This window comes from Anomalospiza imberbis, chromosome 5 (assembly GCF_031753505.1).
Source record: "Anomalospiza imberbis isolate Cuckoo-Finch-1a 21T00152 chromosome 5, ASM3175350v1, whole genome shotgun sequence".
Lineage (NCBI taxonomy): Eukaryota > Metazoa > Chordata > Aves > Passeriformes > Viduidae > Anomalospiza > Anomalospiza imberbis.
The window spans coordinates 45,608,667-45,722,296 of NC_089685.1; the positions used below are offsets into that span (position 1 = coordinate 45,608,667).

At 39.4% G+C, this 113,630-nt stretch overlaps 1 protein-coding gene and 2 long non-coding RNA genes across 5 annotated transcripts; 1 reads left to right on the forward strand and 2 right to left on the reverse strand.

Moving 5' to 3' along the window:
- Positions 1-761: 761 nt before the first annotated feature.
- Positions 762-92,017, forward strand: ATXN10 (ataxin 10). Of its 3 annotated transcripts, none has more exons than XM_068190456.1 (11): positions 762-856; positions 6,947-7,138; positions 8,685-8,767; positions 26,112-26,208; positions 27,099-27,263; positions 37,624-37,704; positions 44,317-44,482; positions 48,134-48,242; positions 50,007-50,176; positions 74,249-74,312; positions 90,879-92,017. In XM_068190456.1, the coding sequence occupies exons 1-11, from the start codon at positions 774-776 to the stop codon at positions 91,064-91,066; spliced, it is 1,398 nt and encodes a 465-aa protein (XP_068046557.1). In that variant the 5' UTR covers positions 762-773; the 3' UTR covers positions 91,067-92,017. The 3 variants fall into 3 exon arrangements, with proteins under 3 accessions (XP_068046557.1, XP_068046559.1, XP_068046558.1); XM_068190457.1 differs by lacking the exon at positions 762-856 and adding an exon at positions 1,056-1,120; XM_068190458.1 differs by lacking the exon at positions 37,624-37,704.
- On the reverse strand, positions 58,650-59,963 carry LOC137474149 (uncharacterized). The gene is made up of 2 exons (XR_010999179.1): positions 59,559-59,963; positions 58,650-58,848 (listed from the first exon to the last, which is right to left on the reverse strand). It is a non-coding gene; the product is annotated as an uncharacterized lncRNA (long non-coding RNA).
- Positions 75,157-80,051, reverse strand: LOC137474150 (uncharacterized). The gene is made up of 3 exons (XR_010999180.1): positions 79,885-80,051; positions 77,855-77,902; positions 75,157-75,594 (listed from the first exon to the last, which is right to left on the reverse strand). It is a non-coding gene; the product is annotated as an uncharacterized lncRNA (long non-coding RNA).
- Positions 92,018-113,630: the final 21,613 nt, after the last annotated feature.

The window sequence follows — 113,630 nt, forward strand, 5'->3', positions numbered from 1 at the left end:
GGGAACAACCTGGGATAGTGGAAGGTGGTGGGACTGGTTGGGCTTTAAGGTCCCTTCCAACTCAAACCTGATTGTCTGTGATTTGATGATGATTGTATAATAAAGCTTTCTATAGTGTTTGGCCACAATTACTCTTTTTAACCATCGGAAGCTAATTTCCCACCCACACACATATATACAGATTAACTTTTCATACATGTTTAGAAAATGCTAAACAGTATTTTAAAAAAATAAATAATAAAAATGTAGAATTTAATTTAAAAATATTTTAAAACCTGAAGCAAAGTAGTATTTACATCACAGAATCACAGAAAGGCTTGGACTGGAACAGACCTTAGAAATCGTCTAGTTTCACATCCCTGCCACAGGCTGGGAAATCTGTATATAATTAGGATATTAAGCACGAAATAATTATACCCGCAATTTATGCATTTAATATTAATTTAATATTTGTTTTGTTTAGAGAGGGGTATCTCCAAGAGCACACGGGCCGAGGTGTGGGGCGCGCAGCAGCAGCTACGTGATGGGAGCCGGCGCCGCGGTGAGCTTCCTACGGGAAAAAGGTGTGGGGGGAAGGAAAAACAAGGGAAAGGCAAAGGACCCGGTAAGGAAGCAGACACGGAAAGGATTTCATATGGACTCATATGGAAATGCAATACGCCTCTCAGCCAGAGCGGCCATTTTGCAAGCGCCCTCACACACCCCTCCCGCGCGGCGGGGCGGCACCTCCGCCATTTCCGCGCGGCGGGGGCGGAGCGGGGCCGAGGCGGGCGATGGCGGCGGCGGAAGCGTTGCTCGCGGTCCGCCTGGAGAGCGTGCGGGCGTTGGCGGGTCTGTTCCGGGAGGCGCAGCGCAGGTAGTGGGGAGTAGGGAGTGGCGTTGCCGGTGGATGTCGGGCAGGACTCGCCTCGGCTCCCAGCGCGGTCCTGCCCCTCGTGGAGTCGGCTGCGGGCCGGAAAAGGGGCTCTCAGTACCCCCACAGGGGTGCGAATCAAGTCCCTTCTGGGGAGCTTCTGCCCCCCCCAGCCTTCTCCTGGGTCTGTGCATGTCTGTCCTGCCCCTGGGGGTCCATGAGGAGCTGCAGTGTGCTCAGTCCTTGTGCCTTTAGCAGGGAGGAAAGGTGTTTGTTTCTTAGTCGTGGGTAGCATAAAATATCCTAGAGATACAGAATGGCTTGCGTTCCAGGAACATTAAAGCTCATCCCATCCCACTCTTGCTACGGGCTGGGACACCTTCACTAGCCCAGGCTGCTCCAAGCCCTGTCCAGCCTGACCCTGGACACTTCAGGGATGGGGCAGCCACAGCTTCTCTCGTAAACCTGTCCCAGGACCTCACTGTCTTCACAGGGAAAGATTTCTTCCTAACATCCAGTCTAAACCTACTCTATCAGGCTGAAGCCATTGCCCCTTGTTCTGTCGCTTCAGGCCCGTGTCAATAATCTCCATCTTCCTTTTAGGCTCCCACCAGGTACTGGAAAGCATCGTTTAGGTCAGCCCAAACCTGCTTTTCTCCAGGCTGAGCACTCCCAAATCCCTCAGCCTTTCCTAATAGCAGAGCTGCTCCATCTGTCTAAACACCTTGGTGCCTACTCTGAATTCTCTCCAGCAGCTGCCTGTCCTTTCTGTGCTGGGATCCCATGGCTCAAGGCAGCTCTGCAGGTGGTGTCTCACCTGAGCAGGGCAGAGAAGCAGAATCCCCCCTCCCCTGCTGCCCATGCTGGGGGCTCAGCCCAGCACAGGGGGGTTCTGGGTCCCAGCGCACATGGCTGGGGGAGTCCAGCTCTCACCACCCCAAGTCCTTCTCCCAGGGTTGCTCCATCTGTTCATCCCCAGGTTGAGTTGCTCCTTGGGGGTTGTCCTGACCCAGGTGCAGCACCAGCACTTGCTCTTGTTGAACCTCATGGGATTCCCATGGGCCACTTCTGGGGCTTGTGGTGCCTTTCTGGGCAGGCACATTAGGTGGGATGTAGCTGTTGGAGTAGCTGCTCTGGGGCAAAAAAACATGGAAGCACTGCAGGATGTTCAGAAGTGGGTGAGATGTACCTGTGTGAGGCCCTGCTGAGGGACAGTCTCATTCTCATATGAGGCCAAAGCTTTGGGATGAGGGTGGTGACTGTGGGCCTTAGGGACAGAGAGCATGCACAGCATGGCAGGATGGGCTGCACTGGCTTCACTGGGAGGAAAGGTTGGATGTCCCTCAGTAGCTTTAAGATAAGTAAAGACAGAATGGGGATACTGGAGAAATGGGGCTGGTATGGAGCAGTGCCTGTAAGATCAGGGAGACTTCTCCAATACCACACAGCACTGCTGGCTTTGGCAGAAGCTGGGCTTGCAGAGGTTCAGCTGGGAGACTGGGGTTAGAGGAATGGGTTTTGCTCTTCCTTGAAGGAAGGAGAAGGCACAGCACGGTGGGAAGCTTGTGGTCACTCCTAACAGTAGTTGTTTGAAGGTCTTGACACCAGAGAATGAAGAAATCAGACTTAAGCTTGGTGTTTTGTTTTGGTTGTTAAAATTCCCAGTACAGTTTTGTTTTTCAAATCCACATTTAAAAGTCACAGGGCTTGGGGGGAAGATGTACTTACAGATATTTTTTTGTGATCTGTGTGGGTGCAGGAGACCTTGTTCTGGTGTTCATCTCAGTTCCTCTGGAAAGAAGGGAGGACCTGTACAAATTTTTGGCTTATATACTGATGCTTTCTCTGTCTTGCTCCCTGAAACCTCCACCACTGTGTTTGAAAGAAGAGTAGATATCCCCCAAAAGAGCCAAGTTTTGTGGGTACAGGTAGGCTGAAAGAGAGACACTGTAGTTGCCCTTCCAGAAGGACAAAGCTGTAGCATTACCTTACATCCCATAGGATGTGGCAGAATCGGTCTAGGAGGAGCTGTGTCAGAAAATTTGCCAACTCTGGCAAATCCTGTTGTTGGTGCTGTTCCATCACAAAGACACAACCCAATGGATTTTTTTGTGTTTGAATGTGTGATATTTAGTGACAATTCTTTTGTTATTACAGGACTGTTCGGTGTTTGTGGAAACAAAATACACTAAAAATGTGAGTTCTGGTATTCTGCAACTCAGAAGGAAATAAAATGAGGCAACAATGCCCCTACTATGACACCATGATGTGGAATTTGGGAGACTTGCATTTGGCTGTGTGATATACTTGAGGCTTCCAGTGCTTTTAGTTGATTTCTTTATGCTTCATTTTCTAAGCTACAAAAAAAAAATAAAAAGAAAATGGCTTTATATTATTTCTGGAAATGTTGTGAGGATAAGTAATTTAAAGGCTTTTTAGAACTGCTTACAGGAACGGAGTTGTACAAGATACAGAACTGTAAATTTGTGGATGTGTTCGTGTCATTCCTGACTACTTTTGTGATTTTTTGGACCCCGAGTCTTTTGAACAGTTTCATTACTGTTTCTAACTCTGTGTTTAGTAGAGTGGTATCTTGTGGAGTTTTAGTTTTTAACAATCAAACAGGTCTTACAAGGAGTGACAATAATCTTCCTTTTGGCATGGGTGCAGGAATTCTGACTCTTTGTTTTGACTTAACAAGAAATTGTGCATATCTTTCTTGTCCAAGAGCTGGGCTGCTGTACCCTTTGCCTCTGCTTCCTTTTGTATTCCTGCAGAACTTGATGTGGAAATGAAGGGCATGTAGCATTAGCAAATAGTGGAGCTGCTGTGTTAGGCAACCAGACACAGGAAACAGAAGTTTGTGGAATATCCACAAAGCTGTTCTGGATGGATTTCAAGGGCTGTTTACAATGCAAGGTATTCTTTTAATCTAAAATCCACTTAAGAGGGTCTTTGGTAGTTTTATAAATTAAAAATTAGGGAAAAGATGTTTTCTATTTCAGAAATACATTTTAAATATTTATAGCTGCTACTTTGTATGTGAATCTTTGTTGTACTGCTGGAAAAAGATAATTTTTAAAAAACTGTTAGCAAGCGCTGCTGTGGAATAGTTTTCTGAGGTCAGTCTTGGCTAGTTTCTTAATATCATCTAAATATTTTCTGCTGTTCTTGCTAACCTGAGGATTTTTTAATTCAGAAGGACAGTTTTCATGTACATTTCTTTGTAGTGCTATTTGACTGCTTAGATACAAGAGTCACGTGTAAATTTTCTCAGAACAGAATCCTGCTCTATCAAACAACATTTAAGTCAGTCCATGTTCATTTGGAATACCTTTTGCTTGCTCGTTTAGGCTTTGAGATTTGATTTCTGCCTGGAATGATCTGGCTTGAACAGTCTGGATTTTCTTTCATAGTGTTTAAGAGAGATTTGGAGTTCTATCCTCAATGGTGTAAAAAAATCAACATCTCCTTCCACATTTACACTGAGGACAGACACTTCCTTATGTACCCCACGTTTGCTCCATTAGGACACGCAAGGTTTTCATCTTCGTATTTTACTGGAAATGTCTGTACTCTTAGGTTTTCTTTTACTTTCAATCTAATTTTAAAAGAAAAATTGTCACAGCAGCTCAGCATGCTTCTGATCCAGTGTCTGACTAAAAGTTCTGTTCTGCTGCATAGCTCTGCCAGGAGAGTGGAGCTTTTCCAGCACAAGAATAACTGTAAGGTGTCCTTTTACCTGTTTAGTCACAAAAATGTGCACAAAAGTTCTTCTGGCTTCTTTAATTTCTCTTTTACCAATTTAAATAAGTGAACGTTGCACAGTAGTATGTCTTGCACTGACCACTGGGTTCTGTATTTTGCAGTTGTGTCAGGAAATGATCGGTTTCATGGGATAATCGAACAAAAGGCACAGGCTGATATGAAGGAAACTACAGGGGGCGGAGTGGTCCCATTTTAAAGTAATGTCAGAGATTAAGAACTTGGAACAGCTAATGGTTCTGCTCAATGTAGAAAGCACTCCCTGGCTAGGGACTACCTTACCAGACTGTAGCTCTCCTGACATTTAGAAAAACTTGTCGCTGGTGCATTTCCCATGGAGACTGTGGTACATCAACCACTGAGTCTTCTCTTGGCACATCATGAAGTGCAGGAGCTATACTGCTTCTTGTAAGTTGAAGGTTCAAGTTCCATGAATGTATTTTCTTCGGTCTTGAAACCAAAACCAAATTCCAAACTTTTTCTCTGGTTATGTAAGCTCCACTTTTTTCTTTATGACTGAGAGCCAGCTCTGCTTTTCGTCATTGTTTTTTGTGCCACTTCGGTATTTTCCCTTCAGAATTGCACCACTGTAAAATGTAGCTTCTTCCCCATAATTCTCAAGTGATGCAGTGGTGGGTTTTTTAATGTTTCAGTATAGATGGAGAATGTGTAAATATATTGGTCTTGATCAACTCTGAGGTTGCAGAATAAGATACATACTTCCTGGAGATCTGAAACCTAATGTTGTGGTAATTTAGTGACATTAGTGTACGTTGTTGTATTTCTTACCACACTCTCCCTTCCTTGTAAGTCTCCTCCATGCTCTAACAGACCTCAACATTGGAGACACTGTACTGTCAGTAAGATGTAGCCTCACATAAAAGTGTCACTATTGGAGCAACAAAACTGACAAGGAACTTAGAAAATGTGAACTCTGAGTAAAGACTAAGAGAGTTTTGTTTAGTCAAGGAAAGGAAACATGGCAGGAACAGAGGTGGGAAATAATGTCTCCAGACATGTCTAAGGGTGTGCTTAGGGGCAAGGTGGATTTGGCAGTGTTTGGTTAAAGTTGAACTTGATGATCTTAAGGATCTTTTCCAACCTTGGTGATTCTATGGTTTGATTTATGGTCATGATCACTTACGAAAGAGGAGGTAGAATTTCTAATTGTACAAATGTGTAGGCATTTGAGTGAACATCAGAATGCAGGTAATACCATATCATCCAGTAGTGTTTGATCAAGCCTTTTTAATTCTCCTTTTGGAGGAGTTTTCTGTGTGAACATTTTATTTAATGCTACTTTACATTTCCTCTCATTACACTTTCTTCTGTTTGATCCTGAGTATTTAAGGTTCAAGGAGGCTGCATCTGGATTGCCTTTTCCTGACCCTGGTCAGAAGTATTAGACAAGCAGATTTATTGAACTTCCCTGTAGCAATGCTGTGAACACTCTCTGGTGTGGCTTCTCTCCACCAGCATGTGGTATCAGAACTGAGTAAGCAACATTTGTCATGTTCTGCCCTCATTGCTTTTGTAGACATAAAATCAAGGCAGAGTGTAGACAAATAGCTGTAGTTTGGAAATGTTGTTTATCTCTGTGTGACAGATCATCTGTAGATGTGTGTATCAGTCCTGGGAGGCTGGTGAATCTTCATGGAGCAGCAGCATCAGCTGTCATCTGGTCATATGGAGTTCTGCATATGCTTATGGTTTGGTAATGCTGTTTTCCTTGGTCTGGGTGCTCCTGGAAATGGCCTGGTACCTTCTGTGTTGGATAGTTGTCTGCTGAGGTGGGACAGAGTTGGCATTTTCCCTTGACTGTGATTCACACGCTTCAGAATGGTGCTTGTGCAGCCACCAGCTTTCTCCATTACCTTTGTCTCTCTGAAGAAATCTGCAGCAGGCTGGAGCTTCTGATACTTCATTCTTCTGAAACATCTAATGCTGGACATCTCAACTGTGTTCATTAACTAAAGCAATTCCTCTTAAAGCAGCATGCAGTGTCATGTTTAAACCTGCCAGCTATGTGAATTAGGGAGAATTTTTTGTTTCCTTTTCATTAAAATTCCAAAAAGCTGTTGAAAAGTCACAAGGAATACTAAGGCAACACCACTCTTCTACAGCCCTTTTTCTGAAAAGGCTGATGGGAGGATTGTGTGATGTTTTTGTTCCTTCGACATAAAATTTTGACTATGAGTAGTTAAATACTCAGAATAGTTAAAGATTGCTGCAGAAACATCTTTGGCTTTACAATAAGAAGTGCCAATGTCATAGGCTTTTTGGTAGGAGTGCATTTTTATTTTTTCTTCACAAATTTATGTATTTCAGAGAAACAGCAGAAGAAAGTGTATTTCAGGATGTCCTGGAAATCCTGACAAGCACCTCAAGTGCCATTGAGCAGACCTGTAAGGACTCCTGTGGACTGACAGATCTAAACACCTGCCTGCTGCTCATAGCAGAGTGCTTCAGATGTCTGAGGAATGCCTGTGTTGAGTGTGCCAAGAATCAACATGTCTTGAGGTACAGTTCTGAACCCTTTTAGCCCATACCAAAGTACCACCTTCTGGTGTGGTTTTATAAGAGATTCTTATTTTACGCTGCTCTGTTAGTTGATTTATTAACTGGCATTTCCTGCTTGATGGAATCACTTGAATTCAAATATGCAAGAAACAAAAATAGTTGACCTATTTGTAGGTCAGTTTAGGGCCCTGCTCAGTAACAGAACAAAGTGTTTGGGTCCATAATGCAAGTTGATTACGCAAGAAACAAAAATAGTTGACCTATTTGTAGGTCAGTTTAGGGCCCTGCTCAGTAACAGAACAAAGTGTTTGGGTCCATAATGCAAGTTGATTACACAAATGATATAGGCCTGTTGGAAGCCTGACTGTAGAACTATGATTTATTTCTCATTCTTTAATTTTTTTTTTATGACATAATCAATAAGTAAATGGTCTTAATAATCAGTTACAGAATTAGTGTGTCTTTTAAGGTTCATTTAAATCTGTCTGGCTTTCCTGGCAAAACACAGCATGTAGAACTGTGGATATTAATCCTGCTACAATATACAGGCAAGTTGAGCTTAAAGGATATTAAATCAATCTGGTTTCTTAAGTTATTTACCCTCTCTGTTCTTTGCCTGTGTCTGTTGCAACATTGAAGGGATGTTTGTGATACAGCCTACAGCTGTAGTTAGTGAAAACCTGACAGTCTGGTTGATGCTTTTAAAAAGCCCAGCAAAATAGCAACAAACACCCTCCTTGCTCAGATGCCTCATGAGAACCCCAAACCAACCAACCAACAAAAAAATCGCCCAAACTTGTCACAAGTTGGTTCTATCAAAGAATTATTGGGGACTACAGTCATAAAAATTGGCTTCTTGGGACATGTCAAATTTGATTTATTGAACTAAATGTAATTTTGACATGGGACCATGTCTTAGTTTCTGTGCTGGGGAAGAATTCTGTTAATGCAACAGAAATTACATTGCAAATCATTCTGAAAGTCTACTTAGGATTCCTCCTCACTGGAGAAAGGATAAATGATTACTTGGCCTTCTCTGCTTCTCTCTGAGAGTTGCGTATGTTTCCCTTTGAGCTGGCCCTGTTGTTTTTTGGTAGCTGTCACTAATTGCTTTGTTGGCATTGAAAATCCTCCAAGTTTATTATGAAGTAAGATACAACTCTTGTTCTGGATGCTTGACATCCAGACAAAGCAAAGTTTTTATAGAAATAAAGCTGTTTAAATTATAGAAATAACTTGCTAATGTTTAATGTCTGATAGGAAGAATAGCAAAAAGGGAGGAAAGGGTGCTTAGCTCTGCTGAAGGTTCTGTGCCCAAAATTGGTAAAATGCAGGATGATGCAATAAACCCCTTTGATTTGCTTCTGATAGTAGTAATGTAGCTACTAAAAGGCAGGCAGTAATGTGGGAGAAGCTATTTTTATTTCTGAGGTCCTGAAGATACTAAAGATTTTCTGTTAACTTCGGTGAAAAGCCTTTTAAATTTTTTAGAGAGTGCGTTTCATATCAAGTGAATTATTGTGTTTTATTCCCAATTTAATAATAGGAACTTGGGTCTCATCTCTACATCTGTCCATTTGATTATGTTGCTTCATGGAATACAAATCAAAGAAGAATTGTTACTGACTGGTAAGGCTGGGGATTTTATTAAATGTATAGCCTGCACTGTATTGTTTTACATGTGTGTAAAAAAAGTATGATGTCACTATAGTGATGCACTTGTTTTATAAATAAGCTTAATTCTTTCTTGAATTGCAGTTACGAATTGGCCCTCTCTTAGACTGCTTGAAAAAGATTTCAGTCTCAAGTCTAGTTCAGCTCTATTTTCACTGAACTATTCTTATAGATTGCTAGAGGAAAGATATTTGGAAACTTTTTAATATGAAGCAGAATAATTGGGTTTTATAAAAGGAAAAGTACCTCCATTCAGAATACATTCTGCTGTTTTACTGTCTTTTTATTTGTTGGTACTTAAGATAATTTATCTGATTCCAGGAAGCAAATTTTGTCTGTGACTTCTTAAAAATTATTTTTAATTTCCATTTGGGTACCATGGTTGCTGGCCAGGATGGTATCTGCCAAGAATTAAGTACTGATTTGAGTAGTGTCATATTTCCTTAACAGATGAGTTTTTTTTTCCAATGCAGTGAAGAGAAAATGTGACTATGTAGTACTAGTGGTAGTTATTGCTACTCATTTCACTGGCTCTTAAGGGTTTTCAGTAATTCTCGCAACCTGTTTCCCGCTGTGTGCATGTGGAGCTTTATGCATTGGACTCCAGTTGTGACTGTGTGTGGTTGCAGACAGTATAGCATGTTTGTTTTCTTGTGTGTCTGTTATTTCTTTTCACTCCTGTCCCTCAGATGACGTTTTTTACTGGATTTCTCCTGCTGCTTTTCTGCTGTTTTGTGAAAGCAGGTGATACTGCTGTCATACAGTAACTTACCCTTGAACACCTTTATGAAGCTGTGAGGGAGCAAGCAGTGAAGTCCAGGAAACTGGGTTTCCTTTTGCTGCTGTGTTTGGTTCAAAATGAAGCCCTGTGGGCACAAAATGAATACCCTGTGGGTATTGTGCTTAAGCCAGGTTCACTCCTGGGCCTGTTGCTGGAATACTGCTGCCAGGGAAGGGTCGGTGATGCCAGCACAGCCCTTCAGTGTGGGAGGAGCTGGACTATAAGCTCTGGGGGCAGCAAAAAGGGCTTGCTCAGTCACCCTAAAGAGGAGGAACTGATGGCACACAGGAGTGGCTTTCAAGCCATGTTACAGGAAGGACTGGGAAAGGTTATGGTGGGCAAGAGTGTCCTGCCCCACAGTTTTGAACTGCTTTGCAGACCAGCAAGATAAAAGGAAAAGCGATGGGAGCCAAAATGTTGCTTCTGTCAAGCGTGCCATTGTCCATGCTGGGGCCTTGGACAGCAGTGGGCTCAAAAAGCTGTACTGGTAAAGTGGGCTTGCCACCTTCAGCCCATTCAAAGCATCAGGAATTGTTGTGTAAGAATGCCACCTGCCAGAGGGGCTGCCCAGCACCTGCAGGAGAGGGAGTAGGGTGTGCTCATTGTTAGATACATGACCTGAGGTTTTCCCTTTGGCTTGGTGGCTGCTGGCCCGTCCTTGCTGGGCTGTCACATGTGTGTGCTGTTCTTTGCTCATGGGTTTGAAGAAGGAGAGGGAATGCTATTGGGCAAAAAGCAAAGAGGGTAAAACCCAGTAATTTGATTATCTGCTTCAGGGACTTTTTCCTAGCCAGAGGATGGTGTAAAAATCTCTGTTTATCAACACTGAATATAAGGGTGGCATTGACTAGACATTTTTTAACAGGATTTCAGTAGAAGTTGTTTTGTAACTGCTACTCTACATAGCCGTTCAGTAAATACATCTGAGTTATAACTAAGATTTGCTGTATTGGTCCGGGGTAGGTGGTTCATTTGATGCTGTAAGTAGCATTGATCTCCTTGGAGAACCTCTGCAATGGGCATGTCTTATGTATTCCACATGTGTTAGTACAACAACAAAAAAACAAGCAAATGTTACTAATTCCTTGCTGAGTGATCTGATGAACTTTGTTGTAAGTGGAAATTCATGTAGTGCGTAGACCACAGGTTCCTCCTGCAGGGTTTACCTCAGAAGTTAACACTTAAATTTGACTGTGGTTTATTAGTTGTACTGAAGCGAATTGCTAAATTGGACTTGGATAGCACTGTTGAAACAAAAGAGACCCATGAAATCAGTAAATGGTGCTGTATTTATTAACTGTAATTCTGTTTCATGATTCTCCTCATGTTTCATATAGGAAATCAGGTCACTGGGCTAGAGTAGCATGTGTATTTTGTTCTTGCAGATAATTAGGTGTTAAGTGGAGTATTTCAAGTCGTTCATTTGGGTGTGTATCATTTCCTCCCTCAAATGGCTGCTTGGATTGGATGATCCCTCTTGGTGCCTGTGTATTTTTTTAAGGTTTTTAAAATAACTTCATATTGCTGCCATAGCAACAAAGTACAAGGAGGAGGAGGTAGGGCTGTACTGAAGGGTGAACAGCCCTAAATAGTGTTTCGGATCGTGTTCATGTGAAAAATTCCCAGAAAAAATGATTGTAGGCAAAATAAACTTGGAAGTTCCAACATTATCGTATTTACAAATATGAGATTGAAAATTCTTTCTGCAGACTGAAAAATTCATTTAACCTAATCTATGGCAGGTTTGCACTCTAATCCATTGGTAGCTGTTAAGGCTAGTGAGTGAGTGGTGTTGTAATTTTTGTAAGAAAGTTCAATGTAGTATAATTTCAAATGGATAAAATCAGAAATTAAATAAAGTATGTATTGTTTGACCACTGCTGTGACCAGTGTGATGGTTAAGGGAGAGAACATGATCAAAGAAACAAAAAAGGAGGTGTTGTGCAAAGTGGTATGACTAAAAACTGTTGCTAATATTTATTCAAATAAATCCAGACTCCTTTGCATCCTCTCTGCTATGAGTAATACTTCAAAAGTAGTTGCCCAGGGGTTATATACATGGTTAATTGGGCTCCTCAATTCATTGTATTTACTGAAACAATTCTACTGCATGTTTTCACCATACATCTTACTTTTTCTTTTTTCCAGTGCTTTAAAAAATGAGATAAAGTATTTTGTGTTTGTAATACTTGTCCCAGCTAGCTGTGGAAAAAGTTACTGTTTTGATTACATAATATAAGGCAGTGGGCCAGAGTCCTTGAAGGTGAGTTAGAGTTAGAATGTCTGTCCTGAAATAGCTTTTTGAAACTCAAGGTAGGTTGAAAAATAGCTAATTCATACATACAGCATTCAGACACCTGTGCCTGTAATAAGAGTTTCCTTTCTTTTTAATACTTGCATTAGAAAACCACAAACATTTTTAGTCCTTTCTTTTATGGTATTGATAGTTAGCTGTTTGTCCCCACTCTTCCTCCTTGCTTACTTCCCATGTTACTTTGAGTTGAACTCCATAGCCTAGTTTTATTTCCCATAATTGCTTACATAATACATTTGTACAAATCTAAGACATTCTTAAGACTAATCTTTCTTACAACTAATCTGTCTTGAGCAGGGTGTATTTTGTACTGCTTGGACAAGGGAACCTGCTCTTAGGAGTTGCATGAAGAAGCCAGCAGCTGGATGACTGCTGTTGGGAGTTCACAGGGTCACAGAGTCGCTGAGGTTGGAAAGACCTCCAAGACCACTGTGTCCAGCTGTGACTGATCCCCACCTTGTCACCCAGAGACCACTGAGTGCCATATCCAGTCATTCCTTGGACACCTCCCAGGATGGGGACTCCGCCACCTCCCTGGGCTGTCCCTGCCAATGCCTGACCACCCTTTTGGTGAAGAAATTTCTCCTGATACCCAACCTGACTTTCCTCTGGCACAGCTTGAGGCCGTTTCCTCTCATCCTGTCCCTTGTTTCCTGGGAGCAGAGCCTAACTCCCCTGGCTGCACCCTCCTGTCAGGGAGTTGTGGAGAGCCAGAAGGTCCTCCCTGAGCTTTCTTTTCTCTAGGCTGAGCTCCCTCAGCTCCCTGAACTGCTTCTCATCAGACTTGTGCTTCAGACCCTTCCCCAGCTCCATTCCCTTCCCTGGACATGCTCCCATCCCTTCAGTGTCTTTTTTTTTTCAGGTAAAGGCCCAGAGCTGGGCACAGGATGGGAGGCGCCTCAGCAGTGTGCCAGTACAGGACACAGTCACTGCCCTGATACTGCTGCCACACTATTGCTGGTACAGAATTTTTTTGATACAGAATGTTTGGAGCCTGTGTTCGTGTCACAGCCACTGCTGGGGATCTCAGCCAAAACCTGTGTCCAGGTGTGCTGCCTGCTGGAGCAAGGTTTGGGGTGTTCTCTGCTCATAATTCTACTAAGTCCAGAAACTTTGGTTAAAATGTCTTGGACTGTAGCTTGAATCCATGAACAGGAATTTGACCTTGCTTCCAATTTTCTGCAATGTGTTCAGGTGTAGTTAAACAGCTACAGGTACTCTCTGCAGAACAGAACTTACAGCATGCCTTTAAGAGCAATGATGAAAGATGACTATGTAAATTTTTTAATACTGCACTTATTACAGTAACTTGAGTATTTTCTGCTAGGAAGTTAAGCAGCATGAATATCATATGTCTAGCATCTGTTTGTGCTTCCTTTTGTGAGGGAGGATATGTGGGAAAATATGTGATATCCTATTTTAAATATTTTTCAAGTACTACAAATGCCATGTTCTTATAAGGGAGCTGTAAAAAATGTTCCTTTCTTTGAGCTTTTCTTATTTCCTCCCTTTTTTTTCTCTTTCCCCCCTCTCCAATTTTCCTCTCTCCATTTTCCCTCTCTCCCTTTTTCTCTGTTTTTTCTCTTCTCTCTTTTTCTCTTTTTTCTCTCCTTTTTTCTTCTCTCTTCCTTTTTTCTTCTCTCCTTTTTTTTTCTCTGTTCTCCTTTTTCTCTCTCCTATTTTTATCCTCCTTTTTTCCTTTATCCTTTTTTTTTCTCTCTTTGGCCACCTTTTCTTTTCTCTCTTCTCTGTCCGCCAGGACCATTGATAGTACCATGGATTCATCCTCAGTCAGTGTTGTTGAACTACTCCAGCTGTTCTGGACCTGGCTGGTTCTCATGCATATTTTTCTTTCAGTTAATGACATCCCAGTTGTTCTTGACCCTTTGGTGCTTTATGGGTTGCTCATGGTCTGGGAAGAAAGTGCCTTTGGAAGTGTTCTGTAATTCATCAGTGTGGAGGAGAAGCACTCTGCAGAAGAGATATCAATGAGTTACCTTTGAATTCAGAACTCTGTATAAATAAAAATATCACTCATTCACAGACACTAAAAATAAATTTAAAAAAGCATAGGGGTATGCACGTGCTTCAGAAATGACATGTAAGGGACCTAGGCCTATCTATAGTTTCCAGAGGTTTTCTTGTAAAAGCCAAATGGGATGGAAGCATTTCATCTTTGATGAAGTAAGACAAAAGCTCCCCTGAGGTCTACAGGATAACATCACATGGCTGAGCAGAGAAGGGTACTTGATTTTTTTGGTAAGCTTTTGAAGGTGAAGACATGCTGGGTTTCAAAAGCCACTAAACATGAGCTGTAAGTGCTCATGTAGTACTAGAAAATCGCGTTGACACTTCATTAGGAGAGATTGCTGAGAATAAATGGCAAGAGGAAATAAATTTCCAGTTGCTAAATTGGGTACCTTCTCGGTTCTAAAAAGTTGTTAGTTCAAAGTACTTTTCAAAGATTTACAGAAAAAGTGATATTTAATCAAATATTTTTGTTTTTCTGGAGAAGAGTAAAACAAGGTTAAATTGTTATGTTTGCAAAAGTATTCCCGAAAATAAAAATGGGTAAATACCAGTGAAGTGATTTCTACTTTTTCAGGAGGGTGTAGGGGAAACAAAACTTTCAGTTCTGTCCTCACTCAGTGAAAAAAGCAAGGAGATGTTTCTTTGCTCTGACCTTTTCCATTTCTGTACTCAAGGATTGGCAGTTTGGAATTACAGTGGAAATTCCAAAATTAGCTAATTTTGAAGGTACAGAAGAGCAAGGGAAGGAAATGCTTTCAAACCTGCCAAAGCACACTGAGTTGGTTTTCCTGTATTCCTTCTTAAATGGGCAGCCATGTGTCCTTAACTGTTTACTGTTTCTTGTCAATATTTATTTATCTCTTTATTTTCTTCCCCTAGAAGAAAGGGGGAAGAAGCCCTCCCCTGAGGCTATGGTCCCCTTAAAAAGATTATTTTGGCAGTAGGAGAATAAGTCAGAAGTAAATACCTGGACTTTTGGAAGTGCATTGGAGTGGTGCCTTTGCAGAACCACTGCCTTTGCAGTGAGTAGAAAAATCTGAGCATTTAAGGCTTAGTTAGTTTGAAATTCTGAGCATTAGAGGCTTATGTACTGGCATCACAATCTAACTAGCTTTAACCTATTCTTGAAATTATTTGAAATGCCTGGTCAACCAGCAAAGTATTTTAAATCAACAGGAAAGAGAAATAGAGTGGTCAGTTATGGAAGCTAAATGTTCTTAAATGAATGCCAATATTGACCAAAACAGTCAACTCTCATCTTTTGTACTTCCCTTTTATCTCTTGTCCAGTATTTTTCATTCTTGTTTTATTCCTTTTAGAAACTGCATTTTGCTTTCACTTCTTTTTGTAGTTCTTTAATCATGTTGCACTCAATGATTTAATTTCCAGTTTACTACTATTTTTTTAATATAAAAAAAATATTTTAAAACATGCATATATAATGTGGTGGAACACACTTTTTGCTAGACAGACATCATAGCAGAGCTCACCCAATGCATTTGGGAAACCATTGTCAAGTTTTATTGTCTATAAAAAGAGGTCTGTAACTGTCTGAGCAAGTGTCTTCACACAGGCTTGTTTATAGGGATTTGGAGAAGGTGCAATTTCTAAATTGTGACCTGGAGACTCTCATAGACAATGGCTACTAAATTTAAACCAACAGGATTAAGGAAGGAAAGTTAATCTTTCCTCTCTTCCCATGTCAGTGCCCCAGATATTTATCTATGAAAGACAAGGCATACTGTTATGTTGGAGATCTTGGGGGTGTTTGTGACCAAACACAGTAAATTATTGTGCTGCAGATTTTTTTTGTACTAGTCATGTTACTTGCTGATTTGCATGGAATGAATGAGTGGTTATAAATATAATACTTAGCTGTCATACAGTCATCATGAGCAGTTGATAGGTGGCGTTTCTCAATTTAGGTTCAAATTAGCTTTTCTTTTGAGGGAGAGGAAGAGGGAGAAAGCAGGTCCTGTGTCTACCCACAGTCCATGGGATTAATTCCCAAAAAGCAGCTTGAAAGAACATACCTCAGTTGCATGCATGAAAAGAGAATTTAAAAATCTGCACTACCATTTATTTTTGTATTTGGGGTTTCCTTTTGCTTACAGCTAGCATAATTAGAACTACATATGCATTACAGCTTAAATAAACCAGCTGCTAACTTAAACAGACTTTTTTTAGACATAGGAATAAAGGACAGCCCTGACCTTAAGAGTTGCCAGTTTCAATGTGTGATCTTTGCTTTTTCTGTTAGGATTTTTGTATGGGGGACTGGTGCCAATACTTTGCTGCCACTGTTAAAGTAAAAACTATAATTACATTGTCAAAATAATATTTATAGTATTTTTGGGGAATAATTGTGGGAGTGTGATGAATATATTATACTCATCAAACTTTTATGTAAACATAAGCATGAGTTTTCTATTTGAGTTATTGGTGTTGTTTTTGGCCTTTGTGTTTTTCCATTCTGTAAAAATAATATTGGGATTTTCATGGTCTGTAGCATTTGCAGAGTGTGTCCCCTAACAATCAGTTGATATGGTATCTGGTAGAAGTAAACTGCTAGTTGCACTTTTATTAGGATTTTGGTTTCGTGTTTCCATAGCTTAAGAAAATCCTCTTGAGTTTTGCTATCTTCTCATTACTATAGCTCAGAGCATTTTGTTACTTTACCAGACAGGAATGTTTTAAGTAATTGGTTTATTCTTTTGTACCATTTGAGGTGGGGTTTTTTGTTTGTTTTGGGGTTTTTTGTTGTTTTTTTGGGTTTTTTGTTTTGTTTTGTTGTTCCTTTGTGTTTACTCTTTTTTTTTTTTTTTTTTTTTTTTTTTTTTTTTTTTTTTTTTTTTTTTTTTTTGAGTCTGAGTTCCTCTTAAAAGTCAGTGTGAACATCCCCTAGAAACATATATGGTAAAAAGCAGTTGTGTAGAATTAGCTGCTGGGCCACGGGCAAGTTACCAGATGCACAGATGCCCCAGATTTTTAATTAACTGTCTTCAGAACACCTACAGCAAGGAGTCCAGTTGTGCAGCTTCATGTTCCCAAATCATGTCAACCTGATACAACCTCCTGTGGGCAAGAACATTCTCTTGGTTCTTGTAGTTTGGTCCAAAATTCATTGAAGGTTGTGGAAAGACTGATTTGGGTGGGTCTTGGTTCACGTCATTGTTCCAAGGCTTTGTGCTTTGGCCTTTTTGCAGAAACTCCAAAATAGGGAACCAGCCTTTACACCACTTCCATCTGTCTGTGAAAGAAAAAGAGCCAAACCTGGACCAATAGCACTCAAACTGATGTGTTGTCCTGAGTTAGCAAATACAGAATTCTCTTTAGCTCTTGTGCATGTAGTACTGGCCCTGCCTGCAGTGGCTAGCTCTTGCCCCATTCACTGGGAGTTCCCACACTATGGATATTGCACAGTGCGTATGGGCACAGCTCCCTGTGCCCTGCAGGTCTGGGGTATTTGTGTACATTTGTGTCATGCAGCAGGAACTGAGATTTCGGGTAAATGCCAGTGTTACCAGTGTTTTCAACCTGACGTGTCTGTGTAATGCTGGCTGTGACTTCTCGTATTAATATGAGAACTTGACGCATGCCTTAATTTTTTTTTTTCATTTCATTTTTGGAGTAGAGTGGGGTTTGAGAGAGTTTAGATCCACTGAAGAAGGGCGTTGTAGGATCCATTGTCAGACCAGGGACTCTACTTAAATGCAACACTTTCTTATCTTAATGGCAAAAGAAAAGGAAGAGGGAGTGGGGCTTCCAACTTCCAGCAGGGTTTGGATCTTCATTACTACAGGCAGCTGTAGTTGTAGGCTCTTGTGTCCAAATATAGTAAGCTCCAGTTTGCTGTGTTTATCCCTTATTAGTCCCATGGAAGGCTCTCATCTCATTTTAAAACCTTTTAAACCTTTTCCTAACTCTGGTCTAAATGTCCTACTGTTTGAATGCAGTGGTTCATGGTAGTGGGTTTTTTCCTTACCGTGGGCTTGATTCTCTCCTTGAGTCTTGCTGCTTCTGCAGTGGAGGTCTGATTTAGAATCACAGAATGGCCTGTGTTGGAAGGGACATTAAAGATCATCTTGTCCACACTCTGGTTCCACTATCCGAGGTTGCTTCAAGCCTCATCCAACCCAGCCTTGAACCCTTCCAGGTCTGAGCAGCTTCTCTGGGCAGCTTCTCTGGGCAGCTTGTGCCAGGGTCTCACCACCTTCTCAGGGAAGAATTTCTCTATAACAGCTCATTTAACACTGCCTTCTGGCAGTGGGAAGCCATTCCCCCTTGTCCTGTTAGTCCAGGCCTGTGTAAGTTGTCTTTCTCTGTTTAAGCTGTGCTGAACTTAATTATTTTATTGACTGTGTATATGTGAGTATAAAAATATTCTATTGCAGCAACTTGTGGAGGCACAGTTTGAACTACAGACCAGATCCTGCCTAATGAGGTTTGCCTGTCAGGTACTGATGACATGGTTGGCATTGGAAACAGACTTTGAAATAGTGATTAAAAAGCTGGTGCGTTCCAGCAGTTTTAGACTTGTACTGGTGGTCAAAACTGTCCTCCTTGTGGTACTCACGGAAGGATGTTTTGATTGCTGTACTGGGAGGCAGAGGCAGTGACTGTCTCAGGGTCAGTGTAAATAGTTTTGCTTCTTCTAGGAGAGAGAGTAACCTGAGGAAATGTCTCTAAGTCAGAACAATTAGTAGGTCAGTGAGCTGCCCTCTGGGCTTCCCTGGTCTCATTGCTGGTACAGTTTTTAGACAGTGTAGAGCTAGTTTGTTTTTTTCCTGCTCCTGCAATGTGGAGGCTTTTTAGTATAGCCTGCCAAGATGTTGCTGATTTATGCCACATGCATAGTGGTTTTATAATGTGGACTGATATCCACTTGGAGCACAAAGGAAATAGGAGTTTGCTGATGTCTATTTAATTAGAATGGTTTCTGGTTACTTTGGTTGAGGCTTGAAATGAATGGTAATGCCTGTATTTCTGTGGATCTCTAAATACAGTGTTCTGTAAGTCCTTTCCTTCCTTCCTTGCTCTTTAGTGTGTCCCCTACCCTACCCCAGCAAATAATGTCAGCAAGATTCATAATGAGGCAGGTTTCTTTTCAACACAAATATATGTGAATCAAACCTTTCAGAAGCATCCCTAGATTTAAGATGGTTGCAATGTTTTTTGCAGCAGGAACATTAGGATCGCAAGATAAAGGTGGGAAGAATGGGGCAAACAAACCTTTTAATTGCAGAGAGCTTCCTAAAGACAGAACATCATAAATTTAAAGCTGGGAGAAGAAGTTTAACTCTCTTTCACATGTGCTGAGAGGAAATATCCCCTCTAAAGAGTCTCCCAGAGGCCCCAAGGGGGCTATAATTTTTCCTCCAGGGAGAGTGAAGATGGAAGGGGAATGGAAAGAAGCTAGAGGAAGATCTGGGCAGAGGGAGCAATGGGAGCCATCTGTTGCCTGTTGGGATAAAAATTCCAAGTGGTTATAATTATGTAGAAGTTACACATGTCATTCTCTCAACTGTTTGATTATCATGGCCATGGCACAACTTCCATGCTCTCCAGTTACAGGAGCATTGTTCTGGTGGAAAAGAGGGAGTTGTCTAGCCATGGCTTTCCAGACACAAAGCTACAAGATTTTTATTTCCCATTCTGCAGCACCCTTTTTTGCTAGCAGCTCTTGGCTTGGAGAGAAATGTGACTCTCCCTTTTTGTTGAGAATTTTAGGGAATATTGCCAAGTTACATGATGTGTAGAGACAGCAAGAAAGTTTGTGAGACACATCGAGTTCTTTCCTTTTCTTCCATCCTCTGGGCATATACCACGTGTGGTACAAAAGAGATCATAACGTGGCAATGAGAACAGGTAAGCTGCCTTTACAGGTATTAAAGTAAATGATAATGCCCAAAAAGGTTGATGCTAAAACTGTTGCTTTACATTAATGTGATTATGCAAGTAAAAATAGTAAGTTTGCTAGTAATTCTGTATTCCAAAAGGACTGTGGTCCATTTATTAGCCAGGTACAGAATATAAATGGTACAAGTAAGTGGGGGGAAGTCTGATACTCTTTGCCAGACTTACAGAAAAAGATCATTCAGCTCTTTGAAGGCAAATATAAGCACTTGAGTGGAAATTTTGGGTTAAATGAAACAATGTACACAGTATGCTATCGAAAGTAATTGGAGAAATTTGCTTATAACCTTGGTAAAGTACTTTATGTGTTTATAATTTTTTTTTCTTCTTTTTTTTTTTTCAGACTTGTGCAAAGTATCATGTAGGAGGAGTGTGTCTCACAGTCAGACACCACTAATAGTGCATAGTGGGTGGCCAGTCCTTCTTATTTTTCTTGGTTTCCTGGTATGGTTTAAGCCTGGTTTGAGTCTCCCCAATACTTCAAACTTGCTGATTTCACTGCTGCAGGACCTTTAAAGAGACATTGCATTAGATTTAGGCTTAGCTTTTGGGCTGATTCACAAGCAAGATTTTACATCCTAATGCGTGCAGAAAGCTAATAAAGGTAGTTCACAGGTCTGCAAGCACTTAAAAGTGTTTCACTTCACATAAGGAGAGTAATCTCAGGCATGTGCTTTTGCTACTTGTGGGGATGTAACAAGAGTCCCATTTGATATGCCTTTAGATTTTAATAGATAATTTGTAAAAGAAATGAGCACATTTATGTTTACATTCTAAAAATGAAATGATGCAATGAAAGTAACAGGAGATAGAGAAAATTGTTCTAGTGCTGTATTTAATAAGCCTTGTTAGTGCTGTATGAGTCATTGGTTTGAACCTGATCTGAAGAGGTCTGTCAAACTGACTCTTAGTAAATGCACAAGTTTTTTTTTAATCTCCCATTATGAGACCTCATTGGAACTTAATTTGCATCAGAGGCTAGTTTGATGTGTGGTCTGATGTTTTCTTCCAGCTCCCTTCTAATTTATTTGTAACTTCATGTTTTTAATAGCATGGCAAGAATTTTACTTGCCTTTAAATCAAATTCTCCTTTTAAGTCAGAACAAAGTGTTGATATGTTGCCTAGACATTTATCTTCCAAGAACACAAGGGTTGTCCAATCAATACACATAGTGTTCTGTTAAAATTAGAGTTGGCACTTGTAAAGGGGAAGAAAAAAAAAGAGTGCAGCTTTGTTTCTGGGGTGGAGGAGATGGAGGGGAAGGCGAGCAGAAACTTACTAAATACAACATTCTTGGTATTCCACAGATGGTAAAAATGGGTTACTAGTCTGCACTGCAGCAAGTGCGGTAACACCAAGGTGGAAATATAAAAGGTAGCTAGACAATAATTTTATTTACAGCAATAAAATACTAAGTACTATTTTAATAACATTAAATGACAGAACCCATATATGTATTGTACATTCATTTTCAGTAGTCTAGACAGACTATTTTCCAAGGAAAATACATTTTCATCAGTATTTGTGGTATGATTCATGGTGGTGAAGAGGCAAATAACTCTTTATGACTGGAAGTTGCTTTAACTTGCAGCCACAAGGAAACAAGTCAATGGCCAGATGATAGTGGTGGAAACTCACATTTTATAGTAATAGAGGTCTACACCTTATGCGGAGTAGGAGGTTTTATTTTTCTGGGACAGGCAGTTTATCACAAAGCATTCTGCCATTATGTACAAACAGCCAGAGCTGCTCTGCATGACAGCTCACAGCCCACAGTTTAGATTTGCAAAGCTCACAGGTGACTCTAAAAGTGTGCAGACTCTTGGGAGCCTGGGATGTGGTCCCAGGACTTACTATAAGGCTTTGTGTCTGCCCAGTGCAGACGGGGCACTCCAGCTCTATTTTTCCTGCCTTACTACTGGTTAGAGCATTAAGAGAGATGCAAGTTTGTAAGTCTTATGTTTGTAATCTGACAAGCAGTGTTATATAGTTTTGTATGTGCTTTGGTTGGATCTATTTTATATCTCTATTTGTTTTATAACTCCAGTAAAGGCAGTGGCTTGTACTCACAACTATCACTGTGTTGTCTGACCCACATAAAGAGAAGGGAAATCACTTTGGACTGTTTTAAGTCTCTATGGTTGCTGTCAAGGTTTTTTGAAATGATTGCTGAGTACGTTTGTGGGCTCCTGTTCTAACCATGTGGAACAGAAGGAAACAAATACTGAAATTTAAAATCCTAATGCTTAAAATCTTTGTCCTCAGAACTTCAGGGATTTTGATTTTCATCTAATACACAATTTGATTATGCAAATGACACTGTGTGAAATCATGTCTTTGTGTGGACTGGAGCATCTCTGGCAGGGAAAGGCTGAGGGAGCTGGGGCTGTCCAGCCTCGAGAGGAGCCCCAGCTGAGAGGGGCCCTCAGCCCTGGGTGTCCCTGTCTGCAGGGAGGGCTCCGAGCAGGGCCCAGGCTCTGCTCTGGGGGCCCAGCAATGGCACCAGGGGAACGGGCAGGGACTGATCCCAGGAGGTTCCACCTGGGCAGGAGGCAGAACTTCTTCCCTGGGCAGTGCCTTGGCACTGAACAGATTGTCCAGAGAGGGTGTGGAGTCTCCTCACTGGGGATATCCCAGACCCCTCTGGACACAATCCTGTGCCCTGTGCTCTGGGATGGTGCTGCTGGAGGAGGGAGGTGGGACCAGATGAACCACTGTGGTCCTTTAGACTGTATCAGGTAATTGTTAAATGAGATAATGTCAATATAATAATTAAATGAAAAGCATGCACTGGAGTCTGGCTCAGTTGTTTTGTGATAATAAAGGACTGAAAGGAAGAAAGGGAGCTGTGATCTTGAAGGTACTGAACTGCTGGAGTGCATTTAAACCATCTTCAGACAGGGACATCAAGTATCAGCTGGCTCACCTTTGTCACTGAACGTTCAGTTTACATGCAGACAAACATTTAGGTACCAGAATTCATTAGGTGAAGAATCAGTGTTTCTGCTTGTGCCCTTTGCTCTGTTGTGTAAAGAGGTTATTTTTGTAGAACCTAGAAAAGTCTCCTTAAGTCATTGCAGACTGGTTGTGAAAGCAACATATAATTTGTGTATTTGCTAAAGAACACCTGCTTTTATAGGAGCTGTTGAAATCTTGGTGAGGGGAAATCTCTTCAGCTCCAGGGTTGATTTGTGTATCAGAAGTTACATCTTAGTACATGCAATTTCGTTGTGGTTGACCATCAGGTTAAAAATACTCTTCTTGACAACACACGGAGTAACCTTTTTTTAAAGTAAAATATAGCTATGCTGATATCTACAGAATTGTTTAAGAATATTGTTTTTAGCTTTGTAAAAGTCTGTATATTTTCGGGGATAAGTGAAATTGTCTTGTCTTTTTTCTTACCTCTTTTTTGTTTATCTTTTCCCCTCCCTCCTTTCAGAAAGCTCCTGGCTTATTGATTGGATGGCAGAATGGAAGTCTTTCTTCATCAGCTTCTACATTTTCTTGCTTTTGCTATAAGGACATGGAAGGGCCATGTAAGGAAATTGCCTCAAATAGTGCTGGGGAAGTTCACATTAGATATCAGGGAAAATTTCTTCATGGAAAGGGTGGGCAGGCATTGAAATGGGCTGCCCAGAGAGGCAGTGGAGTTACCATCCTGGAGGTATTCACAAAAGGTGTGGATGTGGTACCTGAGAACATGCTTTAATGGTAGACATGATGGTGCTGTGTTGACAGTTGGACTTCGTGATGTTACAGGTCTTTTCCAAGTTCGATACTTCTAGTTCTTTGATTTTATGATGAAGAAATTCTTAAAGAGGAGAAAAGCAGTATTTGTATTGTACAGATATCCAAGCATACTTCAATGATGTGTTGCAGCAGTCAAGTCCAATAGAGGTAAAACAGAAAAGAAAAACATGGAAATTGAATGCTAAGAAAAGAGTTCCATAGTTCGAAATGCAGTACTTTCCTTTTATGGCAATGTGTGCATTTTTTAACACTCACGTACCTTGCTGTGAGCTAACTACTCTGGTTGGATTTTTTGGGAATTTCTTATTTAAAGCATGAATATCATAGTATAAAGTTTCAGTGCTTCTGTCAAAATTGACTGTCTCTTGGTAGCTTGGTGCTAGGCTAGTACATTTTCCACAGAGTTATATTTGGAGAGAAGCACTGCATAAGACATTTATGTATTCCAAGACCACCACCTGTAGAGTTCTGGGGGAGAGGTGTCAGTTTTTTAAACACAGCCATACAGATATTGCTGTGATGTGGTTCAGAGAACATGCTGTGATGAGCTACTCCAGGTGTGGCATGGTGGCTTTTCATGCTGTTTGTGCCTCTTCATCTGTGCCTTTCTATCTTTGACTGCTGAACATGGTGTGTGACCTGGACCCTGTGCTTTGCTCAGCTGCCTTGGGTGCTGATTTCTATTTGTAGAATCACATCTTCCAAATTGCTGAGATTCTTCATGTGAGAGTATTTGTACAGCAAAATGTTGCATTATCAAGGCATCCTCTTTCTCTGCTTAGTTGGGAATAGATGTAATAGGTTACAGAATATCCACTTGCCCATATATTGATTGGTGTCCTCTAATTAAAAGAAAAATCTTAACTCTTACTGGTCAAGAACAAGCACTTAGTGATGAAACTGGTTTTTTCCATGGATGCATCCACAGAATTGTCAGTTTTTCCTGTATCTTCCTTCCTTGTTCAGGACATCACTGTTGGACAAGGGCAGTGTTGGTTGGTTTCACAAATATTGAAATTCATAGCTATTTATTACTGTACTATAAATGTGTTCATGGCATTTCCTCTTTGTTACAGTACGAATGGTAACTTTACAAGAACTTGAACATTTTTCCTTCGTCTGTAGAACTTTTTGGACAGACTAATCGCTAACAACCAAGCTGTAGTAGCTGGAAAAGGTCAAGCAAATTTCAGGGAAAGTCAACCAACCTTATGTTCCTTTCTTATTGCTATATAGGTTAGGAATTCACCAAGGGAAATAATACCCTTTTCCTAGGATTTACTGCCTAGATTTTTTTTTTTTTCTAGCAGGGAAGTATTTCCATAAAATGTCTGCTGGCATGCCCATGCTTGCTGTCCTTCAGAAACTCCTTAGCCAGCAGGATGGGAACCAGATGGGTGGGAGAAGTGGAAGAACAATGATGAGCAGAAAATAATAAACCGGTGCAGATGTGCAGGGGGAGAGAACAGAGGTCTTAATAACTAGAGGAAAATATAGTTCAAGATGCATTATGGGGAATATATGCATATTTTGGGCTTATATATATATATATATATATATATATATATATATATTTATATTTATATGACCAAAAAAAAAAAAAAAAGATAATTTTTTCTAAGCCCAAGTGACCACTTCTTAGGGTTGCTTTCTTGTAGCTCTCAAGAGGACATATGCCCTGACCTGTTTAGGAAATCTGGCTGCCAGCTGGCACAGCAGCACAGCACCTTTCCAAGAGACCTAATTTTAGATTTGCAGAACCTGGCAATACTAGCTGCCTCCACATGTATTAGGCTGTTGTTTGTACTATGTGTTAAACTGAATTTGAACATGTAATTTCAAGTTTCTTTGCCAACTTATTATTAAGGGTCAGGCTATTGAGAGCTGTTGATAAGGACAAAATAAGTGTTTTAATTTTGTGAAGACTTTGGGTTTATGCTGTTGTGTTTTATGACTTTACACCTTTTGGTGGCTGCTCTAGGATATTAACTTGTGTGGTGAAATAAAATCTTCTCGCATTTTATATCTATATTGAGAGGAAGCTAAAAAAAATCCTTTGGAGTAAGAACAGAAATCAGCCATATTAAATTCAGTATCAAAAATGTAGGCAGAGCTAGTTGGAGAGCTGGCTTTCATTTTTCTAGGATAGAAATTCTGGGATAGGAGGTATTGAGCACATCATAATCATCTATAATGATTTATCCAGCTAACCAGAATATAATGTGAGAAGCAAGAACCTGTCAATTAGTTCTTGTAATCACTAGTAGCCAGTGTGTAATACTCAGACAAGTCTTGGGTGTAATTCTAAAATATTTTGTAAAATTATTTGTATTAGAAGAGAAAATGCAAATATTTATGTACAGTACATGTGAAATACTGCACCTAAAGCTTCCTGGAAATGGATTCTGCAGTGTGTATCTGGAATATTGAAGTATGCCATTTTTGTGAAATTTATTAGTGTTGCTTTGAATTCCTGTTAATGTATTTTCTGGGTTTCTTTCAGCTCTTCGTTGTAGTCTTCAGTTTCTTGGAAACATTGCAGCAGGAAATGGAGATTCCCAGAATAGCATTTGGAAGTGTGCTTTCCCAGATCTTTTCTTGTAAGCATGGATGCTGGTTTTTTCTAGTGTCATTTCTGTGGTTGTATTCAAATCTTTTGTACATGATAGTTGTGCCTTTGCTAGCACTGTGAAACTCTGAAAACTAACTTTGGTGAGAATGAATTGGTTGAGACCATATCCTGTAGATGTTTTTTGTTAGTCAACCACAGGAGTCAGAACCTTTAAAAACCTGCTTGTTCTAAACTATCAGTAAATTGATTTAATTTAACAGAAACTAGAAGAAAACTATTTCAAATTATGAGCTTCAAACATAAGCTTTATTTCAGACATTTTTTCAAGTAGTTACACTCATTTCCAACAACACAGCATTTTCTTTTCTCATGTTGCTGCTTTGCAGATCTGTCAGTGTTGGTGGATCAGATGTAATCTATAAAAGTTCCTTAATCTTCATCTCTTCCAATCCTTCCATCCCCTTCCTAACCTCACCAGAATGTCTTTCTGGGGATTTGATGACATACATGTAAGGAAATATTACATAAACTATTTTGTGCAGAGACATGACAGCATTGTTGATGTGTTCAGCCAGATTTTTTCTAGTAAGCTGGTAACAAAGTCACTTTTGATTCAATTTGATAATTTCACTCTCCATGGGTTTTTGGAGCCCACTTGTCAGCACTGAGTGTAGGAAGACCTTACGGTAAGAAAAGCAGTTCCAGTTCAGCATTAGTTTTGTAGACTTCCTGTAAAGTTTGACCTTCAGCTGTGAGTTGGATATTTTTCCTTGCAGGTGACTTTTATCCTTCTGAGGCAATGACAAACTTGTGGTTCTCTAAAAGACAGCAAAGGACAACTCAGCAAGCTCAGTGCCCCTTGCCTGTTTTTCCAGGGTCCATTTCAACTTGCTCTTAACTCCTTATTTTCTCTTGAAGGACATGTCTGACATACAGCGATGAGAAAATTGTCACCTATTGCTGCATGGTTCTGTTCACCTGCCTGAATTCAGAGCGAGTGAGAGAACTGCTGGATCCTGGAAACTTGACTGTGGCTCTTCATGTCCTGAGTGTCTACAAAGAACAGTTGGATTCTGAGTGGTCGTATGTATCGTAAATTTTTTTTTTTCCTCACCTCTTAATTAGGTGTTTTTCTGGTGTAAATCACTGTATTAAAATGTCTAAACTTGTGACACTGCAAAGTAGTAAATGAAGATCTAATTAGAAATTAGAAATTTATAATAAAGATAATTACCATGGTAGTTTCATGACTCTTTTGATTGTTGCTAAATTAAGACTTCATTTTTTGTTGAGGACATAGGAATTTTCAAATCATGGTCTGGTTTTCAGAGGAATTTTCAAATCATGGTCTCACAGACAGGTCATGCTAGGAAGACTTGTATGTCTATTGCTTGGGAGTGCTACATAAAACCTGGGTGTTTTCCTTTCTTCCTTTTTTAATACAGCTGTTTTCTACTACAACATGCAGTCATTTTTATGCCAAAACAGGGAAGACTTTTTTTGTGAATCTTCATTTTATACTTTAAGAGCACCTAATCAGTGGTTTTATCCCTCTGAACTTTTTTATTTTTTACTAATGGCCATTCTTCTAAATATTGTTGTCAATTATGCCTTTGATAAATGTGCTGCCCTACATAGCAAGGATGCACATTCACCATGCATTCCAAGGGGAGAATAATTAATTGTTTGTTTTTATAGCATTCTCTTTAAGGTCGTGTTTAAATTCAAAATTTAATTAGGAAGAATTGTTGATGTTTTAGAAGCAGTATGGAAAGTCTCAACACAGACTTAAGATGATTGAATGAACAGTAAATGTCATTTTATGGATTGCTTTTGTACTGAAAAAAATGACCCAAAATTTGTTTGTGGCTGGGCTTTTTTAATGGCAAGGGCAATTTGCTTATGACATAAGTAGTTTTCAAAAAGCAAAATGTAAGTTTAGGGTCAGACAATGAGACTTCTTTTTCAAAAGTGACAGATTCCTTAGTTTTGTCATCTGCCAATAACACACGTGTAAAGTGTTGCTTTTCAGATAATTATTCTGATTATCCTTAATTTTTGAAATTTGTTTTTACTGAGATACCAAAGTCATAGTGGCAAATTTATGTTTTGAAGGTAAATGCAGAAAAATGCAGCATGAAAATATATGCTGAGGGATGCATTTCCCTGATCTCTGTACTGTGAAGTAGATTCAGTTGATATTTTGATGAAAATGTCTTGCCTCCACTGTGGATGTTTAATGTGGATAGGAAATGGTCTCTTTTCAGAGTAGTATCGAAATGAAAAAGGGGCAAACTAACACTGAAAATTTGCAGCTGTACTTCAGCTCTCACTGAAGTACATATACATCCCAGTAGGCTTGCTGAAAGGAATTTACATGGCTGTGGCATTTGCAGAGAGTGAATGTCCTGTTGGAAAGGTTTGGGTCTCTTATGCCACAGCTGGCAAAAGTGCACAGTAACCATTCTGTGGTATTATATGACTGGACTGAAATACAGATTATTCTTGGTGGTTATGCTCAATGCTTATTCACAAGTGACTTAAATTAAGATGTTCTTACCTAAAGTTAAAAGTACCACTTAATTCCTGCCTATCTTTTTGCCTCTGAGCTGGAGCATGTGATTTCGTGTTACAACAAATAAGAAGTGACTGCCACAGTGTGTTTATTCTTCCTATTGACTGGGCTTTCTTGCTGTCAGTTGCTGGTTTTGGATATTGGAACTCTTTATTTGAATAGCTAGTTAAGTTCTGGTCATAGGCAGAACTTCTGTTCATTATTTTGTTCCTTTTATTGTGCACTGAAATTTATGAAATTAATGTTCCTCTAAGGCAGTACCCAATACATTCCACAAGTAAACAACTGTGATGCTCAAACTATTTTTGCAGTTGCTGCTGTGAATTGTTAGATCGGAGAGAGGATATCTGGGATAAATACTTGGATTTAAGACCATTGACTGAAATGTAGTCTTTTCCATGGAGTGCTCTCTACTCCATTCAGCTAGCACATTTGGGTTCTCTATTCCTCACTCGTCACAGGAATGCAAGCACACCTTTCAGGTCTTTATTCTGATGAGCTGACAGTTCTTTCTCTGTTAATAATCCTGTATTTGTGTTTAGAGTCCAGTTTCCCACCTTCAAGTTGGAAGAGTCCTTAGGAAAAGTTCAGGAGGAACCTCCTTCCACTTGTGATGTCTTTTGCCTCTTCCGCAGCAGTTCTGTAGACACTTTGTATCCAAGGAAATCTGAACAAGTTCCTCAGAGCTTTTTTTTAGAGGCAGCAGTTGGTAGCAAAACTTTTGCTGTTCTTCCTCTGTCTGCCATAAACTCTTCTCCCAGTTAGAAAGAGCAGAGGAAGGGTCTTTAAAGGTTGGATGTAGCTTTCTGGAATTTTCCTGTCACCTTTGTCTACTTCTTGAGTCACAAGACCTTTGGTAGAAGGCTAAGATTTTGGGTCAGGAAAGAGGAAATATCTGAGGTGTTGACTCTGCTTCCTGAGAGGGGTGGGTCATGGGAAATAAGATCTCAGTTCAGAAACTTCTGATTCTAATCAGTGATGGAAAGCCAAGTCATTCACTTCCTAAGCAGTTTTTGAAACAGAGAAGAGCTGTTTTGCAGATCAGCATAGTGGAATTTCTAGACTAAGCACTGATGCAGTTTTAAAATGTTTTTACATTGACAACACAACAAAAAGTTGCCTTAGAACTTGAAAGAATTAGAGGTAACAGTGCTGTGATGCACATCTAAGTGTGTTTCTTGAGTGATACACATTCAGTTAAGTATTTTTGTGGCATGCTGCGAGCTAAGAAATAGTAAAGGAGGAAGTCAGTTTTCTAAGGAATGCCCTGGTCAAATTTGGTGTTCAGTTCTTCTGTGCTCATGTTTCTCCGGATCAGGTGGTCTGAAGGCTCATTTCATTAAGCTTGTGGTTACTTGTCAGCCTCAGACATACATCTGTCTCTGAAATCTGTGAAGCTGGAGAATGTAATGCACACATTTAATAAATATTCTAATGATTTAAGAATGGATGCATCCTTCTCTTTCTCTTTTAGAAGCTTGATCTTCTCCCCAGCTCCAGGATTATGTACATATTGCTGTCTTTGCCATTTTTAATGTTAGGTGCTGAATGGCATATTAAAGTAATATTAATTAACATATATTAAATGAAATATTTTTACATTGCCGCTAAACTTCTGTTCAGTACAGCTCCTGAGCTTGTGTCAGGCTAGCAGTCCTGTAATCTTGAATGCTGGGAGCTCATCTGAGGTCGCTGCTGCTGGTCTGACTCTCAGAAGCAATGGTCTGAGGAAGCAGATGGTGTATAACTCCAGCTGAAGTGCTTAAAAATATTGGTCTGACTGGCTTGTACCCCTTTGTAGCTGGGCTTGTGGAGAGTGCCCAGAGCTTCCTGCTTTGTAAAGTTGAAAGGTGTATGATATTACAGAATGTACTTCAAAGAGTAAGTCTTTGCAAAGACACTAACTCTGCAGAAACAAGTTTGCTTCCTTTCTTGGATCTTATTTCTGGCATACCCTAATTAACTGATCTTATCTCCTTGATCGTTCTTTGCCGTGCAGTTGTCTTCTAGAAAATATGCTGTGCTTTGCAAAGTGAGCTGCTGTCTCCTGAACTCTTACTGGTTTTTCTGTATCTTTTGGGTCTGCTTCTTCACCCCTCTCTTCCATCTTATATTTCTGTTCAAAGAGATGAGCATGGTTTTCAAGCCCTTGTGTGACAGTAATTTATTTTCTGTGTATCTTCCATCTTTCTGAACTGTTGATATAATGAGTTGAATATAAAGAATTTATTGTTATATAATTGAATATAAAGAATTGTAGAATGGTTTGGGTTGGAAGGGGCCTTAAAACTCATCCAGTTCCAACTCCCTGCCAATAAGGACAAGTAGAACCCAGCAGCATTCTACTCACTTGATAAGGATAGCAGAACAGAACAAGATTTTACTCTTATCAAATGAGAGCCAATGTAGCCTTGGAGAAACAGACAAAACAGAATTCATGCACAATGCAAGCAGGATGCCAGCTCAGCTCTGCAGGGCTGACAGAGTGGAAGTTAATGCAAAACAATGATGTTGCACTTATTCAAAAGTGGGGGTCAAGGAACAGCCACATAAAAATGACACTGGATGTTGAAGATAGACCCCAAAGAACCATATAAGGACTTCTAATAAGGGGTGTGACTGTGTCAAATAAAGTCAAGGAAGTGGAAGTAGCTCATGAATATGTAATCAGAGTGTGTGATAAAAGTTCTGTTCATCTAATGCTTGGGGCACTCAGTTGAAAGAGGGATCCCTCTGGGTCCCCAGCACTGCCATAAAGAATGCCGTGTTAGAAGGCTTCTATCGGGCCGATTTCAGTATCAATGCCATGGGCAGGGACACCTTCCACTATCCCAGGTTGCTTCAAGCTCTCTCCAGCCTGCCCTTGAACACTTCCAGGCATGGGGCAGCCACAGCTTCTCTGGGCACCCTGTTCCAGGGCCTCACTGCCCTCATAGGAGGAATTTCTTCCCTATATCTAATCTAAACTTACTCTCTGTCAGTTTATATCCATTCCTCCTTGTTTTATCACTGCAGTTCCTGATGAAAAGTCCCTCTCCAGCTTCCCTGTAACCCTTTCAGATACTGAAAAGCTATGTGAGGTCTCCACAAAACCCTTCTCTTGTTCAGGCTGAGCAACTCCAACTCTGTCATCCTGTCTCCATAACGGAAGTTCTTCAGTCCCTTTATCAACTTTGTGGCCTCCTCTGGACTCCCTCCAACAGTTTAAATGTGTTAATGTTTAAATAGCTTAAACACATAAGCAAACGTGCTCCATAAGCTTATTCTTGTGCTGGTGCTGCCTGCTTTCAACAGCCACTTCCTACCAAAGGATGCTGTCAGGACATTGGACATATCCATCCTTTAGGAAACAAAGCTGGAATATAACTGACTATAACTGTTCAATAACTGATATGTATTTTCTACTCTTTTTCTGGATGAATACTACCAAGACCTGAAGAGCCCTCTGTTACAAACTCCCATGCAGTTCCAAAGAAATGCTCTGTCTTTTCTTTTTTTTTTTTCTTTAATAGATTTTCCTAAACACATGCAGAGAGCCTTTGGCTCTGGAAGATTGTGAAGCCTTTCAAAAGTTGTTTCTCTGTGTTTCCACATACATCCATATTCACTCCCTCTTGATTTTGTGTTAATCAGTAGCAAAGTATGTCACCCAGTGTAGAAGGTGAAGTAATTTAGAAGAGAAACCAACAGAGAATGCCACATGAGATCAATTTTAGAATGTGAACCTGGAAAAAAATGTGTCTTTTAAAAATAATTAAGAAAAAATAATAAAAAATATATTGTAATTTATCATAACCAAGATCAATGTGTGTTCTAAAATCTGTTTATTTTAGAAAAACCTTGGTGGTTCCATTACAGATGAGAGTATAGCTTGTGTTACCATGTTTTCCAAGTGTGTGAATGGGGCAGTTCAGCCAGTATGGTTAGGAAAAACAGGTTGTATTTTTGATTCCTGAAGAGCAAAGTACAAAAATCCTCCATTTTAAAATAAGAGACATAATGTGCTTTTGGGCTTTCAGAAAAATGATACTAGGAGTGTGGTCAGCTGTTTGGCATTGAAGTAAGTTTTGCTGAACATCCACTTTCTCTTTTTGAAACCACAGCTCAGTGATTACTGTGAAGATTAGGATTTGGAGCTACCCGTCCCCAATTTTTTGCCTTTTGTCCTGGCTTATGGAAATGTGTGTGGACAGAAACTGGCACTCCTGTGGCAAGGAGTCTTGCCTATGGGGACAGATTTAAAGGCAAGGATATAACTCTTCAGTACTGCTCTTTTTGCTTAATTGGGGTGTACGGGGTGAAGTAATGTTTTTTTTTTTTTTCATTGGGCTGGCAACTCAGTTTCTTCTGTGGGACAGTTTAGGATGCCCTCCACTCCCTTCTTCTGTTCTCCAGAAAGTAATTATATTTTAATTCCAGGAAGGTTGAAGTTACATTGCAGGTTTTAAATAGTACCAACATTTGGAAAAGTTTCCTTAATTTTAGAGATCTGAGTAACTTCTACTTTCTGTTTGCAGTAGGAGTGAATTGGCGCAGATTTCCTCAATCTTTCAAAGCTCAGCCTCATACATTTAATTATCTTGTCACCTCTTTCTTCTTGTGTATATTGTGGAGAGGGGGGAGCAGGAAGTGCTATTAGCCATTGCTAATCATCTTCCATTTATTTCTTGGTAGCTTTTCAGAAAAAATATTATTTCAATTTTACATATAAGTTAGATTTAATCTCTGTTTAGTGCCTTTCAGATGTAGCTGTCAAAATCAGTGGGAGTGTCTTCTGAATCAGAGAAATACTGCACATAATTTGAATTTAGTCTTCTAGACCTCAGAGTTTGCTTGGTGGGGGCTATCATGGCCAGTAGGGAGGATGCTTTCACTGGGGGAATGCCTTTGGAAGATGGAAGGATATTGACTGTTGTGCTTGGTTCAGCACAGGAGAGGAGTATTATGATGTTTGATACTAGGACCAAGACTTCCATATGAAAATGTGTTTCTTGATTCTCCTTCTGAGCGAGAAGTGCTGGTATGGGAATGGGGTGAATTGCCTCTTTTCTAGTGATTTTATGACAGCACATGTTCCATTTGTAATTGAATAGCTTTATACTTGTAATTGTTTATTTAAATGGTTTTGGTAGTGTTCTTCTATTCTTGTGCAAGGATGAAATATGCTTATTCTAAAATATGTTCTGATTCCAAATAATTCCTCATGAGGCATATTGCTTTTTTAGCATTTAAAAAGGCTGGTGATGAGAGTTTGAAGGTTGGCTGAAAGTAGCTGAACATTCTTCTTTACTTTTCTTCAAAATGTGGATGATTTATTGCATTTGTTTGTTAAATTACAGTAAAAAGATAGATATAGATATAGAGTGGCATTATTGTAGGGGGATGAAAAATGCTTTTGGTTTTGAAATTGAAAAAGAAGGTTGCTGATCAAGTAGAGAGTTGCCATGTCTTATTCTTTGTACGTGGAAAACATGTGGGGTTGTCTTCCTCTTTTTCTGACACTGAGGAAATTGTTCCCTAAATTTGCTAATGGGATATAATCAACTTAATATGGAGCATGGCATTTGATGATGAAGTTGATTGCTTACACCCAGCTTTGATTGGAGCAAACTTAGTGGCCATCTGGAATGTACTGAGTGCAAATGCAGCTCATACCACTTTGTCTTGGCTGCTTCAGAACTTCAGTGTTTGGTACAATACAGCCCTTGTGCTGTTATAGAGTCTTTGAACATCTCCTGTATTTATCTACTATGGAAGCACTTGATTTTTTTAGGATTTTAGCCAAACAATTTTTAAAGAGTTGAGAAGATTGGCATATTTAACACTATTCATTTCTTACACTTGCATAGCAGCTTTAATTTTCATGATTTCCTTCACTAAATTACAGTGGTCTTCAGTTTATTCCTATGGTTCTGCTATTGGCCTCCAAAGAGAGTTTAAATCTCCTACCAAAGCCTTTTGTGTGCATTTGAAATGCCATGTTCAGTCAGTAATCCAAAACTGAATATCTTTTTATATTTCAGAATTGTGGATGATCTTACTTTTCCTTTTCTTTTCCCGTGCCACAAATGAAAAACAGGAGTGCTGAGAGGAATAAAGATAGTACATTGAATTTGCTGCATCCTTGCTTAGCTACCTCCAAAATTGCTAGGCATGGTGAAGGAGTTGGAAGTGCTTTACTCCACTGTTAGTTCTTCTGTTATCTCTTGGTGATGATGCTCATGCTCTGTTCTTCATGATACAGTAGTGCAGAAAGTGGCTAAGGTAAAAGGGACACTTAAATACAGAAGCAGATACTTCATAGTATAGCACACTGGTTTGGGTTGGAATGGACCTTAAAGCTCATCTCCTTCCACTCCCTGCCATGGGCAGGAACATGTTCCACTATCCCAGGTTGCTCCAAGCCCTCTTCATTTTGGCCTTGGATGCTTCCAGGGTTGGGACAGCCAGAGCTTTTTGTTTTCTGAGGTGTTGCATCATATCATGAAACCAGAAGGTAAGAATCAGAAATCTTAGTCTTAAAATATTCCAAGCTCCTCAAGCAGTAGAGGTCTAGTCTACAGAATGTGCAAAATGCATGTGAGGACATACAGGAGCACTGACCCAAGTAACAGCTGAACTATGGGCCTTCCACTTTGCAGTAGTGATCAGGAGCATGAACCTAATAGAAGCAGATCTATTTCTGTGATAATTATTGATCACTTTTTAATTATAGGACAAGTAGGCAAAAAGGTTTCCTCAACGTAGTCTTAAACATGAAAATTAGGTGTTAAATTATATAGCCCCAGTTGCAAAATAGAAAAATCGAGCTTTAGGCTGTCTCCTCAAATGCACTTTTTACTCTACTGCATCGTCATCTGAAATTTGTACATTCTTAGGCCAAGTTCTGTGTTCTGCACTGATCTGTGCTATTTTCTTCTGCAGCTCCACACAAAAGTTTGTGGTCCTACTTAAATCCATGGGACATGAAGTTGTTTGTGACGGTTCTGAAGGTTTAACTGTGGATGGCTGTGAGATGTTAGTTCAGGAACTGTGGAAGAGTTCCCCTTGACTGCCCTGCTGATGGCTCAACTTGGGTGTTACAGCTGATCTGTGCAGCTCAGTTGGATACATTCATGCTGCTGACTTTGGGCGAGTCTTCGTGTTTTTTGAAATTTGTATTGAAAAACTCTTACATCAATGCTACACTCCTCAGCATGCCAATTTTAAGTTGATGATTACACCTCTGCATATTTATTTATGAATAAATATGCAAATATCAGTAAAAAGAAGTGCAGTAGAAAATAGTTTTTCTTCCTCCTCCTCCTCTTAAAAATGTCAAGTTTTCAGTAACTGAATCAGATGCTGGCTAAGTCCATAGTTAGGATTAGAAATATAATATTAATCTTTTGGACCTCTTATTCTCCTGTTTGCCCAATTGGCATTGAGTACTTGTCCAAAAATACTTTGTTGCAGCTGAAAGGCTTTGTTGTGATCTTCTTACTAACTTTGTAATAGATTATGGCTATGCAAAATAAAGGCTGTCAGTAAAGGGAAAACTAGGGAGGAGGTGGAGGGAGTATTGAAATAGCTTGATTTTAATATTATTTTAGCTGTTCTTTCTCTGTAACTTCATCAGCTCACAGGATGCTCTGAGACTTAACTTGTAAGTATTGTAGCCTAGACAAGCTACTTTAAAAATGGATCATCTAGGTTGAGTGTACCTATGCACCATAAAAATCTGTGCTAGTGCACCCGAGGATGTGATTTGAAGAGCTAAATACTTTTACCTACTTATTTTTTTTTCCCATAACTGAGAGTATGAGTCTGGGTTGAAATTAAATGACTGTCACCTGCTATGGACTGCTGTGAATGGTACTTGGGAAAGCAAACAGTGAAAATACTGGCATTAGCACAAGGCCAAGGCTGACCATATTTTCCAGAGAAAGTATTAAGAAGAAAGAATGAGCCATTGCTAGTTTTGGATAGATTGTTTTTTAAAGAGATTATTTTTGGAGGAAGGTTGGTATCATAGATCCCTTGCAACATTTTGGTGAAGAGAAGGAGGGAACCAGTGGCCAGTTTGTCACCTTTTAGTCATTTGTTGGTCTTCTTGTATTCCAGACAGAAGCCCCGAATATGGTGTGAGAAAGGGAAGGGGGTGATAATTTATTACAGAATATACTTCACTGTATTTTGACTGGCAAGATTCTTGTGTTAAAGTTGGGGGTGTCTTGTGCAGGGCTAGGAGTTGAACTCGATGATCTTTGTGGATCCCTTCCAGAATATGAGACTCTGTGATTCTATATCTACTTGCCTTGTAAAGCAAGGACTTAGAATTGGTTCTCAGCTTAGAAATCTGTTACACAAGGAGAATATGTTTTTGAAATTGAGAAAAGTACTTTGCTGCCTTGCATCTGACAAAAAAGTTCCTATTTGCTTTGATGCTTTGTTAGATTTCCTTTTTTAAAGAAAAATCAATATATTATTTGGGCACTTTTTTTGACTGGGCTTACAGACAGTGTTGTGATGAATAGAAAAATAATTTTCAGGCTTGAACTTTGTCTTTTTGCTTAGATACATAAACCATTGAATGAGTGTTTCATTGTTTGAATTGTAGTATATATAGCTGGCCTAAGACTCCAGCCAGTTTTCCTTCAAGCATGTGAGTAAAAGAGTGCTGAACTGATAAGAAATGGTCATTGCTATGTTAGGGAAAAAACTGCAGGACAACATGCAATTATTTTATGCCAATTTGTATCTATTAGTGAGTAGGACCAAAAGCACAATACACGTTAAACTGCAAGTATAATTAATCACCACCATTTGGAGTAAATGTGGATACTGCTTTTATAGCTCCAATAAGACTTTCTTTTTCTTTTCCCTTAGGTTCCTGATTGTTACAGAACATTTGCTGAAATGTCCAGAGCTGGTAAAAGCCCTCTATGCCAAACTGAGCAGTCAAGAAAGGTAACCCTAAAACCAATGCGGCTTTTAGTATTTAGCATTCTGTATAGAGTATCCTGTTCACATGATTGAAAAACTGTGTGGTTTCATAGTTGGCACAAAATCTCTAAATACATGTTTCTATGTCAGTAATGGTTTTTAATTGGTTGGTTAACATTACAGCTTAGCCACAACTGGCAGTGATTTATGTAGGGTTGCAGAATCAAGGTTGGCGCCATTACTCTGTAAAGAAATACTTCACACACGAAAAAGGACAGTATTTCATGCCTGGGTCTTGATTTCATAAGAGCACCACACCCTGCAGAGTTTTACAGCTCGATTAGAAATGTCCTCAGCTCTTCATACTTCTGCTGTTATGTCTGGAAATTAAGAGGAAGGCTTTAAGAAAGATGTAAGTGTGTCTCATACTGGTTAACAGAACCTACAAAACATAGATGAGCAGATGCCTGTGATTACTTAGTCTTTAATGTTTCCACTGTTGAAAAGCTTCAATAAACCTTCACCTTAAAAAAGCATTGACAGCTTCCTTCAGTTGTTTGAATAAATGTGTGCTGAATTGATGGGAAATTACCACTGCTATAATGGAAAAGTGCTCATTGCTTTAATAGAGAATTGAGGAAGATTAAAAAAGATATTTTATTAGGACAATCAAATTTGGGAAACACTGCTAGAATTCTACAGCTCCTCCAACTGCTTGCAGATTTTGTGGTCTTATTTATGTGTTTAATGCGCCTATATTGTTCTGCATCCACCCAGGGAAGCTGCAAATTCCTCTCTAGTTTTTGCAGGTGAAAGACAAAGCACTAAATTAAACAGTACCTTTGTGGTTTTTTCTGTGTTTTGTGTTGTTTCCAGTGTTACCACAGATCAGGGTTCAGGTACTGATTGGAGATTACAAGAAAACTGAAAGGGTATCAGACAAAGAACATGCAATAGGTTTGAAATGTAAATAAAATACCATTACTGTATAGGGATGGGATGGGAATGGTAAGGAGGGAAATACTGTTTTCCTCCACATTTCTGGATGACCAAATGGGAACAAATCTGAGCTGTGTGCTTAGTGTACCAGGAGGTAGGTGCTGTGCAACTGTTTTAAGTGAATGAGCTGGATCGAATTGTTATGGGGAATATAATGAATGGCAGTTTGCATATTTTCATAATGCCTTTGAGGATAGTGCGAGCTGGTTAGGGTGTTCAGTTGTACTGAAAAGTAGGTGTAACCAGTTTCTGGAAAGGTCTCAGCATAGTACAGATGGTCATTGGATTCCTCACCTCAAAGGCTTTTGGTGTAGGCATGACATAGATGATCACAGGGGATCACCAGTTACAGCATATCTGCTGAATTTATTATTAATCCCAAGAGTTCTGTCAGTCAACTCCATTAAGTTTTTCAATGACATAATCACAGTACAGTGTGTTATGAATTGGACACTGCTTAATTTCCTGACAAACATATGGAAGTGCTGTGAAATAATCTTTTTGCATCCAAGCTGTAGAAGAATACACTGCCTTGGCATCTTCCTAGGTAGAGTTAGAGTATTTAAGAATGCATTCTTTTGAAATACATGAGGAGACAAATCCAATTCAGATAAAAACATTTTGACTGTCATGAACTGGAGAAAAAAGTAGCGATAAACCCCAAAGCATAGAGAATTCATTGTTTCAAAATCAGATGAGGAGTCTTTACCGCAAGCATTGTTGTGTTGGGTGTCCTGTGAGGCTGACCGAGTCCTAGAAATGAAGAATGGTATTGATGTGTCTGGGGAAGGCAGCTGGAGCTCATGAATATATGGTAGCCCTCAGTTATAGTATCTCTGTCATGCACAGTAAATACAGGTAGTTTAAATGTGTTTGCTAAAATTTAAGTTAGCTGTGCTGAGGAAGTTTGTGAATATGCCCATTAGTGGTGACTCCCAAAGCTTGCAGTTGTCTGGGATGCCCACAGTGTACATGGCTATGCAACCACAGTTATTTGCACTATTCACAGTATTTGCACTATTCAAAGTATTTCCTGCTGTTGAAATCCAGTGCATTTGTGTTGCTGTGGCCATGGTGCCTGCCTCAAGGCAGTTCTTGTACAAGTGGATTAGCAATTTGAATTTTCAGTTAAAATAAAATTTCTGCCTTCTGGACAATTTTCTCTTTCATTTCCTAACAAATTTAATGTGTTGCATGTCTGAGTGTGAAAATGGCCTGAAATAAATCCTGTGTTAATGTGATCAGGTTTTTAGTGTTATTCTGGCCTGGAGAAGTGCATGGTGTTGTGACAATGCCTGCTCGTTCTCTGGAAGGGATTATTGTAGAAGGGTATGGCTATTGAGGTAAAAGAGTGTAGATTCTTGAATTCTTTGCCAGATTTGAGATTTTCCTGCACGTGTGTGCAGGTATTTGGCTGAAGTATTTAGAAAAATCCTGGTTTGTGTTCATCCAAGTTAGCCTTGAGCATGGACACACTAAGTTCATACCTTGCTTAATTATAAAATCTTCAAAAATGATTGTCCCTTCCAAGAAGGGGTTTTGCTTTAATTAACGGCATGAAAAAGTGCAGCTGAATAGCTTCATGTGTTTTTAAGATGCTCAAGTACTTGCATCTCTAGGTTTGATTTTAGTGTTGTCAGGTGAAGTGTCCTGAGTGAAGGATGCAGCCTTTGATGGAATTGCCTGCCAGGAAATGGACACTCAAGTCCTGTAAGCAGCATCACTTCTTGATAATGCTCAGCTACAGGGCTGCCACTGTCAGTGCTTGGAATGCTTTTGTTTCTGGCAATGCTCACAGACATAGAGTAGCTGAACTACAGTTGCTCACAAATTTACCAGTTTTCATTTAATATCATGCTTGCAAGTATCATTTGAAGATGAAAGGGAAAGTTTTGAGGAAGGGCCTAATTTGTCTCATGGAACTATTGCTGTCAGGGAAGTGTTTCAGGAAGGAGAAGCCTAAATCACAGAGGAAGAATGTCCCAAGTGTCTGGCCCTTGCTAAGAGGTTATAAACAAAGCACATTTGATGCAAATATTGTTTGATGCTAAGAAAATCAATATAATTTTTCGCTGTTAGTTTTAGGCTTAGTGAGGCAGCATTTTATTGTGTAGTAATGAGCTTCCAGATTTAAATTGCATTTGAATTCTGTTGTTTATTTGCAAGCTACAGGAAACAGAAGTTTGTTTTACTGATGACTGCCGATACCTTATAGTGGCTGTTCTAAGTTTATGCCAGTTTAGTCAGCTTCAGGAAGAACTGGTTTATATTTGGCTAGGGGAAAAAAGACTGCAAGAGATTCACAAAAAGTCTCCCTCAGTAGTGCTTAAAGAAAAGGAATATGACATGGCTTGATTATTTCCAAATGTAAGTATAATTGTAAATATAATACACAAAATTAGATTTGAGATACTGAACTGAGTGTTGCAAAAATTCAGCTGGTACTGGCAATTGTCATATTTGTTGTATTTAGCTGCAGGCAAGCAAGTAGGAGGAAATGCTGTCATTTGAATGGCTGAACAGTTGTGAGATCATTTATAAGAAATGGGCAAATTGCATTGTCTGGGAGAACTAACTTGGAAAAATTAGAGTGAATCTCGAAAGAAAACTGAAAGAAACAATAGAAAAAAGGAGTGTAAGGGAACTTGCACCAGAACAAAGCACTGCACTTTCAGGAAACTACTGACTGAATGGCAAGACTTGCTTGAAATTCAGGGAAAGATGGGCATGTCCTCAAAGACTGTGCCTGGAAGAACACTCAGGAAAATGGTTTGACTTGAATGTCTAAAGAGATCAGAAGACTTAAAAAGAAATTACATTACAGATGTTGAAAAGGCATCCATTCATACTGCAAGGGGAATAGTAGTGCAAAAAAATTTCCCCATTTGCAACCATTTAATCTATTTAATGGGGTTTATGGAAGTGTGGTGATTCTCCAGCTTGTTTACAAAAGGATTTCTTGTCAGTTTTAAACATTTATTATTTGGATTATTGGTGCAAGAAGCGCTGACTAGAATCCTGTCAAGCAGGAGATAGTATTTGTTTTGGGTTTGCATGGTCTGGTTTTGGTAGCAGGGGGATTACAGGGGTGGTTTCTGTGAGAAACTTCCTCCATGTCTGGCAGAGCCAATCCCTGGTAGTTCCAAAGATGGACATGCCACTGGTCAAGGCTGGGACAATTAGAAGTGGTGGTAAAGCCTCTGTGATAATATATTTAAGAAGAAAGGAAAAAATAAGTTTATGCACAGTTGTAATTGCAGCTAGAGAAGAGTGGGGTGACAATATGTGAGACAAACAACTCTGCAGAAACCAAGGTCAGTGAAGAAGCAGGGGAGGAGGTGTTCCAGGCACTGGAGCTGGGATTCCTCTGCAGCCCATGGCACAGGGCATGGTGAGGCAGCTGTGCCCCTGCAGCCCATGGAGATCCATGGGGGATGCAAAGATCCACCTGCAGCCTGTGGAGGAGACCCCTGCCAGAGCAGGGGGATGCCTGAGAGGAGGCTGTGACCCTGTGGGAGGCCTGTGGAAGGAGGGGCCCGTGCTGGAACAGCCTGTCCCTGAAAGACCTACCCATGGTAGGGTGATCCATGCTGCAGCAGTTTGATGGGAAGCGTTGCCCATGGGATAGACTCACACTGCAGCAGTTCACAGGGATCTGTTGCCTGTGAGATGGATCCATGCTGGAGAAGTTCCTGGAGAACTGTCTCCCATGGGAGAGACCCCATGGTGCAGCAGGGGAGCGACTCCTTTCCTTGAGTAGCAGGAAAAACAGTGGGTGATGAACTGAGCATAACCCCCATTGCCTGTCCCACTTCACCATTGGGGTGGGTGATAGAGCTGGGAAGGAGGGAGTGGGAGGAAGGTGTTTTTAAGGTTTTATTTTACTTCTCATTATTCCACTCTGATTTTGATAATAATAAATTTAAATGAAATCTCCAATTTCGAGACTGTTTTGCCCATAACAGTGTTTGATAAGTGATTTCTCATGGCCCTTATCTAAACCCATGAACCCTTTGTGAAGTTTTCTCCTATCCAGCTGATGGGGGGAGGAGAGGGGAAGGAAGTGAGAGAGTGGCTTTGGTAGGTGCCTGGCTTCTGGCCAGGGTCAACCCACTGAAGTACTGGAATAATTCCTTCGTTCATAAAGTCTATGACTAGCCTGTGTTCTTAGCTGAGCATATGCTTGAAAGATTCTAAACTTGGTGAAAACTGACATGTCAAGTCTAGCCCTGTGTCAAGGGCAACTGATAGATCTATGGGCTTGGGGTTTTGTATGGGATGCCAAATGGGAAAGCCTTTGGTCAGTGCAGAGTGTTGGGGAGCTGTACTCTGGTTGTTTGGAGATGGGCAGGGTGCACCTGGCTGTAACCTGCATGAAAAACAGACCATGAGAAGAGCCCCTGAGAGAGGCTGCTCCAGCCTCCTGCCCCGAGACTGCCCTTTGCCATGTGTGCCAGCAGCACTTCTGTGCTGCTGTGTTGAAAAAGCTTTTTGTGCTCCTTCAGATAATAGTTTAATGCAGCTGTATTAAAGACACTGAGAATTGAGTTTAGCGAGGACTAAGTAGCTGTTTTGTGATTAATAGAGGTGGCTTCTTGGAGGTTAATAAAGCAGTGACTGAGCTTTTTCCACAGAAAAAGACCTTTCTCTTCCTCTTCTGACAACCTGCTTGGTAAATTTAAAAGAAAAATCATTTGAGCTATTCCACATGTTTAAATGTCAGTTGTTCCATCTGAATTTCAAATATTTCACTGGAAGAAAATCCTGAGCTGGGTTTTGAATTCATTCAATAAACAGTGTTCCTACAGTTTGAGGGAAAGACAGTGAGACTTCACCAGTCCCTGTGTGCTGGACTGGAGCAGGGACCTGTAGGAGAGCATCTGCCATGTCCCAAGTCCTGCTTCCACAAAATGCTTCTAGTTTGCCCTGACAACATGAAAGGACATTGGAAGTAAAATAACATTAAAGCTGTTAAAATCCCAACCCAAATAGGTTTCATACAGCAGCTTCATTATGTACCTCGTTACTTGCCAAATTAATACACTGAATATCTCTGACTGGTACATGAGTGATTAACTTGGATTTGCTTAGTCTCTGTAGTAAAAATTATAAAATGACTGTAAAGAACAGAGTGTACGTATCAATTTTTATTTTCCTTGTTTGGTCTCAGAATTGGTTTGGGGTTGTGGGGTAGAGTTATTGACGGACTGTGAGCAAGGCGAGGGCTGGGAAACCTGTATTTTTCAAACAGAAACTGTCAAATAGCCTGTGCTTATTTTGCTATGCTTAACAGCTTGTAAGAACTGCTTTGCTGGAAATTTTAGATATAGGGAATATGCAATCTCAGTAATGTTTTGTTAGGGCATAGGAAAATAAAAATTGAAATAGACTTGAAAAAAATATTGACTGTCTGGCCAGATTGTATTAATTGAGTGAATAATTAAATTAATCCTGTACAGAAAAAAAACCACAGCAGACAGAAACTGATTGCCAGTATTCATGAAGCTTGTTAATTTTTAAAAATCCTCTCTATTACTGACATGACAATTGTTTTTATCATTTTTAACTACTGCTTATTCTGTTGATAATTGTACGTGGCTCAATGAATCTGACTAACAAATTGTTTTCTTTCTCCAGAGTTACTTTGTTAGAGCTGATGATGGTGAAAGTAAGTGACAAGAACTCAGTTAGCAGTGAAGAAATGAATGTGTTAGTGAGACATGCTGACTTCCTTGCAGACTGTTTCCAAGAGAAATGTGGAGCTGTGCTTAAGTTCACTGCTGTGGCAGACATGGAAGATGAGGTATGACCGATAACCATTTAAGTATTAGAATTTGATGTGATAAATCCTCATTGTCACTTTTGCCCAGGGGGACACACATAACAGTTTCTTTTCCAGTTTACCTTGGGAAAGCAGTGGCAGAGCACACAGTAGAGTCTGTAGAACAGCAGGCAACTTCTGCTTTTAATTTGAGGATGGCAAAGGATATTGTACATTAAAATAAGTCTACTCCATTATTAAATATTTCAAAATCTAAAAAATGTTCAAGTTATTACATATTTGGATATTTTATTATTTTAATAAGGATCACTTCTGTAATTTATTTGAGTCGTCAGTTGTAATTCATTCAAATTTAGAAGGGTGTGTAGTGACAGGACAAGGGGGAATGGCTTCACACTGATGGAGAGTAAAGACAGATTAGATATTAGGAAGAAATCCTTCTCTGTGAGGGTGGTGAGGCCCTGGCACAGGTTGCTTAGAGAAGCTGTGGCTATCCCATCCCTGGAAGTGCCCAAGGCCTGGCTGGACAGGGCTTGGAGCTACCTGAGATAGTGGAAGGTGTCCCTGCCAAAGGCAGGGGGTGGAACAGGATGGGCTTTAAGGTCCCTTCCAAATTAGACCATGACCTGAGATGAGCTCAGTTGGTCAGAGCATGGTGCTGATAACACCAAGCTTGTGGGTTTGATCTCTGTATGGGCCATTCACCTAAGAGATGGACTTGATGATCCTTGTGGCTACCTTTCAGTTCAGAATATTTTGTGAATCTATGATGACCTATGATTCAAATAGGAACCAAAACAAAAATATTTATTCTGTTCATAGATGGGAAGCAATAATATACATGTAGTCAGAATAATTTCATTCTTAATGCAAAACTAATATGCAATAGTTTCACTTCTAGAAACTCTAGAGAAGTATAATAAATAATTATCAAAATAAAAAAAAAAACATTTATCTTAAATGCTTTTATATGATAATGTTAAAAAGTGTTGGACTTGCTTGTTGGTTTTTTTTTTTTTTTTAATAGACACAAGAATTTTAAAAGTAAGTTTGAGACGTGTTGTGAAAAAATACCATAAATCACTTTATGGGGAGGTGGTAGTCAGATGTGTTAAAAAAACCAAAACACAAACCAACAAGCACACAATCTCTTCTTATCTGTCCAAGAAACACAGCCTCCCCCACTGCCTCAGCTGTTCAGTCTCAGTTACGTCAGATAACTTAATTGACTACTTCTGGAAAGGGTACTAACTTGGCAGTGAGAGGACATACATTGAGACAATTCCATCTTTACTTCTTTTTCCTGCCTTCCTTTTTTGTTTTTTTATCCTTTGTGGTTACTTTCCAAACAATTTTCTGTGGTTTCAGTTAATAGAAAAAAACTTTGTTTGCACACCAGAAGAAGGTCTCTGTCCAACCAGAAGGTGCTGGGACAGCAGTATTGTGAATATTACTGCATAACTTGCCCTGCTTGACACTGACTTCTTATTCTTCTCTCACATAAACAAGATGTATAAGTTGAGTATCACTGGTGGGAAAATGGGGCTCATTGAATAAACAGAAAATATAAGTCCTAATAGATGAATAAATGGAGGGCAGTATGTGTGCATGCATGTCTTTGTATACATTTGTTCACAACATATGCTTGCCGTGGGAAAAGAGAAATGCCAGTCTAAATTCATAAAATAGTTTCTTTTCTTACAAGAAATTTTAAAGAAGTTCACCATTTTCACCTCATTTGTATAAGTATTATTAGGTTTTTTGTAGCAGTTGAATTTAACTGCAAAAAATGTGATTGTGCATGTAGAGTCTGTCATTAAAAATGCTTTAGGCAACATCTGTCATACTCAGCTTTGCCTGGCCTTTTCTGTGGCCTACAAGCCAAGTGCCTTTCTCAGGCCATGTCTGTAGTAGTAAGCTGCCTTAGACTCCAGAACTCTGAGGCCACATTTAAAAACTTTTGGGAACAGTCCTTGGACTGGCTTTACTCCCAGAATGTTGTCTGGGTGTCCCATCCACTGTTTAATTTGTTATGTGTAGACACTGCTTTGTATCTTAAGGAGCTTGTATCTTGCATCTTAAACCCATGAGAAGCTAATCATATGCTTTTGCAGTGCTCAAACCAATGTTTAAAATAGCTTTTCCAATCAAAGCCTGATTTGAGCATCAGTTTGCTTGCACTAACTTTCAACCATACTTGTAAAATAAAACCCTTCCATGGACTGAGTTCATCTCTTTATAAGGAACATCTTTTCTGTGTCTTTCTCTAAATATGTTTATTTAAAAAGTCTTCAGTTATTTCCTTATTTACTTTTCAGATTTTATCCGTATCAAGATGTCTGTCAGAGGTCAAACTATTTTGGGTTTTGAAATTCAAAAGGAAGTATTTTCCTTTACTGCCTTTCTTTTGTACAGGTGAAGGTCAGAAAAAACCCAATTTGGAAAGTCAGCAGCAGGGAAGGAACATTTTTTTTGAACTTAGCAAACTTCAAGGATACATGAAAATTCGGGAGTTCTTTTATGGTTTTTAAATAATCTGTTTCTCTTAAAAACTAAAAAGCTGGTTACTGTATCTGAAATGCAGTTGGGGTATTACTACTTTGTAACAGGATAATGGCTGATGTATTTAGAGTCTGCCTTTGTGCTGATGAAAGCAGTTTATTGAATTATTTAGGGCAAGACTTGCACTTCCCTACACCTGTATGGGTCAAAAATGAAAATACAGTTTTAGTACCTGGACCCTATAGCAACTCAGTGTTCTCAATGAGCAACAAATGAATATAATTGTACTACTTAATTACTGAACACTGTTGTTGATGATTTGAATAACATTATATGGATCTAAAATACTACACTGTTGGTAAGTAAACTTTTTTTTTTTTTCCTGGACCAGACAAGGCAGTAATAGTTACTGTGACCAATGTCTGAGCCTCTTCATGGCTACTTGCAGTTTATGTAACACTCCTGGAGTAGGATCCTCTTGCAGTCACAGCCTGGCTTTTGAGCAATACATGGTGTTCCAAATTCTGTCATGTGCTCTTAAGGTATTTTCTGTAAGTTCTGGATTGTCATTATAAGCAGGACCAACATATTCCATGAGAAAAAATATTTCCCTGGCTGAATAAATAATATGCAAATGAAATTGTGTCTCATACCTAACCAAAATGCTGTTTCTCTGATCGCAATCCTATTTACCCAAGAATAATGTAAATTCTCACAGCCAAAGTTTGTTTGACCACAGAACTTTACAGAATTCCTGCGGATAACAAACTGGTGTCTTGCAGGCGGTGTTTGTGTCTTTAAAGTGGAACACTCAGACTGAATAAACTCAAAGAAAACATTTATACAGAAATAATTTTCTCAGCTAGTAATTTTCTGTTTTTCTGCTTTTGGAAGCTACTGTGTTTTTGTTAAAATTTTATCCCTTATGGCTCTGTTTTGGTTTCCCCTTGATTTTTCAGGCAGATATAACACTAACTGCAGAAAAGAAATTATTGCAATCTAATACGTTATTGTTATTTTATAATTTTATATAAATTTATTCTTGGCAGTTTGGAAGACCTGCACAGAACCTGAGGAGCTGAGAGTTCCTGTCCTCTGTTTACATTTCTGGGTTTATGTTTTTATGCTAAGCTTCATAAGCCATTTTCAGAAATGCAGTTTTCATTCCAGGAAGCACTGGTGACAATTCGTCTTCTGGATGTGCTTTGTGAAATGACCTCAGACAATGGCCAGCTGGAACATCTGCAGGCATTCCCTGGTTTGCTTGAAACAGCTGTAGGTGAGTGAACAGCCACAGGGCTTAACTGTTGGTGCTCAGTGAATGAAAACAAGTTTTTCATAACTGGTGGTAATTATAATTCTGACCTTTGAATAAGATAAATAAATAGAAGAAGGAGGTAATCTGCATTTCCAAATATTTGATTTGTTCCTGGAAGTTTTCTGCTTCTCTACTTTCTCTCTTGGCCTGTGTTGCCCAACAGAGCCTTGATTCAAGTGTCAGCAATGTTCCTTTCTTAGGGAAAGTGTTGCAAGGGACAGCTGCTTCCTACATTCTTCCACTGGCTGATCACATAGAAGAGTTTCTTCAAGAAGTAGAAAAAGAACTTCTCCTCCATGCCTGTTCCCTTCTGTTTCCCAAATTTCTGAAATTTAAGTGCAGTTTGAATGTTATTAACCAAATCCAGTGACTTTTAAAGGTCGGCTTTAAAGAAGCTAAGAAACAGCAAGGGAAGGACTGTACACTATAAAGTATTGTACTATAAAGAAAATTATGCCAAGATATTCTAGAGATGCTCAGGGGAGGAAGGAGGGGTGATACATAACATGACCTGTGCTTTTTTACATCTTAGCACTTTGAGACTGAGGTATGCTACCATTTTGTGAGCAAATTGTAAAAGTTTGTGTATTTTTGAGACAAATAGTTAAAAAAAATTTAAAAGGTTGAAACAGCTCTTAGTGGTGACTTTTTTGAGATGTTTGGAGGGTTCTTATTGTAAAAAAGCCCAAACAAGCAAATAAAAAACCAAATAAAGTACCTCCAACAAAAACAAAATAAAAACTTAAAAAGCAATCAAACCTCTATTTTTGGTGATGGGTTCTTAGATTTATGGCTTACAGTAAGATGACTAACAGCAGGATTTATTTTGTGCATGTGTGTGTTAAGGAAACTTAAAGTTGATTAGAGGGATAGAGCAGCTCTGCTGTGAGGAGAGGCTGAGACAGTTGGTATTGTTGAACCTGGAGAAGAGAAGCTTCAGGGACACCTAATTGTGGCCTTCCAGTACCTGAAGGGAGCCTATGGGAAAGGTAGAGGGTTGCTATTGACAAGGGCCTGTTGTGACAGAACAAGGGGAATGGCTTCAAACTGCTAGAGAGTGGGGTTATGTTGTGAGGGTAGTCAGACCCTGGCACAGGTTGTCCAGAGAAGCTGTGGCTGCCCCATCCCTGGAAGTGCCCAAGGCCAGACTGGACAGGGCTTGGAGCAGCCTAGTATAGTGGAAGGTGTCCCTGACCATGGCAGATGAGATAAGATGATATTTTAAAGTCCTTTCTAATCCAGACTGTTCGGTACTTCTGTGTCCTTGAAAATTCTCATCATGTTACAGTGACAGGAACAGGCTGAAGAAAAGAGGAAAAAGTGATTCTGTGGTTAGTATGTATTACTGTGACAAAATCAAACTACAGGAAGTTGTCTAAAAATCTTGGTTTTAACACAATATATTTATGGTGCTGGAATTCTCAACAGCCTACAAATTCTAATTCTTTAGGTGGAGATGGATAGCAGCAGCCTTCAGCCTTCATATGTGAACTATGTAAGGGTGTAAAAAGTACTCAAATATGCCTTCTGACATTGGCTGGTCTTTTATGGTTGGTTATATCAGCCCAAATCACACAATGAGATAAACTTTCAAAGTTCTTTGACATGATGTTGCATATCAGAAATTATGTTGCTTAGTGTTGAACTCATCAATTAATAATAAAGGGCACTCTGTGCCAAGTGAGACCAATTTTCTCATGGTAATGTTCAAAATGTTTTCTCTAGATACCCTGAGATTAACTCACCTTGCTGGGAAACAGGCTGTAAATATTTTCACTGCCACACATTCTGTGACAGGGCAGGAGGAAATTTCACATCCAGCTGTTGGTTTCAAATCTCATCTCATTCGTTTGATTGGAAATTTGTGTTACAAGAATAAGGAAAACCAAGACAAGGTGAGCTTTTGCATTTTTCTGGCAGAACTCTGATATGTAGAGAGATGCCTGACTATAAGGTAACTGAAATATGTTGTTGGTCTAGAAATGTATTTGTAAATTGTAGAATTGATTGTATAAAGGAGGCTTTTTTTTTGATGCCTATGAATTGCTATCACAATTATGCTGACTTTTTAATAACAATGTTATATTTGCCTGCCTAGCTTTTGTTTCAGCCCCGTAGAATGCAAACAAATGCCTAGTTCCTTTGTGGTTTTCACTTTTGCACTCTTTGAAAAGTCTCAAATTAAATTTCAACTTCACTTTGAAGGCCAATGGATGTGATTTGTTGCATTAACTTAATTTTAAATCTTTGAATTAGTCTAATGTTTTTTCTCCCTTTTTCATTGTACTTTAAAAATGGAGGTCTGCCTTTATCAAATTACTTGAAACCCTTTATCTTATAATTCCTATATAGAAAATCAGTTTTGTTTCCACAGTGGGGAAAAAGAGGAAACAGCAGCAAGCTTTAAATGTGTTTTTTTTTGTTTGTTTGTTTGTTTGTTTTTGGTTTTTTTGTGGTTTTTTTTGTTTGGTTTTGTTTTTTTGTTTTTTTGGTTTTTTTTTTTTTTTGAGTGATAAAAGATGTGATTTTCCTCCAGGATTTGTTGGACTATCTTAGTTTCAGCAAGAAAAACACTTCCAAAGTGTCTTTGTCTGACAAATTCTAGTAATGCGATTCTCTGGATGGGTATATATAGGAATAATTTTCCACTTCCTCATTCATATTAAGAGTATGTAATCAAAGCTTTTACTATGTCTGGAAAATATTATTTACACTATTAGTCACTCTTGCTTAGCTGTGTCTCTGACCCATTATGATGTAATATGTGTTTGTGGAAGTGAAATACATTTTTGTGGTATACCTAAAGATAGTGGAGGGGAGGGGGTTGATTTCATTTTGAAAGGGTTGATTTACAGCTTCTTGTCCTTTTTGCCGGGATTTTCAAAGGCCCTTGGAGCAATTAAGCATGCAGGCTTAATGTTTTCAGTGGAAGTTGGATATTAAGGGGCTATAACTGCCTGAAAATATTATTGCCTTATGCTGTCTTAAAAAATATTTAGATTCTGGTTTGTGATATCATGGTACATTACTTAAGTGCCATTGAAACTTCAGAAATGCCAATTGTATCATATCCTGTCAGCACCTTCAGTTTATTTCATATATTTAAATTGGTTCAAATACATGCACTTGCCATTTGTAAGGCAGTTTTTATACATATTCACCACAAATGCTTGTGAGGACGGGACAAGCAGCTGCTATCGTTGCACAGACAAGAGTTCTGAGATGAGTTAACTGTTCAAAGTGGTGCATGGCTCAGACGTAGAACTGAGTTCCCACCTCTCTTCAGACTTGTATCTCACAATATAGGTCTGATTAAGTATCCTTTGCTGGATTTACGCAGATTTTATTGTCTGTATTCAATCAAAAGCAATGTAAAAAGGATAGATTGTGGGGTTTGTGTAACAAGCCAAGTGAGCAGTGCGTGTGAGAGACCTTGGACTTTATGAGTGCCTGTTGCTCTCCTGTGACTTACAGTGGGAGCTGTAGGCGTGGGCTGGGGAAGCAGTTTTCTCTCAGGACAGCTTGGATGGGTGCCTTGGAGGAGAGGGCTGCATGGCAGGAAAAGCCTGGCAACAGCCTTAGCAAAGGCTCTCCAGCAGCACTCCTAGAATTCAGGCTCTTGAATGAACTGAGGTTTTCATACTTGTTTTCTCTAATGTTTTTCCAAAATTTTCAATCCCAGTAGAGCTCTTTCTCCAGTAACAATGGTAATGAATTAGTAAATGGAGTAATAGTACAGTGCTAATAATAAATAATTAAAAAAATATAGGCCCTATATTTATAATAGGGCCTATGTATATGGGGAGAATATATAATTGAAGAGAAGGTTGTGTGGAAACCTCATAGCAGACTACAGGGAAGTCAGGGAGGAGCTCTTTATCAGGAACTGTAGTGACAGAGACAGGTCAAGGGGCAATGGCTTCAAACTGACAGCGAGTAGGTTTAGATGAGAAATTAGTAAGAAATTCTTGGCTGTGAGGATGGTGAGGCCCTGACACAGGTTGCCCAGAGAAGTTGTGAATGCTTCATCCCTGGAAGTGTCGAAGGCCAGCCTGGGTGGGGCTTGGAGTGACCTGGTCTAGTGGAAGATGTCCCTGCCCATGGCAGGGGGCTTGGAACATCATTGTCATCTCAAAGGTCTATTCCAACCCAGGCAACTCTTTGATTTTATTCTGTAAATCTGTAATGCAGCCTTAGTGCTTGATGATGGTTTGCCTGACTTGTTCTGGAAACAAAAGCAGTCCCCAAAGACCTGGGGTTTGAACAGTGACTTGAGGCAAGCTCACCATGGAACAGAGTTGGACCACTGTGTCCAGGAGCTCTTTCCTGACACCCAGACTACTTGCCTGCTTGGGTGTGGGTCCTGCAGTGCATGTCTCCAAATTCAGTGGGGCAGGTCGACTGCACGGGGTGTTGGTAACAGAGCTAAAGCTACAGACTGTCTGGAGAGGGACGATAATCTCTCTGCAAAGGCTGCTTTTCCACATCTCTGTTCATGGTCTCCACCTGCTATAACATCAATAAATGCAGGGGTTTAGTGCACTGGTTTATTGGCAGTGGGGAAAAATCTTGCAATGTTTTGGAACAGAGAGATACCCTACTAGCGCTTTATTGCTTCTTCGCTTTCGGTTTAAAATGAGTCTTTGCTTTTAGAATGCATTCTTTAGCTTGTACTCTGTTAGCATTAGGAATGCATTCTTTAATTCCTTTTTTCCTCATAATTTAATTCCACTGTTGTGATAGGTTCTTAAGATTCAAGGGAGTGGGCAGACCTGAAAGCAGTTACTAGCATGGGTCTTGCCAGGCTTGATGCCCATTTGCATGTTTTGCAAGGCTGGATGAGTTGGTATTCTTAAGATAAAACATTCCCTTTGGAGTGACCCATGTTGGGTCCATTCATGTCCTGAGTTGCACTAGCTCTTGAACAGAAGAGAACCACAAACAAAAGTGCTGTACTTGGGACGCCAAGGGATGAGCTCGTTCTGTGTCAGTTCTGCCAGGAGCCTGTGAGGGATGTGCAGTTCCATTCTTTTTTCTTTCTGCGTAGGGGGAAGAGCTGTCAAGAGATACTGTCATACATGTGGGCCAGTCCTCTGGCTTGTGTTGTGTTCCATCTCCTTTACAAAGATGCATTGTATGTTTTTATTAAATACTTTGGAAGGAAGGAGGTGGGTTCTCAGGCTGAGCAAGGGGTGGAGGTTTTGGCTGGTAGGTGATGGATGACGCTATCAGATGGAAAAAGTGAAAATTCTTCCATACTCGTATTACCTTGTTAGACTTGCCTTCTAAACACCCCACTTTTATCATCCAGACAGAATTGATACTGGTTTCTTGGGGGACAGCTTTAGATATTTTCCACTCACACTTTCAGAGCTATGACAGGATGGATTCATTCAGCTCACTCTGCTGCTTTAGTATAGAACTGTTTAATAAAGAGTAAAACTTATAAAAGAAACCTAATGAATGAGTTACAGAGGATATCGTTCTTTATTGTAGAAATGAAATTAATACAAAATAGGTCATAGAAGTTAATCTGCACCCTTGTTTCTGTGTTCCTTTACAAGAATCATATACATAGAAGGGAAGATGACTGATCTCTGCCTTATTGTGACACCTAGCACTGCTCTGCACAATCTCATTTCCTGTCCCTAAAGCTGCCAAGGACATTTTAGGTACTATGTATGCTGATGAACTCAATCATAGCATCCTAATCTTTGAATCTGTTTCTTTGGTAAAGCTGTTCAGTTGTTCATATAGGGGGAAAATTAAATATGTAGTTGCCTGTGGTACTGGCACCTTCTTACCTAGGTAGAATCACTGTAATGAGATGAACAATTTATGAGGGATAATTTTTTTCATGTGCCTGTATTTATTTGAAATGGTAGCAGTGCTTTCTCTAATGTTGTAATGCTGTTTTTTATCAATGCAGAGATGAAAAAAGGAAGCCTTCTGGGAGGAAAGGGAAAAGAAAAAACTTCTACTGTTAAAATTAATCTTAATAAAAGTAGCAAGTAAAACATCTGGATATTATTTAGTGTATCTAAATTTGCTTGGATTTATATGTATATATAGATCTCTAAGCCAAATTGTTTTATATGACACTGGCTTCCTAATTTGGAGACTGTTCTGCCTGAAAATATGAACAAGATTTGACTTGTTTGGAATTCAGTTTTTAATTTCTTTTTTTTTCTTGGGGGCAAGCTGTGCAACAAATCCACTTAGTTAGCAAAAGGTGCCAACATCCATAGACCAAACTGTGATCACCCAGATCCTCAAGTTCATCTTCTTGCTGTAGTGATTATAAAATAGAAAAGCTCATATTAAAGACATGTGCTTTGTTTTTGCAGAGTCACAGAATAGTTTGGGTTGCAAGGGATTTTAAAGACCATCTTGTTTAACACCCTGCCATGGGCAGGGACACCTTCCACTATCCCAAGGTGCTCCAATGCCTGTCCAGCCTGGCCTTGGAGACTTCCAGAGATGGGGCAGCCACAACTTTTCTGGGTAACCTGTGCTAGGGCCTCTCCCTGCTTCACAGAGAAGAAGAATGTCTTCATAATACCTCATCTAAACTTTTAGCCTCTTTCAGTTTGAAGCCATTCCCCCTTGACCTTTCACTACACTAAGTTATTTAACAAATGGTTCTTTCTCACCTACAGTTTTTAGAAAAACTCCATGAGCTTATCTGTTCTTCAGGATTAATGTAACTTTTTAAAAATAATTACATTCTGGCATAGGAGAATTTCAAATTACTTGCAGTGAAGATCATTCCACATTTAACTGCATATGCTCTTCAGAGGTGGTGGGGAGAGAACTAAACCTATTGGATTTCTTAAGTCAAAACTTGCATCATTGTGATTATCTTTTCCTAATGTTAAACAGAAGGCTAAAATGAAAGAAAGATTCTTGGTTTACAGTTGAACAAAAGAGGGAGCCTTTTGGACCTAGATGCTCTGAAGTGGAGCTCCTGCACACCTACCAAAAATTCTGCATGTTTCCACTGGTTGGGTAGGGCTGTTCTTGTGTAGCTCTCTGTATGTTTTAACTCTTTGCTAGCTAAGGACAAAACATTCAGGGTATTGCAAGAGCTCTGTAATTGGTATAGCACTGTGGAAGTCAGCAGGAAAGCTGAAAATGGACCTTCTGACAGAAGTCCTTTTAAAAGCTGGGGTTTTGCTGTGGAGATGGGGGCTCTACCTAACTAATACAGAAGTACACCAAGTAGCAAAGTGTCTGTGGCTCAAGAATGTCTTTCAGAGTGTCTGTTGGGACATATTATGTTAGTCTTCAGCTTTGTTGCTATCATTAATCCTTAATAAGGTGCTAAGATTTCCATCAAAGCATAGGGACTGGTAAACAAAAGAGAATCAGGCTCTCTCTTAAGGGGTAGGACAATATGAGTAATAAAGGGTTGGTGTGAGGTTTTTGCCTTGAGGTCAGAGCTGAATGCATAGTGTGCAGTATTGTTTGTAAAACAATGGATTGTTTTTGTAACAAGGTGACTCATTTGTCCTTACAGAATAATACAAAACTTTATTCTGTTGTGCTGCCCCTTTAGCAGCAGCAAGTTAATGTTCCCTCTTGCCCTGCTCCTATTCCCCTCCAGTTGTTGACAGCTTCTGCCCCTCTAGTTGTTGACAGCTGATAGATACAGTTGATTCATTGTGACTTGTCCAGTTGGGCCAATTTTACTTGAAACCTTGATGGAAGAATGGAAAATTAAAAAAGAGAACAAGCTGGCTCTTAGTGCATTTCTAAAGAGTCGGTACCAACTTGTAGGCTTCCTGGCTTCCTTTTGATTCTGGATGTTGGTGGGTTTCTTTGAGCCCTCTTTGGTGTTGAACCTTACCATCACAGTGGTACAGCACAGGACTCCAGCCCTTTTTAAAGGAAAGCTTGGTACACCTGTGTCAAACAGCTGTTTCCAGACCCCTTTCAGCACTTACCTAAGTGTTGAAACTGCATCTGTAGCATTTATATTTAATGTGCCTGTTGAAGGTGTAAAATACCCATTTTCCCAGACAAAAATCTAAAACTAAGGTAATTGACCTTTATATGGAAGAGTTCTCAAGAGATTTCTGGAACTTCTTTCCTGGCCCAGCAGGCTGAGTAGCAGTTGTCATACCTGTGGTAACTACTTCAAACATGAATTAAGCTTGGTATTCACCAAAGGGTTTTGTGCTGTTGCTCTTTGCTTTCTTAATCTTGGTTTCAAATGATTCTATAAAGCATGAGTTATTAAAATTCTAGTCACTTGAAAAATATTTAGAGATGCTCTGAGATTTTTTGTTATTACCCGTATGATACTCAGTTAAGTGTAGAGCACCATATCAACTAAAAACATTTCTTGCTAGTTTACTAGATGGTGAAGAACTGAATTTGTTTGGAGTACACAATGTTAGAAAAACTTACTAAAGCAACACCTTCTGATGTGGTTAAGTTAATATTTTTTTTATGAGGTTCTGAAGATCTAATGTACCCTGTACTGCAGGAAGGGGATTATCTGTGATTCCTAGGGTTTGCCAGTCTGTATTTCCAGTATAGATTGCTGGAAGCAGGAACTCCCTATGTGGAAGGTAATTTCCCTTTCTGAAGGCTCCTTCTCTGGCTCAGATCTGAGCTGTTAATCCAAATTCTTCCCACTTTTACTGGTATCAGATACAAGTGACATGTTTTCCAGTATTACAACAAGAAGTTTCATCGGTTTTCTGTGTTGTTTTTCATTGTCCTAACCTCAACATGAACTGAATTTCCCCATCTTCTCTGAACTGCCACCCTGCATACAATCTCCTCAGGATGTTATGTTTATTGGGTTTTGGGGGTTATTTTAAGCTGCACCAGACTTCACAATGGGCTGATATTATAATGCTGTGAGTGTTGAATGTAATCCTTTTTGGATATACAACTTTCTTCTCTTTCCACTTAAAAGAGGTTGTGCTTGCTATTTTAATTACCCTGAGAGGCACAGGAATCAATAATTTTTTCATCTGTTTCTTGACAAGTGACTGAGTTTTGGTTACTGTGAGATATTGAAGTTTCTCAGCTTATACTTTTATGACAATCCTGAAGTTTATAGGAACCAGGAGGAAAAAAAAAATTCTTTTAAGTCTTGAGATTTGGCCATCACTGCTTAAAATGTAGCTCAGTTCATATTTTGAAATAAAATAGTTTCATGGAGGATATAATGAAGCATGACATGTGAAAGACTACATTTTGTGGTGAATTTACTGCAGTAACTTGGTTTTAGTGGCACACTGTGCTGTATTCAGGGTGAGGAGAGCACCAAGGAGATGTTGTGTGTAAGGGGGCAGTGGAAGAGCCCTTCCCAGTGATCAGCAAGCTGGATGTTAAGCACATGCCACTGAATCCTGATACTAACTTTCCCACCAAAATCAGAGAAGCACTGAGCTAGATAGAAACTGATAATGTGCTACCAGCTTCAGTTTTATCACAGTGGGGTTCCATTATTGACTCCCTCCCCTTTAACAGCTGTTACCAGGTTCAGTAGAGATGTGATGCCATGCAGGCTTCAGCCCAGCTTTGCCTTGTCAAAAAGCAGCTGTCAGTCTTCAGTTCTCTCTGCCTGTGTGCCTCTGAACCAGTCTGAATTCTCTTACCAGTCCTGAAAAATAGAATTAGAGAATAGACTCTCCTGAGGTAGAAGGGAACCACAAGTATCATGCGGTCCAACTCCTGGCCCTGCCCATGACACCCCAACAATCCCATCCTGTGCCTGAAAGTGCTGTCCAAACGCTCCTGGAGCTCTGGCAGCCTTGGGGCTGTGACTGCTATCCTGGGGAGCCTTTTCAGTGCCTGTCCACCCTCTGGGGGAAAAATATTTTCCTATTATCCTGCCTAAACATCCTCTGACACACCTCCAGCTGTTAATTGTTTTCTAAAACTCTTGTTGAAGGATGTGAGGCCATATCAGAGCACCTAGTCTTCAGACAGAGACCAAGCATTTGATTTCATTAAGTTCTTTTCCGCCTTTTTACTGTTTTCCTTCATGTCTTTCAGAGAAGGCAGAAAGTGTAGTGACAGTCATCTGCAGATTTGAATTTCTGCCATTGGGTGATGCTGTTTGTTCTAAATTGTAGCCCTTCAGGATTCTGCAGGATTCTTCTTCTCTTCAGCATGGCAGTGCTTGAGCCAAGTTTATTCATGCCTGTGCCCAAAGTAGTCAAAGGACTGGTCGCATTTTTAAGGAGGCTGGGGATGAGATTGCACAAGTCCATGTAAGCAAAGGTTCTGCTCATTCAGCTCTTATTTGCAGAACTACATTCAGTTATCTTTTCTGCTTGAAATATGGGCTCTTCAAAGAGACCCAATGTTATAAGAGGGTTGCAATAATATAAAAATAAATGCTGGTCACTTCTGCATGCTTTTATCAAATAATTTAATCTACCTGCTATCCTCAGCCAATGATTGGAAGAAACCTGCTTAGCTTTTTATATAAGCAGTGGTAGAACAGGTGACAAGAGAAGAACTTGCAGTCTTTAAGGAGATTTTAGAAAAAATATCTTCAGTTCTTGCATTGTTTAAGGGCTTCATAAATATTCAGGATCTTCTGCCTGTATTGTGAGAGAGAACAAACTTAATATTCCTTTTACAGTCTATTGATATCTTCAGCATGCTAATTTACATTAATTGTGCTGCTTGAAAGCCTTCTATTCTTTAACCAAAAAAGTTCAGTATTTCAATCAAGAAGTGACAAAAAATTGCCTCATTCATGAGTATTTAAATGTTTAGAACTGTGAGTCTCCAAGTTTGCCTCATAATTGCAGTCAGTCAGATATGTTCAGATTGTTATGGCAGAAATGGTTTGCTGGAAGGATTTCAAAGGGACATTGACCAAAGATCTCATAAAGACACTGGAAAAACAATTAAGTTCCTTGAATGGAGCATGGCCTATATTTAGGTTTTGTAGCAGTGGGAGCAAGATCAAAGTATGTCAAGTCATCTCTGTGCTGAAAGTCAGAGTACAAGAAGATACTGAATTAATCCTCTGCTGTTTGTGAAATGCAGAATGAGGTAGATATGCAAAAGCCAAGATGATGGCTTGATTGTGTGTATTAAGATTTAGTTCAATAAAGACTGCTAGCAAGATTCCTTCCATCTTGCCCCAAAGCATTTCCTGTGGGTAACACTACAAAACTGGTTGCTTCCATCTCATATGCTGACACTAAACTCATCTCTAACGGAAGAGAAACCTGTGCGACCAGTGTGATTTTCCTTCTTGCTTGTAAGGGTGTCACTCAGTGGGGCAGGAGGAAGCACTTGCTGAAAGTCACTGTATGTTCGGGTCCCCATAGGCTTAGCCTGAGGGAGACTAAGGAAGCAGACAACAGGTTGGCACATCTTTTTATCCACCTCCCAGGACTGATGGAGTCTCCCATGGACTCTGCTTGGAAAAAGAAAGTGATAATACATAGTATGCTCAAACAATACCTGTCTACAAGACTGACTCCCTAAATTTCAGATACATCCTCACAGTCTGGAATTCCAAAATGCCCTTTGTCACCACGGGTAGAAGACTGAGTGAAAACAAATGTCTGTGTGTGTATTGGGCTCTGACTGAAGTAAGTTCTCAGCCCTTCCAGTGTATGCTTTGCATTAGTAGCTGGGGAGGTGTTGATGACACAGCAGTGTTTTGGCTACTGCCAAGCAGCGCTGTCCTCTGACATTCGTTCCCCCACCAAAGGGGATGGGAGTGAGCAGGGTCCTGGGAGGGGACACATCCAGGCCAGCTGACCCAAATTAGCCAAAGGGATATTCCATACCATATGATTTCAGCTCATAAGGAAGAGAGGAGGAAGGGAGGGGCATTTGTGATTCTTCAGTGTTTGCCTCCCGGAGGAATCCTTATGTGTACTGAACCCTGCTTCCCAGGAAGTGTCTGAACATCACTGCTAATGAGAAGTAGAGATGGACTTGTTTTTTTCTTTAGCTTATGTGCACGCAGAATCTTGCTTCTTTTTCTTTTAAAGTAATAAAACTGCCTTATCTCACCCTGCTGGTTGTTCTCCATCTTATTCTCTCCTGTGTTCCCTGCTACTTGAATGCCACTTGCTCAGTATTTTCCAGCCAGGTCTGTTTAGTTGTCTCAGCTCTGCCTGTTCCCCACAGCTCCAGGCCTGGGAGGCAGAGGCAGTTTGAGGGGACACTAACTACTGCCTGTTCTTCGTGAACCTACAATCCAAATGGAGTATTTGGTGGTTGGGAGTGTCACCTCTTAGTTCCAGCTCTTGAATTATACAGATTCATGAGCACCTTACCATTCAATGCACTTTTTAAAAAGTGCTTTTAGAATTTGTAGCTGCTGGAAAAAAAAAAACCCAAAGCTTATAATTCCCCTACAATAATAGATCAGCCTGGTGTCAGCTGATTGAGGTTCTGATTCAAGCCGTTTTCTCCTCTCACCTTCTGACCCACCATTACTGTCAACCTGTTCCTGCAGGCATTTCTATAAAAGTGTTGACCTGCTCCTTTGAAAATCAACTTCAAATGAAAGTGTTTATTATTAAACTCCTATAGAATTTTTTCTTTCTTTTTAAAAATAGTAAAAAATACTGACTTACAGAATTCAAAGTTTTTGGAAAAAGTTTCTAGTTGTTATGATTACATTAATTATGGTACAGATTTCATCTATGGAAAAGTGCCCTCAAGCTCTGCTCATATGAGATTTTTTTTCTTGTTAATGGACTTGCTAGGAGGAGTTGGCTGTACTGGCGTAGCTTTCCTTTAAATAATTTTTAATAACGTGGTGTATATATACTTAATGTAGACTAATGAAACAGTCTTGAAACAAGAACTCTTTATATTTTTCAGGTAAAATATACAGTCTTGTCTTTATAGGCTGTCATCAAATTAATGATCTTTTGCAAGAAAAAAAGTAACAATATAAATGAAACAAAACAGGACATTCAAAATTGTATAAACAATTGGCTTAGTGCTTGAGTTTATATATACATGCCTTGTTTAGTGCAATAATATTTTCAGGTAAATTAACCCTATGAAAGGATACATTTATTATGGAGTTTTTAAAACAATTTGAACAACACCTTTGCAAATTTGAAAACCTAGAATTTTGTTTGTCACAGATATAGGAATTCAGCTAGAAATGGGGAATCTTAACCTTTGTAGTACCTGAAGTTGTTATTACCAGACTACAAGATATTTAGAGGCACAAATAGTCAGAAAACCCTCTGGTAGTTGTAATTTAGAGGTAAATTAAGAAACAGCTATGCAATCTCCTTGTGTACAGCTTCATGTATAATCTTACTCAGTAGCCTGAGGCATTAGCAAGCTTTCAGCATGAAATTTAGTGCTAGAGCATGCATTCCTGAGTTTTTGTATGTCATGCATACCATATATATGGCTTTTATAGACATATAAATCACAACATCAGAAGTCTTGTTTTCTAAATGTAGAGTTGATCTTAATCGCAACAAGGTGGCTAAAATTATATTAATAAGAGTGTCTGATCCTGTGCAAAGGTTATGCTTGATGAATCATTAAAAGGAAATGTGTATTCTTAGAATTTCAGGTAAATGCAGAGTATCATTGCTCAGCTTTCTGTAAGCCTGGATTGTCAGCAAAGAAACAGTGTCAATATCACATGAGGGCTGGGCCAGTCCGTGATAGGTACAGCAAGTAAGTGTTTGAGGGACCATTTCTAGCCTTGAGGACAAATTGCAGAGTTTGGCATAGTTCACATGCACATCCCAGCATACTCCTCTTCCTCCCCTCAGTCTTCCCCCACCAAATACCTGCTGAAAGGGGGCAAATACAAAACTGTTACACTGCTGTAACCTACAGCATCATTTGGCTTGTTTTCTGAATTCTTTTGTGGTTTGGAAGTTTGAAACTTTCCAAAACTATAATGGAAAAGATACAAAAACTTTATGCTGCCAGAGTCACACTTTGTGAAAATTGTTATTGGAAAAACTCTTTGTGAGTTACTTTTAACTGCAGTTACATCAGCAAAACAGGTTGCACATGTCAAAACTGAGCCATGGTAAAAAGATCATAATTCAAATTTCTATTGCAGTTAAAAATGAAGCACTGTTACTGACAAAAATCCTGGAATCGTCAAGGAATTAATCCTGAATGTATAAAAGATGTGAAAAAGACCTCAAACCCCAAAGTAAATCCCTTTCTGCTCTGCAGTGTGAGATACGTGAAATGTTTCAATAATATGCATACACAGGGATTTCCCCCACTTCTTTGGTTAAGCTGATCAGAGTCATAGAATCCAAGAATGGTTTGGGTTGGAAGGGACCTTAAAGCTTCTCTCATCCCACCCTCTGCTATGGGCAGTGACACCTTTCCCTAGACCAGGATTCTCCAAGCCCTGTCCAACCTGGCCATGTTAAAGAATAACACTTGCATTCAACCATACCAGTTTAAAAACCTTAGACTAATACTTTTCTCTTTAAAAAACAGAGAAGACTTCTTTCTCATGCTCATGTACAGTGGTATTTTCCAGATTTTATATTTGCATACAGTGCTGCCAGCCACTCTGTTACAGGCTGGCAATCCAGAACACCTTTGTTAGTATATCTCTACTTCTCTTTAAAGAAAGAGATTATAGAGCACACAGCTGATGAGAAACCGAGTAAAATTTGATTTTAAAATAATAAATGTGGAAAATTACATTTGTGGAAATAGTCACCTTTTTTACTCAGGGTACCATCAAGTGAGAACAGATGCAGCATATTAATTAATGTTAACTTGATTATGTATTTAAATGTATTTAAACATTTTTTCTATTGAAAAGGATTTCTCTCATGCCACTGCTTCCCTTGTTTTAATACTACCAAATATTTTAAATACATCACTGAAAGTCTTCTGTTTTCTTTGTTTCATTTCAGCATGTGAGAAATCATTTAGTCTGTCAGGGATACTCTGATTTCAAGAGAGTATCTTCTTCAGGCCAAGTTCTTAATCATAAGGGTCTTTTATTTGTAAGCTGTGTGACTGTTGTCTCAGTAAAATTGTTGCTGAAATAGTTTGTGACATTAGTTCAATTATGCAGAAATAAATTCCATCTGAATCATAGAATAATCTTGAGTTGGAAGGGAGCCACAAGGGTCATCAAGTTCAACTTCTGGATCTGGCTTGTAAACAATTAAAACTGAACCAAAAAATTACTCTGTTCATTTTATACTCAATTCACAGTAATTTCTTGTTTTTGGCAGTGCTTATAATTTGTTTTACTTTGCAGTAGATAATTTCTGCATAAGCACAATACCAAAAAGAGGCATAAGAAATCTCAGCACCCTCAGTAGGTCTGGTGTTGCAACCTATGAAGTTAACATGGTAGGTTGGAATAACTCTTCCAGGTAATATGGGCAGGAACTGACAGCTGAGTGTGCAGAGCTTGAAAGGGAGAAATGGAAGGATCTTGCTGTTGGATTGTATTTAAAAGAGGACCTGTTCCTCATGAGGGAGTTAAGCTGAATACTTCAACCTACTCTTACCATCCCTAAATGTCCCAGTGAAGTTGTTGGGATCTATTAGTGCATGAACACATAAAGATTGTACTGAATTTACACTTATGAAATGATGTGGAGGAAGAATTGAAAGAACTTTACGAGACATATTTAAACCAGGATTGATCTTTTGTATTGGCTTATAAAATAAAAAGATTGCTAATGAATTACTTCTGAAAAGTTAAAGAAAGTGTAGTTGCTTTGCTTTTGTGTTTGAGAGGACATGCCATCAGTTCTGTTTTGGATTAAGAATACTTTGTGACTTGAAGGTATCATAAAATACTAGAAGAAAGACATTAATTGGTCTCAGCAGAATAGTGTATGTCTAAAGCTTCTTCCAGCTCGGGAATTGATTTGAACTTGCATTGGCCTCTTTTGAAACCATCCCCAGCAGGTTAGTCCTGACAGAAAAGAGTTTTCGTAATTCCGAGATTTGGGGTGGCAGGTTTTTGTTGGGTTTTTTTTTCCTTTCAAAACACCCATACTTCCATTATTGATATGTTTCTCGAAAAACATCACATTTCATATAAAATAGAGTGTGAGATTGGCATTGCTCAAAGTGATGTATTATTTACTACAGTGTTCAGTGATGGGGTTGTGTGGCTGGCTCTGGCTTCTGAGGGCTTCTTTGGTTGGTCTGATGTAAAACACAAACGGCAAATGCCACTAAACTGTGTGCTCACTGTAGTAGCCAGCTGGGTCCTGCAGTCTCCCATTTACCATTTCTGCAGCATTCTAAAAAGGCATTTTACAATCCTTTCCAGAAACACTTTGTTTTACTGTGCTTTAACCTAGTGAAAAATTTAATTATCATCAAGAATAGTTTTGTACTTAATGTGTAACAGAGTGCACATCGTTAACACATGTACTAAAAATTAATGGTTCGTTCTTTGACCCGTCAGTAAAATCTTGGAAGCTCTGCATACAAGGGAATATGGAAGCAGAGAATCGTGAATGCCTTTAATAAATGTCTCTGTGCAATTTCCAATCTTTTAACCTACCAGCTTTCTCCTTTTCTTCTTTTCTCAAGCCCCCATCTTGGCTATAAATTTTGGGGTGCTATACTCAACAACTTATTTTTTACAGCTTCTTAAAAATATTTAGCAGTACTAAAGTCACTTAACAATTACAACAGGAAACTCTGAGGAATTACAGGAAACTACTACCACTTTACTTTTAGCCTTGAGTCTGTCAGTGCATTCTGAAGTGCTGTGATTCAGTGTGCTGAACTTAGCTGCGTGAATTTAATTTAATTCAGAATTTAACCATGAAATGTAGAAATCACTGGCATAAATAATTATGTGTTTTGAAATCATCCTGCATTTTTTTACATGCATTATTTTTGTCATTTGAGCATTTGCTGCACATGGAATTATATGTCTGACATTGATTTTTAAATTTTTTTTAAATCCCTTTTTCAAAGTGAAACTAAGTGAGAATGTTAAGTAATGCTGGATGCAACAAAAGTCATTATTAGAGCATGGAAGATCCAGTTGGCATTTATTTTTGCTTGGTGAATTCAGAAATTTCCAAGTAAGAGTTGTAATCCTGGATGTTGGGAGTGGAAGCAATTTCAGAATATAGTTGTGATGTGTGATAGCGGTGGCATATATGGCCTCTGTGAGGGTGGTGCATTCACCAAAACAGGATGTGATTTTGGATTGGTTTTCCTCCTTTTCCATTCCACCCAATTTAAGTTGAACATAGCTGGCAGTTTTCAAGGATTTCAGCTGGACTGTGTGTCAGGGAGCAGCTGAAATGTTGTGAGGAGGAAGCAGAAAGGCAGGTGTGCCAGCTGTTGAGGAGAAATGAAGTACCAAAGCTGGCCTGAGTAGTAGAGCAAAGTAACAGTCACAGGGCTGTGGTGCCCATTTTTGTCTGGAAGAGTGTGTGATCACTAATGTAGAACACTAATGAGGAAATCTTCAGTAGGGGCATTCAGTGGTAATATATTTTTCTGTCAATGTCAATGATTTTCAAAATCAGGATTTTTTACTGATTTTCTGGAATTCTGTTCCAGAAGAAAAGTTATTCTGGTGTAATATAAAATGTAAAACAGGAGAGAACAAAACTCTAAACAAACAAACAGAAAATATCCCCAAAATATAACAAGCCTGTACACACAACCCACGAAACAAACTCATTCATTTTGAGGTACTCATAAAATGCTTTTTAAAGCTTGACATGGAAAACAAAAATACTGTAGCCACCAAAACAGTGGCAGCTTGCCAGACTGACTTGGAACTTCATATTACAACAGTGATTAAAAAGGCTGAAAGGTATCATGTGATTTGTTGTTCAGCCTTTATCCCTGTATTTTTTCAGAACTTCAAAATGACAAGTCTTCAGTTTTCACTTTGCTTTAGAAATAATAAGTTTTTGAATTTTTTATGGTCTTGGAGAAGCTGTCTCTAGTCATAACTAATTCTTACATTTAATTTCCATCTAGTTTCTTTTTATTCTGATGAAAGAAGACAAGAGAATTAAGAATCACTTTTATAGCAGTGGTTGGAAATCAGCAAACTACGAAGGTCTGATTACTGGGTTTCGTGGACTGAGAATAGGAGAGTGTGTGACTAGAAGTACGTACATGTATACTGCAGTGTTGATGCAAATTTGTACAAATTCTACTGATTTGGAGGGCAGTGTTGAATACTGGATGATGTTTAGCACCATTTTTCTCTTCTACTGCTGCTGCCAGGATAGGCAAAGGCTACACTGGCAAGGGTTGTGTGTTTCAAGCAAAATGAGTCTGTGTTGGACCTCGCTTTATCCACGTCAAGTCACAGATCTAAACCATACCAGAGCAAACAGCCTGCTTCTCATGGCAGCATCTATTTCTTGTGGCTTCTGGTTCAGGAGCTGTACGTAAGAGAATGAGGAAAGCTGCATTGTTTAAAAGGCAAATGTTCCAGTTGTGTTACTGTCTCTTGTGGGAACCTATTCTGAATTCTCAAGTTTGTATTATCATCTTAATGGCTGGAAACTCTTGTGTTTTGTGCTTGGATAGATTAGTTGAAAGAATGATTCAGCAGCTGAGTTAGCCTGTTACCCTTTCCTCATAGTTGGACACTCTGCATCTGCTTATTTTGGCTCAGAATAGTGTGATTGGAACCTTCATCTTCCCTTCCTCTTCCATAAGGCCAAAACCCTCTTTTTTCTAAACTAGTTCTCTGAGGAAAGGTTTAGGACATCACAAGGGTACCCTACATTTAGATTCTAAGATTTTTTTTTTAATTTTTTTTTTACCTCCAAGAAAGAGGCAAGGATCTCCACTTTTGGGAGAGTTGAATTAAACCTCATGTCTCTCTGGGAAATAATGCTGAAAGAGAGCAAATATCTTTGAAATTAAGGTAGCAGGAGCAACAGTTTTTGTTGCCATGACTTCTGAGTTTCAGACATTAAAATATTAAATACATGCTTACCTAGGTGGTGTAGAGGTGGAAGAGTGTTCTGTGGACATTGCCTTGGTTGAAGTGGACATGAACAAAGTCATTGATACTGGTGCAAGGGGCTCTCAGACCAGCTAAGCAAGGCTGCTGTGATGTCCTGGAAAGGGAGCCTCTGTCCAAAAATATTTCAATAGATCTGCAGAATGCGGTGAACTCCTATAACAGACTTGATGGCCGCAAGCCACAGCTGTCTGTATTCTAAACCAAAGTGACTGTTGTCTGCCATAGGCCTTGGAATCCAGTAGCACTAAAATAGTCTTTGTATTTTGCAGTAGAATATCCTGTGTGTATCTCCTGTCACGTCTGCTGCTTGGAAAAACAAACAAAAAGCCCAAAACTAAGACTCAGAAATGAAAAAAAAAGAAGTAACATTTTTCAGTATCATCGTAGATGCAGAGAAGCCTGCTTGGAAACCTAACAGCTGCTATGTTCCTACTTTTATTAAGCTCTTCTGTTACCCACATTGAATGCTGGCTTCTGCCCAGATGTCTAAGCACTCATTAGCTATTTGTTGAGGAGGTCTTGGAGAAAAATTGACTCTTGTTAATCAGCCTGTTTGGTGTCAGGGTCTGAAGGACATATTTCTCATTACATATGACATTATGTAGTCTCATGTGGTACATTCAAAATGAGTAAAGCTTAAAAATCTCTTTAATGGTGGCCAAAGACTGGCAACAAATCCACTGTGTGTATTTCATTGGAATCCTTTCCTGTGGCATAATTTAGTATTCTAGTGTGATTTTCTGTCTCAGAAAGTCATGCAGACTTAGGGACAGAAGGGTTTGAGAAGGTTGGAGCCATTCATCTGTCCAGAGCAGGACCGGGTAGGGTGTTCATAGCTAAGGTTTGTTAGGTCATTTGCCGAGACTTGGAATACTGGAGTCTGCTCCAGGAGTCTGAGACTTGTGTGTCAGTGTATTGCAATGCTTCATTCACCATTACCATTAATAGATGTGTAATGTGAATGGTCTGTTCGCTGCTTCTTGTCCTCCTGGATGTGGATAATAAAATGTGCTATTTTCCTAATTAAAGGTTGCTGTGTTCACCAACAAGTTTCTGCTGTAGGTTAACCATGTAGTTTATGATCCTTTTCAAAAATTTCATCAATTGTGGGTTTAGGCCTTACTTGTATTCTGTTTTTTTCTTCACAGCCAGTTCAGACTTTTCCTCAGTATATTGAATGGTACAAAATTATTAATTTTTACTCTAGAAAACAAAGTTGTTTCCATTTGTGCAGTTGGGGAATCCTTATTATTTGCTGTAATGCATTAATTCAAAGTTATATGAGTTTATAAGAAGAAATTCATATGAATGGTCTGACATCCAAAATACAAATTATTTTAAGATTTCTCTGTCATGTGAAGTCAGTGAATGTGCAGCATTATTCCACTAATGGTTAAGAATCATATTTTTTCTAGAACTGCTTTCAAATTTCACATACTTCAGTAAGTTTCTGACAACTATTTCCAACTTTATAACCAAGAAGAGGTTATGTTAGAGTAGAAATAATCTGGTTTTCAACTAAATGTGAAGAAAATAATTGACTTGGGCTTCTTTCCATGGTCTTAGCCTTTTCATTTTTGCTGGAGTGAGATGAAAATGTCTTAGACTCACACAGCTGTTCAGAAAGGGATCTTCTGCCTAAAGTTGAATTCAAAGTAGGTTACTCAGGGATTGTCTAGAAGCCTTGAAGTCCTCCAAGATGGAGAACCCACAGTGGCTGTTCTGTATCCTCAAAGTAAAAAATTTTTCCTTGTATCCAGCCAGAACCTTCTCAGTTGCACTTTTGAATCCATATTTTCTCTATTTATAAACTACTTTGAACCTAAGTCAGGAGAGCAGCTCTGTCTTGGTGACCGGTTAGTGGGGGTGTGAAAAGGCTGCCAGCAGGTTCTCCTGAAGCTGCCTCCTCTCCAGACTCAAACCCCCAGTTCCCTCAGCCTCTCTGCAAGACCCCTCAAGTAGGTTGTTCATGAGTGTCAGGGAGGGAAATTGCTTCCCTGGCTCTGTCGGCTGCACTCACCCAGATGCAGCTCAGGATACTGTTGATGCATGTGCCTTGGATGTTAATATCTTGATGATTCAGCTCTTGAGAAGTATGTTGCAATTCAATCATTTCAGTAATCTAGGGCACTAAGAGAAATCATAAAATACATACAGTCATCAAGTGTGTTCTGCTACCTTAATACATTAATTAGGATTCCTGTGATGCCAGCCCAGCTGTGTTAATGTTCCCTTTCTCTCTGACTTCACCTCCTCCAGGTTTTAATTATATTAGCAAGTCTAATTTGTCAGAGCAATATGGTGATCAGATTTACTGTTATGCTCCTTCTTTTAGCCATGTGAGAATCAGCAAATAGAGCAGATGAGACACCCAAAGAAGTGCTCCAGAGAGGGGAAGTCAGGTTGTGGCTGCTGAAGCCCTCATGCACTGCAGACCAGGGGTGGCACTTGGCAGCCAACCAGCACAGCCCCACCTAGGCACCAGGTGCTGCTGCTTGAGTGAGTTTGGGCACTTAGAGCTGTGCGACAGAACTGGAAGCATTGCAAAGAGTGAAGGGAAAGAGCCAAGTTCATAAAATTGTGAAGTTTGCCGGTTTGATTGCTCCCAGAAACCTTTTAAGTTCCACGATGGGAGTTAAAATTTAATACTATGGAACTAAACGTGATAGAAGACGGACTCTTTGTCTGGTAGGAAACTGGTGATCTGAAATGAATGTCGTCTCTAGAGGTTTTCCTTATAAATGGCTCCTGCTTCTTCCTGTTTTTTGACTCATTTCTAGAATGTTTCCCACCCCAAACTGCTTTTAACCAAGAAATTTGTCTGTTTTTCAGTGTGATTATAAGTAATGTGTTAAAAGAAGAGTAAGTGTCAGCATTACTCAGACTGTTACTAGTGCACTTCTGTTTGAGAGAACATACTCATTTTGCTCACCTATAGTTTGGCAAAACACAACTTCTAAGAAATAGGAGATTTTCTGTGACTGAAACAAACACCTTTCTCATTCTGCATTGACTGAAGGCCAAAAATTGGTAACATTCTGATGGAAGAGTAGTTTATGTTCAGTTGTTGTTATGTAAAGGTATGAATGTCCTTTTCTGCATAATAGTACCCTTAGTTGATTAGGTGATGTTTCTAATGCCCAAAATGTTAATGATTCTTTGAAATTATTATTTTTGTGGACTATTTTTTATTTTTTACATTTTTGTCTGTGCAGTTGCTGGACCTGGAGATTGTAGTTGCGTTTTACAAAATGCAGGCAGATTGAGCAACAAGCACTGTCATACTCAGAGAATTTGCATTCTTAACCCTGAGCTGCTAGAGGGAAAGATTCAATAAGTAGTCTCAATTAATTTATACTTTTCGTGGGCTCTGCTGTGAATGATTATGTTAATGGTAATTATTTCTGTGTACTTCATAAGAAATTACTGGGAGATTGTCAGGAGCAGTTCTGTTTAGGCACATTGCTGCTGACATTGTTTATATATTGGTCAATAAATGTGACTTCTGTAAGATAACATAAAGATGTCAGTTTTTGTCTGTATTTTTTTCACTGGTTATCAAAAGAAAAAGCATAGCTTTTTCCTAGGGGCTGACATGTCCCAAATTATCTGAATTAAAGACTGTATCATTTCTTGGCCATGGAAGCAGTAGGCAAATACAGCCTTGGGGTAGTTCTTCCCATGAGCTTTGTTTTATATTTGTATAGTACCTTTGCTTACGTGAGCTTCTTTTTCAAGCCTGGTTTAAATAATTAAGATAGATAATTAAATTTCAGATACAGAGAAAGAGAAAAATCCTAGCAATCACTGTCACTGGGAAAGGCATTTTCTCTTCAGTGTAATACATTTAAATTTCTCTTACTGGCATGACACACATCTTCATTGTGTTTCAGCGGCAAGTGCAGTAAACAAATGACAGCAATATGAAGCTGTGTTGTGAAGGTAGGCTTTTTAACTGGCAGGAATGGATACCTGCCTTGGAATGTTGGATGTTCTATTTTCTGCTATTTTAGAAAACTATTTCAGAAACTGACATCATAACATTAGGGCAAGATATTCATTACTGACTTGACAGAACCACTAGAGATCATGAGCACAGAGCTGGATTGTTTAAATTCTAAACTTGTCTTAAGTAACCTTGCAGCTCCATTTTCTGTTTCAGTGTAGTTCAGAGTACAGTATTCTAAACTATACTGTTATTGATAATAAAATAATCTTGTGGCTTTGTTACAGTCCAGTGCAGTTCCCTGTTATTGGCCAACTATGTTGTCAGTAATGTAAATGGAGAATAAATTTAGTGATCTTTTGTAACACAGGCCAACGAGAGCAGTTCTGTTCACCAGACACCACAACTGTCCTGTTCTTTAGTTTCTGTCTATAATTTCTTCTGAAATCTAGACAGATTACAGCCAGTTTCACACCAGCCACAAACGTTCTCTTCACAAGGTACTTTCACACTATATATAAAATATTATTAGGGTTTTGTGCAATATTAAGTCCTTCCCCAAGGCCTCCAGAAGATCCCTGCTAAAGCTCTACTCGCTTGCTTTACACTGGGCAATTTAACAGAGAGTTCTCTTCAAAGCAAAAGCTCTGAGACCAATAATTAGTTGGAAGAGTTCCCAAAGCACTTTCTGTTGGGCAGTGTAGTTCCAATGGATCCGTGTAAGAGGTTGAGATGTAAGGCGCTTTCTCAATGTTTGCAAAATTGCTGGTTTGGGAGGAAAGGAAATTAAAGCAACAGGATTTCAGAGACTCTCAGCAGTACAAGTGAGACACTGGGTTTGACAATGATTCTTCCCTCTGCCTGTGGCACTTTTGTTGCACAGGTGGCTCTGCTGTGTGCAGAGCAGTTGCTGAACTGGCTCACATTACAGAGCACAAATTGTTGGTTGCCATAAAATTCTTTTTCAGTGGACCACTGGAGGTTCAGGAACAGCTGGCATGGACTGGAACTTTTCTAACAGTGGAATTGCTTAGGATTTGACCTCTTCATCTCGAGACACTTGGAGTATATAGGTTTGTCTTGGATAGGTACATTGTAAGGTTTTTCTTCCTGCTCCATTTCCTTGTGCATTAAGTCGTAGGTGAAATTCGAAAGCTGGCATTGTGGTGACAAAAGCTGTGCCTAACTCATGCAAGTTGTATGTACAGTTGAATTGTATGATGTTAAAGAAACTCCAAGGGGGGAGGTGCAATGCAGTGGTAGTTAGCAACTTGTTTTTTCATGAATGTATCACTAAGGCTGTGGTTTGCTGCTACTGTTCCCACATAACTTTGAAGTAATCTTGTCATATTCACGCAGTAAATTTTGAAGCGTTGATGGATCCTAATTAGAATTGTACTTTCCCAAAATGCTTCCTCTGTTAAGTAAATATCTTCTTTGAATCAAACTGGAGCATATTATTGCATGGTTTGTTTCTGTTGACAGCACTTGATCCCAATTAATTTCTACTGTTCATCATTTCACTGGCAGGAAATAAGAGGTAGCACTGTAGGGACATCAGAATATGGCTACAGCCTGAACATCAAAGAACCAGCATATCCCGAGCATGTGCAAGTGCTGTGTTACTTAAAGGTCACCACTTTTTCAAGCTTTGAAGTACGATACTATGCATTGTGCCTGGCCTTTGGAGAAATAACATACTTTTAGTGGAAAGAATAGATATTTTAAAATTTGTATTATTAACTGCATTTCATGTAGGTAAAGTTAGGCATGTTAGCACAGATGTGGAAGGTGGGTTTTAAGACCTAGCAGTGCTTTTTGCTTCTTATACATGTAAGCATTGCTTGTCTGTCTGTCACTGCTGCTTTCTCATGTAGCTTGAGACTCTGCAATAACATTATCTGAAAAGGAACTTAAAAGAGGCATGTGCTCATCTTTGTGTCTGAATGCAGTTTTATTGATCCATAGGCTGTTTGGGATTTCACATCTAAATCTACTCAACTTGCCTCTCTTATCACAAAACTTGTGTTTCAGAAAGCTGAGGATCCTCCAGTGTAAATTTTGAGATTTATTGTTTTAATCGGAACATAAAAATGCATCTTGTTTGGGGCAAAAAAGATGGAAGAGAGAACACCATCATCAAGCCACGCCTGAATTGGCATTATGTTAAATTCCTTTAACTGGAAGTTCTTGGTTTGAAATTAAATTTTAAGAAATTAAAGAAATTAAGATTTGGACACGTATAGCTTGACTATCACAGAATGGTTGAGGTTGAAAGGGACATGTGAAGCTATAAATATGCATGTGTGATGTTACAGTGTACCTTAGGAATCTACATAAATTTCTTATGGAACATACTTTCCATAAGATAATAATGCTCCATGTTTATTATTAAGATCAGTGTGTCCCAAGTACTTGGTAAAGTGTATATTTATGAGTCTATTAGGATTGGAGTCTATCTATATGTTGTTATACACACACAAATGTAGCAGTGCAATTTGTGAGCTCCCATGTGTGTGTATGCACAAGGAACTAAAGACACCAGATCTCATCTTTGCTCGTTTGCTAGTAACATAAGGAACACTTTCGCAAAGGAAAAACATCCAGGGCTCTTACTTGTTGTAAAGAATTTGTGCTGGGCACGTATAAAGAACACATTGCTACTGAAGGTACAGCACATGTGGTCTCATGCAAACTCTTCTGTGTGTGTGGAGGTGTATCTTTCAACTTATTTTTTTCCTATTTTTTACTCCACAGTTTTTGATGGTTCTTCCTTCTGCAAGCAAGCAGGAGCTTTAAGTGAGCATAGCTTATCTGGCTCAGTGTGAGAAACAGAAAATACCTCTGTCAAACACTTGCTAAATGAAGAGAGAATATTAAATTAGTGCCTGCTTGTGTTTCTGTTTTGTGATACTCATGCTGAAAACACCAGGTTTACTCTGCAATTCATGTTATCATGGTTAATATTTTTGATGAAACAAACATTGCTGTTACATTTTTACATATTAATTGCATGAAACATTCTTACTGTTGTTGAGACATCTGTTAAATTAAACTTTTGGTGTTTTTTAGGTGTATGACTTGGATGGCATTTCCTTAATTCTGGACAATTGCAGCATTGATGACAACAATCCTTGTATCTTTTACAAAATAATTCTGTTTATTGAATATGACTCATGAGAAAAGGTGTGGGGGTTTCATGGATTTGTGCCAGCATTGCTTTCACTGGGTATCTAAATATAAATGGCCTCATGAGCTTTTAGCTTATATTTAAATGGTTCAGAAGTGAGCAAGGGCACAAATAGGCTTCCATGAACTGGATTCTAAGTAAGTTAACTGTGATTATATTCTGTTTCCTAAAATAATAAATATTACTGGTTTGCAAGTGCCTATTCAAAGAGCTGTGTCAGAAATCTGAATTCAGACTCTGGTTATTGTATCAGATTTTAGAGCTTTTGCTTCCACTGAAATCTGTTCAGGAAACTGAAATAAGTACCTCATTGATTCTTAGGCTTGTTAAATCTGATTGGGGAGCTTATTCGAAGCACAGAGACAAGGCTAGCAGGCTGTTAAGAAAATGTGTATAGTTGAGAAAACAAATTATGCAAATTACTGAAATGTTGGAGAGATTTTAATATAAATATATAAATGGCTTCATGTTAGAGATTTTTTTTTTCCTAGAATTTAAGAGCAGAAACTTTCAAAAATAGATTGCTATTACAGGGAAATAATCTTATATTGAAGATAAGCAGTTTTAAGCAGAGTTATCCATCTCTTCAAGTAATACAAGTGTGTCCAGTGACTGAGCTGTGATTTTCTGTTATCTAATCATTAGCTCTTTATAAGTTTCTGATAATTGCATCTGGAAATCAAATGTTTTTCCTGTACAGTGTCATGTCAGCTTTTTTATTCTGAACACATGAAATAGATTTTCAAATGATTATATAAGAAAAAGCACATTATTTTTAACAAGTATAGCAAATAAACAAAAAGAGTAGTGAAAATGTTTCATATTCTCTCAGTTGTGTCCTGCAGAACATCATGTACATATAAATATATCCTAAAACAATGAAATAATATAGATGATAGCACAATGTTAACAAACTGGGTGGGGGAAAACGGGTGGTAAGTATCTTCTGAGTTATTCAGTTTGATGCTTTATAGCCACAAGTTTTACATCTTCAGTATTCCTGTAGCTTGAGACCTGACAGTGCACTGAGTGGCAAAATTGTATTTCCATGGTCCAGATCTGGTAACGGGCACTACTGGATGTGGTGGGATGGGCAGGGAAATCTACCTTTCCCAAAGTGGAAAAGCAGCCCTGAGAAAACCTAGTGAGGAGTTTTTGTCCCAGGTGACTCTTCATTGCTGGAAAGCACAGCTGTGCAACCACTTCTAGGATTAATCCTTCATTTTAGCTGTAGTAGAAGAGGATAAAGTTGGAGACTCGCAAAAGGTAGACTTGTAATTTAGGGTCTCAAATGAACGGAAAATAAAATACCATGAGAGTCTTTACTGTGTTTTGAGCAAAGTGGAACTTCTTGCACCTTTTGATACAGGCTGACATTATGGCCATGCCATAAACTTACTAGAGGATAAAACTTTGTTTACTTGGTTTTTAAAAGCATATTAACACCTCTTAATGTGAGCTTTCACCAGTGATCCATAGCATACAGTATTAGGGGATATGGAAAAGTGAGTAGCACATGGGCACAGGGAGGACTTGCCTGCTGTGACAAAGTTTGCTGGATCAGCTTCTGGAGTGCAGATCCTGGTGATGCCTAAAGTTTTAGCTTTCATATTTTTTAGATTTTGTACTGGCTTGGTGTGTGGCTCTGAACTTCATATAAAGTGTTAGCAAGTTCTCTTCACAGGGTAGTTAAACAAAACAATCCTTTTGCAGCTTGAGAACCAAGGACACCATTACAGCTTTAGGATCAAGAAGTATAAACAACGGTGAATTGGGGAGAGCAATCTGGGAGGATGGGACTTCATAACCTGAAGCTGCAATTTGTCAATTGACCCCAATATATAAATGGACCAAAACTTCCAAAAGTGTGAGAACTCGTGACTGGTCATCCATCTTGTGTCCATCTTGTGTCCATCTTGGGCAGAGCCACGACCAGGCTCTTGTACTGCCCAAGATGAAGGCCTTTGAAGGCCTTCTAATAAATACCTTCTTTAACTCTGTCTAGCCTCTTTAGGCATCACTGACTATGGCTCTGTTTATGGTTTTGACCTCTTGCTATTCCAGGTGCTCTTGTGCTACATGAAGTTAATGCTCCCCTGCTTGTCTCCTGCCTCTAACATTCCTCATCTGCTGCCTTCCCAGCAGGTCATACACAGGGAAGCAGAGGACAAGTTTGCAGTTCAGATCTGTGTCTACTTTCATCTGCTTTGCAGCATGTTCTGCTACTTCTGGACACCTGATGCCTGAATCCATTGCATAATGTTTCTCTGAAGAGATTTGACAGTTTCTTTGCACTGTCTGTGTGCTCCAGTCCTGCCTGGCACAAATCTCAGAATCACTGAATGGGTAAGGCTGGAAAGGAACCACAGTGGCTCATCTGGAGCTTTCCAAAGTGGGGTGGAAAGCTGCAAGAAAGAGCTCAGCATAGCTCTTCAAATATAGCTCCTTCAGAAAGTCATGTCCAGAAAGTTTATTTTACATTCTTATTCCTAGTGCCTGTTTTTGTAGTTTCAGGCTGTGTTACTTGAATTTCTCCTTGCATAAAGCTGACTGGAAAAAGTTTCACCCATAATCCTTTGATATAATAACTTCTTAGATTTCTTAGTAAGTCTTGGTAGATGCCCATTTTTGTTGAATCTGTTTTGGAGTCACCCAAGCTCTACAGTTAAGATGTTGTTATGTTTTCTCCATTTTACTAGAAAAGTTCTGCCTCCAAATTACACATACAAAATTTCTCACCAAAAATTGTAACTTTTGTGGTAAAAGCGATAGGATATTTTTCTGGATGGAAAAAAAAAATTTCCCTAAAGTATGCACTTTCAATTTATCAGGGGAAGCTGGAGTGCCACAGTAGATGTTAAAGGGAGCTCTTTATTGTATTTGAGGGAAAAATTATTTGATAAATATTTTTATTTGTAGCATGTGGAAGTATACTGAAAGAGGAAATGGGTCTTCTCTTATCCTAAATTAAATTCCTTTGTAAAGCTGTCATTACCTAAAATTGCTTTCTTTGAGATCCTGAACAGTTCTTTAATGTGCATAGAAATACCAGGGAGTTTGTAGCTTACAAAGTTCAACTGACATGTTTGCATTGCTGTAATTATTTGTTTAAATTCATCTTTCAGTCTGAGTTTGGGAGAACTGTTATATTGTCTGATTATATCTCAGACTTGTAACTTCTATATTTATATAGTAACCAGGTTTTTTCTTTCAGGAAAACCACCACTCTCGTAGTTACAGACAAGAAGATTATTATGGACAGTTAAAAACAAATTTACTGTACCTCTGTAATTATTTGAATTGGTATTTTAATTTTCCAGCTACTACAACTTTGCATGTAAATGCAACAGAGAGATGCTGAAGGATGCCAGATTTTCTGTGGCTCTTAGGCTTTCAGCACAGGACAAAGGGTAAACATAATGAAACTGGGGAGATGCAGTTCATTAAGAGTTAAACTTCAAAGAAGGTTAATACCACTTTTTCTATACCTGGTAAATCTTCCATGGATTGGCTGTGTCCTAGTCATAACACTCCTTCTGTTTCAAAGGAAAACAGGGTGTTTCAAAATGCAAGCAGAGTTATTTGCCTTTAGATTAAGGAGAGATTCCTGTATGAGCTAATCTTTATTTTTGAAAATTCAGTTTCTTGTTCTGCTTCTGAAAAGTGGGAACATCATGCTTTACCTTTGTAACCTGTGCTTAAAAACAAATAAATTCAACCTGCTAAAGGATAGCAGAGTCGGTTGGAGATGCCTATCTGGGTAATACCAGTAAAAAATTTACTCCAAATCCTGCTTTTCAGGTTACTTGTGTTGAAAAGGTGTTCTAAATTCAAATCTCTTCTGTTTTGCTCTCTGAATCATTGTCTTCCTCATCTCTGACTGGCTCTATCATCAGACAAGAGTACTTCCTTTTGTTCTTGCCTTTTACCTCATCCTAAGCTCTTCCTGCTCCTTCCAGCTTCATTTCTGCCCTTTCACAGGTTACATTTCCTTAAGGTAAACATGAGCAGGGAGGTCAGCCTGTTCTGATCAAAATACTTTTGACCCTAATCACTCAAAAAAAGGTGCTTATGAGAGGCTTTAAATAAACTGACCTGTTTGTTATTGAAGACTTTTCAGTTTACCTAAACTAAGCTGCTTGGTTTTTCACTGCTTCCTAACATTTGTGCTCATGAGTAATACACAGAGGTGTGCTTTTTTTTGCTTTTCAGTGGTTGTCCATAGAAATATTTATTACTATTTTGGGGGAAAAAATTTTATCCAGAGTACTGCAATATAATAGCTGTTAGTTAGTGGTAAAACTTAAAAGTCAGAAGTGAACTGCAGTTTTGAAGACGAAATATTCTTGTTTTTTCAGGCTTCTTGCCTGTATTACCCTTTTGAGATTCTTATAGGTGTCTCAATAAATTGATTTTGTGAATGTCTGGATTTAATCAGAATGACCTTATATAAGTATCTATTTTAAATAAACCGTTAATTAACACAGTTTTCTGTTATCTGGATTTAATCAGAATGACCTTATATAAGTATCTATTTTAAATAAACTGTTAATTAACACAGTTTTCTGTTAGCCAAGAAATCAGTCATACATGAAGAAAATGTATCCTGCTGTGAGGATATATATTTTTATATATATATGTATGTATATATATAATATACACAAATATATATATATATATACATATATATGTTATATAAGTAAGCAAGCACCTAGCAAGCTGTGTTTCAGGAGTAAGAATTTTCAGCATTTGTGAAAGGAAAAGCTTGATATGGAAAGGAAAAGGTTTATATTAATATCCATACACAGATCCCTTAGTATGAATAATGGATGAAAATGTAGAAAGAGTAAGTTAATTTCCAGGTACTCCTTCCAAAACTGCTTCTATTACATTCAGTCATCTGAGAGGTAGATTGAAAATACTTTTGACTTCATGGCAGCAGCAAGTATAATTGTGGTTCATGAAACTGGCTAAAGCAAAGCTGGAGGAAATCAAGTTGCTATGGTCTATAGCAATGGCAGTTTGTTTTTGCAAGATGCCAGCAAGGACTTTTGGGGGAGCTGACAGACATTTTCATCTAAGTTACAGAGTGCAACCTTAAACAGGCCACATGCTGTAAAACAGCCTCACCATTGAATGGGAGCCAGTAGAAAGCAAAAAGAGGTGAGTTGACTTTTTAGAGTGAGCCATCACAGAGCTGAGTGTTTTCATGCATGTGTGACTATCCCATGTGTGTTGCCAGGAAAATACAGCACAATGTCACTTCAGCAATGGTTGCCTTTTTGAGGAAAGCTCATTTCAGGCACTGACTGTGCATTAAGAAGTTTGATGTGACCTATTTGATTCTGTATTTTTATAAGCATAGACAAAATCACATTATTGTATGATCACTGTAAAGGACCCACTGGTGAGTACTGATGAGAACTGTAATGGTCTCCTCATGCCCAGTCAAGTTCTGCCCACTTGGACAGAACTTGGCCCTCCCAACCCAAGCCATGCTGTGATTCTGTGGAATTACCATTTTCCTCCTCACAGTGACACTTGCTTTGCTCCACAAGTAAATTTGAAGGCTACCTAGGCAAAGGGGGATTGCCTTCTTTGGTAGAGGGCAATCAATTTTTACATTATTGTTGGTTGCTCTGTGTCATCCAGAGATGACAGAGAGTGCTGCAAACATCTTACTATCAACCAGTACTGAATGTGTCACTGTGATTTAATAAGCAGTGGTTGAGGTCAGCAGTGGAAGAATGGGACTTGTCAGCGCAGGTTAAGAACATAAATTGCTTGACCTGAACCCTTCATTCATAGAGCCAAAGGCAAAATAAAATAACAGCTGAGTGGAAGCCAGCTCTACCTCATCTCACTGGCACAGGTTGCCCAGAGAAGCTGTGGCTGCCCCATCCCTGGAAGTGTTCAAGGCCAGGTTGTACGAGGCTTGGAGCAACCTGGGATAGTGGAAGGTGTCCCTGCCCATGGAATTAGATGAGTTTGGAACTAGAGGTGGAACTAGGTTGGAGCTCAATGAGCTTTAAATCCCTTCCAACCCAAACCAGTCTGGGATTCTATTCTATGATTCCACCATAGATGGAACTAGGGAACCAAGAAGTCACTGTATTGCCATGCTCCAGTTCGGACCAATTCAATTCCTATGTGCTGAGAATTGTTTTTAAAGAGAGTGGAGAGAGTGGAAGATTCCTGCCTTGTGACATATGCACAAACCTGAGCTCTGTGTGAATGCAATTTTAAGGTACAGAGAAGAACTGGTCAGACAAGAAGCTGGAACAGGTACAAGTGTGGTTATTCATTGAGCAAGAACAGTCTGAGTGGGGCTTATTTCTTTCACGTTATTCAGTAGATGAAATCCTGTCCTGTTCTGCAAGTTGCTGTGAATTCTTTGTAGCTGTATTTTGTTAGTGGCTGAGGGAGACCAGGGGCCTGTATGGGTTTAGAAGGGAATCCCTCAATGTTTTTTCAGGGTGGGGCTTTAGCAGGCTAGTTTCTGAAATGATTCCCAAGAGGCTTCAGCCAAACAGCTATTTCCAAACACCATATTTGGTTGTACTTGGGAAGGTCACCTGCCTACCAGTGCCTGCTGCTGTCACTATCTATCAAGGGTATTTTTTTACACTCTTTAAAGAAGCATTACCGGATTATCCAGTCTTTTCTTACATGAGCATTAATTGACCAAAGAGATCTTGATTCCACTCCAAGTAGATTTTTTAGTATATTGCCTAAAGTGTCCTGAGTGGGATTATTACAAAGCTCCAAAGTGGGAGGAGCTGAGTGCTGCTTCCTGTTGGAAAGGCCACAGGAGGCATTCGTGTAACCTAACCTTGTTTTAAATCCCACTGAACATTGGCTGCGCATCCAAAGAGTTGGGATAACGTAGCTTCCGTGTCTTAACTCATTGTTTATCTTTTCTGGATGCTGCAAACTCTTTGGGGCAAAACTCAGTTAAAGATGGAGAATCAAGGGAAAAACCTACCGCATTAAGCATATTTAGTAGATTTAAATTCTGACACAAAGACTGTAATTCTCAAGTATTTCTTTCTAGAAAATGTTTATTTTAAAATGAAAACAAATATGAAGTTTTCTTGTGAGATGTTCTACATTACTAATTTTGTCTTCCACACTGTTCCCCAGGAAAACTTTTCTCCTGTCAAATGCAACATTCTCCTCTTATGAAAAATACTTGAGACGACAGAAAGAATGCAGTGTGCAGTACAGAAATAGATACTCTGAGAGATTAAAGGAATTAACCTATTTGTCTTCTAGAAATGACTACAGATCACACTTTGTTTTATGATTTAACAAAGTTACAAATTCTAGTGATATATTTCAGGTTGCTGATCATGTAATTGCTAAAATTCATTCTTTTAAAGCACCTGCAGGATGATTAAAATATTGAAAATACTTAAAATGGTTTAAAAATATTGACCTTCAGTGTTTGGAGGGGGTGGTGGTGGTATTAGTAATTTCCTTGAGAGTTTATAAAATACTAACACAGATTTGCAGAGATGTGAATATGAATCTATCCTTCAGTATCTCATTTCTACCCAGCTATCACCATTAAGAAACATGGTGTACAGGGTCCCTCTTAAAGCTGGAGGAGATCTAACAGAGCTATACAGAATGTGAGAAGGATCTTTCAAATGATACATTCTAATATTTCTAATCCCTTATGAGGAGTAATCTCTGTAGGCACCAACTCATGCATGTAAAAGTGAGGAATTAAAGTTAATAATTCTATTTCTAAACCAAATATTGTCATATTTGTCCTCTTCTCTAATCGTCTTGGTGGTTTTAAATCCATGACAGGCTTGAATTCTTGAAAAAAAGTTATCAGGATCACCTCAAAAAAATTTCACTGCTTTCATAGCTCAAACAGCTTCCTTGATTTTTCTGTATGCTTACTTTTGAAAAATTCCCCTCTGGGCTGAGATGGAGCACTAGAAATTTGAGAGCCAAAGATTTTTGGTCTTTTTAAGTAAAGCTAGGAGTGGTTCAGAAATATTGTAGAAATTGAATGCCTTCTACAACCACCTTATCATATTTCAGTCTGTCTTCTTGGCATTTTTTCTTGTGCATACCTCCAAAGAATATTTGGATATCATCTGGCCAATGCTTTGAATAATATTTTTATTCTGACATTTTTCTGTTGCCCCATTTTTGATCACTGTAATTAGAATGGTTTTATCTTCAGCTGGTGAATGTGTTCTCCTGTGTAGCTCCTTCCTGAGCCTTAAATTGTTTCTTCTCACTTCCTCAGAGCTTTGGTTAAACTTTGTTCTTTAGATTTTCAAATGTTTTTTTGAAACCTAACCTTTCCTTCCTCACTCAGATATATTTGCAGTCCTCTCCACTCGCCTTGTGGATTTGTTCCTTTCTTTTGGAGTGTGTAGATTTCCTCAAGGAGATGCAGCCAGTCCCTGAAATTGTAGACAGGAGTTGTGGCTAATGGCTATTTTGCTAAACAAATAGCTGGTTATTATTTAGTTGCATCTTTCAAAACACCCTTTTATTTAATGGTTGTTATTTTTGGATGCACACTGGGCATTATTTGGTGTCTGTGACCGTAGAACTGGAGTTTCATTTACCTTCAGTGTTATGATTATTTGTCATAGAGTGGCCTTTGAAATGACCATAAGCAGCAGGAGGCATGCCACATAAGTTACTCAGAGAAACTGAATCAATAAAATATGCATGTACTGTGCTGAAAGATAATGTAGCATAAAACCCATGTTGGATCTATATTAAATGCATGAATCTCTAACATTTCTAAACAAAGAAAGAGCTTCAGTCCAAATTGTGTCAGCTCAACTCATCATCTGTCTTAGAGTGGTGAATTATAATTGGCTTGACCACATCTCAGGCATGAATTAAATTGGGTTTTTAAGTGTAGTGCTAAATTTCTGAAAGTTTTATTTGACTCCTGTAATTGCCATTTTAAAGCACTTTAGAAAAGGTATTTATTTCTATAGGTATGCATATAAATACACATGAATATATTTCTGTGTAAAGGTGGAGCCTTTTTCTTGATATGTCCCAGGAAATTTAAAAGGACTACAGACTGCCTGATGATCAGTTTGTGAACAGTTACCATTCCCTTGTGCTTCATTGCTTCACATCTCAGTGTTTGTAGTAGGTTTTAATAGTAATTTGATGCATGAGTTTCAACTTAATGAAATGTTGCATTTTTTTTCTGTACTTGGAAAGAGAACATAAGGTAAGGCATTTTTAAGTAAGGTAACAGCAGTTGAAGCTTTTTAACATACCAACCTGCTAACTCTGGTACCTCTTACAGATAGATCTTAAAATTGAATTATTGTAAAAGAAGGGACTGAAAGAACTGAGTATTCTAGCTAGCTTGAGATTGATCAAGAGTGTGATTCTTTCTGTTTTAAAACCAGATGATTTGTAGTTCCTCATAAATTATGGGTTTCTATTAAAAATGTAAGTCATAATTTTTAAAAAATTGGCAGCCTAAGCAGCAAAAAATGAATGTGTCATATTCTTGGTTTTAAGCTAGTATTACAAGTCTGAGTATAGGGAAAAGGAAAACAAGCTGGAGGTTATGGCCTTTTTTTTTTTTTTAAGTTTTGGCATGAGAGACATTATAATAAAAATAGCCTGAGAGAGCTAAACCTGTCCTATGGCTTTTGTAGCTCTGAAGTGCTAGACCCAAATTTTTTGTTAAAGTTCATAGTATGCTAAGATGTTCTGGCACTGGGTTTTAAGTCCCACAGAACATGAAAAGCTGCACACAGGATATAGATGAATATAGATTAAATGTTTAGTTTGAAGGCATTAAAAGCTAATAACAATCTGGGTGCATAATACTACTCAGAACTGTTAACCCAGAAATACAGTGATATAGGGAGAAAAATTCCTATATGACTCTAGTTAAGAAATGTCCAATAAATATCAGATTTCTGAAGTAGTAAACCTCATTTAATGAACATAGGGTGCCATTTAGCTGGACATCACTGACATGAAGGTGTAGTTAAAAACAGGGAAGCCTTGGAGCTCAAATGAGCCTCATGATCTGCCCTGGCTGTCAGTACTGGTGAAAATGTGAAAGGCTGGAGAGCTTGGACTCTACTTCTGGGAGCACAGTAAATATTACATATACATATATATTCATAATTATCTATTAGATATACAGCAACTGGATATTGTGAGCTGTTTTTCTTTTTCTGAACTACTCACAGCCAAAGGGCCAGGAAACTGTGCTGTACCTGTAATCAGCCACATAGCAAATTTTGGCAGATTTTATTACTTAGTTCTGGTGCCTGTCCTTCAAGAAGGATGCTGAAAAACATAAATTGAGGGAAGAGACGTAAATATTATGCAAACCTTGGAATAATTCTCTTGGTTTCTTTCTTTAGTTCATGCAAAAACGACCGAATGCTGGTTATGATCTGGGAATTACTTTTTTTTTTTTTTAATCTGTGCTGAAATGCCGTGTTCGAAAACAATTCTAAACAAATCTAAGCCAGAAATAAATCACAGGCTGTAATGAGTGAGATATTTAGCTACTAGGAAAGTTTATTTAGGGACACAGTGAAATCTTCCAGTTCAACACTGAAAGTTTTTCAGAGAAAAGGCATGAAAGCATCTTGTGCACGAAACAGAATTGACAGGCTTGATTTCAAGAGGAGCTCACCTTTGGTCATCTGTGTTTATGCAGAAGAGTTGGGCAAAAGAGTTTCAGTAGTCCATTCTGGTCTTCAGAATATATTTGTTGGCCATAGATACTTAAATGGATGAATTGTCTCTGAAAGCCATACATGAGGTTTAATTTGTCTATGTTTTGTTTAATGTGTCTGGTTATATAGAAGATATAAGTCCCATTTTAAAGAAGCCTGTGTCCCACAAGGCACACTTTAAGAAATGGATTCATCATTGCAGATCATGGGTGGACTGCTCGGAGAGTGAGATAAGTGCAAGTAGCCAAAAGGATGGTGTTCGTCTGCAAGAGGAACTGGAGTGGGAGGATAGTGAGGGCTACGGAATTGGAAGAAGTACCTAAAGTACAATTATTTTGTGCTGTGGATGTTTCCTGTTGCCTGTAGGCTGTGAATTACAGAGAATATTGCCTCATCACTGAAGCTATTTCAGTGCCTTTAAACCAAATGGTTTTGCCCGTTTGTCTGTTCTGAGATGGTGTAGTTTAAAACCTATGTCAAAGCCATGTTCTGCAGGGCAGAATTTGAGCTGCAAACCCCAGTTCAGGTTTTTGGGGATAGGCTTGCTGTCTTTACTGTAGTAGTTTGTGGAAGCAGCTTCCTTTGGGGAGGGCTGTAGGTAGGAGTGAAGGGCTGGCTGCAAGCTCCTCATGCCACACGTGCTGTCCAGTGAAGCTTTGCTGCCACGCTGTGGTGGAGATGGAACCTTGTTTGGTGCTGGATGGTCCAACACTCTGACCGATACCTTGGACCAGGTGAGTGTTGCCTGGAGCAGAAGCATCTGCTTTCACTTCCCCAGTGTTACAAATCTTATCCCTAAAAATTGTGATCAGGAATAAATACCTCTGACAGGTATTTCTCTGTATTTTGGAGGCTTCTAGACTAGATGGGTTTTGCTACATCAGCTCTGCAAGAGCGAAGTTGAACAGAGGGGGGAGGAAGGGACATTCCCAGCTTATACAGTACTGCCCATTTCTAGCTTTTAAACACAGAATGTGGTGACTGCAGTCACAGGTGATAAGAACAGCTGTGGAATAAATGGAAATACAGGCAACTGAAATATTCTAGACTTTTTCTTTCCCACCTTCTAGGCAAAATATTCTAAGTTTATATAGGATGAATTCCTGATGTTTTCTGGTGCTGGTAATTCAATGCCAAGTATAGAGTCTAAAGCATTAATTCTAAAAATATAAATTAACTTTTGAAAATAAGTAAATAAGATAAAACATGTAATTCATTACATTTTCTGTTTTTACTTTTTTGGTAATGTCTTAATCACAGGTAGAAGTCACATAAAAATATAGAGGAGTTATAAGAAATAGCTCTGATCTTATACAGCTTCTGGAACTTCATTAAATTACTAAAACCCCAGACAGAAAGAAACTTGCAGAGCTTTGTAAGCAGTTTGGCTGATGGTGAGGGGCCAAAGTCCTGACTGTCTTCTGCGTGTGGTCCATCACAACTCCAAACTGTGACAAACAGCTGTGGTAGTTGTCTAAACACCCCTTTTAGTGGTGGGAGGAATTATCTTCAAGGTGCTGTGGAACAAAATTGCTTGAAAAGACAGAAAGACTGGTAAGAAAAATGGTTTATGTCTTTTCAGTGCAGTCCAGTCTGTCTGCAAATGGAAGTGACTCTAAGTGATGTTTCAGTATTTCATTCCAGTCTGCAGACATTCTAGTGATAATTGGATTACTTGTTGAAGGCCAGAAAGAAATGTAATTATTGTACAATACAAATACTGTATTTTCATTACCTCTGTTTTTTAGTCATACAGTCCTGTTCCAGAATAGGTCTTAATAAAAATTGGGTGGCTTTAAGGAAGGGATTACATAAGCAGCCCGTTTGATGAGGGTTCCAACCTGTGAGTGTTGGCTTTGGTAATGAGGCTTTGTATCTCTTCCTGTATTTGATTAGAATGTAGTTGCTATTTAAATAATAAAAAAAATTGATTTAAATGAGGTAATGGGATTGGGCAAAGAATACCCTCTTTTTCGCATAAGACCTAATTCCTCATAGGGAACAAAGGTCCTAAGTAATAATTTAGTTATGGAAAACTGACTGCAGTGCAGGAAACAGTCTAATTAAAAAAAAAAAAAAAAGTCCTGACACTATGTAATAAATCAAACTCTCCGCTAAGAATGTTGCATTTAGAGATCCTTCAGTATTAATCACTAGTGTTCTTTTAGGAAAACAGATGTATGTATTTCATTCTCCTTGTCATCCCTTCAGTATCCTGTATTAGTTAGTGATAATAATTAACTTCTAAAACTTGCCTTTTTCAAGCAACACACTTCCAAGATTCCTTGTGCATTGCCTTTTATCTACCTCATCAGCTTCCAACCTCATTAATAATTTTTTCTGTTCTCCATCATCCATAGAATCCAAATTGCTTTTTGGAACAATTATTTTGGGTCCTGATGGCTACAGTGGGCTTGTCAGTAATGTTTAGTTCTAATTGAACTAAGAATAAGAAGGTGGAACACTCTCCCTGAGAAATGGTCTGTATGTCCTCCTCTCCAGTATTATTGGTTAGCAGTTCCTGGCAGGACATCGTTGTATTTTCACACCCCATTAAGCTTACAAACCAGTTACTGTGCTCTTGCATTGACTCCAGCAACCTCTTGTAGCAGAATCCAAGTGAAAAGAACTGGGAAAACTGTGAAAAGTTCCCTTTACAGTCAGGGACAAAACTTAAACAGGATTTAGTGGCATAGATTTTCATGGCTTCCAGATAGTAATATTTTTCATCCTTAAGGGACAGTTTTCTCCACATTTCTTCTTTTCTCTGTGTTCCCCTCTTCCTGACAATTGAAATTATGACCCAGTGGATGATTTTAAATTTTAAATTGTGGAATGAAGATGTTATTTAGGTATGGAAGACAGGGCAAGTTGATTCAGTTGTGTTATTTGTATATGTTAAAATAGCATAGAAATTCCAAAGCACACAATACTGAAAGATTTTGGAAAAGTGTTGCTATAAATGCACAGAAATGTTTGTTTTCAGTCCCTAAGCACAGGTAGTCTAGTGTTGAGGCTTCTGCAAGAGAAAATGAATTGTTTTCTTCCTTTTGCATGCCGTCTTCTCTGTGACAGAATATCATAATCTTCACTTGTCTAATAATATTAATTTATTTGAGAGTATAATATGGTGAGTTGGAAAAATCTAGACAAGCCTGTGCAATCAGATCTGCTGTGTTGGTTCTGTTGGTGCAGTTTCACAACAAACAAGCTCACGCTCATATTTTTAGTAACTATGGCAACTTTAGAAGCTCTCTTTCTGAAGCTGAGCATACAATAAAGTGCCAAAAGTGTAGGTAGGATTAGAGACTCTCGAATATGTTTAATTTTCTCTCTGTGTCTCTGTCTTTGGAGAGGAGCAAGAGGGTAATGTGAGTATTAGCTGGGGACTGGCTTTAATCTCTGCAGACACTCAAGTCTGCTCCCAGCTGTCCAAAGGCCTCATCCTTCCCCAGCATTCAAACAAGGGGATGATGAATATTCATGGCTGTGGTCACAATGGAAAACCTACACACGGAAGGGGGTTTCTGAAGGACTGAAAATGTTATTGAAACCATTTTGCAGCTTCAGCTACAGTAGTCAGTAATGATAAATGCCACAATGGTGATAGAGTTCATAAGAGAATGGGGATGTCTTAGATATTATGTAAGCATGAATGGATCTGGTAATAGGAAAAGAGCATTTGCCATGGGGTTTAGCAGTGGGTTTGTGTTGAAGGACATAAAGACTATAGTAGCAAGATGATTCTCAAGGCTAATACACACAAAAGTTTTGAGAGTACTTATTTTTGTCTGTGTGGTACTTTGTGTGATTGAGAACTGTCAGTCTCTGAAAATTGCTGTTAATATTATAGAAAATATGCGTTTATGCAAGTGCTGTATTTTATGCAGAAGCAGTATTTTAGGAACACAACAAGGAAAGTCTGCTTCTCATCCCAGGAGCCAAGCCAGGGAGGGTGGTAGGATGTTTTTCACAGTCCACTGGGAGAACTTCGTGTTACTTTTTGGCACTCATTACATGCCCTAAATCAGGGAAAGGCCTGATAGGTGTCAGCCTTGGTTTATCTGCATTCATCAGCTTGCATGCTTTGCTGGTCTGAAACCTATTCTCACCATTGGCACTAACTGAGAATCTGCACATACATGATTTTATTAATTCGGCATCTTACTGTTTTATATAGTCAAATGTGATCTTCAGTGACATACCAAGTTTATGTAACTTAAATGTAGATTGGCACTTGTCTTTTTACTTAATTCTAGTAGTGGTGCACTGACAGAAGAGAATATATTCGTATTCTCTGTTGTGTTCACCTGTTAAGGCTTTGATGAGATGCATAATTTGTTTTGGTCTTAAATTCTCTCCTCTGTCATTACCTCACACTGGATTTTTTTTGAATAATGAAGCAGCATGCTTTCTGACAAAGTCAAAAGAGGTCTGTCAGGAAAAGAAAAAGGCTCCATAGTAGTTAACACTTTATTATTTTTTTGTTTTCAATTCTGGACTTCTTGAATTTGAAAATAAATATAAGCTGCTATAAAAAGGCTGATTTACTGACACATGCCAGTGGAGGGCTGTTCCCTTATGTTTATGTCGAAGCTACTCTTCACCTAAACTCTTCTCTCTCTGTTGAGGTTGTGTAAGATTCTTTAAGTCCAGTTCCTCTCTTCTGTTGTTTTGTCTGAAGTTCCCCTCTGTCTGAGTTTTCCCCTCCTGTCACCCTGTGGCAAATGCCCACAAGAACATTTATCTCTGTGCTTAGATGCTCCCCAACCCAAAAGACGTCAAGGAGATGAGTAAATTATATATATTCTTCTAATGGATGTGAAGCTACATGTAGTAAATAATTGGTGCCCTGCAGGCAAACCACTCATGGGATTCAGAAAGGATTGGCTCCTGTATGGGTAACTTGGGAAAGATTATATCATAATTTTTCAGTTGCAGAATTGGGACCAACATCTCTGACACTTCATACAAGGAACACTGTAGTTCACTTGGAAGATGCCTGGCTGATAATCCTGGGAATTTAAATCCTTTGTCTACATCCCTGACATGTGCCTCAATCCTGGCCTCAAGGGACCACCTTGGGAGGTGAATGAGTTGCAGCTTGTGCCCATTTAAACATCAGTGGGAGCTCCCTGCCAGTGATCATAGTATCTGGTCTTCTGGCAAGTGTGTAAAAGCACCCAGGCATAAAGGACTGAGTTTAGGTAATATTAGAAATCAAAGAAGTCTAAGTGTCTCTGATACTCTTTGTGCTATTTTCAGATATTAACCTGGATAAGTTGTCTTTTTCTACATCTCTTCAACTTGTGCAGTGAAAATGATAATCATCTTTCCTGTACACAATATACAGCTTATTTTGTTTGCCAGTACTTGGAAGTGTAGTGTTGAAGTGTTCAGATCATAAACAACTGACTTATTTGTTATTTAAACTCGCTAGGAAGATCATTGGAACATTTCAATTGACTGTAATTTTGGTTTAAAACAGTATGTCTTTTTAATTCCTGCAGTTCATTTGGTTGGGTTTTTTTGTTTCCTTGTTTTTTTTTTTTTTTTTACTTAATATAAATCCTAGTAAATTTGCGTGAAGTTCAAGGGCAAACCTCTTTTAAAATTAAATTGCCTCATATGCAAGTATTTGCAGGTTCAGTGTCAGCACTTGTAAACATCTTACTTGTGCAAACCCTTGATTTCTACCACTTTTCTGAGTTTAAGAGAGTGGGGCAGGTGAATGCTGTAATAAATCAAAATAAACAATGTTTCATCTTTAAATAAATAAATGATCCTTAACTCTGCCCAACAGTTGTGAGCCAGTGGGCAGTTTATGCGATCCGGAACCTCACTGAGCTGAACGAGCAGAACCAGGCACTGATTGCGCAGATGGAGCACAAGGGGCTGGCAGACAGCTCTGCCCTCGAGAGGATGGGCTTGGAGATACAGCGAAGGGATGACAAGTTAATTCTGCGGTCAACCAGGAAAAAGCCCTCCTGAGCAAAAACATTAGCAATAGTCAAATTGCTAAAAGGGAATTTCTCTTATAAAACATTTTCCCTTGCTCAGCAACTATTTTTTTCAGTTTTAGTCCCAGTCTGTTGAAAATGCTGTGTTTGTTCTCAGAAAAGCTGCCAGATAATGCTTCTGCCTTCTTTTGCTCTAAACAAAAGGTCACCTCTGTGCTTTCTATGTACCTGGGTAAATCAGCTTGTGAAAAAAAGGTCCTTCTTTCAGTTGGTTGGAGTTTCATTACTTCTTTTTCATTAGAAGAAGAATGTCATATGTGCAGTATTGACTTGTCATAATTTTCTTTGCTGAAACTGGAGATAATTATCGTTAAAAAACTCTTCAAAGAAAGAGCTCCTTTTCAGGCTGCCTTCTCCATGTAAAAGATCTGTGCTGAGTCAGGGCTAAACAAGCAAATTTACTAATTTTCAGTCAAGGGTGTCACCGTAGAGCAGGACGGTAACGAGAATGACTCCAAGTCAAAGGCAAAGAGAATGAACTCTGATTTATTTCAAATGCACCGCTCTGTATGTAGAGAACATCGTGCGGATTAATTTCATTGGTCTTAGAGTAAAAACATCTCACACCATTGGTGTGCAGTGAATGACGCACGGTGGCAGAACCTATCTATAAACAATGTGAACAACAAGATAGATTAGATAATTATTTACATTCTTTCCCAACTGTCTCCCAGGCTCTCGCCTGGTTAGAAAAACCCTCTCTTTTTCTCTCTGACTGAACTGAGAATATCCACACAAGGGACCTAAATATCTCTATTTATATAAGCATCAAGAGAACGTTGAATGTATTTAAATATTTAGTGAATTAAACACAACATGGCTTTTGTCTATTTAAATTATTAGTAAACTGTCTTTTCTACCTTGATACCTATCAGTCTTCATAACAAGTATATTAAAACCAAAGCTGAAGCTGTTGTGGCAACAGATGCTGCATTCCTTTGCACTGGGGCATGTCTCTGTTTTGGAGACTTGGGTGTTTGTTTGAATGTTATTTGTTCCTTTGGAGGGTAAGTCAGCCTACTTTTCTTTTATTTTGCACTTCTCATGGGTTTTCTGAACTTTGGCAGACTGCTGAAGAGGTAGTTTCTCACTGTGATTAATTCTAGCAGTTTCTTTTCACCCCTCTGCCTTTCCAAAACATTGACAAAACTCATTTCCAGTTAATTAATTCAAGAGAGGCAGAAGAATAGAAGGCCCTTCCTCTTCATTTTGGGTACCCTCCTATATTGTTGTTGGACCCTGCCACTGTGGAATGTGGCATGAATGAGATGGGGGAGAAGGGGGGGTGAAACTGGGGGCAGGGGGAGGAGGGCACAGTTAACTCTTTGTGTGCCATAGCTTTACCCTGGAAGCCAAAAAATGTAATCCTTCCTGCACAAGCAAAACAGGAATTACAGCTTAATATTGCTAGTACTTGTGCACAGTTACTGTCATTGGATTATCTTCAGCCATGTCGAACTCAGAGGTCTCAGAAAAATTAACATGTTCATGCTCTTGTTGACATTTAATCCATTCTTACACAGAAATGCAAGTTCATGACCTTAAACTCCATATTATATGTAAGCAGACCTTCATCCATGTGAATGTGCTTTTGCTCCTTCAACTGATTTTTTTTATTTAAAAATGGAAGAAAGTACACACTGCTGTGAGAAACACATTGTACTGCTTAAAACTGATGGTGAGTAGAGCTGGACTGCTAAGGTCATTTCAAGTTAACAGAAAGATGTTGATGTCTGCCATGCCAGACTATGGAATTGACCCAGTGGGATTTTAGAGACCCGTTGGTTTTAAAGGCAAGGATACAAAATTCCTGTCTACAACTGTTTGTTAAGTAAATGATGTCTGAAAAGGGATAATGGAAATAAGAACAAAGACTCTAACTCTTATTTCTTTTAGTGACTTTTTACTTAAAAAATAAATAGGGGAGAAGAATGTTCTTTGCTTTGCAAGGAGTAAATACGAATATAAGCAAATTGATTTGTTTGCTTTTAAAAAATAACTTGACAGGACTATTTTGTTGGGTGTTAAAATTGTGTTGAAGTGCTGTTGTATACAGGTAGGTTTGTTGGCTTTTGCTGGCTGAATGAAAATATGATTGTGGTTCTTCTTGAGCACATGGTTTCTCAATGACTTCCTTAAGCCTTAATGATTGTGTTTAGGCCTGAATTCATTCAGCGTTTTCATTACTGTCACATAAGATTTACAGCTGGGTTTGTAGAGGGTTTTGATCTTATCTCCATAACACAATGGAAGATTCATACTTCTAGCACCTAAATGGGAAAAAAAATAAAAATTCTACTCTTACAGAAAAAGAAAAAAAAAAAGGATTATTTGGAAGACTGCATCATTCAACTTTAAAAGGAAAAAATTAAACTTTTGCTAACACAAGAGCATCAAATATGACACTATCTGAAATAAAGTGAAGTTATTCTTAATTTGGTAATTAGAAAAACACAATCACTTTTATTTTACTGCCACTACTTAGGAAACTCATGGTAGATAATTTAACAAAGTGGGGGGGAAAAATATTCTGAACAGAAAATGGACTTTCTGTGCTTTCTGTGTAAGGAAAAAAATGTAAAGAATTTCCTTTTATTTAGGGTGATAAAGAGTTAAAATCCTGTTCACAAAACAAATCCAGAGAGAACTTTAGTTGTGGAAGAAGCAGTGGGAGTCCCTTTTCTTTTTAAGCAATGAGGAATAGACAGGGTGGGGTTTTTTTAACTTGATGGTTGTATACCCACCAATAGAATACACAACCCATAAATATAAGCCAAATAATAACAAACAAAAAAAGATTAAAAGAGTTTTGTGTGTTTCAGTACATAATGAAGTAATAGTTGTGTTTTCTAAAAGGGAAATGTAGGGCTTTCATAGTGGAGAACATGCTGATTACTGTATTGTGAGTGGCTGGCTTTTGATTTTCCAGGATGGATTAATTCTTGGAAGACAACAGCTTCCCTGTCCTCCCCCAGTGGAGTCCTGATCTCCAATAGACTCGTTTTATATGCTTGGGGATTAATACAACACAGCAATCAGTCATAAAAAGCAAGCTTTAGTGAGTTTGTAAAGGGGCAGAACAGGCAAATCAAGTCTTGTGACCATCTTACTGCTTTCAAGTGCTTTCAAACAATAGTGATCAGATTTTTTTTTTTAAGGTCCATTTGTTATTAAAAGAGAATAGGGAGTTGGTTTTTCATCATAAGTGGAGAGATTCTGGAAGTGCTTTCTGGGAAATTGTGAGAGATAACCTAAAATGTTTGCAAAGCTCTGAATATGCTTCTAATAATTTAAGTGATTTTTGCCTAAAGTGCTTGTAAAATATGTTTTAAAATACAGCCCAAAAAAGGAGAAAAAGTCACAGGCAGTTTATGCCATTGTCAACCTTTATTTAACATTTAGTTTGTATTTTGTGTTTGGTGCAAGTGTTTGTGTAGTGAGAATCAAAAAAAAGTCCACTTGATTGGCAAATGGGAAAGTACTAAAAATGTGAGGCTCTACCCAAAATTACCCTCAGTTTTTGTACCAAGCCTGAGCTGTGTTGTTGGGTTGTATTGACTTAGAAATCTCTGTCTTCTTAGTGTAGACTTCTTTGTATTAAATGGGGGGAATTTATGAAGCAATGCAGAAGCATTTAAGTAAGACATTGTTCCCTGTGAGGCTGGTGAAGCCTTGGCACAGGTTGCCCAAAGGAGCTGTGGTTGCCCCATCCCTGGAAGTGTCCAAGGCTGGGTTGGATGGGGGTCGGAGCAACCTGGGATAGTGGAAGGTGTCCCTGCCCATGGCAGAGGGGACTTGGAACTGGGTGATCTTTAAGGTCCCTTGCAACGGAAACCATTCTGTGATTCCCGGGACTTTCCACTTCCTTCTTGAAATCTCTCCGTCCCCCTTAGGCAGTGTGCTCCGACGGCTCCCTGCAGTGCTGTCCAGGGTCCTGACGAGCTGCCCTGCTCTGCCAACAATCCTGTCAATGTCGAGAGCCGGTTCCAGTCTCTTACAGCTTGGCCAAGCCATAACCATTTCAGTGGGAGGGTTTCATGCTGCTTTAAGCTTAATGGGTTTCTGTAAGGGAACTTTCTTTTCCAGTAGTTTCTGATAACATCCAGCAATTTATGAGGCTGAGAAACTGGCATTGATTTTTGAATAGATCTTTAGTATCTCTAAAACAACTTTTTTTTGGAAGCTTTACCTATTCTCGAGATAAATGAGGGTAGTGAATTTTCCTCTTGCATAATCCAGCCTGAACTTTGCCACATTGTAGGCTCTGGAAAACTTTATTTATATACTGGAAGTAGAGACATGGGGGCTGAGCTACTAAATTTACTGAATTGATGTTCCAGTCATGGATCCAGTGTCTGTACAGGACATTTCCCCCACCTGTTGCCCCTCACTAGGGTGGTGTTGGCAAAAGAAGGCAAAAACTGAGAGACTGTCTGCATTTCTCTCAGACCTGCCTGATGGTGTCCATCTAACACGGAATTCGGAGCTAAACTGGAGAAGGCAGAAGCAAATAAAAGTGCATTGTGGGGTGATAGAGGGAGGAGTTCAGGTCCCAGGGAGAACTGCTGGGAGATGGAAAACATGTTGTCAGTCAAATGAGAGAATATTGTTAGTTTGCATCTTCCCTCCTGCTGTCTGGACACTTGCAGAAATTTGCTGTCCAAAAAGTATCTTTTTAGGAAGAGCCTTCACTCTCCAGACTAAGATAAAAGAGTTGTCTTCTTTCACCCCAAATTTCATTTGGACAGAATTGGCATTGTATTGCTTTTAATTGCCTTATAGAATCATGAAATTATTAATGTTGAAAAAGAGCTCCAAGATTATCAAGGATACTCTGGAGTTTTGTCAGCATTTTCTGCAACCTTTCAGCTTACTCTAAAAGTAATATATAATTCAGAGAACACCTAAATAATTAAAGTATTTAAATAGTAAAGAGAAAATATACAAACAAATCAGAGAATTCTAATTTTGCATGGATTTTCATGGGAAAGGAAAATACAGCTGGAGGTAAAGACCAAGGGAAGCCCAGAGCATTTAAAATTAACCTCCTGCTTTTTTGCTGCATGGCATCTCATCTCAGTTCAAAAGTGGAGCTGATGCCACAGCGGTGATGACATGGAGATGTCACAGAAGTTCCTGAGCAAGACACACTGTAAGTTGCACTTGGTTTTGTTCAAATGTAAGATGGCTTCCATAACACATTTATGCTAAACTTTAAACTTTCCTTTCATTTTTGAGTAACAGTAAATATTAATGTGGAAACATAATTGCACAGAAGGGATTTGTGTTCGATTTTTTTCATTTTGTCAGGAAGTATTTCAACCTGTTTGTCCACTTGCAGAATTGTTACACAATGCCTTTAGTTCTGTAATAATTCAAGAGTTCTGAAAAATTTCATGCTTTTGCATACATTCATAGTCAATATTTGTTATAAGACAAACAGTCCAATCGGTTATGTGGCTTTTTTGTGGGGTTGTTCTTTAAACACTTTCTTCTCCTGGAGTTTTGAAAATGTGACCAAAGGAAGCACAAAAGCTGTGTTGCCTAAGGGAAAAAGTCTTGATAAAGCTCTGAAGTAGTAGTGCATTAGTCACTGAGAGGTACCTTGCCATGGTAGTGTTAACTCTAAAATATAAGCAGAACAAATGTTGATAATCACTATTCTACTGCAGACCTTGTTTTCAGAAATACATGCTTATGCAGTATTCACAGCACAGTAATAAGGAAAAAAAATTAGGATAAATTAAATAATCTTTACCAAGTCCTCAGTCTGGGTGGAGAGGGGATTTTCAGCTGTTGTGCTGGGCAATTTTGGTTTTGAAATTGTGTTTACTGGAAGTTGTTATAATCATAGAATGGTTTGGACTGGAAAAGATCTCTTAAGACCATCGAGTCCAGCCATTCCCCCAGCACTGCCAATGCCACCACTAACCCACGTCTGCAAGTGCCACATCCACATGGCTGTTAAACCCCTCCAGGGATAGTGTAGCGAACAAGTAAAAAGTAAGGAATGTTTCTCCAATGCCTCTTTGAATGTTAATTTTTGAAAGTTAGTTTTGAACTGCCTCTAACAAAAATTATAGCAAAGGCTTTGTTTTAGAAAATAAGGCACCCTGTTTGAATGCCATTAAAATTGCCTGTTGATTCACCAGGCAAACAAACAATGAAGTTTTGATATATGAGAAAAGCAAGTAATAAACTTTTTCTTGCATCAAGGAAACTTTGCCTGGATACCAGTGAGCAGCCAATGAACTCTTAAGGGAGCAAAGATGAAGTTCTCCCCAGACATGCTGTTGCTCTTAGGTAGATACAACATGACCACTCTATAAGCAAGTGCCCAACCTGCTGCAGGTTGCAAAGCCTACAAAGTGTCAGAGTCTTTGCTGTGTGTGCTGTTATTTGCTGTCCTGGCTGCTCCTGTGAGGCTGCTTGTGCCCCACCCTGCTGGTCCTGCTGCTCTGGCTCTGCTCTGCTGCCGACTCGCTGGCAACTCATGGAGGGATTTCACTGGGCATGGTTTTCCCCATTGCACTTTATGAGCCAGGACTGGACTCACAGAGGTGGTAACCCCTTTCCTGTGCTTCTTGTAATTGTTCTTGGCATTTTCCTACTTTTCTATTTTATCTCTTTCTTTCCTTCTATATGAAAAAAAAAATGAAGCTGAAAGATTGCTTTGGATTCCACTATTAAGCTCATTTATGTTTTAATATTGTTCTTCACTATGCTGAGAACCTCATTCCTTTCTGCAATTTTAGACTGGGGAAAAACTCACCTGTCCTCACCTTAAGCTGATCAGAACAGATGGGGGATTCCATCACTGCCCTGAGCAGCCTGTGCCAGGGCTGGATGACCCTTTCCAGGAGGAGATTTCCTAAATAACCACCCTAAACTTCCCTGGCACAACTTGAGGTCGTTTCCCCATGTCCTTTCTTGTTATTCAGGAGAACAGACCAATCCCAGTCTGGCTGCACCCTCCTGTCAGGGAGTTGTAGAGAGCCAGAAGGTCTCCCTGAGCCTCCTTTTCTTCAGGATGAGCCACCCCAGCTCCCTCAGCCACTCCTGGTGTTCCAGCCCCTTCCCCAGCTCCCTTCTCTGGACACACTCCAGCCCCTCAGTGTCTTTCTTGCAGTGAGGGGCCCAGAACAGGCTCCCAGATTCATGGTGCCTCAGCAGGGCCAGCACAGTGAGCTGTTTAATGACTGCTTATAAAAGCATTCAGCTTTCATGATAAATCCTATGTGTATTGCTTCTTTTAAATGTATTTAAACAACTTTGACTAGGAATCAGTTTAACACTGGTCATTTGCATGTTCTGTGTTGGCACTTTTCTTATGCAACAGGTCATGGAAATAGTGTACATGGGCTTTTTGAGGAGGGTAGTTGGGGGAGAAGAATCAGTTTGCTGCTTCAGATTACCTCTGTATTATTTGTGGAGGAAGTTACCTACATTTGCTACAGAACTGTTGAGCTGTAAATGTTAAATGTAAGAATTAACGTAAAGGAAGGGAAGAGCATGCTGGAAGAACATATAAGATAGGCTGAGTAAAAAAGATAATCCCTAGAAAAAGAGATCTAAACAGTTATAGAATCATAGAATGGTTTGTGTTGGAAGGGACCTTAGAGCTTATTTCATTCCACCCCCATGCCATATGCAGGGACGCCTTCCACTAGACCAGGTTCCTCCAAGCCCTGCCCAGCTTGGCCTTGGACACTTCAGGGATGGGGCAGCCACAGCTTCTCTGGGCAACCTGTGCCAGGGCCTCAGCATCCTCACAGGGAAAAGTTTCCTCCTGATAGCTAATCTAAGCCTACTCTCTGAGTTTGAAGCCATTCCCCTTTGTCCTGTCACACCATGTTCTTGTAAATAGTCTTTCTCCACACAAGTCCAAGGTGACAGTGTCTAAACAAAAAAAGTTGAAGTAAGCCTTGCAGATCAAGGCACTGTGGCAGGGGAGGAGTAGGTTTTTACTTCAGCAGTGATTTTAAAAGAGAAAAAAAGCAAATTCTGAAATTGTTGATAAACCATTTACAAAACCACGTTTTCCCAATCATGGGATATAGAGTGGCTGATATTTCTGTTCCTTGCTCCCTTTATTCTGCACCATGCATTTATTTTCTTATGAACATCACAGACTGTGCCTACTTTTCATTAGAAGTGAGGCTGATTTACATACACAAGGTGGGAAAAAAGGCAGTGTTGCATGTGCAATAAATGGGAAAACATTGATAAGGAAATAATGGATGAAAATGCCCAGTTATTTTCTGAGGGTAAAAAGCATCCTTAGTGACTCCTTTGAGGAGCCTCACCCTTAACTTTAAGTCTTCTAAACTGAGCCAACAGGCTTGAGCACATCATTTCTGCCCCTCACCAAGGGTAAAGTGAGTGCATAACACTGCAACAAATCACCAAGGGATCTTACTAATAGTGTCATTAAAATAACAGCACATCCCTTGTCACTGTAAATGTTTGTGTCCTGTAACTGTTGGCTTCACTCTCTCCTCCTTGTCTTGTAAACTCTTCCTTAGTGGAATTGTTTATTACTCATTTAGACAGACCTTGGCATCTCCTATCAACTGCTCTCTAGGCCAACATTAAATTTTGTTTCAGAAGCAGATTTCTTAGCTACATATTTTATAAAGTGGTGCAATTCCAGTCTTTGACCCAAGCCCATGTTTGATGATACCAAGATGTGTCTGGAAGAGTTTTCTCCTCAGTTCTGTGTCTTTCTCATTGCCAGGGTTTTTTTTTCTAAATTGCAGCCATCTGTTGTGAGTCTGCACTCCATGGGTTAAAGTTAATTTTTGTATTAAGACAAGCTTTCATTATGTTTTCCCTCTTTCCCCCTTCCCCCCCCCCCCCACCCCAGTTTGGAACTTTAGGCTTTCTAGTTACTCTTTTATGGTGGTCACAAACAGGTGCATGTTTTACAGAGGGTCTCATTCTGCAGCTCCCACTGGCATCCCTGGCCTCCTGAACTCCCTTTTGCTACCTCCTTCCCCCTCAATAATTTTTTATGAATGATAACTTTTCAGCACCCTGGGAATAGCTTGTTGGGAAGAACACTCTTTGTGGGGTGCAGTCAAATCCTACACTTTTCTCTGAGGGTTTTCTATGAAAGGGCTGGTTCTGTGTTCCAGGTATGACGTACATGTGGACTCCCCCTCCCTCCTGGCTCCCCCACCTCCTGCTTCTGTGGTTCACTGTGATAAATTTGCTTTTTAATAATGCTGGTAGACTCTCGCCACAGGTGCTTCTCAATTAAAATCCACTTTGTTTAAAAACTGAAGGCTTGTTTAACTGATCCCCTGGGGAGAGTTGTCAGATCCCAGGATAGGTGACACAAATAGATTGGTGACCTTCTGGAGCTGCATTGAAAATACCATATCCTGGGGTACCAGAGGGCAGCGTCACTCTGAAAACAAATCCGCACATTTGAGAAACCCTGGGTGGAATCCCTGGGACTTGTCATTTCAGTGTAAGGCTTTTTTAATCCATCTTTTAACGTCTTGTTTTGTTCCTGCTACCCTTCTCACACCCCCTCCCCCACCAAGTACTTTCACCTTCTTTCTAGTACTGATTTAGCGATTTAGAAAATACAAAGGTAAAAGGAACATTTATTTTTTTCCAAGAACAGTCTCTCTTTTGTATTCTAAATATATTTTCAAGAAATTAATTGGAATGGCAAAGCAGGGTGCGGAAAAAAATATTTGGAAGAAAAAGAAAAAGCAAATTGAAAGTGAATGACTTTTTTTTTTCTTTTTAAAGAGAAAGGAAAATGTACTTTTGAGTGATCTGAACTTTTCCCTGCCTTCTTAGATGTGTATTTTTAGCATTTTGAATACATGTAATGTTCTCAGATATTGCTTACCAGAGCACTTTGAAATAACTATAGAGGGTGGATGGGATGACTCAGGGGACTGGTAATTGAATTCGGAGCCTTTTCACCTCGAAGTCCCCAGTTTGAATCGAACCCAAGTTGAGAGCAACTTCGTGGTTACCCTCAGATGGGTGTTTAGTGGCCTGTCTGAAGTGAGTTGGTGGTCTCAGTCCAGCTCTTGGCAAACAGCTACCACATCACAGCAACCACAGCCGCAGTTAGTGCCAATTATCAGCCAGGCTGGCAGTGCCGGCAGTGAGGGGAAGGATGGAATTAGTGTGTGCTGCTCCTGCTGTCAGAGGTGGTCCCTGCTGGTCTTGGAGCCCTTCAGCAGCAGCAGCAGCTGGATTTGGTGCTGTTGGCCTTGTGGGATGTGTGTTCCTGCACTCTGGGGTGATGTTAGCTCCCAAGTGCTGAGCTGGGTCCCTGTGTGGGTTTGGTTTTGCTTTGCCTCTGTAGGTTATCAGTCCCTTGGTTCAAGGGTATCTTCATGCATGAGAATTTCCTACACACCCTTTGTCAGTTGGATTTGTCTCTTGACATCTCTGCTAAGCATGCCAAAAAAGAGATTCTTCACATTTGTGAGTCCAGAGAAGGGAATGGAACTGGGGAAAGGGCCTGGAGCACCAGGAGCAGCTCAGAAAGCTGAGGGGTCTCAGCCTGGACAAAAGGAGGCTCAGGGCAGACCTTCTGGCTTTCCACAACTCCCTGACAGGAGAGGGGTAGTCAGTCTCTTTTCTCAGGGAACAAGGGACAGGATGAAAGGAAATGGCCCCAAGCTGTGCCAGGGGAGGTTCAGGTTGGACATCAGGAGGAATTTCTTCACCAAAAGGGTGGTCAGGCATTGGCAAGGATGGCCCAGAGAGGTGGTGAAGTTCCCAGCCCTGGAGGTGTCCAAGGAATGACTGGATATGGCACTCAGTGCTCTCTGGGTGACAAGGTGGGTATCAGTCATAGGCTGGACTCAATGACCTTGGAAGTCTTTCCCAACCTGAATGGCTCTATGAGTCTGTGATTTCAGTCCATTTGTTTGATAACAGAAGTCACACTTCTGGCAACTCTCAGCTCCCAGAATTTTTATACCACCCCATTATTTTGCAATCCTCGTTCTGAAGTGGTTTTATATTTTATCTCTGAAGAAGTTTTTTTTTCCTGAAGCTAAACTAAAATGTAGGCATTTTGAAAGTGTGAGGACAAAATAGGTAATTCTTACCCTTTAAAATCCCTTATAGCTGAAAAAAAAATTATGCATAAATTTCTTGTATTTTGAGAGTTTTAGAGTATAGCCCTCTCAGATATTCTGAATGGAACTTCAATGGTTTCCAAAGCCCACAGAGGATCCCTCTGCTGACAGTAAGACTTTGGGTTGATAAACAAATCTTATCTGTGGCAATCTGTCTGCAAAATCATGACAATTTTCACATGTTAAAGAAAAGTTGAAGTAAATATGGTTTACAACATTTTATGCTGTAAGACAGCTCTTTCCAAACCAGGGAGTTAATTTTTTGCACTCTACATTTCATTCAAGGGAACGATAGTAACACAATTCTAATCAAAATAGAGTGTGTTTTTCCCCAAGTACTAAACTAAGTCGCTTAGAAACCCATTTTTTATTTTTTGCCCCTAAATCCTAATGTTAACTGTGGTTTCTGTAAAAATAAACATTTTCTCAATGTATTGGCAGCCCAAATAGAGATGCTGAAACTGAATGTAACAAGAATGACCTTATGAGGAATTTATACCTCTAAATTGAGACAAATTACTGAAGTGAATAGCACAAATAGAAACAATGTCGATTTTTAATCCTTTGATTAACCTTGAAAATTTAAGCTGGCATTGGTAAAATGGTAAGGAGGATTTTGTATAAAAGGAGATCTAAGTATTACCTGTTGAGGAGGACAGGGATGCAACATTTGGAATCTGTAGTTTAGGGTAACATCCTGCTGCACGCATCCAAGTAACTAGTTAGGTTGATTTCCTCATTTCTGCTCATTCACTGATAGATGATTTGGCCAGGCTTCACTGGGAGGGGATGGATTTGGGATGGATATGGTTTCTTTTTATCCAACAGGAAGATACAAGGAAGCAGGTGGGAGACCAGCTTTCTGGCTGGGAACAGCCCTGCTGGAGATGAAGGGAAACCTGGCTCAGGGCTTTCTCTTTTCTTCTGGACAAGCTCAGGAAATTAACTCTTGGAAGGGTCTACAAGGACAATCCCATGCTTGGTGTCTTGAGCAGTCCAGAAAAGAGGCAGAAATAATTGCTGTTTGCAAGTCAAGATTAGGGGTTAAAGCCAAGAAGATGTTGGAAGTGATTTGCCTCAGTTGAGAAACAGATGTGTCCCTCACCTGGAGCTGACGGTGGCAGAGCATTGCCTCTAAAGCTCAGGCAGGAAGGAGGACTGTGCATAACACTGCCCTGAAAACTTATCTTAGAGCATGTGTTCATAGTGGAAGTGCTGTAAGTCTGGAGAAGATGAAGTCTTCTAAATAATGATGGTTTTATGGAGGAGGTGACGCTTTCTTCTCACAAAGGAAGGACATGGTAAAAACTGAAGTGAAAACAGTTGGCAAGGTCACTCTGTCTTGTCTCAAGAATGTCAGGAAGGAGGCCTCCAAACAAACCAAAACCCTAGGAGTGGGGCTATCACTGTTTTTTCCTGCTCAAATAGAATTCTTCTTCAAGGCATTTCCAAATAAGGGTGAGGAACTGAGCACTGCAACCGCAAGATGACAGTGCAAGGCTGTTAAAACCAAGACTTCTTTTTCTTTCTACTTAAAATAATCCATGTCCAGCCATGAATCAAAGTGCCTCTGTAACCTGCCTTGCTCCAAAATAGACCAACAGAAACATATACAAATTCTCCTGGAAAAATAAATTATGAGAAAAGCTTTAGCTGGAAACTCCAGAGTAAGAATTATTAGCAAGTTGCACCGTTCACTTAACATGATTTTAATCATGGGCTAGTTGTTCATCTCACGGCTAAAAATGCCACAATGTTTCTCTTGGGTGAGCACAAGGCACATAGAAATTACATGGCAGAAGTAGTATTTGCATAATATAGTAATAATAAAGGCAAAAAAAAAGAGATCAAGGGGAAGAATTTCCTGGCTAGTATGAATTAGCCTGAAATCAGTGGAGCTTTACTAATCCATACCTTTGAAACCCTCCCCTTCGGTGTTCCAGTGTTACAGCAGCAATGAGCCATGGGCTAGTTGTTAAGATGCCTCACTGAAGTAAAAATCAAACCACTCTGCTACTGAGGGAAAGAAGGAAACAATTTTAGCATGTAAGATTAGGGCAGTGCTGTCAGGGTGGGACTAGCCTGGAGTTTGCCAATACTTGAGCCCACTTACACTTTGTATAAACTTCAAAATACTCGGGAAACCTTTCTGTGATCTTTTGATTTCAAAAGCTATCTGGCGGCCTAAGTGTCCATACCTAACAGTTAAACTAATAAATTCAGAGGCCAGTCTTTAAAGTTCAGAGCTTCAAATGCTCTTACTAGTGCATTATTCATGGCTTGGTTTTTTCCTTTGATATCGCTCTATGGTGTGATCTGTATAGCAGAAGAGAACCCACATCTGTCTGTTTACACCACCCTGGAAATTCTTGTGGGCAAACAAAAAAGTCAACCACAAATAACTGCTGGGCTAGCAATAAACATAGTATCTGGAGTGCCTCCACCCACCTGCCATCAGGCAGACTTCTAAATCTCATTTGAAATGGGAAAAGTCAGATCAGGGTGGGAGGAAGAAGTAGAGGGAGGGCTGGGGGAAAAAACTAGATTGAAAGACTAACCTGAAATTAGCAGAACTAGGAATTTTGGTTTTTTTTCTCTTACATGGAGTAGGTCACATGTGGGCCCTGAGCTGAGCATCATGGCATGGCACAATGGACATCCTTCAGTCAGATCCTTTGACTCATTGTGGGGTTGAGGACTGAACCCATTTGTGCTAAAAGGGGACAGGTTCTTCTGAGCTGTGTCTTGAGGAAAGGTGAACAGAAAACATCTTGTAAACCATTTCAAAGTTCATGAAAGATTCTCCAATGGCATGCTGGGAAAGGCTGTAAATTCCTGTTTTGTTTGAGTTTTTGTTCTCAAAATCAATGGAAGTAGTTACATGCATAAAAGTAGGCATCCCTAAAATTGGATCTCATCCTATGACTCTTTAATTCTTGAGAAGTATGGAAAAAACTCTGATTTATTAAGCTGATCTTACACGATGCTACTCAGTTTGCAGTGTTCAGAGAGTTTTGTTATTTATCTCACACTAATATCCAATCACTTGCGTGTTTCACTTTAACTTGATTTATGACTTAAAAAATAAAGCCGTGGTGGAGATGAGGATTTCACAGTCTCTAAATAGCTTTCCAGTCTGGTGTTAGATCTATTTTGGAGGCTTTAGTTCTTGGGGAGGTAATTTCTCCCCAGTGCAGATCACCTCATGTACTGGAGTATACCACACTGATGTTGACCCACCTCCTTAGAAGTTTGTTAGTCTTACAGCTTTTGTTCCCTAAATTTGGGGAACAGTTTTTCCCCTTCCAGTTGTGTTTAGTTTTCTGAGAAAGAGGCGCCTTTTAGACTTCTCCCAACTTTCTCTCTTATTCTGTTTATCTTTACTGCAGAAGATGGCCACAATTCCTCCATTTTGTGCAAATTAGAGGTAGTGCTAGGGTCCCTGGCAAGTTCCCAATACAGGTCTCAGATGACTTAAATGCTTCCCATGGGTACATTGACACATTATTGAGCAATTACATTCTCTTGTGGCAGTCATCTGTGGAATAAGTAAACTGCCTCTGTGAGCCCCACAGTGATATCATGCACCATAAATGCATGCTTGGCCTACATTGTGTCAACAATCCCTCACGTTCTCAAAGGCAGAAATGCGAGTATAATTCTCAAACTACACTGACTAATAAACAGGTTAGTTTTATTACTTGTTTCTACCTTGAAGGGCAAGATTAAATTTAATTTATAAGGCTACCATAAAAGGAGAAGGCATATGGGTAAACATAAAGTGATTATTTGTTTATTCACTCTAAATTTATTAATTTGGGGTTTGGGGAGCGTAAAGGGAGGCCAGCAGAAGAGAGTGACATACATTTAAGTCTTACTTTTTTTTCTTCTGGCTGGGGGAAGGTTGGTCATGAAGAGAATTTTCTCATCAATAACTTTGGCAAGACCATGACATACATTACAGATAATTCCCAGATCTGCTTGCACAAGCAGAAAATATTTATGCAACAAGATGTCAAGTAAAGCTCTCCTGAAAATTAGGAGATCTTTGATTACACAATGTAGTGTAAAGTTAATGGTGTAATGAGTCTTTTTTTCCCCTCCCTTCAAAAAACTTGTGTCTAGATGTTTTGCAACACTTTGAAGACTCCCAAGGACAAAGTGTAACTAAAAAGGTGTCATAGCTGCTTGTGTACTCATTAATAGCATACACTATCTATCATTATTGAGATAGCCTGTGCTTTGGTGCTTTCTTCAGCCTTTGTGTGTCATTCAGTGATATATGGTTGAGGCTGATCACTCTCATCCCAACACAAGAGGAATTTGGGGTCCCAGCACACACACCTGGGGCACGTCCAGCTCTCACCCACTAGCACCCCCAAGTCCTTCACTGTTGTAAAATGCAGGCGAACCCAGTGGGAAGAAATGATGATGTCCAACTCCAGTTCAGAAGAATGATTTCTTTATTATAACTATACTAAAATGCATTAATATACTATTTATAGGAGATACTAAAACTACAAACCTTCTTTTCTAACTACCTATCTAACAGCTCGTGACCCTCTCGCGAGAGTCCAGACACAGGTGGATCTGATTGGCCATCAGGCTCAAACAATCCTCACCAGAATCCAATCAAGCAATCACCCCTGGTAAACAATTCTCCAAACACAATCCACATGGGAAAAACAAGGAGCAGAAATAGAAATTGTTTTCTCTTTCTTTCTCTCTGTGCAACTCTGTGAAAAATCCTGAGAGAGAGAAATGTGCTTGCCACACTTCACCAAGGGCTGTTCTGGATGACACTGTCCTCAGATAAATTTTATGGCTACCAGGTGTGTTGACACCTCTGAAAGAGGGAAGTCCAACACTCCTGCCTGAGTAATCCTGAAGGTGGATGTGACAGCACAGGGTGTCCTACACATGAGGCCAGTTGGGTTGTTTCCTGTGGATCTTTGTTGTGGCTGGGGACAGAATGCAGATCCCAGTGTGCTTTTCAGGGTTGTACAGTATTATTCAGTCTGGTTGAATGACTACCCTCTGCTTTGTCATCAGAGAATATTTATGACCGTCGAAGGAAGGCTGAGTTCCTGGAGACGGGATAACGCATGGCTTTCTGCTGCCAGACACAGAGTTCCTTTCCGTGGTCACACCAATGTTTTTTCATACTCCCACAGACACCACAACTTTTTTGGATAAGGAAGAAGATGATGGAACACAGATGAGGGAAAGAAATGGCCTCAGAGAACTTGGATACGTGGGGGTATTTTTACCCTTTGGGGTTTTTTCTTCCTGAATTTCAATGAGTGACTTATTGGAAACTTCTTAGGGTTTGAAGTGTTTTTTTTTTCCTTGTTCCACACACACGAAACTGTTTTGGGTTGTTTTGTTTGTCTTTTATAATGCAGCTGAGATAGGGTGACTTGATATTTTTAAAATAGAAAACTGATGCCTTCTAAGGAAATAGGCAAAAGAGAGGAGAACTCCATGGGTCATACCAAGGACAAATCCACTGCTGGTTCTCTAAATGCCAGATCCCAAGGATCCCTGCACCACTGCCACATATCTCTTTTGATTTAACTGTTTTTCCCCTCTTTCTTTCAAAGCAAATTCTAGATTAAGCTTTTCCAACCCATGGTGTTAGAAACTATCAGGCACTGAATGCCAAGCAGGTGCCTTCAATTTCACTCACTGACATCCTGCTATCCTCTATCACTCAATGAAAATAAACCTAAAACAAAAAAATATCTTGTCTTATTGGTGAGGTAAATGAATGGGATTACAGATCCAGTTTTTTAATTGCTAAGATGCAGAACCCTCACAGAAAATACTCAGCATCTTGACCCTTCTCATTTTGATCATTGCCAAAGCCTAAAAGGCAATGGGAGTTTAGGAGCATCTTCTGGAGCCTGTTATGTGCTGGAGGCTGCCCAGCACACCCTGAAGTGACAGCAGGTTTTCAGAGAAAGAAATTGTCAGTGAGCTGTCCAATGTGTTGTCGAACAGGAGTATATGTCAATGACAGAGTGTCTTCCAGGGATTACCAATCAAATGAACAGCTGAGTCTCCACAAGAGGCCCCTCCACCTGATGCCTGTTGGGAAAATCACAGTGCTGTTTTCCATGTTGTGTAATTAAATTAGTGAATAGAATAAGGTATTCTACTTTTTCAAAGACATCACCCTGGGGATAAATTAATAGTTTGAAAGGAATATTTCCTTGTCATTTCTATGTCTGTGTTAAAAGTATTATGCTAATATTGGCAAGTGATCACTGTAGGGTAAGTCTCTGTGAGGGTAATCCTCTTTCCCTTATCTGCTGTCATTGCCATTTCAAAGCTTCTGGAGTTTGCTGTGGAAATTATTCCAACTGGAGAAAGGGAATAGAAATTAATGAAATTACTGCTATTGTTCTGAGATTTCTGAAAAACATTTGCACTGGTGCTGATGGGTTCAAACACAAATTTGGATATGCTTTGCTGACTTCTGCAGGTGGACTGAGAGAGGGGGAGAAGGTAGCTTTCGTTTTACGTATCTATTATCACCTAATTTTGATTTTGTTGTTCTGAAATACTTGAGGGTTCATATATTTTGAGAAGTTTAGCAAAGGTACACTTTGTGCAGATGCACTTCAAACATCAGCAGATGAGCGCCAGGAAATAATGTTGGATAGGGCACTGTTACAGTCATCCTTTCTACCACTTCCTCTCAAACTGATATAAACAGATGCATGTTTTTATGTCCTTTCCCTTGGGAAAGGGAGAACTCTGAGCACAAATGATCAATATGTGGCTTTTCCATGGTTACTTGGGAAACTTCATCCCTGAAATCTTTTTTAAATACAAGTTATCTCACATCCTTTGACAGAATCCAGCTTTTTGTTTTTCATCTACTGTAAGTTATAGAATCTAGACAATAGGAACAAATCTGGATGAGCTGGTTTATGCAACAATAAAAACAGGTATGTGTGTTTGTGAAAACTAAGGAGTTTTAAAAAGGGAAATTGTCACTGCTTTTAAAATAGTGATTAGTTTTAGATTTTTGATGTACTGTAGACTTCTATATTCATTTACTGCTCCTTCCAAACATTTTTCATGTTTTATTTTTTCCTTCAGCACTTTTATCAGATTTATGGAAGCTGGATTTGATGATTTCTCTTCACTTAGGAAGGCCTTAAGTGAGGCAGTCCTGTGTGAACATGAGGTGCAGTGGCTGTTCTGTGGTGATCAGTGCCAAGACACACTGGTGTGCAATTCCTAGATTGTGCTTCTGGTTGTATTGCAGCTCTGGACAAATCACACCTGGGAGGTTTTGGAGGGCACATGTCTGGTGTTTATTTCCCACTGACATGCAGTAATATGAGTGGTTAACAGCCGGTTGTATTTTTCTGAATCCCTCCCATACAGTCTTTCAGTTTCCATGTTCTCAGTCATCCCAAATAAAAGGTGAAGGCTTTGGGGTTATCTCCTCTGGAACTGAAGCTCTCCAAAAATATACTTGCAGAGGTCCCTCCAAGAGCAGCAGCAACTCGTTCCTACAGCTGGAGCTGCTGCGCAGCAGGTGAGTATGGGCCTCCCAGACTGGATATGAAAGGGGTTCCTGAGCCACAACTTCCTTCTAGGCACGAATGGGTGGGTGAGACTTTGCACACCATGCTGCCAGATTTGCAGGTTTGGCAAATAAATTGTGAGGCAGATTGTTCAGAGGGCTGGAGGAGGTGGGAGGTCTGTGGGGTTGTGTTCCTAGGATGAGATGTCAGTTCTGTGTGTCTGGGAGCTGTGCTGGGAAATGCTCCTGGACTTTCCCCCAGCTTTGATGGGGGGTTAGGACTTGTGAGGCCAATCATGGGGGTTGTTGGAGGTGAGAACTTCTGTTTTGTAATGGTATTAAGAGTGATTTCGACTATGCCTGAGGACAAACACCGTATAGGTACAAAATAATAGCCCTAGTCAAGAGGCACAATAGCCCTGAGGTGCACACAATGGAGAGGAAGTGGGAGTTCTTGGATCAGTTTTTGACTTTGCCACAGACCTCCAGTGTTACTTTCAGGCAGTCACTTAATCTCTGTGTCCACCATCCAAGCAGCCAGGCTTGGACCAGTTTGTGTCTCTGGAAGCATGTATCTAATTTAGCTGTTATTATCAAAGTTAAATATTAAAGAACTGTTGTTATCACAGGATAAAACCATGACACACCATTTTCACTGTGAACTTTGTTCTTTTGCTATTACATTTTGTTTACATTACATTTTTCAGGAAAAACAATGTTTTCACTGCATATAAGTAAGTTAGGCAGAAATTCATGATGTATGTTGTGCAAGCTAGACTTGTAGATTTGATGTCTGACACTAAAATAAGAGATGCATGTTCAATGCCACTAGGAAGACTTCAGGGCTGGTTGTTCAATAAAATGAAGCACAAGTCTGGGCATTGAAAGTAAACAAATAATATAAGACTATGTAGAGATCAACCTTCCAAAGCTGTTTGGAAAGTTTCACAACATGGGTCTAACTGTAGGCACTCCTCATCCCCTTGGTGACAGGCATGTTGCTCTGAATTTGTTGTTCAAACTTCCATTAATATTCTGTGTCAGACAAGGAAATAACTTAGATAAGATCAAATGTCAAACATGTTTCTTCAGGAAGGAACTAAAGAGCAGTCCTGAAAAATATCTACTGGAATGAAAAAATTCTGATCTTTGGGAAAATAAAGGAACTACTGTGTGAGAGGAAAAATGTCAATACATTTGGAGGACAGGTGAGTTTGTTTGCCAAACTATGCAACCTTCAAGTCTGTCTTTGAAAGTGCATGGTCAGTTTAAGAGGAGGTGCTTTCAATTTTAGGAAGCACTGGTAAACGTCAAAATTATTTACATTTTTCACATAATGAAACATGGAAGCTTCCTGTGACAATTGGCAGTTTGTCCATGTTGGGGAGAGGATGAATGACAACTTTTGAGAAGTTCAATTTGGGCTTAATTGTGTTTTTCAGTATTCATTGATACTATGCAAGGTGGTAATTACCTAGTTGGAGTCTGGAGTAGTGTAACTCCCCAGTAGACATCTACAGCACTGTCCCATACACCCAAACAGGCAGGGCAACATGGGGCCATCCATGTGCTGTTCAAAACCAGCCGTTCCCCCAGTCCCACCCTGCAGAGTCTTTGTTCTAGCTGATGAGAAGTTTTACAGCATAAAGGCAGCTTCTGAGGGGTGGAACCCTGAAAGCCACATCTTTTCTCTCCCCTCCAGCTCTAAGCAGAGTGTAATAATAACCCACAGGTTTTTACAGAATTTCAAATATTTCACCTGTGTTGTATCTACATTGCCACATGCACTGATGTGTCATCCCTGAAACATTTCTACTGCCCTGTTAAGTATCCTGTTTCAGCTATCTCAAATTACCTTTTTTTTTACCACTGAGTATTTAAAATTATCCACAGACTATTTCAGATTGGTTGTGAACAACTCCAGAGCAATATTTTGAGCAACTTTTGCTCCAAGATCTATAGGACAGGCCACTTTCCGTAAGCCCCCCAAAGCCTGCCTGGAGCCTCCAAATCAGGGAAGTATTCAGTTGGAAAACCTTTCCCCTTTGGTGGGGAAAAAAAAAACCACCCATATTTTTGGATGGCTTTTTGTAATGCAGCGACTGTCACAAACCTCAAAACCAGAGACCTCCTCCAGCTTCTGAAAGAGCTGCATCTCTGCCTGGTTGTGCTCTTCGATGGTTTGGTACAGCTGTCGCAAAGCAGAGCCTTGCTCTGAGGCACCTCCATATCCCTCCCATCTGCTGGGACAGATGAGGCTGGTCATGTCTCTAACCTACCCTGAATTAGTCGTGTTCTTTACTGCAGTAGCATCTTCAACAACATCTTCTGTGTTCCTTCTGCTGGCAGATGTTGTGTTTTGCGTTATGGGGTTAAATTAGCATATCTGGTTATGGTTTGTATCATTCTGTGTAAACTTGAGTCTTTGAAATCTAAAATGCTTGGGATGTCTTTTTTTTTTTTCAGTGAAATTGTCAGGAAGAAAATACTGTTAAAAAGGAGGCATAATTTAAATTTAAGGCTTCAGCTGAGGTGTGCTGCACTGCAGGTTTTCATATTGAGTTGCACAGCCGTAGACTTTCAGCCATACAGAGCCCTGCAACAAGTTAGACAAGGGGCACTGAGGCATCTCCTGCAGATATCCCATGCCATGAGAAGCTTGATTTGTGCAGGAACCTCCCAAAGGAGTAGCAAAGTCACTGCTTGTTTGTAAGGGCCTGCTAGACTTTATATGGTGGTAGTTTAATAGGCTTTTGAAATACGTATTAATGGATCATGTGCCATCCAGTAGGTCCTTTCTGCCTGTTATCCCTTATCCATGTGCTGAACCTTAGATACCAGATGACACTTAATCCACACTATCAGGCAGAAGGCTTCATTTTAAGTTACTCATTTGAAGATTAAACTATTTTCATGCCGATAGTGTCTTTGACAGTGAAAGATCACAGAATAATTTAATTTAAAAGCTAAAGCAAAGCACTAATAATACATGGTATCTCACCAAACCCACAGTCACCTCCCCTGCAGCTGTTGGATTTGCAAAAAAAAAATAAAAAGCCATCAAATAATGGGTTAAGGATGTTTTCCAGCCTGAAAGCTTTAAGTAATACACCAATATATGATTCTTAATAGCAATATCATAATTTAGAAACCTAGCCAGCAAGCATTGGAATAATCTGTTTTTGTTGTTATCGTTGCAGGCTGGCAGTACTTCTCTCCAGATGTACCATTTGGCACATTAAGCAATTCTTTTCTTAGAAGGGGAACCTATGTTTTTGCCATGTAATGCAAAACACCAGTGGAATCACTACATAAGCAAAATGCCAGTAATGGTACAGTGGTCCAGCCACAAACATTGGTATGTTAATTTTGTTTTATTTTTCCTAGTGTGTCATCTGTAGTACTGTATTTTGTATCAGGACTATGGCTGGACTGTTTAGTATCAGATTTTAGAGTGTGTTTTCAGCAAGAGATTTAAGCTAGGAAACTAATGGTTGGGGTTTTTTTTTCTACTTAATATGGATGTAACTATAATTTTTGCTTGATCTTTGAGACCAGGCCAAATTTTCCCCTCAATTATAGCTGTTCTATCATTCAGCTGTATGCATCCACTTTTGATAATGGTACCTAAATACATTGGAAAGCAAGTAGTCTACACTAAGGCTGTGGCTTATGTTTGCCATTGCTTCCTAAGACTTGCTAGGCCTCAAATTTTTTTTCAATTAATTTGTAAGAAGATTAGGTAAATTACAGCATGTGCAGTTTCTTTGTGGGAAGCAGGGACTGGCCTTTCCATCTTCTGTGCTACCTTAGTTCTCTAATGGATCACCCCCAGTCCTTGGGAAGGCAGCAGCAGTCCCCTCTCAGCTGTG

Bases quoted from the DNA above. Each gene is read 5' to 3' on its own strand.
- ATXN10 (XM_068190456.1), top strand. From the start codon at position 774: ATGGCGGCGGCGGAAGCGTTGCTCGCGGTCCGCCTGGAGAGCGTGCGG. The intron at 37,705-44,316 runs GTAACCCTAAAA...TTCTTTCTCCAG, and splicing joins AAACTGAGCAGTCAAGAAAG to AGTTACTTTGTTAGAGCTGA. The intron at 44,483-48,133 runs GTATGACCGATA...TTTTCATTCCAG, and splicing joins TGGCAGACATGGAAGATGAG to GAAGCACTGGTGACAATTCG.